General features: G+C 45.6%; 1 protein-coding gene across 1 annotated transcript; it reads right to left on the bottom strand.

Annotated features, from left to right (window-relative positions):
- Positions 1-36,950: 36,950 nt before the first annotated feature.
- Positions 36,951-119,115, bottom strand: LOC135899197 (sodium-coupled monocarboxylate transporter 2-like). The gene is made up of 15 exons (XM_070539579.1): positions 118,853-119,115; positions 114,788-114,853; positions 112,738-112,789; positions 109,346-109,413; positions 107,556-107,713; positions 95,680-95,820; positions 92,338-92,467; positions 89,908-89,996; positions 89,075-89,184; positions 88,102-88,169; positions 75,349-75,435; positions 71,438-71,610; positions 44,136-44,239; positions 37,150-37,250; positions 36,951-37,084 (listed from the first exon to the last, which is right to left on the bottom strand). The coding sequence occupies exons 1-15, from the start codon at positions 119,051-119,053 to the stop codon at positions 36,992-36,994; spliced, it is 1,641 nt and encodes a 546-aa protein (XP_070395680.1). The 5' UTR covers positions 119,054-119,115; the 3' UTR covers positions 36,951-36,991.
- Positions 119,116-144,179: the final 25,064 nt, after the last annotated feature.

The raw sequence follows: 144,179 nt of genomic DNA, 5'->3' as shown, positions 1-144,179 counted from the left end.
TTACCTTGGACCTCCGTTGGTGCGGCGCGTCGGCTCAAAGCTCCGCCATCTCGTCAGCCAGGGCTGCGATCTGGCGTTGCAATGGGTTCCAGCGCACATCGGCCTTCTAGGGAACGAAGCCGCGGACGCTCTCGCAAAGCAGGCTCACTCCCTGCGCTTCCCCCTCGCTACCTCGGTCAGCGGCTTCGACGTGGCCAAAGCAACCATTCTGCGAACGCTCCGTGCGCAGCACCCGGACCAGCGCGTCGCCGCGGGTGCGTCACTTCGACTCCTTCCCCGCGTGGGCTTCTCCCGGGCGGACCGCTCTTTCCTGCTTCGCCTGCGCGTCGGCTGCTACAGGACGGCTGCTAGAACGCACAGGCTGCAGGGACTTGGCGACCCCGCCTGCAGCAACTGCGCCGATTTGGAGACGCTTGAGCACTTGCTACTTCGCTGCCCTGCCTTCGATGTGGAGCGCACGGACTTGTGTACAGTCTATCGGCGACTGGGACTGACCTACGATACGGTGACCGCGCTGCTATTCCCTGCAGCCCACTCGTCCAACGTTAAGCACGCTCTTTCGGCACTGCTAGACTACTGCAATGCGACGCACTTGAGAGCGCGGCTCTGAGCCCCGCACTCGCATTTTTCCCCCTTGCCACATTCGTCCCGTCTTTCTCTCCTTCATCCTTTTCTTCCCATTCCCCCTTCCCCGTGCAGTGCTGTTGAGGTGTCCTCCTGTGAGAGACAGTTACGGCGCTGCACTCATCTCTTCCTTTTCCTTTCCTAAAATCACTTCACACACAACAGAATCGACCACGTGAACCACAACGCATAAGCAGCAAATGCGCGCGCTGCTTCACAGCCCTCATAAAACTTCGCAGCTCCTACACCTGCCACAAAAAAAAAAGGGGGAGGGGCAGAGAATATTTAGGCCATCGTGCCTATTCGACAGAGGTGCAATGCGGGCAGACGCTGGGTCAGTGTGTGACTTGCACAAGAACATGTGGTTCCGTTCAGCCTCAGGGCTGGGCAGGCAGGACACGCTCACACAAGCGAAATAAAAGTCGAGGCATCTTTGCGTAATGCTGTCTGGAACAATAGCTCACTCCTTGCACCACTGCACGTTTTCACTTGACATTGCTAGGAAGATGGAGACAGACACCGAAGAATCCGCACCGACACACAGCACTCCCAGGCCACCGTACTAGTCGCCTCGCCGTAGTTAGTACTAGCGATGGCGACACCACATCCACTTTCGCATTGCTCAAAAATATGGCCGCGAACAGGGTAGCCAGATTGAAATTTCTTAAGGACGCTGCGCTCTTGTAGCCAATGTTTGGCTGCAAACTCAACGCTGCTTTCCGTCGTTAACTTTCTTACTGTACAGAGGAAAAGCATGCGCATCTTCCCGTATAGGACTCAAGTCGTTTACAGTATTTCACACTCGTGTGGCAAATATAATTTTAGTCTGACAGGAAGTTGCCAAAATGATAGGATGAGCGCATTCTGAAGCAAAAGCACGGCTAGAACACCTTTCTCATCACTTTCGACCACGTCAGTGAAACCCAGACGTCCCTGAGATAGGTTTAAATCACAACCTAGCACATTGATCTTTGAGGCACTTAACGTAAAAAAAATGGTGATAATTACATCAGCGCCACCTCTATTGGCATCGAAAACATTGCAAAGTGGGTTTTTAGTCAGAGGATGAGTAGCATGCGTGAGCACTAATATCGATTTACATTTATTAGATCTTGCGTGTGTTGCCTTCAGTTAGGCAAAAATTTGATTTAGTCTAACGCTTCTACTACCTGCGTATCCTAGGTTTGTATTGCGCTGATAACAAGAAATAAGTGTCTCCTACGCATTCTTTGATACTGCATTAGAACAGCTAGAATCAAGGAAGTAATTTTAACGGAAATCACTGTTTGTTTACGTGGCGCTAGATGAACATATTCTAAACCAGGTTGTTTTCGTTGGACGAACAGCGTTTATTTTTTACTGCTTTCCTTGCGAAAAAGGAACGTTAAAATCTCACAAGAGCACACGCAATACCAAGTGTTTGCATAGCGCGATAAAACTGATGCATGCATGGCTAAATTGCAATTGAATTCGCTCACAATGTTCACGATTTCTTTAAATGCTGAAAAATCTATCGACAATTGTTCTCACAGGTGGCTGCGTTTAACGACGAAAAGCATGCTCTCGCTTGTATGAGGACACTATAAGAAACAAGTTATGGTAAGCCAATTGAGAACACGGTGAAAGCAGGAGCATATGCTTGGACAAGACCAGTCGTCGAAACATATCCTCCTGTTTTCACCTTGTTCTAATTTTGCTCGTCGTCATGAATTTCATCTCCCGCATTCCCTGTGTTTTCCTAAGTTATAGAAAAGTGCTTTTAAGCAAGGCAATCACAAAAACTAAGCTTACCGGAGCAGAATAGAGTAGATACCCTGGCCAGCAGTCAATCTTTTTCTCAACTGTTGACGCAGGACGTTCCGAACTACCATTGCTCGGTCTGGACTTCTCACTCTTCATCCATCAGTAAGCAATGGCAGTGGGCAGACTCCAAGAGAACATTGTTGACCGAACGACGAGCTTGGCGAGAGGAAAGGTCTCTTGGTGAGCCTGCAGGGTGGGGATGCGACGAATTCGCTTGTGCACAAAACAGCACTGGACCGGCTGACGTTGATCTGAGTGAGGAACCACAGCGCACTGCAGGTTAGCTCAACGACGCCAGTAGCTTGTATGCTTGCTGCTTGAGTGGTGGCCAGTGCGTATGCAAAAAATGTTCGAGCACACTATCCGCGAAGCTGCTAGTAAAAGGCGAGCTCCCAATTTTAACTAATCCACTTTGCCCTCATTTTGAGAGATATATAAAAAGGAATCTAAAACCTTTTTAAGAGTTTAATGGAAGCAGCTGGTGCCTTGAGAAAGCGGCGCAGGATAGGGAAAGCGACAACCGGCCCACCACAAAGCAGCAGGAAACTGAGGTTTTGTAAGGCAGATTGAAGAAGATAAGAAATGCGACTCTCGATAGGACCGATTTGGGCTGTCCTAAGAGAGATAGGAGCGTTCGTAGTTTCGTTCCCTGAGGTGAGTCACTGATATTTTGCTGAGCCACACTTCTGTGAGCCAAACTTGTAGTCATACCTGTGTGTGTCATACTTAAGTGGCTCATGCTTCAGGAAACGTTGCCCGCACTTCTTCTGTGCCATTGATTTTCTGAAATCTGCTTCGGTTTTTATATTTTGTTGCATACTGGTACTTATAATTTGCACGAACACCACAAGGCCATCATAAAGGTGCGACAAGTTACGCATTAAAAAAAAAGAAATATCACTCATTGCTTCGGAAACTAGTGCGAAAACGTAAAAGCACTACAGTGATCTGAATTATTCCCGTGTATTTCAATGCTCATTTATGTCTTTCTGACGCCTGTGGAAAAACATAGAAGTTTCTTGCATTCTCGCCGAAACGAAGTGCAAAAAACATTAGTTGCTGTGGCGTTAGGTAGTTCATTACTTCTACTGTTCCACACAATACTGCTAAATAAAGAAAATACTCGTAGCACCGGACTCTTTGTAGTGAACCAAAAGTAAAAGGGGGCTTTAACTTTTTAGCACCACTTCGCATTGTGCCTCGGTACAGAACGGTTTAGATATGAAATCCCACAGCGTCTAAATAACAGGACTTCATTTACAATTAAGGCACTGCACAATGGCGAGCAGACCGCTTCCATAATGCCGCAACGCTGTCCACACATTGGGTTTCCACCGCCATTGTGAAGCGTGGATTTTAGCGCGAACGCAGGGCACGCGTCTCAAGTTTGTAGGCCTCGCGAGCTCTGCTACAGGCCGCGTCCACCCATCGTCAGTATTTCACCCTATTTTTAACTGCTAAGTGCCGCCAAAAAGAATACGTGCAGTGCGCATATGGCAAGTTATTCGTTTTTCACAGGATTGAGATAAAGCGCAGTTTTGAGCTGCGTGTCAGCCACCTTAAACCATGCTGGCCACGACTGTCGCGTTTCTGGCCACATGCTCTGAGACCTCCTTCTGTATACTTGTGTAAGCCTGTATATCTACTTGCTAAAGAAATAAACTGAAACTGAGACGGCCGCGGCGGCTGTGACAAGCTGACCCGCTAGTGTGGCCGAATACACTAGCGCTTGAGAGGCCAGTTGAACCATGCTGTATAGATGATGGCGCTAGATTGCTACATAAGGAATCTTCAACGTGCGATGCTTCTTATTTTTTTTTATTTCCTGTGATAGAAACAGGAACGGCATTAAGCACCACTCACGTTTTAGCTCCTCCAGTCAAGGCCACTTCGCGTTGCCACTACAATGCATTGCAGTATTGTCAACGTCGCCATCGTAGTGCAAGATCAGGAACATGCCCAAATAGACTCTACATATTCTGTTGGCGGAACAACGTTTTCATTAGCGGGGACATTTTATGCAGCGAACACGCTATGTGTATCTTAGAACATCGCATCAAACACAAGGGGTCCTGCAGCAGAGCAAGCACGGGCTACAAACTTCATACGCACGTTGGAGCACTCATCATTAGCATTTTGTAAGTTTTATACCTCTCTCAGTTGCGCCAGGTGTGTATCACGCTGCATTTTTAATGGAATCACATTACAATAGGACTTTACAACAATCGCTTCCAAAAGTTTATGTTGTTTAATCCAGCAATTCTTCTACTTTGTGATAAGAAAGGAGGCGGTGCTTGCCCCTTATTGCCCCGAGAAGTAAATGAATTATTTTATATTTGTTAACATCTGGAAAAAGGACTCGCAATTTAGGAAGTGCTTACAAAAATTCTCAGTTCCGCCAGAAAGGCTAAGCATCGATTGCGATAGCAAATTCGTAGATAGCTGTACGAAGTAAGGGTGGTAGCTTTATCTGCCGTATAAGCTTCTAAACATTTGCTCACTAATATGAATTAACAATGACAGAATGCGTGAGCGTGCCTCAAAGAGGACGTAGAAAGATACATACACATGGAGACAGCGCTGTCTATGTGTGTCTGCTTCTTTCTACATCCTTGTTCAGCCGCGCTTACACATTCTATCATGAATTCAAACCAGCCCGCCCGTCAACGCGTTTTGACTAAGTTACCCAGCACGGTGTCAAGCACGCACAGGTAAACATGAACACACATCGCTCGATGACAGCAGAAACTGTCTGTGAAAACGCTGTTGTTAGGAATCGTGGCAGCAGCCACGAGCCAATTCACCTCCGTCCATACGTCACTTCAACGCGTAGGAAACGTCGAAAGCACAGCGCAAACGAAGCTACCGGCACTACGCGCACTCTGCAAACATCGCGGATCGCTTTGAAGATGAGGCCCGCGTGGGCACGCGCTTTAGCGACGTCCTAGACCGCTTTCGATACACACGAGGGCCTGCAATGCAGGCGTCCGCCAAAGGAGTCTACAAAGGCGTCCGCGACTCGCTTGGCCAACGCCGTAGTAGATGCCGCGGTTGTGTTCAATGTGTACGGAGCGGCGGGTGAGGAGGACATCGAGGCATGGAAGCAGCCGCCGGAGAAGAACGCCTATCCTCCCTCGCATCACCCCCCTGCCTCACGCGCCGCAGGAGAGGGCACGCTTCCGGGCCGCGTTCCTCGCTCGCGCACCCGAGGGGGAACCGCGTTCGCCGGCTCACCCTAACACGCTTTCACTCATACGGGACCTCACGGCGACGGCGACGCCGACGGCAGAAATGCGCATGGAGTGTCCATATAATTGGCAATAAAAGGGTCAACTTAGTTTCATTTTCCTAAGACCTGTTAGTTCGAGTCACCTGTATAACGCGTGCAGATTCTACGGTCTTTCAGCCCGACGCAAGTGCACTAAACGACGTTAAACCAACTTTTTTTAACTATGCGTACCAGATATATGCGCCGAAGAATTAAGGCGCGATAATACGAGTCCGATTAACACATCATTCCAATGGTTAGTATTTGGTGCCTTTCATGCCGATGTGTGCTGCTTGTCCTCGTTTATTAGTCCCGTATTGCAGTGCGACTGTTTCCATGAAATACTTTTCAACGAGTAGGATTTGCAAATGATCATGGAAACTTACTACGCCCTTGAAAGGAGTCATAATGGATTGGTTGTTTTTCTTGAGTAGACTCAGAAGACAAAAGTACCATAGATGTCTGCCACCATGCTTCAATTCCTCTTAAGCGGCATAATATAAAACTCATAGAGATCATTTTCATTGTCTCTAGCCAAAATACGCAGAAAATTAATGTTGTAGTAGAATTGAGGCAATGTTATGGATCATATGCACGAATGGTTTAAAGTGTGTGTGTTATTTTTTTTATTGCTTTTGGACATAGCGGCTAAATATTCGGTTTCTTCCTCCTGGGGCACGGCATACGAAGAGGACGCATGTTTTCTTCTGTGTGTGGTACTGTAGAGACTATAGAACATGTGCTCGTGGTGTGCCCTGAGTATGCGCGCGAAAGACTGACAATGGCAGATACATTGAGACATTTACAAAATGGACCAGTGTCGGAGGACCTCTTACTAGGCGCATGGCCACAGAGTTGGCAGACGACAGAGACAATGCGTGCATTTTCACGTTTCCTAGGTGACACGGGCCTGGACTCACGCCTGTGATACCAGTTGTGTAATGTGTCCTTCACTTCGTTCCTGCCATTATCATCCCCCATTGTGACCCTTTTTCTTCCCCTCTTCCCCTTTCCTTACGTAGAGTAGCAGACCAGATGCTCCAATATCCGGCCGACCTCTCTCCATTTTCCAGTCATTAAAACACTTCTTCTTCGCTGCCGTTGTGAATGTAGACGTGACATCAAGTATGCGTATCAAAAGTTGAGTGACGATTTAGTGGTAAACGCGACCGAATCATTAGGATTGCGTAGCACCTCTTGACGTCCCGGATCCACCATTTGAACCGCGTTCACGACCTTGCAATGTGTTGGGCAGGATTCACTTGAAACGTGATCTGCCCACATGACCCAAGTGTAACTGATGGTAGTCCGGATCAGACCACCGTCAGCGTCAGTTGCACATAGTATGTATGTATGTATGTATGTATGTATGTATGTATGTATGTATGTATGTATGTATGTATGTATGTATGTATGTATGTATGTATGTATGTATGTATGTATGTATGTATGAACAAGGAGATGGGAAACAGAGGAACTCGATCTCTATTTTTGTTAATCACAATCACATAAAGCCATCTGGCAACGAAGTCAAGGAGGCATAGTGGTAAACAAATGTGGCGGAAATTGAAATGTAGGAAATATAGAAGAAAAAGGAAATTAAAGTGGACGAAAAGGTATGTTGGCCCCGTTGGCGAGCGAACCCTCAACATTCGCATTATGCGCGCGATTCAGTTCTGGTTGTGCTACAGCGACGACCATCAGTCCGTCCACCAAACTTCATTATTTACGTGTACAACGTCAAGCACTGGGAGTGTTTGCCAGGGCCACTAAGAGCCATGGCGGGCGGAGACGGGGAACACCATTTACACCCGGTGACATTGCATAACACGTCAGCTCAGAACAACAGGCACATGACTAATAATCCCTAGCGTGCTACCTAATGCTTTAAGTTCACTTGCTGCATGACGCCATCGGGCCAAAAAGTGTGTCCCACATCCTGCTGCCATGGGAATGAGTGGCGCTTGCTACCATTCCCAGGGCTAGATTTAGTGCACATAAATACCGAAGCAAGTGGACGGATTGGTGGCCGCCACTGTATTATGATCGGCAGTGCATCCCACGCGTAATACAAAGGTTGTTGGTTCGGTCCCCACGGGTGGCAAGTCTTTTCGTCCACTTTCGTTCGTTCTTACGATTATTGTCGACATTTCAATTTCAAGCTCAGTTAGTTACGCCTATGTTTTCGATGGCTTTATTGTCTGCTGATTTTATATGATTGTAATAGATAAAACGGCAATAGTTGTCGTATATTGCCGTTCCACCTTTCCCCCCCCATCTTTGAGTGACAAACCGTCAGGTAGGGCATGGAATGGGACGATTGCGCCCTTATCCTTAAAATCCTCCAGTAGCACTCTCATGGACACCAGTAGCAAAAGCTATACGCCTACATTAAGTGACAATGAGACATCCACCCAATCGTAGCAATTGCTACTAAGGAAAGCTATACGGGCTCCTCGAAAGGAAAGCCTCGCAGTTAAAGAAAAATTCGTCCTGGCCCGGGACTCGAACTCGGGGCCACCGCCTTTCTCGGGCAGTCGCTCTATACCCTTAATTTTCTCTTCTCTCATTCCCCCTTAATCTCAGTCTTAATCTCAGTCTTACTTTCCCTTAATTAATTGCTTCCTTACACCTTGCGGCTTTCCGCATAACTATTACGTCAAACTCTTACCTTTGCTTCGAGTTGTTGCCCAATTCGACTTTGCCCGTCCATCTGCTATCCGCCTGGTTATCTCAGATGGTAGAGCGGCTGAACCGGGAAGCGGTGGTCCCGGGTTCGACTCCCGCACCAGGACCAGCACCAGACACCATTCGGGTGCTTGGCATGTTCATCAGATCCAATGGCAGTAACAATACGACGCTCAACAAGCTCACAGCCAAGACTGAGAACATGATCAGACTTATCAACAGTGTCTCGAATAGGCGTGGAGGCTTAAAGGAGAAGAAACGATTAAACACGCTCATCAGAAAAAGTATAAAAAAAGTACTAGGCATTCCGTTACGGGCGAGTACGGATCTCCTTATGCAACTAGGAGTGCACAACACATTGGACGAGATAATTGAGGCCCAGGAGTCAGCCCAACTGGCCCGTCTATCCTGTACCCCGGCTGGAAAGAAGATCCTGGCGGTTCTTGGGATCAACCCTATCCTCATGGAAGAGCGGAAATATGAAATTTCAGAAGATCAAAGGAACAACATACGAGTTGCACCATTTCCTCGTAACGTTAATCCTCAACACAACGTAGGCAGACGCAGGGCAAGAGCCCTCGCCCTCCTCAAGCGTACCAAGGACGATCCCTACTCGGCATGTTTTGTCGACGCCGCCCAATATGGACAGTCGTCTAACTTCGCTATTGCCCTCGTTGACCACAACGGACAGACAGTGAATGCGGCTTCCCTGAAGTGCTCAACACCAACCACAGCGGAGCAGGTCGCAGTTGCTATAGCACTCCTAGACAACAGCAGATCACAAATCTTCACTGATTCGAGATCGGCGGTCACGGCTTTCGCTTCAGGATCCATCGCTGAGGAGGCTCACAAGATTCTCAAGAACAAGATCATCTCTCCGCACACCATCACGTGGTTTCCGGCTCACTTGGAACCCCAGCTTGACTCGTTACCCAATCTCAATGACATCGCCCACTCCCAAGCGCGCGCACTAACCCACCGCGCGGGAGCAGGATCGAGCTCGGACTCCGGGGTCCTCGAGTTTCGGGCCACTCTCACTACTTTCAGCGAAATTACTACGCACTATCACCTGGGTAGGAGGACTTATCCTCCCCCTCACAGCAAACTGGCTAGACCTCTGGCGTCCACTTTACGCATGCTTCAGACTAAGTGATATCCAAACCTGACCCTTTTCCACACGATCAATCCAGAGGCTTTTAGCTCTACTTGCCCGGCTGTGGGGCTGTTAGCAATCTCGCACACATGCTCTGGCGATGCCCCTCGTTACAGGGACCCAATCGCATCACAGAAGAAGAATGGAGCTCTGCCATCCAGAGCTCAGACCTTTCATGTCAAACCTGGGCTGTCCAGAGAGCCCACGATGCGGCGGTTAGGCTCGGCCTACCCGTCCCCACGTGGGAGCGGCCCGCAGCTCTGCTCTAGGGCAAAGCTTCTCAGGACCTTGTAATTAAAGTTCTTTGTCTGTCTGTCTGCGAGGCTTTTCTTTCGAGGAACCCCTATGGGCTTCCTTTGTAGCAATTACTACTGGGTGTCTCATGTTCCCTTAATTAATTGCTTCTCTCCACCTTGCGGGTTTCCGCAGAACCATTGCGTCAAGATGTAGGCCTCGTTCTCTGAACCTTTGTTGATGACTATGATAATGGCGATTATGTTGATATTGGCGCCACCTTCGGAACAAGGCGCGGGCAAAAAGCCTTCTAGCCTGCTTGGTTTACTCAGGTTTTACTGCATCTATCGCCATCTAGATATTTTCTACCTGATGTTTTTCTAAACTTTCGTATTTAAAACCTCCATGACTATACTGTACCATTACATAAACTTGCAATGACTGCGGTTCTTCGATGATGATGATTTTGAAACAGAATGGCGATGAATATTCAGCTAACCGGCTTGAGTTCATGGCTATATACACAATTTTCATTCTAGAATTTTTCCATTCATGTCAATAACCTTTGTATTTCCTCAAAACTTCTCTGTTTACCTCGTACAGGTACCTGTGTCTGTAACGGATATGGTCGTATCAATCTATTTTTTGCCTTTTTTTTTCACCAGGGCCGGTATTTTGTAGCGATGCCTTTTCCGATTCTATGCTTTTTCCGGCTTTTCGTGCTTGGCCAGTGGTCAGAGCGACGGTCTGCCCACATTATCAACGGGATCAGGCGGCCGTGTGTGGTGGATAAGGATAGCATAGAATAAGGCATAAGGCATCGCTACAAAATAGCGGCCCAGTACTCTAAACGTCTCTTGCTTATCTCGACTGCTTATCGGTTGATACTTCCGTGCACTTTAAATCCAAGCGTTTCTACACAGAGAGATAAAAGGAACGCAAGGATGTTAGCCAGTCAAGAGACTGGTTGGCTACCCTGTACTGGGTGAAGGGAGAAGGAGAATGGAAAGAAGGGAGAGAAAGAGAGAGATGGGGGTAGAGAGACGAACATCACTACAGAGTCAAAGGCACTTGCGCAAGCCAGACGTTCTCAGAAAGCACAGAAGTGTCTTTAGTGCCTTTTGAGTCGATGGTCGATGCAGAAGTTGTTCTAGAAGGTGTACGCTACATACTGGTCTCACTGCGTGAATCCCTTCGCATTCCTTTAAAATACGCTGAGTGGTCGCCAGTTTTTTTTCTTTTGCTGCAGCATACAGATACCTCCTTTTGTTGCAAGTATTGCCTCCGGTATGCTTTTCTCTTTAGACAACCAGCTATATAGCGTCAGACAGAAAGGCACTGCCCTTTTTGCTATCGCACATATTTTCGCTCCTAATTTCTTCCTACCCTTTCTTGTAAATTTTCATATCTTTTTTTGTTTCGATTCTTCGCATCCAATACACTGTCTGTTGCTTTGAGTTTTTTTTACTTGTACTTGGTTCCCAACTTTATGGACCTCTTCCTCCATTCTCTGTACATGCTTTTCAGGTACAGATACTAGTGCGCTTTAGGCGCCCATTTATTTTCATCTATGTTCCAAAATATTTCTTCAAACCTAATTTTCCTCTGCGCTTCTCAGACTTCAAAAGAGGCTCAACCTACCGTTGACACCCAGTACCACCTGCCTACAGTAGAAGAGAAAATCGGTGGGGCCAACACGTCCTCGCAAAGTGGTTTAGTATGGAGCGCCCTGGTTCAAAACTGAATTTCTCGCAGTTTAACAGAAATTCCAGCCTCGTACTCTCGCCTATGTAACGCCGAAGGAGCTCAGGAAGACCAGTGTGGAACGTTTCAAATTCTAGAACATTTTATTTTCAATAATTTTTTTGCTTTCACTGCTCCGAATAAGCTAGGCAAAATATGCGCTGCCGTGCAGAGGAAAAAGGAGCAGGTAAAAGGCAAGAAAAGAACAGATATTTGTCCAGTGAAGCACAATAAGAACAACAGTTTTACTGACCGTAGTATGGGTGTGGTTTATAAAATTCCCCTTAGCTGTGGCCAGTTCTACGTAAGGCAAACGGGGTGATGTATGAATCAGAGGCTAGTGGAGCATAAAAGGTCGTTAACCAGTGGATCGCCTTCTAATCTTTCCCTGCATTTCCAAGATTGTAACTGCACTCCAAAATTAGATGAATGCACGATATTGTACAGGCATAAGAATGAAGGTATGCATCTTATGGTAGAGGCATGGCATATCTATAATGGTAAAGTGCGTGCGTGAGTCAGCCTTCGATTACTTTACATAAGGAAGAGATTAAGTGCGTTAACACTTATCTTTCACGTAGACCGGCACATGTACCCGACTGACACGTGGTAATGCCATTCCAGAGCTTGCGTAGATGAGTTTTGTGTCTTCTTCCTTTTTTCGCCTCAGTGCTCCCTTCAGTTGATAGTCGGCGTTTTTGTTGTCCACTTCTCTACTCTTGTGTCCTGTCTGCACGCCTCACCTCTTTTTTGCATAATGAACATTTTATTGCAGACGCCGTGCAACAATGACAGGTGGCACCGCTTGGTCGATGCTGATGACGCACATTTTTTTTCATTTACACTCGCGTCTTACATTTGCAGGAATTTTCAAGCTGCCGTGAGCAACTTTCCTCCCAAACTTGTCTTCGTAGCCTGTGTCATTTTATGAACTGAACCTGAACTACAGAACTACACAAACAAGATGTGCATAGATAAGAATGCCAAAGGGACATGTGCAAGGCGTTTCCTCTTACTAGTCCAACTATCATTTTTACATCTTTGAGTTTAGCATCAACACAGCTTGATAGGCCTTGCTACTACTTGCTGTTAAATTTGGCAGCTTTCAATTAGATAGTGAAAGGGCTCGCTTTAGATCTTTACGCTGCAAATAATCCTACAGTGGCCCTGTAATTTTTCTATGCAGCACCATGTGCGAGGCAAACCAACGCATCGTGTCCTTCGTTCAATTGACTTTCACGCTTCAAGACGTGTCTCAATTAGCTGCGAGCAGTGAAAAACTGGCTAAACAATAGTCGACTCTCATGCTTACTTAAATAACAATTGCCTGGCTGGGGCGAAAAACTTTGTTACGTATGCGTAGCGTAATGGCAAACCGATGGGTTCTTTAAAATTTTTGACAGCTCCTATGCGAAGCATTATTTGTAGCTTATTGTACGTTCCTGCACTATATGTTTTTTGTGCAGTTGACAAACACACGGTAACCTGGGTCACGTATTTGGTGGCGTTTTACACAAATTTGTCGCTGTGGCACATTTGTGCGATGTGTGGCATTTTTTGTATTCTTTGCGGTCCTTGCACTGTGCCTAGCTGTATTTCTCGCTTGCTATGATTAAAAATACTGAAGAATTAGTGTTCGTTTGAACTAATCAAAATAGTACAAAACGGCGCTTGTTTATAAGGAAGTCCCCGCTATTCATATGCGTATATTCACACGTCCACGACGCACGAGCAACAATGTGTTGTTCGTTTTGTAAATCCACAGGGAACTGCAGCGCATGTACGATGAAAGGTGCCTCGCTTTGCGAAGTGTGAGGTGGTAGTGTTATGAGTTCGCAAAAGTCCGTGAAGCCTTGCATTAAAATGAGAATTCGGGGAGGTCGCGTGAGTCGCTGCTACCACAGCGGCATCTCAAATTTTTTGCTCTGGTGGGGCAAGTGTCTGAAGCGGCGTTGGGACAATGTGGAAAAATAGTGTAAGGTACGTAGAATAGTACGCATATTTGTAATGAGCTCTATTTGCCTTATTTTGGCTAATAAAGAATAAGGGCAAGGACTTTCTTATTCGTACGCATACGGTATACATGTGACATGGTGCATTGACTTCATTTTTTGCGCGTCCTAATCCGTTACAGTGCGCAGGAAGCACTCATAACCAACATCTAGACGGTTTCTTTACAACACGCAATGACGCTAAAGCAGTAGGGGTTGCTCCCTTTCCGCTGCCGCTCGCCTGCAAGACCCGGACCTGAATGCAGCGAAATCCGGTGGTACGGTCGCCATCGCAAAGCCTCTGCTTTAGCGCCACTGTGTGTTGGGAAATAATCGTTTGTACATTGATTGCAAGTGCTGCCTGCGCAGCTATAGTGGTATCCACAACGAGCAAAAAAAAGCGTCGCCTTGTCACAGCACCTCGTACATAACGGAGAAACACGTGGCGGCACATATAAATAGACCAGCCGTGCTTACCAGCAAGTGCCGCTTTTGCTGTTTTGATGTGCCAAACGCACATTGTCTAATTCCTGATCGGATTGAAAGAAGATAGAAAGATTAACAAGTGAGCAGTCGAGCTAAGTATGAGGCGAAAATAGTAGTGGACGTACGAACAAAATTTGGGAAGAGATTGATCGAACCGCAGTTATTGCAACTGCAGGTAACCGTACGGTATATTGATAGACGTCTGAAATAACGATCTCGATCTTAATGAACACTCAGATAGAGATTAGGTAGGCAAAAGGCTAGATAGAGATAGGTGCAATAAAACCCCAGTTAATCAGGCAGGCTAGGGGACTACTTTTCCCCGCTCCTTTTCGAAGGGGTTGTCAATAAACATTACCATTATCACCGGTATAGTGCCACCATAAGCTATGGCAAATTACCTAACTGGTATTTAAATGATTGTAACACGTAATAAAAGTGTCAGTGCGATTAGCCTTAATGTTTCCTAATAATGAAATCATAGCAAAAATATCCCATCATCAAAAAAGAAACAAGAAGCCGCAGGCCTGCGGGGCACGCGAAACGCAGTCACAGCGCAAGCTGGATGAGCGGCTCCATACGAGCTCCACTTTCGGCACCATGTACTGCCGGGTCTTCGGGGCCAAATCTCCTCGTGTTCTTTTGATGAGAAGGATCTGAACTGTCTGCCCATCGTCGACAGCAAGCTGCGGCTTGCGCTGAGGCTTGTCCTGCTCTCTGGGCAGGAGTCTGCTGAGTCCGATGTTGCCTGGTTGCAGCCGCACGCGCAGCTCTGTGATTTGATTCTTCAAGCTGCGGTTCGCACCTTGCGAGGAGGCCCCACAACGTCTACCGAAGAGTAAGTACAGGTGCCTAAACTACGTGGCGCACATACCACATCCCTTGACCGGCGACATGGTACGTTGCTGTTGATGACGATGACAATGCAGGTTTATTGACATCCCCTTCGAAAAGGGGCCGTGGCAAATAGCCACCTAGCCTGCTGGAGTTAACCAGGTCCAGCTACGCGCAACATGCAGCTGCTGTATGCAACTGCTGCATGTCACGACACCTGGTGGAATATAACAAAACTGCAATGCAAAGTTTGCGCCTATCAATGCTACGCGGCGCGCATAGTGTGTCAAATGACACGATACGAGGCTAACGTTGATGAAGATTTAATGGCATTCACTTTGAAACAGGAGGGTGAAAGGCGGTAATTTAGGCGACTTTAATTATTCAGGTATGCCATACATGTCTTTCATTACGTCGGCGGCGGCAGCAACGGCGGCGGCAGCAGCAGCATGAAAGCTTCCACGGTGTTCGGATCGCAACAATGAGCTCTCGGGATTTTGGCTGTGTCGGGCGGATTTATTCCAGTTTTGTAGGGGCCAAGCAGTGTTTTGAGACAAACATATGCTGCCTGATATGGCGATAGTGTCACAAATATCGAAAAATTCTCCAGAGGACGACCCGGGCCGATCTCCGCTTTGGTTGGCCTCCCTACCACCTGATCAAATGCCTTTTGAAGGTTTCTTTCGTAGTGGGGCGTGCAGCATTCCTGTGGCTCTGGTGCCTTTTCATGGAGGAGCCATCCAGCTCAGCAACCCGAAGACAGTGCTGGCGGAACTTCAGGCGGCCACGCATCACTACTTGCACATCACTGCTAGATCTGCCGCTCTGAAATTAAGAGAAGACCTTAATCAACACAAAACTGTTAATTCAGAAGAGCGAGAAAAAAAATTTAATGGGGTAATTTTTCAACATTGGCATACCATTCTGTGAGTGCTGAAGCGACTTCGCACACGGCCGGCGTTCACGGCCAAAAAGTAGTGCGTTAGTTACACTAAGCAAGAAAAATGTAGGTGCATGTGCTTCATGGCAAAATTATTATTTTTTTGCGAAATAGTGGTAGCCGAGCACGAATTTATTACGTGTGAGCATGACCCGCAGCAGCCGACGTAACACCAAAAAGTGCGCAGTCATTCATTTTCTAGACCGCACTACTTCCGCAGCTTCCAAGCAATCTCTCTCGGTTGTGAAAAGGAGCTAAATCGCTGGTCTGTCGAGGGAATCCTCACACTCAGAGGCAACAGGCACGCTTCTAAATCAGTGCCTGGGATATAGCATAATGTTAATGCAATTTTGGAACCAACGACGTGACCAAAGCCGAAATGCGCGATAACAATTCGATTCACATCGATCAGTAAGAAGAATTATTTAGAGTACGCATACTTATGTTCTATCGTCTTTCTTGAGCGAGGGTATCCGTGCACAGAAACATAAAAACAGTTGCTTGCACTCCGGTCTTTCTCACTAGCAACACAGCACCGAAACGAACTTGGAGTATGCCATTCATGCGCGACTAGCACAGACGTGGTCGCTTGAGCAGTGGCCACAGTTGCCATTGTTACGTGGTCCTTTCAAGCCTTACACCGAACATTGTCAGCACGTACCCACAAGGACATAAAAGTCGCATTGCACGTACTAAAGAACACAAGGCTTGGTCACGCAGAGCGAAAACACAGTGAGAAACCTGTGCTGACATCACTATTCAATGAGAAGCTTCGATGTATACCTAGGCCTTTTTCCGCACTTGAAAATGTTACTCCTGCATTCATCGTTGTCAGCAAAGTGGTCACAGCTAACGTACCTGAAGCTGAGATGCAGTGAGCTTCAAGCACGCCTATAACACTTTCTGGAAGGAAATACGGGAAAAAACTGCCACGGAACCACACTCCACAGATGTAAACAAACCGTCAGCCATGAGCACTGCCTGCTCCGCCGAACGCACCCGGTCGCTGGCGAGGGGCACAGCCTCATGGGAAGCGCCACGTGACCAACCTGTTTCGGTGGCGAGGAGTTTTTTAAAACTCTCTGTCGGAGTTTTCACTGGAGAACAAGATTTACAAGCAGAGTAAAATCATGTGATTTCGCCTTTATCCTCCCGCAGCTGACAACGGTGTGTAACGAGGGAGTGCCGCTGTATTGCTCCCATACATACAAGGTAGGAGCCTTGATTACCTATCCTCTTTTTGCGTTCGCATTTTTTCACATGTATGTCAAACGAGATTCGACAAACCGCTTCGCCATTTATCTGGAATATTATGCGTGAGAGGGTCCCTTTATTCCTAGAACGAAGTGCTCACTTATTCAAGGTGCTTTTCGTGTTGCATGCTCGGACATATAACGAGCGCGTACGTTTCTCGATGAAATTGCATCAAACTCAGTATTTATAAATTAGTATAGCATACTACAGCTATTACGCTGAAGTACTAAAAACACAACCAATAAGGGGTATGCACTGAGCTCGATCCGCGAGGCGGCGACAGCATCGCCGGGGAAGCCGCGCCATGTTTACAGTAATGGCGGTCGCAGAGCGTCGGGAAAACGGCAGTGGTTTTTCTCGTGTGAACAGCTAATTCTTATCTGTGGGTCCACCGTTTGCATTGTAGACTTAGCCAGTCGCTCATACATAAGCATGGACGTTTCAGTGTTTCGTGCGCAGTGCTGCTGGTGTTTGTTTCTTGAACAGAGGTCTACGTACAGAGTTCAGGGCCTATCCGGACAAACTACGCACCGTGGCTGTACGTCAACTGAGCTACCGTGTCATGCAGAACTGTGCTTTGTTTGGCTGCAGCAGTCACACAAGAAAGGAGCCCGGCATTAGGAATGTTGCACAGATTGGGCCCTTCTCGATACCTGGTTGTCTCTTTACTTCACTACAGCCTCAATCTAAAAGAGCACAGCAGCTAAGCGCGAGCGTGACTCTGCAAGGCCTGCCTTGCAGGTGCAGTCAGCACTCGCCCTCTTCTTTTACAAGAAGCCAGGGAGTGCGGCTTTTCATTTAATGTTCGTGATTGACGAATTTGGGAGGGCAGCGAACAAAGAACTGTTTTGGCGAGACGAGCAGAATTGACACAAGATAAAATTATGATGGCTGTGGAATCAATGTGTTGATTATCGGAGTTTTTCTTTCCTTTTTCGTTTTTTAGTGAAGCAACGCTTACGCTACCTTTAACGACGCAAGTGGACAATACGCACTAATTTTCGTAATCAACGCGATCGTACTGCGCGAGCACTTTGACGCACGGCTGCCGCGCCCAGCCGCTCGTCAGATAACTGTGGCCTTCCGTAGACATCTAGACGTTTAGTTTCTCACGCGTGACGAAGCTCGCTGCGCTCACAAGGTAATTATTTATGCCTGCGAGATCCATGCGAAGCAGCAGTCCGACATCGCACCAAAGCTCACCATCTTTGAGTTCGAGCGGGTCGACACAAACCATCAAGTACGATTTGTTTTCATAGCGCGATTTTTCCGGTCCAAACAACCCACGCACGTACGCGCTTGAGTGCGTCGATGACGTACAAGGACACTCGATAGCCAAGTGAAGAAAACACTTTTGACAATGATATGGCGTGGTTTTTGTGCATTGGTAGCTGTTTGGCGACGCCGGCCTGCTCGCGTATGCAGCGGCCGCCGCGGATGCCACTAGCGCTCTTAAGGGATGACTTCATGAGCATACGCCCCCTACCACACGATAACATGTGAAAGCAGTCGTCCAATATACTAATTAATTTATTGTCTCAATATTTCAGAAACTTTCTCTTAGATTTGAACCAATCTTTTTTTTTGTAATTTCAATATATTTCCCTCCTCACCTACTGTTACAGAGCGGTTTGAGACACAATACTCTTTGCAATTAAAAAAAAACAAGTAACATGAGCCATTCTACTCGGTGATGGTGGATCACGAGCAAAGCTGTCTAGTAGACAACACAATGGTGACACAGAGTTTCGAACCAAGTTACGAACGTACTTATTGTGCACGAATCGCCTAGCGCATGCGGGACGGAATGCAAGACGACCAACGTGGACGACGGGGCGGTGCCGCCACCTCTGGAGAGCGGCAGAAAACTACGCACGCGAGCTGTTGAAACGACGAGAGGACTGTGTTTGTGTATATATATAACCACTGAATTACGAGAGGGATGATTCATTGCATTTTTTGCTTGCTGAGGGAGCTATGAGCCGTTGCTGATGACGATATTTTTTGCTCGTACACACGAAAATTTCATAAACAGCTTCGCTGTATAATAAAATATTTTCATTGGATCCCCCCCCCCCCCCCATTTTGGTACTCTACCCGTCTACCTATCCTTCTTAGAGTTTCATGCATTGCGCCACCATACGTCGGATTAGCTTTGCACCAATTCGTCCAACATAGCAGTCTACCAAGGACATCGCACCTCACCGCGTGGTTGGAAAGAAATTCAGTAAATGAAAGTACTTACCATGCTGCAGTCACGCGATTTCTCCTTTCGTTGGTTGAAAAAGGCTCCGTCGCCATCACGTTTGACCTTGTGTAGTGCGGCATACTGAGCAAAATATATTTCCTAAATTGTTGACAATGTTGGCAAAGAACCCCGCCTGGTTCTTTGTCAACAAATGACTTGCGTCTAATGACCACGTTTCTTCGTCATGCAGGCAAAACGAGACATGAAGGGCAGTGCAATGGCTTTGTAATAATTACTCTGAAACATTCCTGTGGTCATAGTGCGCCTCCCTTCAACACCTGGGCACCAAAAAATAATACATTGTTGCTATTCAACAGGCTTTATATAACACCCAGTCTTTGCAGGGCAGAGGGGTGCGCAGCGTCTGGCTATAGTAAAGCTGAGCCTATTGATAGGGAACAATGGTTCATTCTATCAGTCTGTGGTCAAAAACATTTTTCTCTCAGTTTACCTTTCCCAAGCATGTGCAACTATGAAAGAATTAGCAAAATGTCTTAGCAATAAGTTTGCCCTGCACTCTTACAGAAGTGTTCAACGATTCGAAAGGCGACACTTTGGTCTTTTCAACTGCAGAACATTTCTTTAGGTCATGGCAGAAAAGAATACAGTCGGGGTTCTATTCTGGATATTCTGTCATTTTCTTCGAGGCGTGACGTAGGCACGACGCGTGCAATATGGTGCTAGTGGCACCAATTTGCTCTCGTAACGCGACGCACGTTTACGTTTTGCTTAAGAAACTGTAATGTAGGCATCGAACCTAACGTTCTTGGTAAAGCAATACAGTTTTCCTCCTCAGTAAAAATAAAGCAGCTAGCCCAAAGCGTACGACTATTCCGCCATAAACGCTTGTGTCGTCCGCTGCGTACAAACCATCGTCTGCATCATCAGCTAGGATGCGTGTCGCCGGGAAACGGATGAGTCATCGTATATCGGGGCCATCGCGCTTTTTTTGTACCTTCAGACAACATAGACCTACCATTGGTGATAAGCGCTCGTTCTAGGCCGCGTTATCGATCTCAAGAAACGCAAGTGACTCAGCCCCACTCGGCTTGCTGAGCAACGGCCGAATATAGCCGATAGCACTGCACGCGCCAGAAGTACCCGCCTGCGCGGCGCAAGCGTCTTCGCTGCTGACTCTCGTTTGGTGCTTACCCGTACCGCATGAGGAAACTTGAAGGCGCCGCCTTGCGTACAGTTATTTTTATAAACTGAAGAGCCACCGTTGTCATAGCGTCTGATGATGTGAAAAGGGATTAATTTTAATTACAATACAAACACATCAGTGAAAAGTGCGAAAATCTCAGAAGGTTTAATTCTAATCTTCAATAAATAATATTACAAATAAACGCGTTTCCTAAAGAAAGAATGATGAACCACAAGACAAATGTTAACACGTACCACCCGAGAGCAATGCAAATACTGTGAGCACGCGTTATGAACAAAATCTTCTCATGACTTCAAACGACGGGAAAAATGTGGCGATACGCGGGCTCCTCGGCCATCGTTGCATATTGATGCGCATTGGCGCAATTCGTGCGGCTCGTCGCACCACAAATTATGGCGGAAAATCTCTGCAATGGTGGCCCAGCGCAACGTCAAGAACAGTGAAATTGGCTTTACGAAACGCCCCTTCCTGTGGCGTCCACACGGCATATTCCTTCGACCAATCAGCAAGCTGAGATGGCGGCTATCTTCGACCGCGACCACATATTCGTGAAATTGCAGACGCATTGCACGGACTTATGCGCGATACCGTTCAGTTTCTTTCTAAAGCGCTAAACTCGCAATATAGCTGCCAAGGACAAGAAAAACGTCTTAGTCGACCAAATTTCCAGCTCCACCGCCGCTTTGTCATCTTAATGATACGACAAAGTTACACTTTTGCGAAACTTCTGTTTCGCGGCACAGATAAGACACGTGACCTCTCGATAGCCAATCAATCAGAGAGTTAACATGGCTTATAATGGTGGCCGTGCAGCCGCCGTGCGTGTCGAGAACAGGGCCTTTGATCCGCACTACTAAATCCACAGCTGAAGCCAGCACGAAAGCGGAAGTTACAACCGAAGCCACAGCCGGAGCCACGGGAAGTGATACAGCGCACCCGGATAAAATAAATATTTCGGAAAAGGGACACTCGGGTAAACCTGGCCTGAGGACGTGCGTCATGGTCATGTCCGCTAGTTCACAGCCGCATCACTAAGCCGCCAGTTGGCGCGAGAGGCAAACAAAATTGTTTAAAATTAATTTGACACACCATTTTATACTTTAAAAATTTTGTTCCTAATAAGGCTACACGGCTTTTTAATGCACTACAAACGCAAGCCTTGCCGAGCGGCAAGCCATTTGCATTTCAATGCGTTTCGGCAGCGAGTAGGCTCGTGCAAGCTTCAGTCCCTCGTGGCCTCGTGCCGACTTCAGTCTCTCGTGCGGCAGAAGCCTCTGCTGCTTTCGTAGTGGCATCGTTCTTGCGTCTTGAACAAAAGGCGACATATCTTTTATATTGTATTTCAGACGTTGCGCGCGCTGTTTAGTTTCAATGAAATTACACATAGCTGGTCTTGCGTTTTAAGCGAAGCTTGTATTGCCTCAATCATGTCGGCGTCGGTGCTCCCGTACGAAAAAAACGCGAGCCGAGCGATAATAAAAATTGCTTGTCGCGCTGCGGATTCGAACCAGCAACCCACGAGTTGCGAGACCACCGCGTTGAGTCAGCCACTGGTGGGTCTTTCTACGTTACATTGAAAACAAAACTGAAGATGTATTACAGAGCGGACACAGCTATGTTGCGTGCCTAGTTAAAGGACACAAGACGGAAAGCATTGCTGTGGAACTGGCGTCCACCTTGTCTGCCTTTTATTCTAATTTCATTCTTCTCTTCTCCTGAACCCAGGTTCCTGTGCGTCTTCATCTTCTATTCAAGGCTCATACCGCTTCATGTTATAGAAACTCAGAAATCGGGCAAACACACGCATGCGTCCAACAAGTGCATCGGTTGATCTTACGCAACCTTTAAAGCGGGATTTTATGTGCATGAAGAGGAAGACGCAGTGCAAGGCGCGAGCCATTCACAGGCGTTTCCTCCCTCCGGAGGAGGGAAAGGGAGTGATCGTGCGTTCGCTCGCCTCACACCCGTCGTTTTGCGCGACGATGTCTCGCCAAATTGGCTACTTCTGGTGACTCTTGGCGACCGAAAATCATGCTTGATGACTCAGCTACCTTTGGCGGCAATAATTCGTATACGTAGTGTCCGAATCACACTTCCCTCGACGGCCCCCTCAAAGCAACAGCCCCAAACGCTACATCCTGAAGGCCAAGTTTTGTGCCTTGCAAGTTTCGGAAACAAATTCATGAGCTGAAAATATATCATAGCCGCCATACTGTCATTGGACCTCTTCGACTTGTCGTACTGGGCTGTGCAGGTCTGCCCGCCATGTTTAACATGGAACGCTGGTTGGCTCAAATGAACGCCTCATGGAGTCCGGGACTGTCATAGAAGGATAATTGAAAAAGTCCCAAAATCTCCCTCTGATTCAATGGAATCATCCATTCTTAAAGGCAATGCTTCTGCGTCCTCCATAGGACGGAAGCAATAGACGGCGTCCTGATATAACCCTGATGGTTAAGCCTGATGGTTAAGCCTATAGGGAATCTCGCAGACCATCGTTCTTAGCAGCAGAAACGACTGCAGCAACCAAAAACGCGTAATGGCAGCCATGACATTCCAAGTGTCAATATTTATGCAACAATATTTATGCGAGGGAGAGTAGGACGTGTGTGGGGTCGAACAGTGCCTACGTGCACATTTAAAGCGAAGTAAAAGCGGTGCAAGGACGGCGTGCAGCGAGCTGAAACCACATTGTGCTGAAACCGGTGACACCGCTTCACATCACATCTGATAGCATTTCTTTTCTCCTGTTATTTTTGTTTGCCTTGAGTGCAGCGGTAAACCACAGGCGCTCTCGCCTTCTTCGCACCTTTTTTTTTGTTAAAAATTAAAGCTTTTTTCATAGTTGGCGACTTTCTTGGCTACTTTTGGGACTTTTCTGGCTACTTTTTCTCGCGAATATATGGCGACCGTGTCCCGACAGTTCAGGCCTGAGAGCCAGATGGGAAGGCCGCGTTTGGTTGATGCTTTTGAAGACCAGGTGGAGTTTCATGAACACCAGCGGGAACTTCCTCGAGAAACGGCTAGACTTTCACGTGCCGACCTCGGCTTGAGGGAGCGAGAAGCTGAAGCGTTACGACGTGTACCTGCAATACAGTTCTACAGGCGCTACACCGGAAGCAGAACGTTTCCATTAGAGACTCTCTCTCTTTCTGCCTCCGAGGACGATTATACGGTGTCACCACTTGCACGGCGAAACAACGAAACGTTCGCGCATGCGACGGCTTCAAAAACACTTGTTCTATGAGACGTTTCTTTACACGCTTTAAATATGCAGCTCCCACAATGGAGTCACTTCCATCTCCACTGCCCCTCGTTTCTTTTCTTGTGTGTTTGTAATCGAACACGCTAAACATTCCCATGACCCACATTTAATTACGATCAGACGCGCACAAGAACGACAATATGGACCAACAGTTCTCTCTTGCTGTCATATTATTGCGGAGCATTTTTTTCAATTATGAAGAAATGATTTGTCTCGTGGAACGACGGAAGTCGAGGTATGCGCACGCACGTGTCAACAAACGCGCTTCGTCCCCGCTTGTCACATCTCGTCCTCCACCGGAAGCACGACCCTTTCGGCTGGATCCGGAGTGAATAAGGGTGCGGGAACGCGGTACCCGGCATAGGGCGTCGGCGGGGCAGTCACCGGAGAAGGAGGCGCGGCCTTCATGGGCGCCTGAGGGGCCGGGCTCGAACGGAACTGACCGGTGTAGTTGGAGCCCTGGGCGATGGCCTGCGCGTAAGAGTCGAACGACAGGAACACGGACAGGGCGAGCGTCACGAGGAAGGCGACCGCGCCGCCCGTCACCACCAGCGCCTGCGTCCGGTCGGGCAGCCGGATCTCGGACAGTACCACCACCCGCCGCCGACGGCGACGTTGCTGCTGAAGCGTGAAGCATGTTTCCGACTTGGGGCCCATCGCTACTGCTTCTTCTTCTCCTACTAGGTTGCTTGGTTGCTGATGATGATGATATTGTGCATGGGTTTGTCGTTCAGAAACAACACTCGTGCTATGAAATACTCAGTTACGTTTCCTGACGCAATTTCTGTGAAGTCATTTACTCTGATGGTACTCAGGTATCATTACCGTCGTTGCTCTTAAAACACGCGCTGTATGGTAAAAATTGTACTGTCGTCGCAAGATTTCTCGCGTTTCATTATTTCACGATATGTATCACCATTTAACCATATGCCTGACGGTTTCTTCCAGAAACCGGGAGCCACGTTTCCGGGCCGAGGTCACCATAATTAAATCAAACGCGTAAGGTACATATGCGGTAACTCACTTTGGCATGTCATTTATTTTTCACATTATCATTCAATCGTATAATCTGTCGCCGCACATTACCAATCAGTCTGAAGTCACACGATTCCGAGAATTGTCATATGTTGAGCGAGAAACCCCTAAATATTTAGCGATTCATTTTCAAATTTCACCTAATTTAATGCAAACGCATCTACAGTTGCATTCATGTGTACAACAATTTCACTGTCATTTAGCACTTCTGCTAGTTATCTTGATTGATATGCCGGCGGAACATGTGCGGCGCGATGTCCTCGCCGTACTCAGCGTCCACACCATGTTTGCGCGACTTTTGCATACCTGAGTCCCTGACTTACTAGACCTGGCGTAATCATCATCAAACCAACCGCCTTCACCCGTGGCTACCTTGTCGGAACATCGGCTTCCCGCAGCTGTCGACACACAAGCCCCACATTGCCAGCCGCAAGCTTCTGCCTACAAGGTCCTGCATATTTTGCTTCGTGTGTTTGAAAAAAATGTTTTGCGCCAACATTGCACTGTTCATGTTCAAATTTTGCAGAAAGATCCCATTTTGAAGTCCGCGTCGTTCAGTATAAGACTTGGCACAGTTAATTGCTTGGCTTTTAAGAAAAAACAAAGTGTAAAATTAGCTGCACTTATGGGCATGCAAGCTGCTGCCACGATGGCGCAAGCATAAACTAGTGTCGCGGCCTGCTGGCAGCTGCAGAAAGCAGCGTTTCACGGAGGAAGTCCCGTGTTCCAGGAGCGGGCAACAATTTATAAATCGGGTGAAAAACGTAAGTAATCAACTGTAGCCGCTCTCTTTGCTTTGACGTTGCAGCAAAGTCTTGGAGCGCTTCATTTTCAAGCACATTTCTTTTTCTTAGAGTCTAACAATTTTTTCTTCCAGCAGCCAGAGTGTGTTTCGGCGCGCCTTATCAACGACGACACGACTCATTCACACTACAAATGAGCTGATCGTAATACTAGACACGGACGGACAAGTTGATATGGTTATCGCTAACGTACGAAGAGCTTTCGACCATGTGTCTCGCGCCAATTTAATGTTGGAGGTCCTATGCCTTGCCTTCCAGCTGCTGTTAAATTGTACAGTGACTCGACACGTACCTTACATAGCGCAAGAAATTTGTTGATATGAGCAACTCCAACACAGAATTTACTTCCATTCTCTCAGGCGTTCCCCAGAGATCGGTGCTCGGGTCGCCATTTTTTAAAGTTTATGCTAATCATTTATAAATTAACTCTCTAGTGCTTTGTCGTGTATTTGCTAATGATTATATTGCACACATGCACAATGAGTCAAATGAGAACCAACAAATACTAAACAGCTTCTTATCAGCAATTAAAAACTGGTGCGTATTGGGGCAAATGCGACTAAACGTTCTCACATGTGTTCAGATGAAATTTACACGCAAAAATATACTGCTAGTCTATTACATCAACAATATTGCATTGACAGCTGTACAAAAATTTAAATAAATGGGGTATATCTAAATACTATGCTAAGCTGTAGCAATCATGTGAAATAGATAGTTTCGTTGGCATTGAAGAGATGTTACGTGCTAAGCAATCATCTACAACATCGCACTTCTAAATTAAGCTTGTGGCCTGCACGACATTAGTGAGACCATTACTGGAATACGCAGACGCCGTTTGCTAGCCGCTCAACACATGTGATATAAATTACATTGAATGTGCTCAAAAAAATGTGCTATGATTCATCTTCAACGTCTATGGCAGGCATATGTGTAGGTGCGTTAATGACCTTAGGCCATTAAGTGGCCTTCCTACTTTAGAATCATGTAGGAAACTGCACCGACTATAAATGCTATTTAACATTGGAAACAGTAGAAGAAAAGTGGGATTCATCAATTACATGCGGTATACAGTGCAAGGCCAACGAGATAGAAGCACAGGAAAGCGTTCCCTAATGACATGATCGAGTGAAAATAAACGCATGCAGTTTTTCATCAAGCCATAACAGAACGGAACGAGCTTCCAGTGACGTAGTTGGGTTATCATCAGCAGAAAGCTTCTCATCTGCCGTGCAACCTTACCTGTGATATTTATCGGCAATATTTTCTTTGTGTGCGTTTATTTATTGTGCATATAGCTTCATGACCTGTGTATCAGTATTATTTATTCCCTAGGCACTTCTCTGTTACTTTTGCAGTATCCTTGTATTAGTGACGCGATGTGTCAGTTTCTGAATAGCTATTGTTTGTTTACCTTTTCCTTAGGTTTCCTCTGTTGGCGGTTTCAGTTAACCTCGGGCATCTTGTTTATTATCTTCATTGTGAATAGCTCTCTCGCGTCTTGACTTGTGGCTACAAACAGATACATGTTTTCGCACTTTTTATTCGGTGCTCTTGTGCTGGTTGTATTGTCTCTGAAAAACTACCATTTCAAGAGATTACGAACTCATTGCAGGACTAATGATTTAGTGCATTTTCTTGTTCCCGCCTCCAGTTGCACTCCAGTCACATCTGCTTTCGCAGTATTTTTGTGCAATACTATTATTGTGATCAATTTTTCCGACTTGGAATGATTGCAATGTATACCTTATTCTTCTTTATAAACCAACCAGTTTACCAACTTCTGCCATGGCTTACAAAAGGTAGCCGGCAGTATCTGATAACTAACTAAATAAATAAATGAAAACACATATACAGCTGCGCTCAAATTTCACAATGGGGAGTGTCGTTAACAGTCCGTGAACTTTTTCTCTTATAAACCAGCACAGATTGCCGAGTGCTACATCGCACACTCTCGACTATATAACGCCATATTTCTAAAAACATTATCGCATAGACATTCGAGCTGTTTACGTGTAGGAATGCTTCCTTTGCGGAAATGTTTTTTCTACGCGTTCCTTGTGCGCCAAAGCTCTCACCTGAGTTTTAGCTGCGCCTCGGTGCGACCAAATAAAAGCGCTCCAGGCGCCTCAAGGCGCTTGCTTTCCCGTGAAGAATGATAACTCGAGGGACCGTTCAGCGGCATTCAATTAGACATTAATGCTTTTTTTTATTTCACAAACTAATTTTATAGACTCATAACACGGCGCCACCTCCTAGCCATTGGCGGCGCCGTCACGTGCACAACGACGCACGCTCTCGGCCATACGTTGAGTCAGCCAGATGGCTGTGACTTGATGTGTGCAATGACGCATATACTAGGCGCATCTTTAGTGAACAGCAACCGTGAGGTCACCCTGGCGTCGGCGAAGTGCGCTGGTCTGGCGCCCCGGAGGCCCAGGTTCAATTCTCATGCAAACCTAAATATACCTAGTATTCCTTTCAGACATAAACTTACTTGGTTTACAGTAACATGCCTGAGAAATTTCACGTCAGTCTGAGTATTTTTTCGTGCGGTTTTACTCTCTGCATTGGCCATTTTTGGTACCATTACTCGGTCACGCCGCCAACTACACCGCCGCATTTTCTAGCAATGCGGTACGTTATGCTTTCGCGTTTTAATAAAAAAGAAAGTGTTCGAAAGGAGAGTGTAGCGCTGGTGGTGAAAATTTTATTTTTGTCCGGAAATATATTAGGGTGGGCTCAGGCGTGTGCCACGAACCCCTGGGTCCTGGCCGCGTTGTCGGCCCGCTGCACAACCCACAGTTGACCTTCTGTGGCCGGTAAGTGCAAAATAATTTCGTTTCTGCCCTTTTAAGAGGAGGAGGAAATAACTTTAACGTGTCCTGAGGAACCCCTCTCCACCCACTCTTGGTTTAGTGGGCGGCAGGGGTCGCGGGCCGCACCCACGTTGGGACGGGAAGCCCGTGAGCCTCCGCCCTTTCGTGAGCCCTCTGGACGGCCCGGAGCTGGGTCTGGTGGTCGTCGCTTTGCAGGGCGTCCAGCCAGTCTTCTTCTTTAGTGAACACGGTGCCGCTTAACGCGGAGCATTGCCAAAGCATGTGCGCTAGCGAGCAGTAAGATTCGCCACAATCCGGACACTGCGGCTCTACTTCTGGTGAATAACGGCTCAGTCTGCCTCTCGAGGGGAACGACCCTGTCTGAAGCATTCTGAATATCGATGACTGTGGTCTCGTGAGTTTAGCGTGGGGGAGTGGGAAGGTCCTCCTCGACAGCTGATAGTGTGTTGTTACTTCGTTGAAGGTGAGCAGCGGGTCTCGGTGCTCCCCTCCCTCCCCGCCACCTCGCTCGCCACGATCGCCGCGGTGCGTGAGTCCTCGCGCGCGTCCGTGCGCCAGCTCGTTGGCGTTGGGAAATTCGGGGTGCACGTCGGCCCCCATGTGGGCTGGAAACCATTTGACGAGGTGCTGACCCGCGGCTCCCTCGCTGCCGAGGACGGCCGCCGCTTCCCGGGATATCGAGCCCGAGGCGAATGCTCTTGCCGCCGATCGCGAATCTGTGTAGACGTGAGGACGTTCGGGGTCTCTCATTGCCATGGCTATTGCCACCTGTTCGGCCACTTCGGACGTTACCCCCTTGACCGATGCTGCGTTAATTATTGTGCCATCCCAGCGTACCGAGACGGCCGCGTACCGGTCGCTGCGCCCATACTGGGCCGCGTCTACAAATGCCGCCAGGCCCGGGCAGTTGGCGGTCGATTTCAGCAGTGCTCGGGCCCTCGCCTTTCGGCGCCCCTCGTTGAATTGCGGGTGGACGTTTCTCGGAAGCGGTTCTACCTTGAAAGTGCCCCTTACCGCCGCGCTGAGCGCAATCTTGTGTGCGTTGCACTCTGCCTCGGCATTTATCCCTGCTTCTTCTAGGATGCGCCTGCCGGCCCTGGTGGTCGACAGCCGCACGACCTGTGCCTTGGTCTGCGCTTCGATGATTTCTGATAGTGAATTGTGGACCCCTAACCGATCGAGCTGCTCCGTGCTTGTAGTGATCGGGAGACCTAGCACCCTTTTGACGCTCTTGCGCATCAGTGTCTCTATTTTGGCCGCGTCTCTCTTGGTCCATTTTAGCGCCGAGGCTACGTAATTGACGTGACTCATGAGGAAGGCGTGGTAAAGTCTGATGAGACTGCTCTCGCTGAGCCCTCCTCTGCGGTTCGTCACCCTGAGGATCAGCCGGAGCATGTTCTCCGTTTTGGACGTTAGTTTCATGACAGTTTGTGTGTTACCACCTTTCGCCTCAATTAGCAGCCCCAGGATTCGTATAGTGTCCACTCTGGGAATCGGCTGGCCGGCATTCGTATGTAATTTGATCGGTATTTGATCGATCGGCGTCAAATTCCTCATGCCTTGTTTTGAGGGCCTGTACAGCAACAGTTCCGATTTGTTGGGTGACAGACGGAGTCCCGTTTCCTTCAGGTACTCTTCCGTTGTGTCCAGCGCCTCTTGAAGAGCCTGCTCGACTTCTGCGTCGGACCCTCCCGGGCACCACACCGTAATGTCGTCTGCGTACAGGGCGTGATTGACGTTGGTCACTCTCGTCAGCCTGTCAGAGAGCCCTTTCATTGCCAGATTGAATAATAGTGGGGAGAGCACCGCCCCTTGTGGGGTGCCCCTCGCGCCCAGCGTGTACCAATCGGACGTGGCCTGTCCAATTTTGATCGTGGCTTTCCTGTCTCTGAGGAAGGAGCCTATGTAAGAGTGGAATTTCCGGCCGAGCCCCATCATCGAGATCGTTTCCATTAGAAATCTGTGTTTGACCGTGTCGAACGCTTTCGTTAGGTCCAGGGCCAGTATGCCCCTGGTGTCTCTGGTCGTGCCGTCAATTATATGCTTTTTGAGTAGCAACATTACGTCCTGTGTGGAGAGGCCCGGTCTGAAGCCCACCATATTATGTGGGAAGAGGCCCTCTCTCTCTATGTACCGGGATACTCGGTTATGTATGGCATGTTCGGCCGTCTTGCCTACGCACGAGGTGAGCGATATTGGCCGCATGTTCTCCGCCGCAAGTGGTTTACCGGGTTTCGGTATAAGTATGACCGAGGCCTCTTTCCACACCTCTGGTACTTCTCCCGTTTCCCACACTCTGTTGATTTCTTCGGTGAGCTTCTCGACCGACCTTCCGTCTAGGTTCCTCAACAGTTTGTTCGAGACCCCGTCCGGGCCTGTAGCGGAGCGACCGTTGAGGCCTTGTAAGGCATCCCAAATTTCTGATTCCGTGAAAGGCGCGTCGAGTTCTTCGACCTCTGCCCCGGCGTATTGTGGATAGTCGCCGTCGCCTGACGGGCCCAGTGGCAGATACGTCTCCGCCAGCTCCTTTAGGAACTCGCTTTCCGTTTTGCCCTGCTCCTTTTGCTTTTGTAAAATCCTATCGATTGCCAATCTCTGACTTCCTTTGGATTGTTTGTCGTCTAACAGTTGCTTTAGGAGGTTCCATTTGCGCCCGGTTCTCATTTGTCCGTCTACCGACGCGCACACCTCGTTCCACTGTTGCTTGGAAAGCTCAATCGAGTGCGCTTCGATTTCCCGGTTTAGTGCCGCTACTTTCTTTCGTAGTCTGCGATTCAGTCTTTGCGTTTTCCACCTGGCCGTGATGGAATTCTTTGCCTCTAATAGGTGTGCCAATCTCGCGTCCATCCTTTCCACGTTCAGTTCAGTTTGGACAACCCTCGTCGCGGTGTTAACGTCCTCTTCGAGCCTTCTAAAAAGACTGTCTAGATCCGCGTATTCGTTTGTGTCTTCCTTCCTTATTTTGCGGAAGGCGTCCCAGTCGGTGACCTCAAAATCTCTCGGTGGTGCCGCCCTGATGGGGATCGTGACCGCCAGTATGTAGTGCTCGCTGCCGAGGTTCTCGTGCAGGTTGCGCCACTCGGCCCCTCGCACGTTCTTGACGAAGGTCAGGTCGGGCGTCGTGTCCCGCGCCACCGACGTGCCTAGTCGAGTCGGATAGCGGGGGTCCGTCACCAGCTCTAGCGAGCACGTAGTGACTGCCACCAATAGCCGCTCTCCCTTAGGCACTGGCCTTGCGTAACCCCATGCTCCGTGGGGCGCGTTAAAATCTCCTGCCACTATGAGAGGGGCCCCCCTGGCCATTGAGGCCGCCTTCGTTATTATCGATGTGAACGACTGCCTGTGGCCAAAGGGCGGGCTGTACACGTTCACTACGAATACGCTGTTTTTCAGCCAACTGTTCGGTATGAGTTCGATCACGGTTACCTCCGCTTTCGCGTTGCCTAATTTCAAATCTCGTTCCTGGAAGGAGCATTTGTTCGCGACGAGGGTCGCCACTCCGCGCTTACCCTGTTCGAATTTCGACGAGGCGACCCGGTAGCCGGGCAGGGACACCTTGTTACCCAAAGTTTCTTGTAAGATTATGACGTGCGGTTTGTCCGCCTGTGAGGCAACGAACTGTAGCAGCGGAGCCTTGCGCTTTTTGAAGCTAGCGCAATTCCACTGCCACACTAACAGCTCTCTAGTTGAGTTGGTCGCCATGATTGATGCCTTGGATTTGTTTAGCACCCACAGGCGCCACGTGTGCTTCGATACGCGTCACTCTCGCCGCGAGCGCTACCATGCTCTCCGCTAGTTGCTGGACCATTAGCTGCAATGAGCTAATCGACTGCTTAATTCCCAATAGGACGCTACTGGACTCGGGTTCCGCCGGGTTTCCCTCCTCCGTCAGGGGGGGGGGGGGGGGGCCTGCGTTTGACCGAGCGAACCGACTGCTCCCCTTGCGGGGTCGGTGTACTTTGCGGCACCTGCTGCTGCTGTTGGTCGACTAGCTGAGGAGTGGAACCGTGTTTCCGAAACGATTCGAAATCCGCCCTCATTTGCTGAATCTCCGCCTTGAGGCGCGCGTTTTCTTCTGGCTTGGCCCGGTCCGCCCAGGTCGGCCCTTCTTGAATGCGCACTTGGGAGCGGGAGCGCCCCTTGGAGCGAGAACGGCCTCTCGATCGGCTGCGCTGTTGTAGTGTCGGCATTGTCGAACGTCCTCCTCTGGGGGCACTTGACACGCTGGAATCACGTGATCTACTCTCTAGCTGTTGCGGATGGCTTTGCAGCTGCGATTTCTTCGCATTTCTGCGTCGGCGCCTCCTGCGCCGCACGACGTAAGGGATTTGGTATCGTTGCTTGCACTTGCTGTCCGCCGTCGGGTGTTGGCCCCTGCAGAGGGCGCACTTGGGCGAGCACTGGTGGTCTGCAGCCGGGTCGTTGGCTCTGCAGCCGCGGCACCTCTTCTTGTCAGGATTAGGACAGACGTCGACTCTGTGACCCAAGTCACCGCACCCGTAGCACACGTCGTTCTGCCGCTTGTAGAGCGTGCAGCGTATTAGGCTTACGCCACACATGACGTAGTTCGGCACTTTCATGCTGTTGAAGAGCACTACCACCGTCGAGGTGTTTTTGATCCGCTTGGCTTCCAAGGCCATGGGATTTCTTTGGTTCACGATCATGGCCTGAAGCTGGGCCTCGTTGATTTCGGGGTCCACTCCTCTGATGACCCCCTTGCACGTGTTGTTCGGCGCCGCAATGTATGCGGCCACATTGTATGCGCCTTCTCTTAGGTGAAGCTTTTGAACTCCGGCGTATGCCTTCGCGTTCTTCTCGGTTGGCGTGGACACGACGAGAATGTTTTGGGTTGCGTTCGGACAAACGATGTCTTCCTCGGTCTCGTTCGGCGGGAGTGAGGCCGCCATTGCTAGCGCTTGCGCCAGGCGAATCTGACTCACTTTTTTTACGTCGAGGCCGTCTCTCGGCCTCACTATGATGCGAATGTGGTCCCTCGGTAGCCGGGGGAGCCTCGATGCGGCGACGAGGCGCTTGACCGCGCTCTGCGGGCCGGCCGTGCGGCGGCCGCCCTTCGTCTCTGCTCGTCCCTCGTTGCCTCGGTCCGGAACGGTCGGTCCCCGTGTGGCCTTCTTTTTTCTGCCCATGGCCGTCGTCCAGCCAGGGCGATTCGCTTCTTCTTGGGAGATGTCCTCTCCCGGCACGACGGTCTCCATAGCGGGCATACTGCCGCGCACACGTACGAGCGAGGCCTGGGCCTGCTCGCTCCTCGCCCCCGACGATAGGCCTAGTCGGGTAAGGCTAGCTGAGCCGCGGCGTGGTCCGAACTAAAAAGCCTCGGAAATGGAAAAGAGTTCACTGACGGGAAGAAAAATCGGACATCGGCGTGTTCCTTAGAAGAAACTGCGTCGAATAGTGCACATTTCGTTGCTAGGAATCACAGAAATCAGTCCGAAAACGAGCACAGAAGCGGGAGCCGAACATTCCACATACGCACTGGTCGGCTTCTTCTTCTTCCTTCCTCTTTTAAGAGAAAAATGCACGAGCACAAAATGGCCGCACAGCCTGCGCCACATGGTACTTAGTTCCAGTCCAAGGACGAGGAAGAGCGTAAGTAGCTTGCTGTGCTTGGTGCGCGGTAGGCAAAATTGTAAGAAATATTCGTGGCGCAACATTGATGCCGTTTTTTCGGTCTCAAATGTTTTAACAAGCCACATCATGTTGATGCCGGCGTCGTGGGATGCTTCAAATTGCGCTTCACTGGCCGCACGTACTTCGAGATTGCACTTAAACATTTTTCAAGCCACACTCCCTATTGGTACTTCGTAGATGCTGTGCATGTCTCCGCAGAAATCAATCTCACAGATTATTACGACTACAACATTTTGTGTCAGCACTTCTTGAATTCCCTGTCAAACCGAAAGTCACTGCTGTACGACAAAAGTAGCATAGCGGTTTCAAGTGGAACTATAAAAAGAAAAAAGCTCGCGCCAGATGCAGTGAGCAATTGATTGCGTTTCTATTACGCGAAATAACCGCAAGCTTTCCGATTGATGCTAAAGAAGTACTAACATAATATTCATGAATTCTTTTTTACAGTTAATGAAGTTCCTGCACATTTATACGCTGAAAATAAATGCTTGCAAGTCTCGCAGCACCCTATGTAATTTATCATGATAGCTTTTCTGCAGTTTGTTTCGTTTCTCAGCTTACTGTGAAATCGAGGGTTCGACGGAAGCCCGTCTGGTCGGGATGAAGCATTGAAGAAGTAAAACCAAGGACACCGACCAGCATAGAAGTGCTAAAAAATGAAAAAATCTAAAAGACGTTTCGGCTTCGCTACGGAAGCCTTGTTCACAATGGGATGACGGAAGGTTCAAGGAAGCTTATGTATGCTTTAAAACGTGACGTAAGCAGCGCGTGTATGACGGTGGGAGAGTTCCCTCATTTCGATTAAGCGTGTGACGTGTTTTTTGTATCTCCAGTGACTCCAGATACAGACGGTACAAACGGTGCTGCACCTGCACTTTATGGCCTGCCTAAGGTTCATAAGCCTAACGTCCCCCTACGTCCAATCGTCGACTACACTCGCTCCCCTCTCTACAAATTGTCCGCATACCTGCACCAGCTTCTGGCTCCACTCGTCGGGAAGAGCTCAACGCACGTGAGCAACTCCTGTGACTTTATTGAAAAAGTTCGTGACGTGTCTCTAGACGACGACGAGGTGATGGTTTCGTTCGACGTGGTATCACTGTTTACCTCAATTCCGACTGACTTGGCTGTGGATGCATGCACCTCTGCTCTGGAATCTGACAAGACCTTGCCAGACAGGTCGCCCATTGACGTTCCCGACCTCAAGAGGCTCCTCTGTTTTTGCCTTGGAAACACGTACTTCTGTTTCGACAAGGTCTTCTACAGGCAAGTCCACGGTACGGCAATGGGTGCATCCGTCTCTGTTACCGCTGCCAATCTTACGATGGAATGTTTGGAAAGGCGTGCTCTCGCGTCCTTCAGCCCTAGGCCAAAAGTTTTTCTGCGCTATGTGGACGACTGTTTCTGTCTGATTCGGCGCAGCGCTTTGGATTCGTTCACTGCGCACCTAAACAGTCAAGAAAAGGCCATCCAATTCACGGTTGAGACAGAGGTCGACAGCAGACTCCCTTTTTTAGATGTACTTGTCACCAGACGCGATGGACGGCTCTCGTTCAGCGTGTACCGTAAGGACACACACACTGGCCGCTACCTGAACTTTCAATCCGTTCATCCTGACGCTCACAAAAGGTCGGTTGCTGCCACACTGTTCAACCGTACGAACCGCATTTGCACCACAGCAGAAAGCCGTTCCACTGACTTGGACCACGTGCGAGGTGATCTCTCGGCAAGCGGCTACCCCACATCCTTTTTGACTGCTGTGGAGCGCCGTCTGTCCAATCCTGCACGTCCGACCAATCCGCGACCAAGAAAGCGTGCTGCCATACCTTACGTTCCAGGGATAAGCGAAACCCTGTCTCGCGTTCTACGCAGTTATGACGTTGAGGTGGCGCACGTGCCCGTTTGTAAGCTGAGGCAAGCGCTCGTCGGCGGAAAGGACAGGCTTCCGAGAGAATCGTTTCCCGGCGTGGTATATAAGATACCCTGCGCAGATTGCGACTACGCATACATCGGTGAATCCGGCAACTTCAAACAGAGACTGAGACAGCATCAGAAAGATGTCGAAAAGAAGCGTACAGTGTCGAATGCCCTTGCCGAGCACGCGGATGCAACGGGCCATGATATCGACTGGGATCGCTCAAGAATTATCGGCCAAGAAAGAAACCAAAAATCGCGTCTGTATCTGGAGTCACTGGAGATACAAAAAACACGTCACACGCTTAATCGAAATGAGGGAACCCTCCCACCGTCATACACGCGCTGCTTACGTCACGTTTTAAAGCATACATAAGCTTCCTTGAACCTTCCGTCATCCCATTGTGAACAAGGCTTCCGTAGCGAAGCCGAAACGTCTTTTAGATTTTTTCATTCTCAGCTTACTGTGTTGTGACATCATGTCACAAGAACTGGTCCCGTTGCAGGACGACATTGCGAGTTTTGACTCCCAATGCGGTTTGCTCAGGCGCCTCCCATGCTGCTACTCGTTGTAAAGGCCGATGTGGTAGTACTGCACACGACAGTGAACCAGAGCTAGGGCCAAAATGTCACACTGTGGTGCTTCCCCGTGACCATCTTCTGGGTCGTGACGTCAGAATACAACAAAACCAAAAACGCAGCTGGATGCAGAATAAGTATTATATTGTATTTTTAGTTCACTCTGAGGCTTACCAGTACTTGACCACACACACACACACACACGCCCACACACACACAAGAAAAATGAAAAGAACAATCAAAAACACCACGTCAATATTTCTGTAAGGTCAGTCGATCAGTCGATGGTTAATCAGAGCCTAATAGCAGCCCGATGAAGTGATCACTGTCATCTAGTAGTTTAAGGAAAAAAAACTTTTCGTGGCAGCATTGGCCCTCGAACTCGATTCTTCTGGGTTAGTTATAATTGCTAATAATGAAACTGCCCCTCGTTCTTGGACTCTTGTTGAAGCCACACTTTAATTTACACACTACCTCATACCACTGTCTCCTTCTTACGCGTAAGCAAAGCTTCATCATCTGTTGCACAGTTTGCTGTAACATTCCTCCTACAGGGTGCCTCGGTTACCTGCACAAGAATGTGTAACAAAATTAATGTTGTAGTTTGATGGAAGGTTTTTACAGAGTTCTCACCTTTTGCAATTGCTGGCGTGGCAGCAGCCCTGCTTTTTCCCAAAATCTCACCGCATAATCCCAGCACAGCAGAGAGTTATCTTCGCTGCTTTTAATTTCTCCTGCCAGAAGAAAAGACGGGCGGGGGGGGGGGGGTGCAAAACAATTATTCAGACATAGTTTAAAGAAATGTCTGCGTCGAATGCCCTGCTGCGAGAGTACCAGTACCGTCCAAGGAAATTTTCATATCGTAAGCAACATACATGGGCTGATCCCGTAGATAGTGAAGTGGCGGGCCGATCCGCGGTGGAGGTGAAGCAGGCTTTAAGAACTCCCCATATGTGTGCCGATCCCGAAGATAGTGCAATGCCGGGCTGAACTGCAGCGGAAGTGCAGTTCGCCATTAAGGGCGCCAAATTCACAGCTTTGCTGGTCATCCTTTTTCAGAGAGTGGATCGACATTGAATTTTTAATGGTAAGTACGGTATATGGATCCCAGACTACAGATGCATACTCAAGTATCGGCCGAATAAATATGTTTAGCAGAGAAGTTTTACACTAGCTGGGGTATTTCTTAATTTGTGTCAGATTAGACCGAATTTGCAAAAGGCTGATGCACATACATTATCAATATGAATGTTCCATGACATATTTCAGTAATGGGGATTCCCAACTATATTTAGTTTGTAACGTTTTGTAAGTCTGACGAACCTAGCTTATAAGTGTGCATTAGTGGGTTTATTTTACGTGTAATTCGTAAAATAACATATTTTCCCTGTTCAGAAGCATTCCCCGTATGTTGCACCAATTCCAAATGTTTAAGTTGTTATGTTCAAGTTGATCCTTATGGGAAGATATATCTCTGTACAAAACACAGTCGTCAGCAAATACTCTGATGGTAATGTTCGAGTCAACTGTATTTAAAAGATCATTAATGTACGAAAGGAATCGTAACGGTCCGAGTACACTGCTTTGCGGTACACCCATTGTTACCGGTAGACAGTCGAACTGTTGCCCGTCAATCACAACATACTGTTTACGATTGCTCACATAATCAGTAATCCATTGTTTAATAATAGGTGGAAGACCGGTATTCTTAAATTTTGTTATGAGTGAATCATGAGGTACACGTTCGAATTTGCTAAAATCGAAAGAATCATGTCGACTTGTCTGTTAGTGACAAGAGAAGAGACTAACGAGTGAATCAGCGTAATTAGCTATTATACGTTGAGCATCCTTTTCTGAAACCATCCTGGTGAGTTGTTACACTTGAGTTTTTATCGAGAAACTCATTAATTCGTTTAAAGATTATATGTTCAATCAATTCACAACAAGACGTCATTATAGAAATAGGACGATAATTTTGTACAACGAGATGGTCTCCTTTCTTAAATACAGGAGCGATTCGGGCTGTCTTCCCACCATCCGTTAATTTGCCATTTGCCAGCGACGTACGGAATTCTTTTAGAAATTGCGCGAAAGCATCTGCATATGGCTTGAGAAGAGTGTTAGGAATATTATCACAACTAGATAACTTTTCGACCTTCAGACTTTGCAAAAGCGACAGTGCACCGGAATAGGATATAAACGGCGAGTCATATGTTGAATCTGAAGCCATGGGTGGGCTCACGATAGCTCGTGAGAGCACAATATAGAAATATGTGTTAAAATGTTGCGCAATTTCTCTCGAGTGGGAAATTATGTGACTATGAAATTTAAGCTTTGTGAAAGGTTTCTCTTGCTCACTTATGAAGATCGAGAACTTTGTTGGGTCATCTTTTATGAAGCCTGGCAAAACCGTTTGAAAATATTTATATTTTGATGTTTGTAGATCGTGGGCTACCTGTTCGCACAGTGCACTCACTGGAGGTGACGGCGCATGCCGCTTTTTTAATTGCTTAAGCTTGCGCCTCAGTTGAATGGAGGTACTTGTCATTCAGGGCGTCTGCTTACGCATTCTTTTCCGTTTATTCGGAACAAAGGAATCTAAAGAACGAAGGCACATATCTGAAAACTGACACTAAAGAACATCGATATCGTTGCTATTTAAAATAATAAGGCCCCTATACGTGTGTTCCAATATGCTTGCGTCATCAGCACGGGAATAATTTCTAACAAGGCAGAATGACTTCGCTTGCTTAGTCTGAGAGCTAAGTGACGAGCAAACACTAGGAAGATGATGATCAGACAGTCTCTCTTCTACAGAAACTGTAGAATTATAAATATTTCTCGCAAAAAACACTAAATATAAACCTGATCTGCATGTTCCCTGTTCTCAGGTTGGCTCACGAACTTGGATTAGGTTGTGCACTAGCATGATGTTAGAAACAATGTTAACGTGACTGTTATAACTTTCAAGGATCTGTAGTCCGTCCCAATCAAATGTTAAAATCACCAATCATTAAGATTTTGGATTTTAAGTATTGCGCTATATGAGCTTCTAATTTTTTCAAGTAATGCGGAGCGACATCAGGCGGTCTATATAACATGTACAAGATAAACAGATGACCCCAGCAGAAGAGCTCGATACATAAGCCCTCAATATCAGTAATATCACCCAGTAAGGTAGATTCCAGGTTGTTTTTAATGAGCACAGCAACAACCCGTCTTCTTGAAGCCCTATTTTGCGGTATACTTTCTACTCAATAATGGAAATGTCTTCAACTTGCTCATCGCGCAGCCACGTCTCGGTAATGATTATGATATGTTAATCATGTTGAACTGAAGCAATTTCTAACAAATAAGTTTTACTGCGCATACTACGAGCGTTTATGTTTATCATGCGCAGTTCCTTATTAGATACCGAGTATCCCAGTCATGCTTCAGATGTGCTACGTTAATTGCCTGTTTGCGGCCCTTTACATTGTGTTCCTGTATTCACACGTTTAGCGCTAGTCTCGTCCCACACAAATATTTCACTGTCCAATTTAAGCTTATCACGGAGCAAAGTTACCTTTTCTTTCCTCAGATTTTTCAGCCCTAGCACTTTCGCAAAGTAGTTTTCGTTCGTTTAGCGTAGCTTGCGAATAACCATTCCGAATAAATATATAAGATCATTTAATTTTCCTTGCGCTATTAAATATTTCCTTTTCTTTCGTTGAAAGCTTGCAAATGAACAATTACAGGTTCTTTACCGTGCTGCCTACAGAGTCCATGAATGCGTCCGATCGACGCACAGCTCTCGTTCAGGGTATATTCAAGATAACCGGAAACAACTTTTCCTTCCTTCATATCGGCTTCTGTTACATCAAGACTTCTAGGCAATCCGTGCAAATTAGGTTTGATATTCTATGATCTAGTCGGTGAGTTTCATTGCTTGAAATTTACATGTGCAAGTGTCTTAAAAGCGATCTGAACGTGCCCATCTTGACTAGCTGGTGATGAAGTTGACGTACTCCTTCTCTCGATCGTATTTTGAAGACCATTAATGAGTTTTCCGTTGTTATTGACCAAAGATTTCATTTCTGCTAATTCTTTAGTGATGGCCCTTTGACCTTCCAGCAATTCCTCGAACATTTCCTTGTGCGTAGAGTCTGGATAATCTTCTACGTCACCACACATTAGCAGCTTACGCACAAGAAAACAGTCGTATATGATACTAAGTAACTGTTGGGGCCACGGCAGAACCACAGTACCACGAGCATCACTACGGAATGAAACTGTAGAAAGAGTAAAAACACCAGCCTCTGCAATACAAAACATATGCCTGGTCAGCCACATGCCACTGTTGGTTCTGTCGCGCCTACAAAATACGAAGTTCTGCGGTTTCTTGTATATATTGTAGCTTGTCGATGACGTCATGCCACTGTGGCCGGTTCGCACCGCAGACGAGAGAATTAAAGCTTAGAGAAATAACCGTCGTGCTGTCGCACGCGCTGACACAGAAAGTGTCATTTTCTACCGTGTTTCGGCGCGGGATCATGCTCTGTAATCCACTTGTGTCTGCCTCAGTATTCATGTAGCACTGACTTATAGCGCTAGTAAGGGGTCCTCGTGCACAGCGCGCAAAATCGTGCGCTGCGCGAAACCACACAATCAAAACTCGCGCGCAATGCCGTCAGCGGAAGTGCGCCGCGCCGCAAGAAAGCGAGGAGACAAAAAAATTAACGTGGAGCCGGTGGCGTAAACGTCACGTGATCCTCGGGTTCCTGTATGGGAGAACACAGGGACGGAATTTCGCTTGCGGAGGCTAGACGAATCAAGTGGAGAGAGTGTCTCGCTTGGCAGTGGGGTTCACCTATTGAATTCACGGGTTAACGCAGTACTGAAATATTTCTATCGGCTATCAATGAGCCGATTTCAAAAAATTTTGTGGTAGAATGCTCCCTAGAGGACACGTAACAACTTCCTGCGTATAACTAAAATTTCGTATTGGGCCTAGTGAGGGGCCCTTTAAGGGAAGCCAGAGGTGTCTAAATCAGCCACTGGTCACATATCTTCACATTCTAATAAAAAAACATGCTCTATTGTTTCCCTGCCTTTACCGCAGCAAGCACTTACTTCTTCTTCCTTGTTGAATCTCGCTTCATAAATGCGTGTTCTAAGGCATCCTGATCTCGCTTCGAAAAATTCAGAGCTTCTCTTAGAGTTGTCATAAATTGAGGCGCCATACCGTTAAGCTATTCGAAGCTTTTCTATTCAAATTCTGCAATCATCCCTCCACGATTGGTCAAAAGAATTTCGAGCCATCCTCCCCTACACCTCCCCCCCCCCCCGCGCCCCACTGCGCCTATCTGTCGCGCGAAGTCACGAAAACCGCGAAAACGCCCCATCTTATGCGATACGTTAACACTGTTTATGCATGATTAGACCGAACGAAAAAAAATAATAATTCCTGATTTGACGCCTTTCTCACCATTAGCAAAAAAGTTGTGATTTCACCAAATGCTATTCGTCAAACGTTTTAGGGGTGTGCCTACTTGATCTGTCTGTCACGCGATGTCACAATACAGCGAAAACTCACCATGCCAAAGAAACGCGTACGAGTTAAAGGCCCATTAATATGCCGAACAAAGCCAAAATACTTTCTGAATGAGGGCAGATTGCCCTGTTCCGAAAGGAATAGAAGTTGGTTATCCATCGATCGCTGTGGCACTGGCTTCTTGAAGCTATCAGGTACGATGGATTTATTTGCTTATAAAGAAGGAATTCTGTTGCAGTATAAGTTTATCGATACCTTCTGGCACGTATACAACACTCTGCCAACTATTTTTGCAGAGGATACGCTTTAGCGGCATTTTTTAACTTCAGTTGCACGCCGCCACTATTTTCGACCAGTAAGCTGAAGCTAAGTAAGAGGAAACGGTCCAGTCGCAAACACCGGCGCCACCCTCCTCATCCGGTTGTCTATTTTCATTCTGCTGCCTCAGCCCCATCGAAACTCTCTCCACTTGAGTGTGCTCCTCGCCTATTCTCAGCTAATTAGACAAGAAAAACTGCTCAATGTAGGCAATGTTGTTTTTTTTTGAAAGCGAACAAAGGTGACCTCCTGTGAACTAGAACAGCATTTGATTGGGCTGTTCAGACAACGCTGCGGATTACCGCCTGATGCTTTCGTCAGTGGTTTCGTAAAGTCGACGTCAGCAGATTGGAATAAAAACAAATAGAAATAGTTTTACGTATAGGGTTCTTATTGTTTCTCTCCTGATTTCGTTTTTTTTTTCCTGTAAAGTAGTAACTAACTCAGCCTCTCTGATGACTTTCAGCTCGACGTTCTTTGTTGCCCTGTTCCTCACCATAACGACTGCATACTTGCTGGTAAGCTTCCTGTTCCTCTTCCTGCACTGTGAATCAATGTTTCTCCTGTTCAAATATCTGAACACTCTCTTAGCCCATTTACTTTCTTCCATATTTCCGAGTCTTTCTTCTTGATCAATTTTACACTGAGTTTCCCTCACTTCAAAACTTGTCCAGCCCACACCACCCTGCACAGCTTCATTTGTAGTCCTCCCGTGAGCGCTTAATGTGAGCCATCCCACAGGAGTCAACAATTGGTGCAGCAGCGCCCCCGCGTGGGACTGTGGTTGTCTGTGACGGCATTAACGAGTTCACTGTGCCACGCCGGGCATCGCGCAAGTAAATTCTGTGGAACCTCTCTGAACGGGAGCTATTGTAGCGTATCATTACATGGCGCTCGGCGTGGTGCGGAATGTATACGTTCGGCAATCAGCATAACCCAGCACACATAATTACTACGGATAACGAAATCCGCACCCCGCCGACGCTTATATAATGCTACGCACATCGTCGAGAGTTCCCGTTCAGGAAGGTCCCGCTTTGTTCTTTCTATTACAGAATGGTAATTTAAAAATACGAGTAAAAAGCTTATTTGTTGTTGTTTAGGGGCGCTTTAAGTATAAAAGTTAATTGGGGAAGCCGGACAACCATATTTGGTTTTGTGCCACGTTCTGTGGCACAAAACTTGCCTAACACGTGATGCAGTGGGTTACTATCATTAATATGATTATTTTGTTGGGAAATGCTATAAACAAATCTAGAGACACGAAGAGAAGCACGTACTAGTCTGAAAACTTCCGCGACAAAAGGAACAACGCATGCCCACTTTTCACAGAAGAAAGTATAGAAGCTTGGACAGGTATATTGCAGTCACACATTGCGCATTGTGCTACCGAATGGGCACAAGGAGCTTATTTAAAACTGCTAAGATGCTGTGCCATTTGTTGTTTCTAAAGGCGTGCACGCATTGTTCAGCAATCGAAACGCGATACTTGGAAACGCATGGCCGCCAGCACCACGAGTGGGCACCGGGGGAAACAGAGCCCACGAATTACTCTGTGCACTCGAAGCGACGGCCTATGTGACGCATTGTGACGATGTTTGGCCCTTCCATCAATCCTCTCGTGCTCACTGTTGGCTCAAAACGCACCAGCCACCACACGCTCCGATGTATCGCGCTTGAATGGCTTAGTGAGAAGGGAACATGTTTCATTTTCAACGGTAAAAAGATGGGCACCTACATGAGAAGTCGCGTTTTATTAAACACTTGCCTGTGGCAGCACTCACGATTACTCCCAGCAAAATGGTCGCGAATATAGCGAAGAAGCTGCCCCAGAGATAGGACATGCGGGACAGGAGGAACGAGTCGTCTGGCCTGCAAAGAAACGGGAGACATTTATTTATCCTACATACAAAATAAGCCCGTGCACAAAGAATGTGGTGGGCAGCGTACGTCCCGTTTTATGAACGAACTTTTATTAAAGGACTTTTTCTTTTCAATTCAGGCACATATTATTTTCAATTTCTCCGAAGATTTTAGAATGGCAAGAAGTTGAAGAAGGTGTACGTGCCCGCTTATTGTGCCTCGGGAATCATGTAAGAGAGTGCTACACAGTGAAATTCACAGCGAAGCTGTTAATGCAACAAGATACACTCAAGAACGTTTGTACAATTCACGAAGTTTATATGGTTGAAATCTTCAACTTTAGACGTAATACGCAAATAAACATTGAAGTGTGCGGCCTATGAGGGGCTAAAAAGAGTTTGCTGAACCCTCGCCTTCTTCCTGTTCATACGGCTTACATGAAACGCTGACAAAGATTTCCTCCTATTCCCGGTGGATCGTAAATGGCAGCAATTTTATATTTTCCAAACACTGGATGGGGCTGCGGATCACATGTAGGGAAATTTTGAAGGGTACATGTTTATTCTTGCCATGAAAGTAAAAATAGAACACTCGTTTTGATCTCATTTTTATGCGTTGTACGAGGCGTGTATTTGATTTTCCCGGTCTCTTCGGTCAACTACGCAGGGCACGTTGTTTATATTTCGATAAATTACAAAGCACATGGTGGCACAGTGATATATATTTATTCTGTGAAGTTGAAATAGATAGAGCCATTGCACAATACTACTGGAGCAATCACCAATGTTTATCAGTGTCCTAACAGAATTGTATGTACATATTACTAACATCACATTTGGTGGTAATGAAAGGCGCGTTAGGTGTAATGGGTGGCGAATCTTAATCTTTCTTCTCCTAATCAGGCGATTTGAAAATAATTGCTAAACGATTTCTTTTTTTAGCATTTTTCACGCGATGTAAATTGTTCGCATTATATTTCACCAGCCCGTTCACCGAATATAATGAGGCACATTTTATATATTGTTAAAGATAGGGCAAGATATAGGTAGTTTATTTTGAAAGTGTGCGGGTTGCATAAAACCTTTTCAATGGAATACTTCTGCGAGATCGGTGGAGCATTAAAAGACAGAAAATGGTGTATTTTAAATCGTGAAGAAATGAGCCAGCTAGCTTAGGGGAACTGGAAATGAAGTTTTGCTCAAGTGAAGATAACTTTATGGCAAATGTTCATTCAGATTTAAACTTGCGTGGTTCAATTACAGCCTTTTACTTTGGCAAGCGTTGGAAAGCAGTGAATGCAGTGAATGCAGTGAATGCAGTGAATGCAGTGAATGCAGTGAAAGCAGCGAAAGCATAAGGGATCAGGGTGTAGACGAGCCGTATGTAAAAATACTGAAAGATATCTATAGCGGCTCCACAGCGACCGTAGTCCTCCACAAAGCAACCAACAAAATCCCAATAAAGAAAGGCGTCAGGCAGGGAGATACAATCTCTCCAATGCTATTTACAGCGTGTTTACAGGAGGTATTCAGAGACCTGGATTGGGAAGAATTAGGGATAAAAGTTAATGGAGAATACCTCAGTAACTTGCGATTCGCTGATGATATTGCCTTGCTTAGTAACTCAGGGGACCAATTGCAATGCATGCTCACTGACCTGGAGAGGCAAAGCAGAAGAGTGGGTCTAAAAATTAATTTGCAGAAAACTAAAGTAATGTTTAACAGTCTCGGAAGAGAACAGCAATTTACAATAGGCAGTGAGGCACTGGAAGTCATAAGAGAATACATCTACTTAGGGCAGGTAGTGACGGCGGATCCGGATCATGAGACGGAAATAATCAGAAGAATAAGAATGGGCTGGGGTGCATTTGGCAGGCTTTCTCAGATCATGAACAGCAGGTTGCCATTATCCCTCAAGACAAAAGTATATAATAGCTGTGTCTTACCAGTACTCACCTACGGGGCAGAAACCTGGAGGCTTACGAAAAGGGTTCTACTCAAATTGAGGACCACGCAACGAGCTATGGAAAGAAGAATGATAGGTGTAACGTTAAGGGATAAGAAAAGAGCAGATTGGGTGAGGGAACAAACGCGAGTTAACGACATCTTAGTTGAAATCAAGAAAAAGAAATGGGCATGGGCAGGACATGTAATGAGGAGGGAAGATAACCGATGGTCATTAAGGGTTACGGACTGGATCCCAAGGGAAGGGAAGCGTAGCAGGGGACGGCAGAAAGTTAGGTGGGCGGATGAGATTAAGAAGTTTGCAGGGACGGCATGGCCACAATTAGTACATGACCGGGGTTGTTGGAAAAGTATGGGAGAGGCCGTTGCCCTGCAGTGGGCGTAACCAGGCTGATGATGATGATGATGGAAAGCAGTGACGCGAGTAAAGTGTCCTAGGACTACTACCCTCGGAAATCTGTCCTTCCGTCTGTCTAACGCATGACCCGATGCGCTCCATAGGTGTACATAGGGTAATGAGGGGGGGGGGGGGGGAGTATATGGGATATAGGATAATGCCGTGTGACTGCTTAGGATTTCTGAGATTAGCCACAATGACTATATATATATATATATATATATATATATATATATATATATATATATATATATATATATATATATATATATATATATATATATATACTGGAAAGAATGCTTGCGTACTATCTAACAAGTCCCACTATGGAGCTTCTGTAGTAATTTTTTTCTGTTTACTGCTTGGTTAATTCCTGATTACTGCTAAAGTTATATCTAGGCACTAGGGGTGCTTGCATGTGTCTAAACACTCTCTAATGCTATTTATGCTTTATTTTGTATATGTTGCCACCGAACTTCTTGTAACCAGACTGCGTGCAATTTCGTATCTTGTAAAGCGAAGTGCACAAAGGCGTGTGCACTTCAGCCTTGGAGTCCGGTAATGAGTCATAGGTTGGTAGCGTGAAGGCCTGGCACGCCTCACTGCGGCGTCTGTCACAGCCCAAGTGCCACCTCATAGAAGTACAGGCTAGTCAATCAACATAACCACGATGCTCAGGACCAATGGTTCCATAAGGTTACCAGCTTCATAAGAACACACGTTCAGGTGCACGTTTGCATACTGCGCAGCACCATACGCGAAGCACAAAATGGCTCAACGTTCTAGTTGGTTCCAGGTCAAATTGGTTCAAGTTGTCCATCTGGCTACACCGACGCACTTTGCGGAACCGACACTGCACATACACATAACAGGATGACAAGGCGAAGGGGGGGGGGGTAGTTATGCAAGTGGTGACAAACAAACACCGTTCTGTAAACATGCCAATGCGGCGGAGCAGTACGGAGCTAATGGCGGCTCAAGAGAAACAGTGCGTCAAAATTACGTACGAATTTTGGATGCTGTAAAACGTCATCAGCGTATCTTAATGTCTCCACTGCATTGCGAAGTCTTCTCCCGGCAATCTCTGATTACCCCCGACTTCCGCTAGCTGATTACAAGTTGTGGCTGCAAATTTCATCAATCCACCTAATTTTCTCCCGTCCTCGACAGCGCTTCTTTTCTGTTCATACTAAGCATTTTGGTGACCACGCAAGCATGGGGCCCGGCGTGGTCACTAAAATTCAGCTGCTGTGGCTGCTGCTGAGTGGCGGCCTGGCGTTTACTACTATTTCAAGGATATAATGTTCACCCCCAAGATTTTCCAAGCTGTTTCTTCAATGGGCATCATGCATCTTTGTGATAAATGCTGGATGCAGCATAGTATCCATGCTGATGCTTTTGCCTATGCTGGTGGGTGTTTGTGAGTCCTTTACTAGGGCAAGGTGGGCCCTTTGCGCCTCAAGCCATCAATCGCCGCCTTTCGCGGTGTCGTTCTTGTACCCCAGCATTGGTGGGGTGCATAAAGCCCCCAGTAACACCATATGTAAGTGACGGCTTACTAACCGAGTCAGCTTCAGCGATCGCCACTGCTTCAATGATAAGTCTAGTGTTTTCACTGGGTTGCCTGGCCAATATACTCTGTTTTTTTTTTTCAAAGAACAGAAAACAGCCGCAATCTGCGCAATGGACACCTAGAAACTCATATCGCTCCTTGCGCGCTTTATTGCTATGTTCTTGCAGTCTAACAGTTAGAGACCTACCTGTCTACTCTATATAAGACCGCATTTCATGCGTATCTTGTAAACTACACCTTTCGAGCAGTCCGTATATGTTTTTTGTTGTGATCGACAAAGCAAGAACTACGTTACTTAGCGAACATAATTAGCTCTAACGCAAGCTGTGCATGTTTTCAAGGCACAGGAAAGACTAAATCGAAACCTACTCGTTTTCCTTTTTTATTAAGTTTGTGAGATATCTTATGGAGATATGGGAGAAGAGCCGCTTCGGTTATTGGATCATCTAGCTGAGGGTCACAACTCTGAGGATGAATGCTTGCCGTTGAGATAAAAAGATTGCTAGGGTACCTGGCCACCTTCAGCCAGTGATCTGCGAATTAAAACTGGATTCTGTAATATGATAGCGGGATTTATTTAGTGCATTATGCAATCAAGTATGAATAGCTATTTTAATCGCTTTTTAATGAGCAGGTACATAGGACAATGAAGGCTCATACATCCAGCCTACACGACGCCGAGTAAAGGATAGTTTCAGACCTAAAAACCTAAGGGATCCATTTTCCGAAAGTTCATGCGTGAGTGAGAGCGGGGCTAGGCATTCTTCAAACAGAACCGACGTCTGCAGAACAGAGGCCGCAACACAACTGTTCTCACAGTTAAGCAGAATCAGAAAATCATACAGAAAACGAAAGGCTTTACCGATTTTTGTACTGCCCAACCATGACTCGACGTTCCTCTATAGGTAAGCCAAAAATAAATCCTTCAAAAACGTAGCGAAACAAGACCGTATTCATATCCAACTTTTTTAAGGACGAAGTTCCTATTACATTCAACGAAGGTCAAGGAAAGGTAAAGATGAAACAATTTTGTAAAATCCGGAACACAAAAAACGCATTCAATTTGCAACGCCACAGCACCGAAAATGGAAATAGCTCATTCACTAACAACCAACTGTGCTGGGTGCGGAATATAATGTATAAGCCTTCAATATGTATATAAGCACAGCATTAAATGAAACGTTAGAGTGTTGAGAAATGTAGTGTATAATGTCGGAAGATCCCTTAATTAGAAACAGATTATTAACTTCTAGCTTCTTAATGGTGACACTGGAGCTAGTAAGAGAGTTCTGCCACGTCCCTTTTCCCAATATAATGCCACGAAAGGGCGTCTTAAGCCTGTTGGTTTTTACTGAGAAAAACAACCCAAAGGCAACCCCTTCCTGCGTGTCAACAGATATTGCAATAGTGCTTCTGTTAACATGCAATTCGCCTCTGGTTTTATCCTCCTCAGATCTATATCAGTTCTCCTAATGAACACCAAATCAATGGAAGCTTGTGCTTTTTTCAAGAAATTACTCCTACGTGTGATGAAAAATCCACCTTTTTTTCTCAGCCGCTGCGCGATAACGCCCTTTGTCAGTGAAGTAGGAAAACACCCTTTCAATGGGGATAGCATTTTGACTATGAGAGTACAACCTGGAGCACACCGATACAGACGAGAAGAAGACGAGAACTGAGACGAGAAGAAGATAAGACGAGAAGAAGAAGACGAGAACTGAGGGGCCTGATTTTTATTAGTCATATCATAAGAAGCCAACAAACACTGACACCAAGGACAACATAGGGTAAATCGCTTGTGCTTAATAAATGAAATAAAGAAACGATAAATTAATGGAAATTAAAGCGGCCGAAAAAACAACTTGCCGCAGGTGGAAATCATTGTCATCGTGGTCGTGCGCACACTCATCATCGAAGCCCACTTGTTTGGCACCACAAGTTCGTCATCAACGTGCGGCTCAGCCGCACGTTGATGACGCATCTTAGACTCCTAGACGAGCTTTCCTGTCGCGCTCCACAGCTTCGGCTTCTCCAGGCCCACATAGCCGCTCCCGACCATTGCTCAGCCGCGGTTGCCGAGTATCTGGACGTCTTCCGAACCCCTCTTTTCAGTCCCCTGTCTCTCACAGCGTGACACATCATATCGTCACGACTGGCCCTCCCGTGTTTTCTCGTGCTCGTCAGCTCACGCCGTGTCGTCTCGCTGTCGCCAAAGTGGAGTTTGAACACATGACTGACCTTGGTTGCATTTGTTCCCCCTCCAGTCCTTGGGCCACGCCACTCCGTATGGTGCCCCAAGAAGACCGGTCACTGGCACGCGTGCGGCGATTACCGTGCTCTCGTCAAGGTCGCTCTCCTGGTCCGGTACCCGTTACCTCCCATTCAAGGTTTTACGACGGCTACACCATTTATCGCAAGGTCTACTTTATCACCCTTCGGCCTGTTCGAATATCTGCGCATGCCTTTCGGTCTTTGTAACGCGGCCCAGACCTTTAAACATTTCGTTGACCAGGTATGACGCGGCTTCATGCACTGCTTAGCCTACCTTGCTAACATTCTAGACTGTAACACCAAACGCCGAAGCTCACAAGCTCGACCTACGTCAACTGCTCGCAATGCTCGGCGGTTGATGGTCCGAAGAGCGACTTTGGCGTTACGGAGATGGATTTCTTCGGCCATCGCGTCAACGCACATGCCATTCGTCCACTCCGGACCCGCGTCACTGCCATCTGTGCTAGAAAACATCGGCACGAATGAGCTCGGTTCCAGCATTTGCGTCTTGATCTTGGAGCAGGAAGAAGCATAGTGCGTACGAAGCTCCAGCGCGGAGCGCTTGCAAAGCTAGATTTGACACGCAAAAACCACTACGCGTTTGTTTTGGAGCAAGACGAGCTAAACAACTCTGTAAACTTATTTACAAAAGTGGGAATCAGTTCACGTGTTTTTATGTAGTTGACGCTTTATTGTGCGTTTTTACGGATGCCGCTGCTGGTTCTTTCTCATTCTTTCTTGTTTTTTCATGTACGTTGTAATTCGTTTAACAGAAATTCGCAAGACCGACACGAACCGTGACGATCCACTTCAGCCGCCTGGTTTCTTCCCCCGGTTTCGAAGGAAAGCGGTACAATTCGGTGCCGACATCACCTTCGCGGTTCTGGCAATCCTTAACACAGCAGTATCTGCGCTTGTTTTTTTGTTCACACTTCTTACGGATGAGCTGCCAAGAGGCCGCAGTTAATTCATTGGAGAATTGGAAAAGCTGGCTTTCAGGTGGGCCTGTACGCACCAATGGTGAAATGACGGTGAGGGCCTACCCGCGGGTACTCACCGCGGCTGCTAGGTGGGGCGACTTGTACAGGTAAACTTCATTGCAGGGTGCCCATAGGTCCGAGGCGGACGGCAACCTGGAAGGCTTCGCTCGATTTTTAAGCCGCGCCTGCGATTTGAACGCGACAGCGTTAAGGAGCTCGTGTCGCAGAAAACCCGGTGTCGTCGGCGTCGGTGTCGGCGTCCGCGGTGTTGGCCGTGAGCGATAAATCCCAGAAGGCACTTTATAAATAAAAAACATATTGCAAGGTGGGCTGGTGGGAATCGAACCAGAGTCTCCGGAGTGTGAGACGGAGACCCCCTCCTCGCAATGTACGGCGCTGCCCCGACACGTGGCGCACCACTCGCCCCATGATCGCTTCCGCCTTCATGGCGCGTCGGGGCCCGGCTATCTGCGCCGATCGCGACGTTTGGCTGGCGTAGCGCGTTTGAGTACGTGGTGCGAACGGGTTGCGATAACGCTATCGCGTTCCACTCTTGAAGGCGAAGCTTAAGCGTCCTCCAATTATTTTTTTCAGTAATGTGTGCACATACCTCCCAAGAGTGAGGTGCCTTCAGGACAGGGTGAACCCCACGGTAGTATACTCGGACGAGGAGTTCCTTTTCAGATATCGGTCCACGAAAACGTCCGTGCTCGCGATAATGTCCGACTTGCAACTACAGGACAACACGGATGGAAGAGGGACGCCGCTTCCCGCATTGTTGAAGCTATTGATCACGCTGCAATGTTTTAGCTCTGGAGCAATGCAGACAGTTGTGGGTGATCTGGTCAATGTGTCGCAGCCATGGTTGTCGCGATGCATATGGGAGACGACGCAGATCGTGTGCTTATGGCTTTTTCCGAAATATGTGGGACTTCCCGACGCTCAAGAAGCAACGTCGGTGATGACCTTCTTCTACAATATCGGCGGATTTCCTGGTGTCACTGGGTGTATCGACTGCAGGCACGTGCCAATCGACAGTCCGGGTGGGGATGATGCGCAGGTGATCCGGAATGGGAAGGGATACTTCTCTAATAATGTGCAGGTAAAAATGCGTGGCTTTTTATTATTACTTTTGTCTGTTGCCCTCTTATGTACTGCTTTCCTTAGCGTGTCAGCGGCGCGATGTCACCATGCTGTATGGTTACCCTCGCATGTATATTATGCAGAAACGAAACGGTTGCGATATTGCCATGAAGTTTGTGGACACTTGTGTTGCAACTGCCACATTGGTAACCTCTTAACGCAAGCTTACTGTGCAATGAAATTTACTATTCCTCTGTGCGTTACGGTCGGTTGCTCTGGGTAAATCCAATTATGTATTTAAAAATAATAGATTGTCTTATCACGATTATAAGTAAATCACATAACAATTGTCTGCTTTATGTAATGCCTACAGATGTTCTCTCTTAGGCAGGATGGGAAATTATCGCGTCTGTATTTAAGTGTTTTCTTTTGGAAGAGAGCATGCATCATACATGAGTGCACCTGAGCTGTAGTATTAAAGGGCACGTCCCAAAATTTTGCATCCTGTACAAGTTATCACACAATTTTTTTCATGAACCAGCAGCACCCATCACAAATATATGCGTTGTTCTCTTTTGCAGGTGGTCACCGAACCAGAACTACAGTTTCTGGATGTAGTTGCAAGTAGGCCTGGATTGATTCACGATAGCCGCATATTCTCGAATAGCAGAGTAATGGTGCTCTACAAGCAAAGAGCTGTACCCGGCGTTCTTCTGGGAGACTAATGTTATGCCTACCTGCCATATCTGATGCCACCACTCAGAAGCCCCCGGACAGCTGTAGAAAAGAGGTATAGAACGCATGAAGTTTTGCAACAGCTAAATGAGTAATATGCAGATTGACCTGTGGTATACAGTAGCCTACTTTGATGCAGATCTACAGCATTCTTTTTTTTACTACTATCGAAAAAATAATTATGGTTACTTGCCGAAGGTATGCCATGGCAGCTGTGAGAAGCGTAAAACATGTACGGAAAAAGATTGACTTCCGTGAAATTTTTTTTATTTATTGATCTTTGCTGCTATCAAGTGCTTCCATTTGTTTAAACTGAACATCTTGTTTCATTTTCTGCACTTTTTGCTTTTCTTTTAAAATCCGCATCTTCATCCTGTGCTGTACGCTGTGCTTGTACTTTTCATCAGTGTGCAGCCTCTCATATTCTGCGTTTTGATGTCATGCTGTCCCTTTAGCAGCCTCATTCGTTGTTTGTGTTCTGTTTCCTTGCGTTTTCTTCTTTGGACATAGGTTCGACCCGAGCGCCTAGCTCAGTGTCCAACGCCTCTTGCATGACGGCCAGTCGGCCGCCGCTGCGAATTCGTGGCACAACTGGCTCAGGCGCTGTGGCTTGGGTTTCCGTTCTTTGAACTACCAGCATCATTGAGGCTTGACTGTGCACAGGCACCATCGTTGCTCCTGGTTGGTGTGGGGCTGCTGTGATCCACTGACCGCATCAATAATCCATAACTTGTGCTCAGGTCCAGTGTTCCTTCTGCAATAAAAAAAGAAGTTGATCAATCAATTCATTCATACAAATGAGTGCAGCTATGCGCTACACAGACAGCCAAGTTATTTTCTTGCAGAGTATTTTATGGTAGACATCCCATTCAGTCTGCTTAAACTAAAACTTGGATTAAACTGCTAATAGAAATTAGGAGTCCACACAGGTTTCTTTCACTGCTCAAAGATGCTATGTAGCTAAAGAAAATTAACATTGTTACTGATGATACTAGCCATGTTGTTTTTCCATTATTGTGACACTTATATTCACATGGCACTCACTGGCTGTTCTCTACTTTTACTTCTTAAAGCTGTTTTGTTACAGACACATTTTTGTGACCATTTCGAAGCTCCGTATCTACGAGTTATTGCTGTCGTGTCATGTTTCATCTTTTTAAAATTTTTGTCTATGTCATTTGAAAGCAAACTTCGTAGTCCAAGAAAATTCGTTCTGGACCAGTACAACTTTTTCCTAAATGAACAGCTCTTATCCTGTTTTTGTCTGCTCTATGTTTGTGTTTTTACCTAGGTTTTCTCAAATGAGGGGCTCTTGCGTTTTGACTACTTCACACTGTAGTCCATAATATGTGTGTCTGCACTTAGATGTGTCCTTACTCTGTTCGCCGTTTAAGTCTAGAATTGCATAATTGTAATTTCATTGCACCCGCAAATAGCCTTCAGCTATGGGAAATATTGAAAATAATGTGTCACTTTTCAAACGTGAAAGAAGAATCTTGTATGTTCCTTCAATAAAAAAGGGACATTGAAGCATTTTCTGTTTTCATACGAGGAACTTTAGGCACACTTCAAATGTGAGCATGCTACTTCAGCATTACACCAAGTGGAGTGCACATACTTTGCAAAGAATTGTTGCACTTATAGTTGACACAATCACTAACAGGTTGAGTAGGGTAACGAAAGCTCTAGCGGCCACCTGAGTTATCCGTTCCTGGTACATCTCAAACATGCCCTGCGACTCGTTCTGCAGCATCACAGACCGCTGCCATGCGTGTGGACTTACCGTCATCACTGTCATCCAGTCCGCTGCGTGCATCATTCCGCTCCCGATGTCATTCGCCGTTTCTGTACGAGGTAGGGTTTGAGGATGATCGCTGTCAATTGGGTTGGGAACCCTTGCGGCCAATTACGGTACGATCGCCTCAATTTTTGCCAAGCGCTCGTCCATGGGCGGAGGTGGTGAGCCACCGCCTGCAAAATAACGTATCTCATTGCCAATTCAGAAGAAACGAGAAAAGCCTTCCTGTGGCCATAACGTCGCGAATATTCTTTGCCTTCTCCTTCTTCCACTTCTGATTCATGTTGTCCCACAATTGTTTCAGTTGCTTTACGTTGAGAGGACGAACGAAAGACAGGCTATTGTACTCGGCGCATAACTTGTCACAGGTCCTGGCCTTCGTCTGTATCTACACCGTGTCTGATCGCTTGCTCTCGATGCACGCCTTATACACGTTAATAAGTTCTGTCAGCAGGTCCTTTTCTTCTTTGGTGAAATAGGCTTTGCCAGCCATGACTATTGCGTTTCACACTGCGCTGCTGGAGAGAACCGCCGCTCGAGGCAAAACACGACCGTACAAGAGCGCCCTTTCGCTACTTTCGCAGCCGGTGCTCAGGGATGACCCGGGTGATGCGGGCTCTGTCGCCAGACGTGATCCGTTTTCGTGGTTCCCCGTTGAATTTTTTATATTAAATAACCAACGTTACAAAGAAAGCGTCAATACGTATCCATATCCATATATACTTTGTGCTAAAATAATAATACGAGCATTCATTTGTTTGGCTTAATGAAGGCGTTTAGTTCAAATTCTTAAGAACGCTCGGACCCAGGCAGGCGACATTAATCCTCAGTCACTCCTCTCTTTAGGACTGGTGAAGGGGGCTTTCAGAATACGCTGCCGGCCATCGCGCACCCTCTGAGGCTAGGATGCATGAAGGGCTCTTCGGTAAGGATAGGAAAAGGTCGAAGGAAAGGAGCGTTTCTGAATCTGGGCGCAAAGATTTGTTCTTTAAATTAGTGTAGCTTCGCTAAAGGGTTTGTGTTGTCTTGTTTAATTGTTTTGCCTGTTTCAAGCATAGAATCATGTCAAGCAGGGGAGCAATGAGCAACGCAATACAAACAAAAGTAACCCTGCTCTCCTACGTCTGCGCATGCGTGTCACCACAATCATCCAACGTTGGATTCCGAAACTTCTTCAAAAGCGCAATATGGGGCAGCGAGAAGAAGCAGTGGCCTCCGAACGTCGGAATCACGGCTTGAGGGTAGTGAGCCCCGCAGTTGCGTGTAGAATAGACGATATGTCTGAAAGCGGCATCAACGCGAGGGATGCAACTTATAGCAAGATAGAAATTCCTGGTCCCGTAGTGTTTAAGCTGCCGGTTGGAGGTTTTCGCATTATTCCAGCCGTTGCATTCGAAGCAGTTTTTCTACATTTCTGCACGTAAAAAAATATGTTTACATACCTACTGCATGGTGCTATTTATTTGTAGCATTCAAATAAAGAATTGAATGCCACTGCCCGATTGCTGCAATGAACTATCAAACAATTTCGGGGTGCAGACAAAAATTTTTTAAAATAATTGTGCATCCGAGAAATGCCTGCGTTTCTACGAGTCCACATTTCCTTCATTCAACTTGGTGATGACGAGTTCACATATTGAGCAAATTTGTTTTCTTCGGGGGAAAAGGACGTTATTAGAAAAGTTGCATAAGCTAAGCGTAATTAATATTCAGAACAGGAGATTTCATTTATTTTCCAGTTAGCACTTTACGTTATAACATTTGCTCATTGGTTGACAGCTTAAGGGCTGAACACAGAAAAGGTTGATCATAGAAAAGAGTCTGCTCTTTTTTTACATAAAACATATTGTATAAACACAATCTCATTCAGAACAAGTGGAAGCAAGGTTAACATATCTAGAGATTGTCACGTGCGTCGGTGCTGGCTTAGCAATTCTAGACGAATTCACCGGCTCTTTGCTCAATGGGAAAACCTCATATTAACCACGGCATAACAAAAAAGAAAACAATGGCGACTACGACGCAAGAAAGCTCAAGGATCTGCATAATCGTGGAGGAAGGAATATACAAACACACTTGACATAGATGCTCTTAGATTTGTGCCGAGATTTATATCGGCTGAAAAGCAAAAGACTGAGAAAACGTTTTGTATTTCTCTCGCTTGCGACACCTCTGCATTCGGTCCTCTCATCCCTTAGTGTGAAAAGGCCATAATTTCAACCAATTTAGCAAAGAAGGATGTAGCCAAACGGCTTTTTTAAATTTGCGGTTTTGGTTTTCTCGGCGCCGCCACCGCTGCCATCGAAAAATGGCCGTGCGTCACCGCCGATATATACCCGACGCCGCCGCCGGTGGCGTCGTGTATATATCGACACGGGTATATATAGACACGGCGCACACCACTAGTCCTGTGCGCGTGACGGAGGAAAGCGGGGAGGAAGCGCGCCGCCTTCCGTCGCGAGCGATGCGTCGAGGGAAGTGGAGGGAGGTAGACGGGAAGGGGGGGGGCGTCTCTGGATTCTGTGATCTGTCAGTCGGCGATTGCGCAACATGTTTATTTGCCATGTTTGGCGCATTATATACAGTGACTTTTTAGGCACGTATGTTTAATGGAGACTTATACGTATACTTATATGTCTTGTTGCGAGGTCTTGTGGATACATGCAGTGAGCTTTGTTTCCAGCGACACTTCTTTGCTCTTTATGAAGCTTTATCTTGGCATTTGTGCATTTGACTGTATCTTCGCATTTCTAATGTATACCTTGCAGAACTGCCTTTTATATGTGATCTCTGTTGCGACATTATTTTCGGTGCAATTAAAATACGAGATCGGTGACAGCTTCTCCTGCGCAATACATTGGAACGAAGGACAGCGTCACTGAGATTTTTCTCTGGTCGCTGCATATGTACAAAAATGTAAACAACGTTCTTTAATTGCAAAGCTTTATTAAAATATTTGTACTCAACTTGTTCATTTCATAGCCTTTACGTTTATCATATCAGCGGCATGCACTGCTTTGCTAGTTTTGAAATGATATAGTTCAAAAGCTCATGCGATATTTTCTATACCTATTACTTATTTCTTTACTTTACTTATTTCTTACTTATTTCTATATTTCTTTACTTATTGCTCGTCTCGTTCGTATGGGTATACTCGTTCGAAGACGGAGTGTCTGCGAGCCAGAACACTATTTCTCTAGCTCAGCTGTTTTTTCCTTATTTCTGCGAACATCTTTGGAGAGCCGGCATGGTTCGCGGCGCGGATGCAAGTTGACGTCCCCGTGCCTCTGCCGGGAATGGCGACCTCAGCGGCGGCTGCGTCTAGGAAGCGGACCGGCCTCCAGAGTTACACCGACGGCGATGACACCAGCGTCTACTCGCTCAGCAGTGAGGGCTTCTCCGATGACCCCTTCGAGCTTGCGCGGAGCCGCAAGGCGAAACGAAGACACACCACCAGGGCATCCATGTCTTCGAGCACGCCAACGGTAGGACCGACTCAGAATACCGCAGTTAGTACGATTCTATTTGTACTAGAACTCGCTACCGACAACCTGAGGAGACTCAACAGGCAGTCCGTATCGGTGCAACTTGAAGCGGTTGCGCCAAATGAGATAGCAGACGTTAGAGTCAACACACGAAAAAATGTTTTGGCTATCGACGTCACACATGAGATTGCGCTTAGAAATCTGGCTACAGTTGCAGAACTAGGTGGCGTTAAGGTCCGCTCGTACATCCCCCAGAACAGTGGTTTTACTACTGGTGTCATCTACGACGTGGACGTCTCCATCTCGAGCACCGACTTGCCGATTCTAGTGAAGCCTGCCGTTCTAGCGTTGATGGCGTCGCCATAACACATGTGTATCGCCTCGGCACATCCCGCTGTGTGAAAATTCTATTCAAGGGCGAGACTCTCCCTTCGCACGTCAAGGTGGGCCACTTTAACACCCTGTGTGACCATTCATCCCAAGGCCACTGCAATCCCGCAATTTTATGAGGCTGGGACACGTGAGTGCCGTGTGCGAGAACACGAGAGTTTGCTCACGCTGCAGTGAGCCCCACGCTGCAGACTCTTGTGCAGCCACGGTTCTCAAGTGCACCAATTGCCTTGGGTCCCATGATGCTTCCTCGAAGGACTGCCCCAAAATGAAGATGGAAAAGGCGATCTTAAAGCAGATGGCGAGAGACCACTCGTCTCGTCCAGAAGCTGTTGCGGCCGTTAGAAAGCGACGCTCCCGACGCCGCCGTACTTCAAAGAACGCTGATAGCTCTATGAAGAGTACGCCCCATCCGACAACACCTCCTCTTCTGCCTCCTACGCCTGGGGCAATTCAATCTAAATCTGACAAGGGCATGGCGGAGAACAATACAACTTGGTCCTCACTACTAAAGCAACAGCCAAAGCCAGAACAACAGAAAGTGAGAGAGGCACAAAGGAGAGATGCCTCGACCTGCACCACTAGTGTATCGCAGGTGTGAAGAGAAAGCCGAATTTAAGATAAAAAATGAGGGAAGATATCCAAAATGTTTTTTTTAGAGAAATAAGAAAAGAAAGAAAGAGGAAAAGAAGAGAGTAGAAGATAGAAAGAAGTAATGTTCATCACCGTCGGCGAAACCACAGCAAGGGAGCGGGTTGGTGCGGGATTCATGGATCAATTATTTACGTATATGTTTCTTCATCTTGAATACAATGAATTCTTGAGGCTTGCTTGCCTCGAGCCTTCCATCTTGAGGCTTGTTGCTTGACTTGCCCTTGACTTCAGGGGTCTTGCGTCAAGTTGAGTCGAACCTTTTCTTCTACTCTTCTTGGTGGTAGTATGAGGTTCTCTATTTTTCCTGATGTAAAACGATTGATGTCCTGCTTCCATTCTACGGGGATTATTCTATAATAGCTTGGGAGTGGAGCAAGTGATCCCTCGACTTTTCCCAGGTGATTAAACTAGGTAAGAGTGAGTTGGTACCCGATGCCGGACGAAAGTACGTCTTACACCTAGCCCTTCCGGGGGTCGGTTCTCCTTCCGTGAGGCATCCGGTCTGTGTATAAAGTAAATTATATTTACGTGAGTTAAAATTTAAGTTTTGTTGCTATTAAATTTGTGGGATAGAGTCTGTAATTATCTTTACCATTTCTTCGATAATGTCCAGAGCTTGATTGTTTTTAATTATTTCTGGTTTTCTTTTTTTAGGGTTATTTCCAACAATTTTAATTAATTGTTTTCGTTGGATTTCTGTTATTCTACTTGATTCCAGATAATGATCAAAATTTATGGCTGCTTGTTGACATTTGCATGTATTCGTGTTGGACAGGTGAAACCTAAAAAAGTAATGAGGAAATCTCCCATGACCTGAGATTGCCTGAGATGTATATCCTCCTGAGACCCCGCTATGGGGATTTGTCCAATATATTGGACATTCAGATATGAGACAGTACTCCTGTGACAAGGCTTCCATCCTCATAAAATCGCGCTGGCCAACTTATTGGACACCTGCTTGCGCCATCTATGCTGCATTGATGAAAATACATCGTTCAAATTCCCGCCGAAACAGTTCCACAATGGCGGCATTCAGTGGCGCGGCGTTTTACGGCAGCTGCCGGAGAAGTAAGCACCGTTTCTGGTATTTCTACCTGCTTTTTGGGCATATCTTTGATTTTCTATTAAAGTTAATACAACAGCGTATGCGCACAATACAAAATTTAAACTGTTCGTGCCCTTACTTTTTTTTACGCTTCCTTTGATTTCGTGTGTCCATTACGTTGGACGCTAGGACTCAACCCGGTTATTTTGACAGCGCTTTTGCCATGGCCTTGTTATGAACAGCAGGCGAGTACTGTTGGCATTTAGCGGCTTGTGGACGAGATCGCGTCTCTTTTTATCTTTATGGGACCGGCGTTGCGTATCGGATGAATTAAGCCGGTAGCTTTTCTTTTTTCAATCCATGGCTTGAACCCGCAAGACACCAGCTGTCGCAGGTGGCCTCGTAAGAGAAAAACATATCGATATCACTCTAACAGATATTGTTCGCATGTACAACGTCAACATGGGTGGTGTTGACAAGGCAGACTGAATGATAGGTTACTACAAGATTAAAGCACGTGTCAACAAGTGGACAACCAGAGCCATCTTTTGCCTCTTCGACATTGCCCTCAACAACTGCTGGGTGAGGTAGACGCGGGACATACGCTCCCTAAAGAAACAGCGGAAATACATAAATATGTGCAGTTCCGCCAATCTGTTGCTGAGACTGTCGTGACTCTAGGGAAGAAGCAGGATGAAACGGAGAGTGAGAACGAAGCCGAGTGGCATCCGCCATCAAAGCAGGCTTGACTAACTCCTGGAGAAACCAAAGAAAAGAGCACTACGCACGGCTCAATGGTGGCAGGCACTGCAAACGCTGCCCGTTGCAGACTACAGGGCTGCGACATTATTATTGCACCAAATGTCGTTATTTTGCACCAAATGCCGGCTCTACTGCTGCATCACCAATGACAAAGAGGTGTTTTGAAATTGCCCACAGGAAATGAGCACAAAAGAAATATTTTTGTTGAGCAGAAGAGGGCTCTTTTATGTACTTTATTCATTACTTTGCCTTTCGACTTATTAAAATATTTTTGCACACGAGTTTGAGCGCAATATCTGCGGTACGCCATTACGTGCGCGCTGGGTGAAAAAAGACCGGGTAGCATCCCAGTGTCCAATATATTGGACATCGCGCTGAGCTGAAACTATCAGGGCTATTGAAAAACTATGTAACACTTTTCCCCTTCATAACCCAACTGATTTATTCTGAAAGTTTGGGAAAAATCTGTGCACCCAAATGCATCCCGGGTCTCAGGAGGATAATAGTTACCTATAAAATTATCTGGGATTGTTCTGACATTTTTTATCCATTCATAGGTAAAGCTATTTTTTCCCTCATTTTGCCATACCTTGTTCCGTCTGTGCTTCACCAATATGTTGAGTTGTTTTTTAATAAATGGTTTGGTAGCCGGTAAATCAACAAACTCTCCTACTATACTAGCCTCTTTGGCCAACAAGTCCGCCGTGTCATTACCTTTGTTGTTGTTATGTCCTTTGACAAGTGATAAGGTTATTCTTTCCCGTGGTAATCCTAAAAGTTTTTTCTTTATTTTAACTATAAGTGGGTTATTGTTTTTGGGATTTCGTAGTGCTTGTAAGCACGAAAGGCTGTCTGTGAGGATTTGGAATGTATAACTAGTTTCCTTTGATTCTCTGTATTCTATTGCTTTTAATAGTGCTATCGCTTCAGCCTCATAATTCGATGAATATTCTGGTAATTTGAACAATTTTGTTGTTAATGTTTCCCCTCTTGAATTATATGCAACATATGCTGCTCCTACTTTCTCTTCCATTTTGGAGCCGTCTGTATATATTTTTATGTCCACGTCTTGTTCTTTGTCTGTGAATGGAAAGGATAAGTTTGTAGACGGGTGAAATTCCCACATATCGTATTTTGATACCACCTCATTTTCCGTAAACACTTTATCTTTCCATAAGAAGTTTTTACCTTTTGCGAATATTTGATATGTTTCTATTTCCTTTTCTATTGTTAATGCTATTGGAGGGATGTTGGCTAATATGTTTAGAGAGTAATTCGATGTAGTTCTGTATGCTCTGGTTAGCAGGATTAAAGGTATTCTTTGAATTGCTTTGAGTTTTTTATTAATCTCGATCTTTTTACTGTACCAAACTGGAGAAGCGTAAACAATCATCCTCTCAATCCCTCTAGTATAAAAAGTCTTTATTTGCTTCTGTTGTATTCCCTTTCGCCCTGCAGTAAATTTACTTAGTTTGTAAGTTAAATGGGCTACTTTATTTTTAATGTATTGCATGTGAGGGATAAATGACATTCTTGCATCGAAAATAACGCCTAGAATTTTTAATTCCTTCATCATTTTCAGTCTTTTTCCTCCAAGTTTTAAATGTGGTGCATGACTATCATATTGTTTACCTATAATTATAAAGTTTGATTTTTCCGTGTTGAATTCAAGTCTCATTTCTTGTGCCCAGTTATTTATTTGAGTTAGTACTTGATTGGCTTTGTCCTCTAGAGCTCTCCTTACTTTTGCATTAAGTACAACTGTAATATCGTCTGCGAAGGCCATTACGTACGTGTCTTGAATACTTTTAGCTTCTAATAATTTTGCCATCATCAGGTTCCACAAGAGAGGACTCAAAGGTGAACCCTGTGGGGATCCTGTTGCTAAATTTCTATCTACTTTTACATTGTCTTGATCATATCTTATTTTTCTGTTGGTTAGTACAGAATTTATCATTGATCTTAAGTTATGTGGGCAATTATACTCTTGAAGGATTTTAGTTACTATGTCCGCTCTAATACCGTTAAACGCATTCTTAATGTCTAGTGAAATGATTAAACTGCTGTTTTTATCTATTTTATTCCTATTTACTCTCTTTGTTATTTCAAGGAGGGCTGTTGTTGTCGAGGTATTGTGGCGAAACCCAAATTGTTTTATGTTTAAGTTATTATTTTTAAACAGGAAAAAATATAATCTGTCTTTAATTAGCTTTTCTAAAACCTTTCCTAAGATAGAATTAATAGCTATGGGCCTGTATTTGCCTACTCCTATTTTTTCCTCGTTATTTGCTTTATTTATTAGAATTACCCTGGATACCCAGTTGAAAAACACAACAGGAAATTTTAACAGTCTGTCGTATTTTGGGACGTTGTTTCTGTAGTTCTGTTGTCTGTAGTTCTGTTGTCTGTAGTTCTGTTGCCTGTAGTTCTGTTGCCTGTAGTTCTGTTGCCTGTAGTTCTGTTGCCTGTAGTTCTGTTGTCTGTAGTGTGACGTCCTGTAGTAGAAAGTTCTGTAGTTCTTGATCAATATTTAATTAAAAATTGACAGAGACGTCCGTAAGGTTATGTAAATTTGTTAGTACAAAAAAGAAACACATAAAAGTAAAAAAAATAAAAAAAAACGTCTTTGCCTAGGATTCGAACATGCGACCTCACGATTCCGAGTCCGGCATCTTACCACTGCACCACCACTTTTTTTTTTCTTTATTGCCGGCTTTGACATACACAAACAATACAGAAAAGGAAAAATATGTCAACAAGGATTTTGCTGGCACGACATATCAACACTGACATGCTTTTCGAGGGTACGTTTTAGCCATGTGAACAGTACGACGTGCTGATGCGCTGCTGTTTACATTTGCATTTTGAGAGCCAAGATCCGCTATCACTCCACCGCGTCAAGTGCCGCATCTCTAGAAGAGCAAGAGTGTTCGTACCATCGACAGGTACATCGTGCAGTGCTAGAACATCGATTTCGATGTACGATATCCATATTAAATAAGAAATTCAGAAATAGGCAACGTTGACTTTTAGGGTTGTTACTGCTAGTTTCGACAGTAGTCTCTCGTTCTTTACACTTTTGAGCGCGCATATAATTCGTGTGTTCAATGCAAAATAGCTACATAAACATTCGTGGATGAGAGTTCTTTCTGACAGCATACTGGCTTCTCACGGCAGCGCTGTACCAGATTAATGAGATCCGAGCGAGACAGCTTTTCACGCAACTTTGTGGAACAACCGAAATCTTCTTTTCCGCTTCGCACAAGCTTGTGAAATATTCCTGGGAAATTAACTAATGTGTCAGTGTAACAGCACATGTAAGTCCACAGGCCTGTGTGCCACATCTTACAAAAAAAAATGGATACGCAGCCATTCCCGCAGATGGTATGATTTTGATCAGCGGCCGATTTTGAGGAGGCCGGTAGGGCGTTGCTCGTGCCGCGTCGTCACGGCACAATTATAACTATTCGCCACGTCGACTTTATTACCGGTGTCGGTGCCATCAGCATTGCCGGCTTCAGAGAAGCGCGATTGAATACCGCGCAAGAGAAAAGTACAGTGTACACCACCGATGCGAAAACATACAATTTTAAAGGACCGCGACGGAAAGCGCTTCTGTTGCAACTTCGGAACTCTTGGCCTTCGCGACCGAATGTTTCTGCTGCGACGTCAGAATTGGTGTCGTAACGTCGGAGTCGCTGTCAGGATATAAAGCTGTTGTTCCGACTTCAGAACTCTTGTTGTCGCGACAGAATGCTTCTGTTGCGAAATCAGAATTTCTGTCCTAATGTCAGAAATGTCTCCCAATTAAGAAATGTCAACGACTTCTGTCGTACAACATAATTTCTGTAGTTGCGACAGGAATTCCTTTTGTCTTTTTCAACCGGGCACTACAGAAGCTTGTCGCATCACACAATTTCAGTGCACTTCTGTTGTCATCATTGGGTACATGTTGCGGCGATAGGTTTCCGTTGTGGAACAGTTCTCTGTAGTACAACAGAAGTTTGTCCATTACTTCAGGAACACTTCTGTTATGACAACTGGGGGCCTGTTGCAATGATAGGCTTCTGTCGTACAACAACATTTTTCTGTAGTACAACAGAAGTTGGTCGCATTACTTCAGGAACACTTCTGTTGTGACAATTGGGGGCCTGTTGCCACAATAGGTTTCTGTAGTATTTCAACAGCTCTCTGTAGCACTACAGAAGTTTTTCGGGTTACTTCAGGAACATTTCTGTTGGGACAACAGGGTGCCTGTAGTGATGACAATTTTTTCTGTAGTACTACAAAAATCTGTTGTAGAGCTTCAGCTTTCTGTTGTAACAACAGACATACGACAGACTGTACTTCTGTAGTAGCAACAACAAATGTCTGTTGTACATCAGAAAAGTCTGTCGCTCCATCAGGAATCTGTAGTTACTACAGAAAAATCCTGTTGTACAACAGAAATTTCTGTAGTACTACAAAAATCTGTTGTAGAGCTTCAGCTTTCTGTTGTAACAACAGACATACTACAGACTGTACTTCTGTAGTAGCAACAACAAATGTCTGTTGTACATCAGAAAAGTCTGTCGCTCCATCAGGAATCTGTAGTTACTACAGAAAAATCCTGTTGTACAACAGAAATTTCTGTAGTACTGAACACAACCTCTGTTGTCATTTTCAACTGGGATATGTTTTCCATTGTGTAGGGAAATGGCCAAGTTTTAAACAGGCGTTAAATAAATTAATAAAATATGTTTTGTGTTTCTCGTATATTCTTTTAACAAATTCAGTTTGTAAGTTGTCAGGTCCTGGTGCCACATCATTACGCAAATTTTTTATCACAGAGTCCACCTCTAAGGTCGTGAAAAGCGGTTCAATGCTTCCACTTCGTGGTATAGTTGTATTTTCTTCTGATTCCATTACAGGGTGGTCATTGCACTGGTGATCACCCTGTAAGTGGTGTTCTAATTTGTTATCAGCTTGGTCTAAATTCCTAGTAAAGGTGCTCTCTTCTACTGGGTACAGTTTTCCTAAAATGTATTCTACGGTTTCTTGTAATGTTTGAGTTTTTTCACCATCTTCCTTTTCAATGCTGGATATAGTAATTTTTTTCTTAATTTTATTATTAGCTATTTTATAAGGGAGGTTAAAAGGGTTTTTTGAGCTAGCTGAACAGAAAGCTTCCCAGTTTGAGTCTTTTGCTTTGTTCAACATGTTGTTATATATGTCATGCTCTATATAGTATTCTTTTTTGTATGCTTCTCTTATCTCGCCTTTATCTCTCTGATATCTTCTTCTCATCGCTCGAACTTTTTTCCTTTCTATTTCAAGCTCTGTTGTCCACCAAGCATTCATTTTGATTTTAGAAGGTTTCAATTTTTTAGTATGTTTTATTTCTAGATTATTTAGCTTTAAGTAAAATATATCGAGACTGTCCTCTACTTCTTCTATACTCTTAAATTCGTTATGGTTTGCAAACCATTGGTCTTCTAATATTGCGTCCAAAATCTTTTTCCTTCCTTTAAGAGTAATTCCATATATTTCCTCTTCCGGGTTGTGTCCTACCTGTATTTCAATTTTTATATATCTGTGATCACTATTGTTAAAGTCTTTTAGAACTTCCCATCTAGTAATATCAGACTCGAATATATTGTTTACAATTGATAAGTCAATCCAACCTTTTGCCCTTGATGTTTTAAATGTTGGGGGGGAGTTACTATCATTTAAGACTATTAAGTTATTCCTAATTACTAATTTTAAAATGTTTTCCCCTCTTGTATCGTTTGTTTTACTTCCCCATGTAGTGTTTTTGGCATTAAAGTCACCGGTTATTAAAAGTTCTGTATATTGAATAGAGTTTAACAGATTTTCTAGCCTTGATAAATATTTGAAATTATCCGTGTTAGGTGGCCAATAACAGTTAATTAATAAAATATCTTTGCTTTTGAACTTTATTCTCGTTACTATTATGTTTTCTTCTACTAAAATAGGGAAAGTAATTATTTCTTTATTGTGGATTATTATTGCTACTTTCGGTTTAACTTTATGTGCTATTATCTTATGTTTTATAGGGAATCCGATTATTTTATTTGCTAATGCATACGGTTCTTGTACTGCGGAAATATCTTGTTTATATTCTTCTTGACGAAATTTTAATGATTGTAATGCTTTATATGACCGTGCTAAATTTACTTGTATGATGTCTAGTGTGTCTGATCTATGATGTGTTGGAAGCTTGTTGTTGTTAGAAGCGTTGGAAGCCATGTTTGCTGCAAAGGTTTTAGATTAAACGTGCCATGATTCTATTTTTCTCTAGTTGAATTTTCGAGAGATAACTTGGACACTCCCAAGACATCATAGAATGGTTAAATTCTTCAATTCTCTCACCTTCGCAGATTCTGCACAGGGGGTCATCCTCACAGTCGCTGTTTTCGTGTCCTCTTTGGCCGCAGTTGGTACATTGAGTAGGGCGGTCGCATTCAAACGCGGTGTGCCCATGAGAGGCACACCTAGTGCACCTTGGAAAAAATATGTGGTCGAAGATTGGGCATCTCGACCAGCTAATGTTGAGAAACTTCTTCTTTCCGACAGCGGAAACACCATTTCGATTCAGGCCGAAGACGACTGTCATTCCTTGTCTCCCCTTCCATGTCTTTTTGATTACCATGTCTTCTGCGGTACATGACAGGTGATTTTGCTTGATTACTTTTTCTGGTAGAGTTTCTAAGTCAGTGTCTTCATCGAGTCCAATGACCTTGATGTGGAGTCGATTTTCTTTTGGGAGCTTTGCAGTCAGGTTTTTCAATTCGATGTCTTTCTCGAAGTGACTAAGAAGCTTGCTAGAAGCTTCTTTTGATGATGTTGTGACAACGACCCCTTCTCTTCCATTTCTCATTGTTGCGTCCTGCAAACCTAGAGTCGCTGGGTCAACCTTCCTCTTGATAAGTGCAGCTACTTCATTCTTGTGAAGTGTCCCAGATGTGACGACTAGGGCGTAGGTCGGTTTTGGGCTTATATTCGTAGGTAAGCTTTCTTCTTCTCTTCTTGTTGTTTGCTCCTCTGTTCTTGAGCTTCTTTCCTCCGATGACCTGCGTTCAAGCTCTTCGATCCGTCCTCGTTGATACGCGATCTCTTGAGCTTGTTCCATGATTAGTGTTTTCATCTTGGACTGTTCCGTCAATATGGTTTCGATCAGTTGTGTGACTTTTTCTTCTCCCCCCGTTGAGGTGGAGATCCTGAGTAGTGCTTTCATTATTGCTTTGTCTGACTTTGAAAGTCTTGAAAGCGTTGTGCTTTGATCCCCTTTGCTGTTTGGCATTGAGCTCTGGGACGCTCTGTCATCTTCAAGATTGGCTTCCAATCTTTGTTCTTCATTCCCCTCACTTTTATCTTGGTGCTCGTTTTCATCATTCAATGTGGTTTCTCGCAGGATACCATCCTGCTGTTCAGTTTCTTCAATATCTTGGTTTTGTTTGTGTCTTATTTCCTGTTGTCGATCTTTTGGTTGGATGTGCTCGGTCACTTCGTTTTCCTTGCTAGGTTGTTCATCCTCCCGTAGGTCCCCTGGAGCCTTGACCTCTTGGGAGGTCGTTTTCTCTTTTGGTTTTTTCTTGTTTGTCTTCATCTTCTTTGAAGTGCCGGTCTGGCTTTTCTCCGACGTGGACTCTCCAAGTGAAGTGGGGCGGAGTGTTTTTGACATGGGCCCTAAAACAGAGCTGCCAACTGGACGCATTCCGCGGGCTTCTTTACTTTTAGTTGTGTCGGATTTCCTCTCTTCCTTGCCTCTGAAAATTTTGATTTTTCCTAGCTTTGACGGCTGTCACCTTCTTGGAAAGTCTTCCCCTCACGTGAAAGAGGTATTTTTCGCTTCTTAAGGTTGTCATACGTCTTATCCGGCCGTTTTAGCGTTCGGGAGCCACTTTTGGCAAAAAGCGGCGATTCCGCCAAATTTAGCCACACATGATGAAAGACGCGAGCAACCCTGTCCTTTCTCGAACGGCTATCTGATTTTTAGGTTTTCCGTTTCCTCTAGAAGCCTCTTCTTTTTTTTCTCTTTATTCTTCGTATTTTTCTGAATCCAACGGTATGTTTGGCTTTCCTCTGGGCCAAAAATTGGCGAAGTTACAGCCGTTTACGTCTCTGGAGGGATCCAAACAACATGGCGGCCCCCACCGGTAGCAGCACAGAAGGATGGACTTTTATTCCTCAAACTGAGCCCTCTGGAGGCTTCTCAAACACTGTGGCTGAGCATAGAAGTTGCCGGCGTTCCTCTGAAGACTCGAGAGCAGTTTTAACCGCTGGGGCAGGCTGTTTGGGTTGTTCCCATATACAGGCTGGCTGTGCTGCCCCTTACAAGATGGCTGCGCCCATATACACGGGAGAACCACATGTAAACAACGGCTTCATCACACACGATTTTCACTCTTTGAAATGCTCGTTTTGCTTAGCGAAGGTTCTTCGTAACTTCGGGCACCTCGGGAGTTCCTGTTTCCGAAGTTTAAGCGGTTGAGAAGGCTTGAATTTGGGGTTTCCCGCTGAAGTGGTGGTGGAAACAGATGGCCGCCGACGGAGCCCAAACTGCGTCGAAAATCACTGATTTCTCGAGTTCTGGGCCGTTTTAAGCGGCGATTCTTGTGTCCGGAGGTGCCTGAGTTGTTTATGGCAGAGGAGTACGAAATTTCAAAGTTGTACTCACTCGTTTTCTTGGTTGAAAGACGAAAAAACCCGCTCCCGAACGAACCAGTGGCCGCAGGTGCTGGAGCCGATGATGATGACGACAGCCAGAACAACAGAGGAAGTCACAACCGAAGCTTCAGCTGATGCCGCAGCCGATGCCACAGCCGGAGGAGATGCCACAGCCGGAGGCGATACCGCAGCCGATGCCACAACCGGAGGCGATGCCGCAGCTGATGCCACAGCCGGAGCCGGAGCCACATCAAGTGATACAGCTGCGCACGACTGTAGAGCGAACAGCGCGGGTTCCTGACAAATTTCCCGAAGAAGACCGGCAAGTCGTTCGGATGCTCCGGTCTCTGATGAATACCCTTCGAATGCTCCTAAATAACCTGCACACTCCGTCAGCGCGAAGTGCAATGCAAGTGCTGGATGCTCTCAATTCAGTACTTGCAACACTTGAGTAAGCATCATGGCTCACCCGCATCATTATATTCGCACTGAAGTCAGAACGGCTGGGGTTTAGCTTAAAAATATACTGCCACGCCCTGCAACGTACTGCTGACGCTCACCGGATCCTTCGTCTGCACTGGTAACTTCAACGTGCATCACCAGCTATGAATCACCAAGATTGGCGGCAGCCTAACATATCGACGGAGCACTTGCTCTGACTTGACTGATTTCCAGGCCGTTTGCTGCGTGCACAGACAGTGTTCCCTCTATCCCGCCTTCCTCTTTCTGTTCTCCCTTCCCCTGGTGTAGGGTAGCAAACCGGACTCTCGTCTGGTTTACCTCCCTGCCTTTCCTCTCTTTGCTATCTCTCTCTCTCTTCTTTACTTATTAAATAGACGAAAGACATGAAAACATTATTATAAGTTATTGTTGGCACAATTTTTGGTACATTCAAACATATTATTTTATGGAAAAAATAGATATTTTGCTTGTCTTGACAGTATGTAGCGTCCAAGAATTCGTTTGCAACATTTTGTCATTTTCAATGCGGCTATTATTCATGTAATTGATTACTCGACAAATTCTGTAAGGAGGGCGCTGAGCTGCAACGTGACCCCTCCACGCCCCCCACGACCGAAATTTCTGGCCATGGCACTAGTGTATAGTGAACTCCTGAACAAGACTTCACAATGTGGTAAACGCGGTTTAAATCATGCATCCGGGATGTAAAAGAGTGGCGACATAGTATTATCGCATTTTTCTCGCATTAGCGCTAAGTCGCCGCTAAATTTTTTTATTCAACTGAAATAAATGTTCACCCTTCAGCACAATGCATTCGGTGGCCGTACATTATATTCTCCCAGTAAAAAAGTATATGCGCGCGCTGTGTAGGCGATGCATTGCGGATAAAGCAGTGACTGCTTTGGTTAAAGAAAACGCAACAACTTAAATAGACTTACTCTGCCGGTGGAATAGGTATGCTCGTGTTCAAGGTCCAAGAAATGGCACTGTGGTTGTGGGGGCAGTAGTCCAGGGACGTGTCCATTCTGGGAAGCTTCCTTCCACTCTTGATTATTGTTGCGATGTGGAACAGTTGAAACGCAACTGCAGTAAACGTCGCCACGCCAGCACCCTGCGTGAACGCAAAATTCGGCTTTGAAAGACTTGTTTTACAATGAAAATGTGTGTGTGAGCTCAACATCCATTAGGGTGCCACTGGGTCCAGTGTTGATTATGAACGCAGTGCAAGGAATGGAGAAAATAACACTGAATTATTATTTCTTATTGGAAAGAGACAATGCCGCTATTAGCAGGAATCTTGAAATGTACTTTTTTTATTCAACCACGATGTAGGGTAGAATTCGAAAAAGTTAGTTTCTCATAATATGTAAACGTTACAAGGAATCACATTCGCTGAAGTATTTAATGAGTGGAAAATCTCTAACAGGCGGAGGTTAGAGTATCATCAGCTGTGATTCCGCTGCATTTACCATGACGACTTAGACACAAGCTGAAGGCTCCAAGGTAAAAATAAAGCAACATTTTGCATTGAAATTTAATGCATGAACGCCCTTTCAGGCAACTAGAATCCGGTTACATGCATAAGTTGGTAAGTATACATCAAAAGACTTGATGTTTAGTGCATGTATATCGTTAACAATGACGTCGCCGCCCTTCCGCTTCAATTTTCAACATGCAATGAGGTGTACCTAACAAAGACATTAATGTATGGCACAAAAAAGAAAAAGAAGGCAAACCCTGACTGTATCACAAGTACCCTAAAGTGGTATTTGTACTATCCGAATTTGCAAACGCTGCAGGTGTGCACCCCCTCCCCCGCCCCATACAGCTTAGCTTACTTACTCTCATTTCTAGTGCTGCAGACCGGCCACGTATTGCACGTTAGTGTATTTCTTGGAAAATCGCACAGATATTGTAAAACAGAAAACATCCTCTATTTTCTCTATTGACTTGATGTGCGCTAAGCAGCAGCATGAACATTTTTATGGTATTTGAGTTAGTGCTTCTCAACTTCAGAACGCTGCGAACGTAAGAATGTGTCAGCCATTTTTCCTTGTTCGCTATTATGTCTGGAGTGACATATGCAGCCGTTGACAAATTTTCATGAATCAGTGATTAAGAGGAAATAAATAGAGTGCATAAAATAAGAATGTCTCCATGCTCTATGAAGCAGGACTTACTATTTGGTGTGATATGCAGGATTCAACGGTAAAGCGATATATGTATCAGACAGCATTGTAGAAGCATTGAAGAATGCACATTTCTTTATTTTTGCAGTCATTGCATCTTTCTTCGCAAGATCTCGCATGAGTGAGTGCATAAAAAATTCTAGACAAGACCAAACCTGTATCGAAGAACAAGTTTCATATTGCCCGAGATTTTCCAACAAAATCCACCAAGCTCTGGAACCCATTTGATTTTGTTAAGATCGAGCATTGACTTATTTACACTGAACAGCGCTAATGCGCCATAAAGCTTGGTACTTCATAAAGTTCGTTGATATCTTGAGAGCTAAGTCCGAGTACTACAGGAACGTATCCGAGAACTCCGGTACCTTATAATGAAGGTGGTCGTAGTGGTGTTCTTGCAGCAGGCGGAGTGAGCCTGGCATACATAGCCGGCACGTGTTCCGCCTGAGCCTGCTGGGAGTTGATATCGGGTGCGTCCCGATGTGTCGAGGAGTCCCGTGTCTCGAATGAAGGCAATCAGCAGTCGTTGCACCCTCTTCCTGACTTCAGCGGGCCCTCCGGGCAAGATGACATCTTCAAAGTCCCTGGCCGAAAGACCATTCTTGTGCAGGCTGTCGACCATCGCTTTTCTTTCTATGTCGAACTGCGGGCATTGCCGAATGAGACGTTCGATGCCGCCGATATCGCCACAGAAGGCACAGAGCGGGAAGCGCGTTGTCCAGTCTTGAATAACCGAGCCCAGGTGTACGCGGAGTCGGTCCTGACGCGGTAGAACAGCGTTGCTTCTTCTCGGGTAACTCCATGGTCACAGAGGCTTGGGGTGGAGTATCGTGAATCGCCATAAACTGATTGCGGATTGAGTCCTTAGAGATCTGAAAGATTCTCGGCGCTCTCAATTCTGGAACAAATGTCCGCGCAAAGCGCGCAAGAGCGTCAGCTTTCATTTACTTCAATTGCTACGTAGGATGGTATCCAGTGAAATTTTGCGTTAAGACCTTGCCCAGCCTTAAAAGCTGCGTCAGCAAGACCCTGCTCCATTACTAGCGTGTTTGTTTTAAGCCGCCTGAGGAACTCCTATCGCCAAGCGAAGCCCCTTTCTGTGCATTGCCTCCAAGCGCTCGAATTGACTCGATGTTGGGGATATCAGCGGCAGCTGGTAGAGAAGACGACTTGTTATCAGCGCATCGTTTAGTTTAAGGATGGACGTAGGATAGTTTCCCCAACGTACACCTACCATGCGACGAAGTGCGTTGACTCTTTGCACTGATGCAGCCACCACACTTTAAACCAGGCGTCGCCATAATAGCTTGCTGTCGATGCTGACGCTCGGGAAGCTTATAAAGAACTTCTTACATCCAGCGCCGACATTCAAAGTAAACTTAAATTTTCTTGAAGCAACTGCGCTACTACGAGCGCCCAACGTCAACGCTGCTTGTCGTTCGTCAAAAGGCGATGCTGTTTCCTTATGATGGTTAAATATGCTTCCCTGCGGACGGTGGTTTCGGTTTCTATAGGAGGCATGAAGTTTCCATAGACAGTAGCAGACACGCTTTATTCCGGTGTTGCCCTACCTATCCGGTCATATATTACCCTATTACCCCCATATATACCTATTCGGTACATATTTCGGTCTAAAAAAATTACTACATGTGATATAGCAGGGAATTTGACATGCTGTAGATTATATTTGGTTGGGAATGTTTCCTGAAACCAATTAGTAATCATTTAATTACTTTATTAAAACTCCAAGACTAAAGTAACACATAATTTGTCTTTGTGCAAACGCACTCTCAATGGGAAAAAATAAAGGTATACAAGATGCAATTTTCTTTGAGGTGAAATTGTGTTTGGCCATTAGGGGGTTAATGCTTCTCGGTCAACAGTAGCAGTCATTGTCAAGGGGCACGCAACAGTACACCCTTTAGCGAGTCTTCCTCAAGGTCACGTGCATGCGTTTTCCAAACACACACACACACACACACACAAACACAAACACACACACACACACACACAAACAAACACACACACACACACACACACACACACACACACACACATATATATATATATATATATATATATATATATATATATATATATATATATTTATCCGGCATGAGCACATTGCAGTGTGAAAAAGTCTTGTATATGATATCATAGATAGTGTCATTAATTTATTATACTCACACTATTACAGGTAATTTTGCTTTCTCTCGCAGAATGTCTTAACGCAAGCATTGTATGTGAGGTTGTGCAAAGAAGCTTTGTTTAAGGCAGTGGTTACGTCGATTGGATAGCCACAAAGCCATGACTGCTTCGATTTAATTGTATACCTCCTCGGATATCGTTCTCTGTACATTGCATCTTGCCATGCGTAAACCAAGGGCCCACGAATGAACGAACCCTAGTCGTTCATTTTTATCTCATAACATTTCTTTGCATTGAACATTCACTTTACAAGCTGCGCCGGTACATTTCATAGTTCTTATCCGTCCCTATTTTGTGCTCTGACTTGAAAACGCAATCAAGATTAGTTAGTCCACAATAATTCTGTTAATTCCTCACTTTCCTCAAGGGAGTCATCGAAATACGCTAAGTTGTAAAAACCGACATGAAGGAAGACCGCTATAATTACGCTAACCTTCGTATCATACACCTACCTTTGCACGGACGAAAGGGAACAAGACACCTATTAAGCACAAACCGACAAAAGGCGCAGTCAGGCTATTGTAGACCAGGAGGAGGGACTGTAAAGAAAGCAGGAAAAAAGAATTTCATCACCCTGATGGCGTTCTTCGAAATTGTTTTCTAAAAAAAATTTCCATGTATAATAATGTTATTAAACAATTGAAACACCGAAGAATATGCAACGTCATTGGTGCCACTATTCCACAAGAACGCTCACTGCGTTAAATACGCCACTCGCGAAGAAAATGAGTCGCAAGCGGGTCAACATCAGCACTTGCCATCATGTGAACGAAGAAATAAAAATTAGTAAAAAGAGATACCTTATTTGCGCTAAGTAAGGGTGCAGATCAGGTCACATTTACTGTTAGAAAAAGTAAAATTATAAAAAAAGCAGAACATATGATTGGTGAATGAAATTTATATACGAAAACTGCGTCTTATGAAAAATCCATATAGTGTGTAGGTCATGTAATGAAGCTAGGTCGAAAATAACGCATGGGCAGACCGCATAAAAAAAATGTGAGCATCTTCGGCCATAGTTTACTTACACAGTGGTTTTTTGCTTTGAGATGCCTTAAGTATGCGCGCGCCTTGATCTAGAATTCCAGCTGCCAATGGCACCTCAGCAGTGAAAATATCATTACTAACCAGAACTTGTCCCCTGTTTACCAAAGAAAAAGAGCACCTTGCATTGCCATGCGAGCTCGTAAAAAACCTTGACACTAAATTTCGAGCTTTAAATATGCAAAACATATTCTACCTTACACGTCCTACAGCAAGTTGTCATAATTTTAGCTCACTCGGTGCAGTAGAAAACTTGTGTTAGTTTTTTATAGCCTGATTGAACTGTACAACAGGTTTGCAACCCTGAGTGGTGACGCAATAAGATGGCCTCTTGTAGTAAAGGAAGCGGGTCTCAAAGTCCACGCATTTCTGATTGCAAAGCACAGAAGCGATCCAGGCTTGTACATAACAAATTATAGGTAATTATTTATTCCTAATAAATTAGTTTTTTTTTTACTTTTGTACTTTACCGATTCCTTTTTTTCAGTAAACAGTCGCATATAATCAGCAAATTTTTTCACACAAGAATACAGCAGGTGACTCAGCCTTGAGCACGTAAATTTGTCTGCAACTGCAGTGTCCAAAGCGATGAAAACATTTACGTGGGTTACCTCCTTCCTAGAGTCAGCGTCCTCCAGCTATACGGCTCGATTACCTGAACAAGGCAGGCTTGCATATTTGCACACCCTGCTTGGACGTTATAACTCCCAGCTTTCCTGTTACAATAAATATCTTTCTCCACTGGAAGCATTTTAGGGTTAAGGCTTAAGGCTTTGGGTCTGTAAGCGGTAAGAGCTGCTTTTCCATTTTCCTAAACAATTTCTGCATTCTGATTTCTTTGATATAGACACAAGTTCTATGCTGCTAAAGCCATAGCTTTCTGTGAGCCTGATATATATCTGATTCGTAGACGCCTATTTTTGCGACTGTAACGCGTGAGCAGTATTTATTGAAGTTAATAATATACAGCTCCATATAAAAACACATTGCTCAATTGGGCACATTTTCAACGAACGTAAACTTTTGCTACCGCCCCTTGCAATTAGTCGTTTAAGTCTAAAAACGGCGCAGTTATGCCTAAAAGACGAAGTATTGATTGCGATAGCAAAATAGTAAAACAGCTGTACAAAGTAAGGATGGTAGTTTTATCGGCCGTATAAACTTAGAAGCACTTGCTTACCAACGGAATTAACAAGCATGGCGTCAGCGCGCACAAGCAGACGTGAACACATCGTACTTGATGCGCGAGGACGCTCGCTGTCGCGCTGGTCCGAGTGTGATGAGCTTGTTTACGCCGTGCTAGCTCGCTGGTGTGAGCAAGCGCGACAGCAGCAGTGAAAGTAGTGACCTTTGTGAGGTCTATCGCTTCAGTGCAATAGTGGCGAGAACTGGAGTGTACCAGACAACGGTTCAGTGGCCCGAACGGTGCTCTCCGGCTGAGGCACCGCGTGTGGAAAAATTCTGTGAGGGCGCTGCGAACGAACTGGATTGAAGTGGTTACGCGCTTCTCGGCATATTCAACGTACTACAGGCGCTGAGACCGATTGCGCGCGTACGCTCTTATATTGGCGTTTTATTTCAAATGCAAATTTATGTTGACACCTTTTTGCCACATATGCATATTTGAGGCATGGGTATGGCATGGGCAACGTGACATCTTCAATTTTGCTGTCGTTGTCAAGTGCGTCGTCTGTTCGCGAGCGCGCGTTCGTTGCGTGGATGACGGCGGACGCCCAGTTATTCACGCAAAAGTCTGCGCAGTAAAATTTTTATATGGTTTTTACTTGATGTGGTGCGCCCGCGACACTTGTCAGCCGGTATCAGCTGTAGTTTTACCCAAGTGAAGGGCTATTTTTAACATTGCTTTTTAAAAGGAACAGGCAATTTTTGCCACAGAAGCCGCCTAACTGCAACATGAAGATACGTAAGAAAATTTTGTTAATACCGCGTCATTTTACGCGCGCTTCTTGTTGGTGGAGTATTGACCAGGGATAATGATCAAAGAAAACAATATTATAGTGAAATTGCCTATGTACTCAGACTGGATCGGGGAGACCGGAAAGCCTTTACCAACGTGATCTCCGTGGCTCGTCTGGAGATCTCCTCCAACGTGCCAGCAGGCGAAATGAAGTAGAAAGATATAGTCTAATCGAATGGTATTTGCGATTGAGATGGCATTCGACTTCATAATTCACTATTAGAAATTATCAAATAGCCATTTCCGTTCGAATGTAACGCATAACAGCCCTTTTGAAGTCTCAAAGGTGAGCGTCCGATTTGGGGACTTTTATTCCGAATGATTGTACTGCTGGAGAGGTGCACCTATTCCTGAGAGAAATAACTCACGGGGGCTAATAGGTCCTGCTTAACAAGTTCCGAGTTGTCATTCAACAGAAACGCCCCGTTTTGGGGCATCCCTTAAATCTGTTAACTTGATTCAGGCAAAGAAAACATTTTTTTTTCACAGCCTATGTCTGCAACCCATTAAAACTCTGTAACCAATGGGGCACCAGACTTTTCTTCGTCAACGAACGCAATAGACCTACAAATATCTCTACGTGTATGTGAGGCATGCCGTTTCTTTAATTGCTTCGTTATTGTCCTTGTGATAGTGCGCCGGATAACTGAAAGCAGCCGTTCATAATACAGAAGCTGCTTAGTTAAGCGGATTTAAAGTTGGGAATGGCATTACATATAGGTATGAAATATACGGTAAGCGTAACTTATTTTTCTCAGAAATCATACTAAAGAATAACTTAATTCTCTTACACCCCTCGAAAAAAGTATAAGGACGCAGCTACCTCTGGTAATTTTTTTATTCAACATATTCTAGCATTTTACATCTTGCGATATGATTATGAGGCACCCTGTTTAGTTCCCAGTGCCTGGGGTTCTTTAACCTGCACCTAAACAAAAATGCATGATTGTTTTTCCATTTCGTTGCCACCAAATTCCGCGAGCTGGTTTGAACCTGTGAGCTCGAATTTAGCAGTGCAACGCATTATCCACTATGTAGCCATTAATAGGACGACGCAACGAGCTATGGAAAGAAGAATGATAGGTGTAACGTTAAGGGATAAGAAAAGAGCAGATTGGGTGAGGGAACAAACGCGAGTTAATGACATCTTAGTTGAAATCAAGAAAAAGAAATGGGCATGGGCAGGACATGTAATGAGGAGGGAAGATAACCGATGGTCATTAAGGGTTACGGGCTGGATTCCAAGGGAAGGGAAGCGTAGCAGGGGACGGCAGAAAGTTAGGTGGGCGGATGAGATTAAGAAATTTGCAGGGACGGCATGGCCATAATTAGTACATGACCGGGGTTGTTTGAGAAATATGGGAGAGGCCTTTGCCCTGCAGTGGGCGTTACCAGGCTGATGATGATGATGATGATGATGATGATGATGAGCCATTAATAAAGCTACCGCACCACTTTTTGTTGTTGTTAAGCATGAACAGGACAAAACTTTCGCACAGCCTACGCGCAAAAGATTAGCATATATATAATGGCTACCTAAAACTGTTTTCGGCACCCGTGGTCCGACCACAATAAAGGAACCCGAACCAATTATTTCGGGTTCTCTTACGCGAGGAAGACGTAAACATGAATGCAATGTTCCGCTGCAGTTTTCCTTTTCTAAAAGAGTACTTCTCGTATGGCCCCGCATGGGGCAGATATGTTTTATTTGTTTGAAGTGGCAAGGGGGCAGGAAATTTAGGTGTTTTTCTGTCTGCGTTTCACAAAACATACTTATGGAAACTTATGTGTGCAGGAATGCACACGAAAGATACCTGCTGCTTGAAGAACATGACATGACAAGCACTTTATTTGAGTCTAGAGAGACTGAGATAAGGGGGAGCCGAAGGCTCCCCAAGATCAAGTCGGTGGCTCCAACCACAATGGGACCGGGACATAAGTCCTGCCACAATGTCGTGGACCCTCTGGACAGCCTGGAGTTCAATGTGGAGATTGCTGCACTTTAGGGATTCCTCCCATTGTTCTTTCGTGATAGGTGGAGAGGCGTTAAGGGCTGGGCACAGGCGGACCATATGTTTAAAAGAGCATTTGTTCATGACAGCATTTGGAGCGCGACTTGAGGGTTCGGGGTCTATTCTGCTAAGTGACCGAGGAGTGGAATACGAACGGGTTTGAAGAACAAGAAAAATATTTGTCCGCCAAAGGAAACCGTACAATAACATCGTCGAATGAAAACCGACGCGGCGGCCGGAATGCGTGCGCAATCACGGAGCGGTATTAAAAAAATGAAATAAAGAAGAGAAGGAAAGGCACCTATTCCTAAGGCATAAATACATGTCATATGCAATTATGAGCACTGTGTTAGCCGTCTGAACGCATATACCAGCGTGCGAAGTAGTACGAATGACCCTTCCGAGAAGTATCGCCAGCCGTTTCCAACAGCGCGACCTTCATGCGGCCCGATCCACTTCGATCGCAGCGCCGCCACATCATTTTTCGTCGTCGCGTGCCTCACTGCGAAGCATGCGCCACCCCAGCCACTTCTCACTCGACCGTATTTAGTACACTCCAGCGAGACAAAGGTCTGCGGTATGCGCCGCAAACAAGGGTGTGCGCCGTCTGCAGATTCCTTTCCAAGATACGGCGCGCGCGCCCGTGGGAGTCGCAGGGAGGGGGCTCCCTTCTGCACGGCCTCCCTGCTTTCCTCCATTTAGGCACGCGTCATTGAGCCGCGATCGTCGGTTCCCCTTCGCGAAATGCGCCGTTGCAGCCGTGGAACAACGACGCCCCCCCCCCCCCCCTCATCCCCCTCCCCAACATCCCCTCGGCCTTTCGCGCGACAGAAGACGGCGCACTTGCTCTCCTCTTTCTTCGTTCCCGCACGCCAGATGGAGCCGCGATCTCTGGCTTCCCTCGTGTGCTTTCACCCGCACGTACAGCATACGACGCGTGGCGACGGTTTTATCGCCCTTGGACGTTATAGGGAACGTCACGGTGACGACAATAGCAACAATGTGCGTGGAGTGTCCATATGTCCATGTTCCATATCGGAATTAAATGGCTAACAAATCAAGAGCTGGGGAGGGAGGTCTGCCAGTTGTCGCCCGACAAATATAAATGGTTCTTCTATGGCTCGATAGCAATGACGAGTCCGGGCGTTGATACCAGAATATCACCCGTGGACAATTTTTCAGGTTTTTCACTGGCCTTATTGGGAGCACCATCCCCTGGACCCAGCAACAGTGAAGAGGACCCAGGCCCGAGCATCGCAGCGTTGAGTAAGCACGATCTTGTGCGCAAGTTGTTGGCACGTTACAACACAGTCCTTCCTTCCAACCCACACATAGAGTGAGTTTTCATTGTCACCACCAAATCTCTTCACCAGAAAAGGAAGGAAATTACCTCATAAAATTTTTTTAAAACCAATCGTTTGTTCAGATAAACAACGTTTGAATGGCGAGGCATTCAATGTGGCTGGCCTGCTCGTTCTATTTACTTTACTTGTGTAACGTTATTAAATGAAGGGAGAAAAGTGGTGTTAAAGTAATCAATTAGTTTTTGCTAATTGTTGAGGTAATTAGAGAAGTAACTGTAATCAATCACATTTATGAAATAAGTAATTGTATTTGTAGTCGGTTACTTTTTCCTGTAACATTACAACTCGGAATCGCTTTCATGAGTCGGGAGTACGTCATGGCCGGCATGCGCCATTTCCATTTTCAGTGTGCTTCTCCGCGGCCTGAGTACAATGCAACAACCATCCACTTGCTGTGCAATTGTCCCGATGTTAACCTCTTACTGTTTCACAGCAGGGAACACAGCGGTGGTGCACATTTCCTGACGTCACACAGTCTACGCCAAAATGGTGATTGCTCTCGATGGGAAGGACTTATATATCAAGTAATTTCCGGTTGAAATTTTGAGTTAGAAAGTATGCCGAAACTGTTTTTGCGTGAGTGACCGTAGCGAGCCCTCTACTGACAATTAGAATCTTTATCGATGGACGACTGTGTCATGGAAAGCGAGAGAAATTGGAGAGAAATAGTTAACCTCATAACTTAGTATAGATGCTGCAGTATTGTCACGTTGTAGTGGCAGTGAATAATACATCTGTAAAACTGCGAATGACGAAACTGAATTTTTATTGGGTGAACTGTTTGTGCCCACAAAAGCAAGTTACACTGAAAGTGCAGCAAGAGCAGCGAATGCGGTCGGCGATCGTCGAAAATCTGATCTGCCGATCTGCCGGTCAAGTGCGTCGGTTTTTACGCACGAGCCATCGAACATTCCAGAGTAATCGCTGATGCCCGCGTCTTTTCCAGAAAGTTCTACACCATTCGCATCGCGCATACATGCAATCAGATTACACAAGGTTCGGTGACAACACACCACGGATAGAACCATCGATAGCATTCCGGAAACTTCCGATACATGCAGGCGCGTCCCGCGCTGAGCGATAACATTTTTACATGGTGAAAATCACTCACCCGAAAAGTCAGTATAGCGTTGTCTTGCAAGCAGAAGGCCTCCCAAGAAAGTGGCTTCATTTTAGTAAACTATTTATGTTTAGGGAACCATAACTAGGCTTTCCTAGATAATTTTAGTTTAAAAATATGCAAATACCACGTAGCTGGACAAAACAAAAGTAATGTTGTTTGCCGTCGCTTGGGGATACTCAAATAATTTTTTTTCATTCTACCTAAATAAAGAATTAGATTTAACTAATTATTCAGCTTCAAAAATATTCTAATTGGATGAGAAGTGTCAATGAGAAAATTGTAGAGCGATATGAAAAACTCGCGATACAGTTTTCTATTGGTAAACGCGTGCTACATAAAAGCGTTTTTCCGCGCATGAAAGGATCCCGCAAATGCAAGCAAAATTGTTGCGTGACTGGCTGCTCGACGCACTTTGCGTGAAATCGCGGGTTTATTTCGCGCTCGGAAAAGCGTTTTTATGTAGCATGTACTGAGCAACATAAAGCTGTATCGGGAGTTTTTCATGTCACTCTACAATTTTCTCATTGACACTTTTTATCTAATTACAATACATGACAAGCCGATGAATTAAGACTAATTATCTAATAGGGCTGAATGAAACAAATAGTTTGAGTATCTCCGAGCGACGGCAAACAACATTTCCTTTGTTCTGTACAGCTACAAGGCATTTGCATATTTTTCAGTCTTGCTAAAGTTAGCTGGGACGGCTTGTATATAAACATATAAACAACCATGTAGCCATCAAGAACATGTATACAGCTGGCTAAAATAGCAATTGAGCACTTCTTGACCTCATGTTTGTACTCCCATTGCACTAATGTTCACTAATCATGTTTCTATTTTCTATAAAGAGAAGTGAATGTATTGAGTGGAGATGACTCCTGCTGGATGTCGCGGCAGCTGCAATTCCAAAAATTAAAGCAAAGAATGAACGATCTGATTTAAGTTTCTGGCCCACTATTTTTTTCGCTGGAGTGAAGCTGAAGAAATCCCTGGTTGTTAAGCATGTTCGTTTCTTAATTATCATAAAATAATTCAAGAGTCGAAAGTAACCTGCTTCCATTTATTCAGAAGTGGCTATACAGGCCTACCGTAATAGTTTTCTAGTTTCCTCTACAAGTTATTTGCCCTCAAGTTAACCTCTACGTATACCCATTATAAGAGGTTGTCGCATATGCCTGCGGGCCTTTTGAACGCTGTATGGCAAACGCTAGCTCTTTTAAGTCAAACTGGCGCACCTTATGCGGGCCGCTTTAGGCCATCTGCACGAGAGAACGCCCACAGAAGAAATCACACGGGGAGTCGGCCGTCATCCTAAAGCACTGCTGAATAAACATAAGATGTTTGGGCTCTGGAATGCCTTATAAATGACCGGTGTACCCTATTGTGTGAGCTTGAGCGTTGCTCCTTGGATCTTTCCCGTTTCCTCCCGCTTTCCCTTATATTTATTGATTTATTTGTGATACCCTCAAGGTACATAATTGTACATTGCAGAGGGGAGGGGCGCGAATACATTCGAAGAGTAAAAAATGCAGGATTAGTTCAAGGAATTTCCAACGAACAAAAGCAATATGAAAAAAGTAGCAACACATTCATAACAAATCTCAGAGGCTTACATAACATGAAAATACACAAAGAATACACTTTAACAAGCAGACAATGTTGACGGATAAGTACATAATCATGCCGTTTGCTACCATACATTATTTTGTGTTGGTTAGTGCATTCTTAAAACGAGTGGGGTCACTGATGCTTACTAATGATGTAGGTAGGTTATTCCAGTCGACTGAAGTCCTAGGAAGGAATGATTGTGAGCACGCAACGGTGTTATGACGGGGTACGTTAACTTTATGTAAGTGGTCACGACGAGCCGAATAATAAGGTGCAGGTTGGATCCAAAGAGGGCGAAGAGATGCGTTCTGGTAGTAGATTTTATGAAAAAGGGAAATGCGTGATTCTTTTCTTCGATGAGATAATAATGGAATTTGAAGGGTTCTCTTCATTAATGTAACACTAGCAGTGCGATGGTAGTTAGCTAAGATGAAACGAACTGAGCGATTTTGCACCGATTCAATTTCGTTAATTAATGTGATCTGATGAGGATCCCAAACGGATGAGGCATATTCTAATTGGGGGCGGACGTATGTCGTGTACAACAGCCGTTTTAATGAAACTAGCGCAAGCGAAAAATTTCTCTTCAAATATCCTAAGGAGCGGTTAGCTTTAGATATTACATACTGTACATGCTGCTTCCAAGAAAGATCGTTAGTTATATGAATGCCAAGATAACGGTAGCATGTAACGGATTGAATGTGGCAGTCATTAAGGGCGTAGGTAGGGCAAGTTGTGTTAGAACGAGAAACCCGCATAGATTTGCATTTATTAATGTTGAGTTCCATGCACCAAGTGAGGCACCAGTTAGATATGTTATTTAAATCGGATTGAAGGGTAGCTATATCAGATGCATTAGTAACTTTTCGATATATAACGCAGTCGTCAGCAAATAAACAAATTTGTGAGGAAATGTTATCAGGTAAATCGTTAATATATATTAAAAATAAAAGAGGACCAAGAACAGACCCTTGTGGAACACCGGATTCAACTGGAGCCGCGTGAGATGTGGAGTCATTAGTTACAACAAATTGGGAACGAGAAGAAAGGAATGATTGGATCCAGCTGAATACTCCAGGGTCAATGTTGAGTGCGCTAAGTTTGTGTAGTAGCAGTACATGTTTCACTTTGTCAAAAGCTTTAGAAAAATTCAAAAATATGCAATCAGTCAAAAAACCGTTATCAAGATATACATGTAAGTCATTAGTGAAAGTTACCAGCTGGGTCTCACAAGAAAAAAATTTGCGAAAGCCATGTTGACCGTTAGAGAAAAAATTATTTTCTTCAAGAAAGTTGACGAGGTTAGAAAATATGATATGCTCCATAATTTTGCATGGTACTGAGGTAATCGATATGGGCCTGTAGTTAAAAGGATCTTGAGTTTCGCCAGATTTGTGGATAGGAATAATCTTTGCTGTTTTCCAGTCATGAGGCAAGGATGAGGACAGGTACGATTGTGAAAAAATGCTCTCTAAGATGATAGAGGAATACTCACTAGTATTTTTTAGAAATTTCGTCGTGATTTCATCTATTCCACAAGAAGACGTAAGCTTAAGAGTGTCTATTATTTTTTTTATGCCAGTAGAGTTAAAAATTACGGGATCCATAGGAAAAAAATTGCAGCATGGTAGCCTAGGAAGGTCGTTATCATGTGCTGAAGGAGTGAAAGCCTTTATAAATACATTATTTAAAATCGTAGCGCAGTGCTGCCGAGGTATAGGCTCACCGGAAGACGTGCTAAGTGATACGATTTTCGACGCACTAGGCCTTACTACATTCCAGAAGCTTCTTGGATTATTGATGAGCATGCTTGGAAGGGTATTATTGAAAAAAGAAAATTTTGTTTTCTTTATCGCAGATGAGTAGGCCGAGGCAGCTTCTTTGTAAGCCGACCATTTAGCCTGGCTTCCCGTCCGCTTAGCGGTGCGAAAAAGACGTTTTTTTCTGTTAGATAGGCGTTTCAAAGATTTAGTATACCATGAAGCACTGTTATTCGAAAAAACACGCCTCTTCGGAATGAACTTGTTAACAAGATCGTGAATTTTTTCTTTGAATATATTCCAGTTAGTATCCAGTGAGCGTTCAGCAACTTTAGGCAGGTAATTATCAAGGAATAGAGCAAGTTCGTTGTTGATAGCGGTGAAATTGCCGTTTTTATAATCACGAATGGTTTTAATACTGTTTTGGGACGGTAGGATTGCCAAGCTAATGAAAAAATGCAAGACGTCGTGATCACTCAAGCCGGGTGAGTGTGTAACCTTAGATATGATATCTGTTGATGATGTTAAAACAAGATCTAAAAGAGATGATGTGGTGTTCGTTACACGTGTAGGGGAAGTAACTACCTGAACCAGGTTGAAATCAGCACATACCTCTGCAAAATGCTTTGATTCCGCGGAAGTTGTATTTAGTAAAGGACACGTGCTTGACCAGGAAATATTCGGAAAGTTAAAATCGCCCATAAGTAATATTGGCGTTCCGGGGAAGCGAACACTTATCTGGCACAAGCAGTCATACATGCTATCGCAAAAAGTAGGGGCTGATGATGGTGGTCGGTAACAAACACCGATCACAACTTTTTTGAAATTTACAGAAATGCAGCACCATACACATTCAATGTTACATGATATGGATACAGGGAAACAGTCAAAGCATTCATTAACAGCAATTAAGACACCACCGCCTAGTGTGTTAGCGCGATCAGTACGGTAAATATTATACTTTTTATTGCAGTAGAATAACTCAGAGTTTGTTACTTTACTCGTCAACCACGTTTCGGTTATTGCAATTATGTCTGCATCACAATCATTTATTAGGCTACAGAGATCATCTTTTTTAGGTAAGAAGCTACGAATATTAGTAAAAAGAACCGGTAGTCTTGATATTATAGGATCGAGGTCGCTACCCCTCGCGTTATCCTATGGGCGCACTGTTAGGACATTGCGGCCTGATCTTAAGGATAGAACAGACGCCGTGGCATCGTCTGGGGTACTGCTTAACGGCTTCAATTCACAGACCTTTTGCTCAGTGGCGTCGTATACATAGCATTTTTTACCAATTAGTAGCTTGTTATATCTTAATTTAAATGGTACATTCTGACTTTTTCCGTATTCGATAAGAGTTCTTCTGGCGTAGCGTGTAGCGGGACTGAAATCTTCACCAACAGAGATACTCATTTCTTTTAGCATGGGGCGGTTCGATAATATTTCTTCCTTCGTTTTATAGGCAGCAAAATTTACTATCAACGGACGAGACTTCCCTGGACTGAATCTACCAATACGATGTGCACGCGATATGCTGTCACTAGTTATTCTGAGGCTTAGAGTGTTTGTTAGAATGTCCAGTATCTTTTCCTCCGATTGAACAGCGGATTCGGTGGCGATGTCCGTTAAACCATAAAAAAGTAGATTATTTCTACGAGAGCGGTCTTCCGCATCATCCAGTCGGGAGCGTAGGAATGCAGCGTCCTTTGCTATATTCCCAACCGCTTCACGCACGTCACCGAGGTCATGCTGCCATTTTTCAAATCTACCGGTCTGATTTTCTACCGTCGCAAGTCTTTCTTTAATTTCTGATATCGCTTCCGCCACCGTTTCCTGATGCGTTTTTAACTCTGTAATAGTGTCCAGCATTGCTTTTTGGTTATCCTCCATTCTTTTAGACCTTTGATTCAAATCGCGTAAGGTTTTCAGAACTTCGGATAATGTATCTGATGGTTGTTCTCTCGGAGGACCAGGATTACTCTCAACGTCACCGCACAAAAGCAATAACAAAGAACAAAAAGGACCAAGCACTGCTTCTGGGCATGGAAGCACGATTATAAATGGATCGTCGGATTTTAGTCTTGATATGGAAAGGCAACTGACCTGTGGAATGAACAAAAAGATGCGTGAGGCCATCATTCCTGTCGTGCGTCCATGCCCACTGAAGATTTCGTTCGGAGCGCTGGCTTTCTCCAGCGTTGGGTAGCAAACAAAGCCCAACCTAGCTAGCCTAGCTGCCGTTTCATTTTACTTTTTCAGTTTGTACCTTACGTCCCATGACACAATAGAAGAGTAACATGCAATTCTCACCCTCGACAAAGAGCCCATCTGTGCACAGAACATGCTGTACACTGTCATTGAGATCCCAAGTGCGAGTGCTGAAAACGCAAAAGAGAATTATGAGAGTTCTCGTAATTACTGAGATTATTGAACCCTGTCTAGTTTAAAGTTTGCTTCTTCACGACACACCTTTTGTGTGCGCAGCTAAATTTTTGGCAGAGTGACTCATTGCTACCATTTCTTTTTCAAATACAGTAAGCTGTTAACACACAGGTGCTAGATGATACATCATTTGTTTCGTTAGAGCTTCCCTGATTGCTGCCTCAACTAGAGCACATACTTTCTGCAATTTACATGTGTAATTTTCCCATCAATTTTGATTATTCGACACTGCCACCACAATTTTACTGAACAGCAACGAGCAATTGCAGCTGAGGCGCCGTAAGCCTGCCGTCGATTGACGTATATCTTAAGGAATATTTTATTGTGAACAGTCAGTATGCGTTTATTTTGAAGCTATGTGCTGATGTCGGAAGGATGATAATTTTCCCTTTCATTAACCTTTCTTCACCATGTTGCCCTCTGCAGAACAAATTTACCGTACTTGGGGTTCATGAATAATTTTGCCTCGCTCGGCGATGTTTGCAAGCCTCCGGTTTAGCTTAGCTGACAAACCGACCACCCCAAATATGTGTTCATCTGTGGTTTAATTCCTGAACCAGGGCAACTTTTCTTACAGTGAAGCTGCCTTATTTTAAATATCCCTATTCTCTTTAAATATACTTTCGTGCTGCAGTTGAGATAGAGAACATCTTTCTTTTTATGACTGTGCCCACACCTTGCAAGCTTCCGCAGATATAATTCGCGATGGATAGCCTGAGAATCTCCAAAATATACAAACCGCGACTAATTGAGCTGCTTTTGCTCTAGCGAAACTTTATGTCACGTGTGCTTTTCCCCGGTTATGAAGAGGCTGGTGACTGCTGAATAAAATTTACTTTACCTGTGCCACGAGTTATCCATCGCACATATTTTTCAGCGTTCTGGCATCGATGAACAATCACATCTACGTAGAGAATAGCCGCTTGAGAATTTATTATAGAAGACACTGTGCTGTAAGAAAAAAGATGTTTTGATCAATTTACCATGTTTTTCATACTGTAACCAATACTAAATGAATTCTCGCATAGTTGTCATGAAAACGAACTCAAAACATTGTTTATCACCTTGACAGGCAATTCCGGGCACTATATAGATAACATTATGTGCACCAAATATTGAAATTTAAAAAAAATACGCAGAAAAATATTGCATGTAGAATTCTCGGAATAATCTATTAAGCGATTCGAACGTTTCGGGGACAAACCAGTGATTGCATTTGTGACACTGTTGCAATAGGTATTTCTTTTATGTGAGTTGTTCAACATGCCATTAGGCCTGAACATCGCGACTTATAAGGCATCTGGATTGAAATCGTGCAGTTTTGTTCGTTACAAAGTTTCCCACAACGTCAACTGAATTATGCCTCTCCTAATTGCATACAGACCAGTGCCCGTGGTTCACAGACAAACCCACACTAAAACATACCACGTGGCAGGAAAGGAACATTATTTTGCACGAGTGCTTACTTTAATCGATTTGAATCGCTTATCTCATCTAAGTGTCTGGAAAGCGGACAATGTTTTGTCATTGAATTAACCTCGAGCTTGGCACCTGTTAAATCATTCATTAGTTACCACTTACGAAGATCAGTTACTGTGTATTCCCTGTAAAAATTACCATATGACAAATTTTTAAATATTGGGCACTTTATGAACACATAAATATTTTCGCTACCTGGTTGCAGCGCTTACGACTCCGCTGAGAAAGAGACCCGAAAACCCAGGCACATGGATGAGGTATGTTTTGACGTAGTATGGCATGATCTGAAAGTAAAAAAAGAGAAAGTTCTCGTGTAAATTGTGGTCTGACGTACCGAGATATTTCAACACATTGATGACATACCAGTTTTCAGATAAGGTGTCGAGAGAACAAAGGTTACGCTACATAAATGTAATCATAGTTGTGATGGCTGTGGCAAATAGCCATCTTTTTAATAGTTCGTGTTTGTTTTACTTCTCTCCAGCAATCCTTATCACCTCGTGCCAGCGTGTTTGCACGTGTGTGTGTACGTGTATGCGAATATTTGTGGGTGTGTGCGTGACTAGTGTTTCGAATCGCAGACGCTGGAAAACGTAACTTGTTTTCTTTTTCACTGTTTACTTCTTTAATTATGTTCACGATCCACGCAACTTTGTGAGATATTCTTTGTTACCGATAGTAAGTGAGTTCGTATAAGATTATCGTATCTTATTCATTTAACAATCATTAGCTCTTGAAGAAAGTTACGATAACATACCTGCCATTTGAGGAATATGTTGTATAGCTGGTTGTTGTATGCTTATTAGGACAGAAAGAGTCCACTAAAGTGGCAAAAAGAAAACCATTTCATTAAAGAGCTTGGCTCAACAATATACTGAACTAAAGACTACGGCTAATTGTTCTTTCAAGGGAATCTTTTTTGGGGAAAATCTGAACGACCGACCGAGGGACGAAGCGACAGACACGATACCGTGGTGGGCCAGTCAGCGACGCCTTCGCTTTAGATAGCAGGTGATGAGCGCTGATCATTCTTGCGAGGAGAAACAGCATGGGACGCAGCAAACGACTACACTGCTAATCACAGTTATATTGCTTGAGTTTTAACTTTTACCGAGTGCGCGCTTTATTGCAACAGCAATTATACGGACGCCCTAGGAGCCTTCCCGCCGTTGGCGGCGATGTCGCTGTTCCAATATCGACGGCGCATGCGTGGCTGGCGTGTGGAGGGCTAGAGGGTCTTGAAAGTCGTGAAGTGCGTTTGGCCGCAAAAAAAGAGAAAAAAGACGTAGCAAAGTAGACGCAAGGTTGGCACTCCACTTACTCGGCTTGGTGCTAGAACCAGAGCAGCGTTCTACATCCCGCTGTTAGTACCCTAAAACTACTCAGCCGCTGCTTGCTTGGGCTAGCCTAAGCGTCAGACAGTAATTGGGCAGCTAACGTTATCAAATATTTCACGGGACGCTGACTAAGGCCGACAATTTACCGGCGGAGCCACTAGGGCCGCTTTTCGTGATACCAGTGTTCCCAGGCGCCTGGTAGCTGTTGCGTAGCGTGAGGGTTGGTGCACACATGTCCGTCATCGGACATGTCTGCGCGAACACACATTCAACGTTATCGCAACCAAACTGTCGCCTCGCACATTTACTCGGAACACTTTCCGGATTCAAGCGCAACGCTAAATCGCACAATCGCTGTCAGTGCATCACTCTTCGGGCGATACCGCCAATATTTACTGCGAAAGCATTATATGTCCCAAGAGGCAGAAATGTTGGCGTTGTAGGCAACGAGGAGTACCAAAGATCGTCATCATCCGTGACGTCAGTAGCAATACAGAATTAAAGTTACAACAAGTTAGAGGGAAGTGATTTAAGGTGAAGTAAAATGAAATCAAGTGAAATAATGTGAACAAAGGTTAATCAAAGTGGAGTAGGGTGGGTACAAGTTAGAGCAAGGACCATTAGGGTGGAATAGAGAGGGTTAATGTTGGTACAAATTATAGCAAGTTGGAATGAGGTGGATTAAAGCTGGTAGAAATTACAGCACGGTGAATTAAGATAGAGGTGTGAAAAGCATGTGATATTATGTGATGTCATTATCATAATCAATGCCACGTAACCAACTTTTAGCGAAGTCAAAATGCTTTCGCTTACAAATCACGTAAAGGTACTCAAGTGACTCAGTATTTCCTCCTCTTTGTCAGCACTTGTACAGTCTCAGGGATCTGCATGCTGTGTCAAAGGGCGGCTGTGTGCAGCAGTCGTGCCCTTTGTATAATGGGCCGCACCCGTGGGAACTGACAACAAATTTCCACATGAACGTATTGAGGGAAATGTCGCTACAGGTGAACTGCGGGATCTTATTTGTGTAGTTCGCCATGCGCGCCTTCAAAGGCTTGACATTAAAAGCTCAAAATCTAAAACCACAAGGGCACAGCTAGTATGTGGCCATTTTCAGTTATTATTTTGTTAGTGCATCATATTGTTACTAACTGCTACGTTGGCGCGATCTATGTATTTACGCTCTCGTCCGGAGCACATTTCTTTTCAAAGATTTCATCGCCACTGCATTGATGAACAGTTTTTCACTATTCTCCTATACCAAACATATGATATGTGCCATCGTTACCTGGTCGGTACTTGAAATCGCTCCGGAAAGGCTGGGGTCACATCCACGAAACCATATTGTCATCGCCACTCCAAGCAATAAAGCGGCAACATAGAACACATTGATGAGCAGAGCGCCAGTACAGATTGTCCTACAGATAACAGTGAGAACCAAGATGTGGTTAGGGCGCGCGCGTACATTAAGATGAAAAAGCACATCACGGACCCTTCTGTATTAGGCTACATATTGAAAAAAATAAAAAGCAATTCGCCGACATTCTCAATTCGTCGGTCTGCAGAAGAGGCCACTGTAGTAGGGAGAGAGAGAGAGAGCAAATGATAAATGAAAGGTAGGGAGGTTAACCGGGACTGAGCCCGGTTGGCTACCCTAGGGATTAAAATACCGCCTACCGGCTACGATCTATCGCATTTTCTGTTGGCACCTTCCACATGTGCAAGCGAAGCTGGCCGCACACATGCGCAATGGTTATCTATCCAGCACGTTTGTTGGGCTTAGTCAAAACATTAGAGAGCTTTAAGGCCAAGATATAGTCCGGCGTTCTCGGCGCGCCAGGCCGCGGCAGGCGAAGTCGGATACGCTGCGCTAGTGACGCCAGGGGTGCAAGAAATTTGCTTCCTCTAGAGTTCGGCGTGCGCGCGCAGCTCGAGGCTGGCGCCATCTGTGCGTCCGGGAGCGCAACTTCGCCGCGGCGAACAGCTGTTTACATGGCGCATGCGCGTCGTTCGGGTAGCGCGCGCGCTTCTCGTTCCGCGCGCTGTTTGTGCGCTAAAATGAAAACTTTTGCGGGATGGCGTTAACTTGCCCTGACAGCCAGAAAAAAAAAACATAAGGTTTTACGTGCGAAAACCACTTTCTTTCTGACCTGGGCTTCTTTAACGTGTACCTAAATCTAAGCACACGGGTGTTTTTCGCATTTCGCCCCCATCGAAATGCGGCCGCCGTGCCTGACAGCCAGAACATCGCACTCATATTGCTAGTACTTCGGCTACGTCAAAAACGGAAGCGGACCATGTATGTACATGCGAAAGCTATTCGACAAGCGCCCTCAACTCGGCGACTACCACCAGCTAGTACAGGAGCTGCGAAATGCAGCTTACCTGTGGCGAGACCACAATGCTTTCGTATAGCTTCCCCCGCGTTGTTCTTGCGCTCTGTGTCGCGGTGGTCCATGCGTTTCACATCGTATACACATGGAAGGTTGCAAATCGCTTCAAGCAGGCGTCGTCACTCGCGCTGTCATCCCACACGGATGTTCAAAAAACCACAGCCGCACTGTCAGTACGCGCACCGCAGGCCGCCATTCTGCCTTCTGCTCGCTGCCGCTGCAGCGCGCAGTGCATTCTGGTCTAGCGGCAGCCGCGTGAAATAGAACACGCTCTATGTCCGCGCCGGCGGCGTTGTGCTCGCCAAGCGCGCCTAAGCACGCCGGCTACGCCGGGACGCCGGACTGTAGAGTGCGCGCTTTTCACCGACGTTGCTTAACCGCGCCGCGCGTGGCCGCGCGCGCGCGTTACGCCGGACTATATCTTGCCCTTTAGAATTGGCCACCCAAAACTATGGGTCCTCAGGGGCCTTGGGTAGGGTGCTCTTGGGTTTAGAAGAGCAGCAGGGTGTGAGAATTGGGTCAAACGCAGAAAGCGTGAGGTCGAGCGCTCGCGACGCCTCAGTGGGGAAAATTGAAAAAAAAAATGTTCGAAAGCACAAAACAAGAAAAGCAGTCATGCTTAAGGCCAGAGAGAAAACGGTTTCAGATAGCTGCGGCTCTCTCGCGCTTTCTCGTCGCTCGCGAGGGCGACCCATGACGGCTTGTAGACCCACTCTAGTGTTCGATTTTTTGGGAGTTGGGCCAACGTGAGCGCAAGAACCCAAGACTGGCTTGGGTTCAGCGCATGCGCATTGGCGGCCCGCTATTTTCTTGGGTTCCCAATTCTAAAACTCTCCGCTTGTTATATTGTGCAAATCAGAACAGGCACGCGCCGTTTCCAGGATTCGCGCTTCTTCGGGAATACCTAAGTGCACAAGGACAATATTTTGTTTGAAAATAAATGCATCCCTGAGGCGTAAGCATCTTACGAATAAAACGCTGAACTTTATATGAAAGTAAACATTGCGGCCAAAACGCGCGTAAACTCGGAGCTATAAAATTCTTCGTTAACCGTAAAATATTGCCCAAAATGAATGTTTTCTGAGGCTGGCGTACACGTTAAACAATATCAAGTGGGCAAAATTATTCCAATGTTCCCCACAACGGTGTTCCTCATTATGAGATAAAATCACAGAACTTAATTTTGCTTTGCTATCAGTGTGCCAGCATAAATTCCAAACCACTGAACTGAGAGTAGGCATTCATCGGTGAATTTATAACAGCACCTGCGTTTTTTTTGTGTGTGTGAGTGTTTCTAGCGTCATCTGTCAGTCTGTGACACCTTACTATATCCAGTATAGTGTAAGACTTCGTTGTATGCGGTCTCGCTACATATATTTTTTTTATCCATCGCTGCGCACTTCTTTGTTTTGCTGAAGACCTTCGTGATGCAGGAACTGACCCCATGACAAATCACAAAAGAAATTTAAAATTGAAACGCAACTTAGCAATGTGTGTTCGCGTTACGGTGGCATGCCGAAAATTTTGTTTTAGCTTCGGCGAATGAGAGGAAGTTTAACGAAAATTGAATAAGTCATCTTTAGTATGAGTATGACTGTTAGTTTAGACAGGTTCATTGAAATTTCCTGCAGGGGACATGAAACATATTATTGAATTATAAACAGCGCAGCCGACGCCACCGCGTCATCTGCAGTTTAGCTGCTTAAGAATTAGCCTAATTAGCTCTTGAACGTATGGCTTACTAAATAATAACTGTTCCTGCGGTTACCATTACCTAGAGGTAATTTAACCCGAAGGAAGATATTGTCAAAATTGCTAACTTATAACCAGACAGTTAAAATGCGCCTTTGAACTGCTCGTTGTTATGTCCTCAGTTTCCACTGAAACTTTTTGATTCGCTACCGGAATTCAGTGACGCAAATTAGCTCAGAAAGAATGCTTTCATTACAATGCAAGCAAAACGGGGCTTGAAAAATGGTGATTTCGTGAAGCACCACCGCATTTTTTCAAGCTCCACAAGAAGACTACCATGTGCGAAGTCTTCAGTTAAACAATCGGGATATAGTGGGCCCACTTCGCAGAACGCGAATATTTCCTCGAGGGTTCGAAAGCCCACACGCTGAATTAGTGCATGCTGCATACAAGAAATTCTCGACGAATGATGGAAGTCACGCCACTGTATATTAGAATAAAAGCAAAATTTACCAACGCTTTCAAGTATAATGGCTAATGTATACCTTTGAGCTTCCTTGAGTGTTCGAGAAGCTAGCAGCCTTTGCGCCACCATTTGGTCCAGGCATATACGGTATATCGACATTGCCGTAGAGCCCAGTAAGCAAGACCAGACTGTTTCACCATGTGTGAACCCAAAACTGTAACTGTAGAAAAACAGCAACTCTGTCAGTTACAGATTGTGCAAGCATTCTTATGGCCATTCGAGTTGTATATAGATTTACTGCTATATTGAGCATATTAGTGACTGCATATAACGACGATTACTTCAAGCGCTTCATACTAGTATAATTGCGAGGACGAAGCAATATGAACCAACCATTTCCAGCTGAGAAGTCATAATTTCACGAGTTTAATTATGAATGCATGCACTCGCCTGTTCATTTATCATGAACTAAGATTCATTGTATCCTCGAAAAACAACTTCATCAACTAAACTTGGACGCACATTTGGTTTTAATATGAAAGAGACGCGCAAATATAAAAAGAGATGACCCGCGAAAATAAGAAAATTGGCTTTGGCTGAGCTGGGCAATGCCAGGATATACGTAGCGATAGCTAAGGCTATGGCTTCATCATAGTTAGCCTTGGTTAATCTTCATTGCAGTCCAGGTTAGCCTGGTTGTCTAGCTATCATGCGGCGTTTAGCTAGTCGTTCGGCGCACTGTTTATCTGTTTCCTGGGCGATTCGTTTCCTCTTCAACTCGTTCCGATGCCAATTACAGGCCACCTCCTCCTTATCAGAACTGTCGCCGTCCATAATGCCGCCTCAACTGTGGTTGCGGCGTGCGTGAGCACTCCTTTTCAATCCTCCGACATGTCAGGCATGCGACGCAGCTGGCGAAGCGAGCGGAGGCGAACGCAACGACGAGGAACGCGTGGTAACGAGGAACGAGGTGTGACGTCATGTGCCTCCTCGGAACACGGCTACGGCGAAATTGCAAGTTCGCGGCCAGTAAAGCTTTCGCTTTAGTAAATACATAAAACATCACTTGGCAGTGAGGGACAGGCAAGAACGCTGAAAGACACAAAGCGTCAATTCGCTGTACATTAGACAGAGAAGGTAAAACTTAGTGTTGGACTCTTTCGAGTAGAACCATGTTCAGTTTCCACAGTTCAGAAAAATGTGCTTCAACACATTATTCAATTTATTTATTTTTTGTTGCTAGCATTCGTACAATAGGCAATACCGATATCAGGTTGCAGCTTCAACCTTCTTGGATCCTAACCGCCAAGTATTCCAAATGAAATACACAATTCGGAGAAATTACGGATATAAACGATCATTTTACTATAGTTGCCAAGGCCATCACAGTAAGTTGAGAAACAACAGGCGGATTCACAAACGGGCAAGTCCTGTAAGATCGCGACCAACCTTGTCGCACAGCAACGTATAATAAAGGGTTGCTTTACTCCAAATATCTCTTTTTTTTTTTCAGGTGTGCCATTCGTTCCTCAATCTTTTGAAATAGCTGGCTGAAGTTTCAAGTTGCACAAGAACTATAAAACACAATAGAATGTAAATCTGTGGCCATATTAAGCATGCAATACCTTTAGCTCCCGTTGTCGGCGGCCTTCACGCGACTTTGAGCCAAAAGCTGGAGCCGTTATCCGGGCACTTAAACGAGAACATCTGGGCAAGATGAGAGATCAAAGCGAACTCATTCGCCAACCAGTCAAGACTGCATTACCCGCCCTAGTTACTTCCCAAACGAGTTACAAAAAATATTGCTTCCGAGTTCTTCCTAAGGTTTGCTGACAGTATCAATCAAGCTGTAACTTTGAGAACGCTGAACATTTATTTGTAATTTCCAACGGCGACGTTCACAACGCATGTGCAGGGCAATATACGGTTGGTTGTCATATTTTGCCACTGAGTGCTCTGTTCAACGGCAGCGGTCAGCGTCCGGCAGCGTCCGAGCCGGCAGCGTCAGGCGCGCTGTGAATGGCCGTTTGACCGAGACGATACTTGCAATGAGGTTCTGTCTCTGACAAAAAAAAAAACAGAAGACACTTTGTCGAGACTAAAGTGTGAAACGGCGGATGCCAGACACCATTGCCAATGGCGATTTGTTGCGTCGGAAACACCACGGAGGCACACAACTTATTCACTGTTATGTGAATGTTTGTTTGCTTATGAAATGCCTGTAACGTAGTTTACGCCTATGTCTATCGTTTCGATATCTTCTGAGTCCATCATTTCAAAGCTGTCATCTGCGAGGATGTCGGCTTGCAACTCATGGCCGGTGAAATCATTGTGCTTTAGTGGATCCACATCCAGGATGGCTGCTTTGCAGCGCCGAACTGTTGCAGCGCCGTTTGTGGATCAGGACGCTACACATCTTCCATGGCGGTGTTAGGGTGTAGTTGACCATCCTCATCATGCACTTCGCTCAATTGACTCGTACTTGCTCGGCTTGCCGCGGCAACATGGCGGTCAAGGCGCTTCCGAGCTTCATTTGCCCTCGTATCAGGAGATGCAGCGAGTCGCTTCAAACGCATTGCCTTTCTTGCGTTGGCCCGTCGCGTCCCTGGGCTCTGTAGTGTCGGACGCGCCTCGCCGCCCTGATGCATGCGACGTATGCGCTGAGCCTCTCTTGAGCGCCGCGTGCGTTCAGCGGCTGCCGCACGTCGCGTGTTGGGAGAGGCTGGTTTATCGACATGAGGCATCCTTCCCATCATCATCATCATCATCAGCCTGGTTACGCCCACTGCAGGGCAAAGGCCTCTCCCATACTTCTCCAACTACCCCGGTCATGTACCAACTGTGGCCATGTCGTCCCTGCAAACTTCTTAATCTCATCCGCCCACCTAACTTTCTGCCGCCCCCTGCTACGCTTCCCTTCCCTTGGAATCCAGTCTGTAACCCTTAATGACCATAGGTTATCTTCCCTCCTCATTACATGTCCTGCCCATGCCCATTTCTTTTTCTTGATTTCAACTAAGATATCATTAACTCGCGTTTGTTCCCTCACCCAATCTGCCCTTTTCTTATCCCTTAACGTTACACCTATCATTCTTCTTTCCGTAGCTCGTTGCGTTGTCCTCAATTTAAATAGAACCATTTTCGCAAGCCACCAGGTTTCTGACCCGTAGGTGAGTACTGGTAAGACACCTATTATACACTTTTCCCTTGAGGCCTCCTGTAAACACGCAGTGAATAGCATTGGAGAGATCGTATCTCCGTGCCTGACACCTTTCTTTATTGGGATTTTGTAGCTTTCTTTATGGAGGACTACGGTGGCTGTGGAGCCGCTATAGATATCTTTCAGTATATTTACATACGGCTCGTCTACACCCTGATTCCGTAATGCCTCCATGACTGCTGAGGTTTCGACAGAATCAAATGCTTTCTCGTAATCGATGAAAGCTATATATAAGGGTTGGTTGTATTCCGCACATTTCTCTATCACCTGATTGATAGTGTGAATATGGTCTATTGTTGAGTAGCCTGTACGGATTCCTGCCTGGTCCTTTGCTTGACAGAAGTCTAAGGTGTTCCTGATTCTATTTGCGATTACCTTAGTAAATAGTTTGTAGGCAACTGACAGTAAGCTGATCGGTCTATAATTTTTCAAGTCTTTGGTGTCCCCTTTCTTGTGGATTATGATTATGTTAGCGTTCTTCCAAGTTTCGGGTACGCTCGAGGTCATGACACATTGCGTATACAGGGTGGCCAGTTTCTCTAGAACAATCTGCCCACCATCTTCAACAAATCTGCTGTTACCTGATCCTCCGAAGCTCCCTTCCCCCTTTGCATAGCTCCCAAGGCTTTCTTTACTTCTTCCGGCGTTACTTGTGGGATTTCGAATTCCTCTAGGCCATTCTACCTTCCATTATCGTCGTGAGTGCCACTGGTACCGTATAAATCTCTATAGAACTCATCGGCCACTTGCACTATCACATCTATATTCGTAATGATATTGCCGCCTTTGTCTCTTAACACATACATCTGATTCTTGCCAATTTCGAGTTTCTTCTTCACTTCTTTTAGGTTTCCTCCGTTCCTGAGAGCATGTTCAATTCTATCCATATTATACTTCCTTATCTCAGCTCTCTTACGCCTGTTGATTAACTTCGAAAGTTCTGCCAGTTCTATCCTAGCTGTAGGGTTAGAGGCTTTCATACACTGACGTTTCTTGATCAGATCTTTCGTCTCCTGCGATAGCTTACTGGTATCCTGTCTAACGGAGTTACCACCCACTTCTATTGCACACTCCTTAATGATGCCCACAAGATTGTCGTTCATTGCTTCAACACTAAGGTACTCTTCCTCAGTTAAAGCCGAATATCTGTTCTGTAGCTTGATCTGGAATTCCTCTATTTTCCCCCTTACCGCTAACTCATTGATCGGCTTCTTGTGTGCCAGTTTCTTCCGTTCCCTCCTCAGGTCTAGGCTAATTCGAGTTCGTACCATTCTATGGTCCCTGCAGCGCACCTTGCTGAGCACGTCCACATCTTGTATGATGCCAGGGTTAGCGCAGAGTATGAAATCGATTTCGTTTCTAGTCTCGCCGTTCGGGCTCCTCCACATCCACTTTCGGCTATCCCACTTGCGGAAGAAGGTATTCATTATCCGCATATTATACGGTTCCGCAAACTCTACTAATAACTCTCCCCTGCTATTCCTAGTGCCTATGCCATATTCCCCCTCTGCCTTTTTTCCAGCTTGCTTCTTGCCTACCTTGGCATTGAAGTCACCCATCAGTATAGTGTATTCTTTTTTCCAATTTTCCCATCGCCGATTCCTCGTCTTCGTAGAAGCTTTCGACTTCCTGGTCATCCTGATTGGATGTAGGGGCGTAGACCTGTACAACCTTCATTTTGTACCTCTTATTAAGTTTGACTACAAGACTTGCCACCCTCTCGTTAATGCTATAGAATTTCTGTATGATACCAGCTATATTCTTATTAATCAGGAATCCGACTCCTAGTTCTAGTCTCTCCGCTAAGCCCCGGTAGCACAGGATGTGCCCGCTTTTTAGCACTGTATATGCTTCTTTTGGCCTCCTAACTTCACATAGCCCTATCATATTCCATTTACTGCCCTCTAATTCCTCCAATAGCACTGCTATTCTCGCCTCACTAGATAACGTTCTAGCGTTAAACGTTGCCAGGTTCATATTCCAATGGCGGCCTGTCCGGAGCCAGGGATTCTTAGCACCCTCTGTTGCGACGGGTGCTTCCCACAATCCTTCCCACACGATACCGCAAAATAAACAGCCGCCACCGCCGCGGCCACACCACACTCAAGCAGACGATCGCCACGCACGCCTCGAGGCCGTGACGTCAGGTCACACAGAGTCCAATCGGGAGGCCACTTCAAGCGCCTGACGACAGCGACGTCAGGGTGCACCGTCGAACACGCGGCCGCCGGCGTGCCGATGTGATGAGTCATCCCACGCGGCGCCGTATCACCCCAACACCCGCACTTGATGACAGTGGCGTCACGCACACGAGCCAATCAGGACGCGCACACCTGCGCCTAGCGACAATGACGTCACGACACAGAGGAGACCAATCAGGAGGCCGGAAAGCTGTGACAGTTTCTGCTAACGGCAGATGACCTTGACAATAAGTCATTAAAGGCTTCTGCCTTAAAATATTGCGTGCATATGAACCATTGCACAGTATGTCGGGGTGTGGTGCGATGTGGTGGAGTGTGCCGTTGCGAACGTGCAATAGACACGTATTAAGATTATGGCTGGTATCATCTAGAACAAATCTGCTTTGCCGGTGGCCATTTCACGCTGACATCTACTCTGGATTACGGGAGCCATCATCTTTGCCAATGCCTCCGCCCGACTGTCACACTAAACGCCGCACGCAACAGCCGCGTCACCTCAGGGAGGAGCTTTGCGCCGACCTTCACACTCTTGCATGCGTAATCATGCGAACGGCAATGTAAATTTGGGGCCGTATAACGTAAAACTATTCCAATATGTTTTTATTCCAATCTCCTGATGTCAAATTTGCGTAACCGCAACGCAAGCATCGGGCGGTCACCCGCAGGGTTGTCTGAACCAACCAATCAAATGCTCCCCTCGTGCATAGGAGGTCACTTTTGTTTGCTTGAAAAACAGATAAAATTGACTGCACTGAGTGGCTTGTCATCTAATTGGCTCACAACAGCCGAGGAGCATACTCACTTGGAGAGGGATTCGATGGGCCGAGCCACTTCACTGAATATCGATAACCGGATGAAGAGGGTGGTGCCGGCGTCTGCGATTGGTCCGCTTTCTCTTAGCCTGCGGTGGCTCGTCGACATTCGCGGCGGCATGCAACGGAAGCTTAAGAATGACGCTAAAACGGATCCTCAGCAAAGAAGAGTTGGCAGAGCGAGGTCGTAAACGTGCCGAAGGTTCTCGAAAACGTTACACGGTCACGCAAAAAGTTTTATTACACCCAAATAAACCCATGCTCTCCGGCAGGGGCGAGTAGCGAGTGCCGGAGCGATCGGCAGCAGCCATCTTTTATTTGTTTCGGAACGGGGCAGCCTGTGGCTATTCAGAATAAAATTCAGTTTTTTTTTTCGGCATATTAATGCATCTTTAACGCGTACGCGTCACTTTGTAGCGGTAAGTTTTTGCGGCTTCGTGACGTCGCGTGGGAGGCAGGTGAAGTGGGTGCAGCCCAAAAAACTTTTGACCAGTAGCCGAGGGCTAATGGCAAAAAGGCGTCGAATCAGAATTAACTATTTTTGTTTTCTTCGGTCAAATTATGCATAATCAGTGTTTACACATCATATCAGATGGGGAGCTATTGCGGTTTTCGTGACGTCGCGTGACAGACAGATGAAGTGAGGGTGGTTCAAAACGTTTTTGACGAATCGCGGTGGGCTGATTGCTGAATTGGAATAGAAAAGTTTGGAATAGTTTCACGTTATAGCGCACATGTACGATGAGGAAAACGAGAACAAGGTGAGAGCAGCACCCAGCGTTTCGACAAGTGGACTTGTCTTCTTCAAGGCGACATATGATTTCCTCGCCACAGTATATATAGGTGGGGTTCTGCTAAAGGGAAGAGGGCGCAAGGAGGGTGGGCGAGGGTGTCGAATTGAAAATAAGGGAGCGCTGTGCACAAGGCCAGGGACACGGCCGTCAGCCAATCACGCGTCAACGCCCGTATGTCAGCCGGCGTGTCAAAGACGTGCACAGCAGCCCCCTATTACCTGTTTCGGTGGTGGCTGTGGGCTATCGTGTCTCTCACAGAGATAATAGAAGTAGCGGTAGAAACAGGTGCTCGTGAAAAAAAAGAAAAGAAAAGGAAATACCGAAATGGAATAAATAAATAAATAAATAAAGGGGGAGAAAACGGAAACCAGAAGGAGAAGAAAAAAGAACGCTAAGAAACCAAAGTATTGTTGCCTATAACGTGCAATTTAGCATAGCGAATAGATTCTAGAGCTCCCTTTGAAACGTCCATGCCTATTGGTTGAAATGTCTTGAACAATGGATAACATATGATTCTCTGTATGTTCTTTATCGTTCAGAACGGAAATTAGACTGTAAGATGTAGAGCTTAAGTTCATCATAGTTATGGCCTGATTGGTTGAAATGCTTCGCGAATGCTTTGGGATGTTTTTTAGCTGTGTCCACGCAATGTGCGTTTACTCTGACGCTCATTGATTGTCCCGTTTCACCGATATATTGTTTCTTACAGAATGAACACTTAAGCATATTAACCACATCTGAACTTGTAGATGTGTAGCAGGATTTGACTTCATGTGCATAACTTTTGCGGTGCTCTTAATTTTGATGTCACTTTGAGGCTGCTTGCAGGTTTTGCACCTGGGGCGACAACATGCTCTTATTACGGGTGAATGATGATGGTTGACTTTTGCGTGCGCTAACATGCCTTTGAAGTTCCTGTTGCGACGATAGTAGCTTTGGTACATCCGGGAACGCTTTTCTCAGACACTCGTTACTTGATAATATTGGGTGGTATTTTCGCAGGATGTTGTTTATGTTTGGGAGTGCATTAGAATATTTTGTTATAAAGGCTGACGGTCTGTCAGATTATAGTGTGGGCTGTTTCTTCGCTAATTCCGACTGTCTCTCCAACCTTAACGCGACATCATAAGCTCCATCGAGCGCAACTTGTGGATAGTTTCTTTCTGCTAGCGTTCTAAGGTCCTTTAGGTGGTGGGTTCGTTTCCCACCTACGGCCAGTTGTTTCCATCGACTTTCATCTCCATTTGCTGAGCATTTCTTCATTTCTCCTCATGACAGCACCCGACTTAGCTTCCACTAAAGCTTACCTGCCAGGTCTAAGTGATCATTGTATAACGAGGTTTGGCTTACGCGCGTCTGTTTCTTCTATTAAATCGTCCAAACAAATTCGTGATTACAAAAATGCTGGCTTTGATTGTATTAACCAAGCGTTACAATTATGTATCCTTGATTATTTTCTTAACTCCCACTCAAGAACCGCGGAAGAAAATTGGTGCCTAATTTAGCAGGAAGTACATTCGCTCATTAATCGATTCATTCCAGTTAGACGTATAACTTCTAACTCTCAGACACCATAGTTCAATACACTTCTTAAACGCTTGCTGGATAAAAAGAAGATACTTTTTTGGTGCACCAAGACAGCCAATAATGCAGAGCGTTGGCACGCCTTTGTCACTGCTGATTGCGAATACAAGCAAGCTATCGCACTTCCTAAGAGCCAATTTTATCGAGTTAATCTGCCTTCAATTCTTCATGATATCCCGCGTAATTTCTGGAATACAGTCAGTGAGAAGAATTCATCTTCGATTGAACTGTGTGATGAAAATGGCATTACTATAGCCCCCGATGACTGCTGCGAAGTATTAAACTATGTATTCGTGTCATTGTTTTTTGCCACATCACCACATGCTTATTCTGACATCCCGTTTGTTGATTACATTTCTGTGAACCCTGTTTCTTTCGGTGCTGTTGGTATTACTAGCTTGTTTACAAAGCTAAAATAATTTTTTTGTGAAAGGATTGTTCATATCAATTCTAATATTCTGAAATATGTGGTGACGTATTCTGCTTTAATGCTGTCGCACATATTTGCTCAGTCACTAGAATCACCGACCCTGCCAATTTGCACCAATTGCAATCAATTGCTCCGATTCTTCAATGACCTTTAATGTTAATAAATGTAAAAGCATGCGTGTCCCACGGACTGCCTCTTTCCCTGTTTCTTTCAACTATGCCTTCAATAACACACCATTAGGCTCTACGGTATCTTACGAATATCTTGGCATACATATCAATTTGCAATCACCGACCCTCCCTTCCCCCAGATCGGAAGGGAGGGAAGGTGGTTCGACTGCATAAATCAGGTCCCCCTGACTCTTCATTTAATCGTAGAACCATATAATTAGCCGACATTACCCTCTAATGTCGTGGAACATGTCACTTGCTCGCATCTTATCACTTTTCTGGAATCAAACTCGTTTTTCACTAACTGTCAGCATGGTTTTAGGAAATTTTTTTCATGTGACACTCAGGTCTTGGTTTTTACTAAAGATTTATTTAGTGCTGCAGACAAAGGACTTACAATAGATTGCATATTCTTGGATTTCGCGAAAGCTTCCGACTCTGTCTCACAAATTGCTTTACCTCAACTTGCGTAAACTTAATATCGATACTAATATCTTGCGCTGGATTTAATGCTTCCATTCTAGCCGCTTCCAATATGTATCTGCTAAAGGACATCACTCTTCCATCGCTTTTGTGCACTATGGTGTACCTCAGGGGTCTGTTTTGCGTCCACTACTCTTTCTCAGATTTATTAATGACCTCCCCAAGTTCGTTACTTCTTCCACGAAACTTGTCGCCGATGACTGCGTAGTTTACCGCGTCATTGCTAATGCCTCTGATCATGCTGTCCTGCAATCCGATCTTGCCGTCATATCTTCTTGGTGCTCCGATTCTTCAATGACCTTTAATGTTAATAAATGTAAAAGCATGCGTGTCCCACGGACTGCCTCTTTCCCTGTTTCTTTCAACTATGCCTTCAATAACACACCATTAGGCTCTACGGTATCTTACGAATATCTTGGCATACATATCACTAATCTCTCGTGGAACGTACATCTCCAATAGATATTTAATAAACACTCACCGCATGCTCTGTTTCACACGTCCCAATTTTTCCAGTGCGACTGTTCACGTTAAGTCACAACTTTATAAAACATTGGTACGTCGCAAGCTCGAATATACCTGCTCCATTTGGGGACCTTGGTAAAGTTAATCTTACAAATCTTCTTGAATCACTTGAACAGGGCCGCCCGTTCCATTATATAAAATTATGCACGTCGCGAAAGCGTATCATCAACGAAACTGACGCTTGGTTTGCGAGACCTTGCAGTACGTTGTAATTTTATCGGCTTATGCATATTTCGTAAGATTTACTGCACTAATCCCGTTCTGAAAGATGGACTGTTCCTTCATCCATCCTACACTTCACCTCGCATCGATCACCAAATGAAGGAGGGGGGACCACCATGCAACTCCAACTCTTACTTTCAATCATTTATACCACGCACTGCCGACGAGTGGAACCACCTTCCTGCCTCCATCACTGCCATCTGGGACACCTCTAATTTCAAGAATATTGTCAACGATTACACATGTACTCGCCACTCATCTCAGCAATGCCCCCGGGCCTTAAGAGTATATTTACTAATTAATTAATTATTATTAATTAATAAAACCATGTCCTATAGATGGCAGCGCCGAGCCTTCCACTGCAGCAGAGCTTGAAAACATTCGGCATGCCGCCATTCTCGCAGGCAGCATGGCAGATGTCGATTATTGAAAACATACAAAAAAGGTAATCTTCTGTGTTTCTAGATTAATATCATGTCACCTTTAAAAGGTTTGCTTCTGAAATCTGATAGGGGGACAAGACACGTCGGCTATTTATACATGACTCATCGAACCTTCCGGCGTAATCGCTGGCGCTGACGTAAGTTCTAGAATTGACACCACCAATCTCGTCTCGCACGCAATCTGATTACACAAAGATCTGTGATTTGTAGAATCTGCAACAACATTCAAGAGAATTTCAATACATGAACGCTCGTCTGGTGCATATTTTGATCCCGTGTATTTGTTCCAATGAGGAAATTTGAGTGTAATACTTTTTTACCACTGAGCGATTCTATAGAAACGGTGGACGGAAGCCCGGACCCCTATAAGGTTTAGAAAGCTAGTAGTGCTTGGATTAAGAGCCTGGTAGTATAAATTCAACTAGCGGCCATGGGCGAAGGCCTTGTGAGTCGCCTTTTTCCAAGGTGATTCCTCACAACCGTCACCGCTTGATCTCACCGCGGTGGCTCCCCTTTCAACATGTGTGTATGCGGGCGCGCGCGTGCGATGCCACTGCAGCCAACGTTGGTCAGACCTCTGACGACGCGCTTTCTCCTCATACACGTTAACCGTCGCGTCTTGTATGCCCCTGGTATCCTCCGGGAGGGTGTTTTCGCTGCTCAACAGCACATGCCTGGCATGCTTGCGATCGCTGCCATTGCTTCGCCCTTCGAGCTGAACTGGTATTTGCGAATAGGCAACGAAGCTGCCACTGCTTCTTAGAATACCCGTTTAACCTTCGTGGCATTCTTTAGTTTATTTAATACAAACGTCTCTTTCTTTAGCTTTTCGCGAGGTCTGTACTGGTATTTCAAAAGCGTAATTTGCCACCGAGACGGTTCTATACCTACAATGTCAGAATCTAGCCTTTTCATGCTGTCGAAAATATCGTTGCAGTTACCAATAAGGAACAATGAGTTGCTTACTGTGCTGGCCTGCTATTCATAGAAAAGAAAGCACATTTTGACAAGTTCGCTTTACAAGAACGCTCTTTCTTTGAAAGCACTCAAGCCTGTACGTAATGGACTTACTTTGCAATGTATTTTTCGATGTCTAGATGGTTCAATGGCTCTATCGACGAGTTTGTCGACCAAGAATCTGTTGCAATTTTCGCGACCACAGTTACAGGGGCAACCAGAATAAGGAAGAACTGCAGACAGTCCGCCCAAACAACACCACGAAGTCCACCCTGAACATGAAACAATAACATTTAGATGACGCTTAATCCACTCTCTGATTGTTCTGGTAAAAACGGAAATTGAATACATTTACTCTTTTTGTGTACTTACTAAACACTGATAAACGCCCAGGAGGTAGCACATATAAGCTGGAGTCCAATTTGATTTCTTATCGCACAGCCGATAAAATAATTGTAGTTGAACGGTCTTTCTACACACGGACAAACTTTGAAGAGCTTTTAATTCCAGCAAAGCAGGTGCTAACTTTCTTTGCAGGTTGGTTTTCATGAGTAAACGAACCTTGTATCCACCCTGTGGATTCGCTCTGGCTTATTTACTGATTTATTTTTCCTCAAGGTTCACAGGTACATTAAAGAGAAAGGGGGCGATAAGTTTAGTACAATTCGGTTAAACAGCCTTGTTATAATTTATGACAGCAGTATGTATATAAACACCAGTAATGATAAGTAATACCTAAGAATGCACAAGCTATAAAAATGATGAAATGAAATTGAAAAAATTACTACTGAAATGATAATTACCTACGCTTTCTTGATGTACACCTACAATTCCACAATAGTGCTCTAATGCTGTCCAAGTAATGTTTTACATGCTGTAAGCTCTACATGTTCGACAAATTTTTATTTATGACCTAGAACCTCGGCTTCGCTTCAGAAAAGGGGGTATGTTCCACCTATTTATTTTACTAGGTATTTTTAGTAGTACCACAGATATATTTATGCTCAAAGGATTGGTTATCATCGTTATTATATAGCTTGCTAGAAAATTTGGAATGACTTTCTATTTCAAATGGTCATGGACATTGAATTATTGAAATTCATTTAAATTTTATATTTTAGACACTACTCATCAACAGGTGTAAGAGCTCTATTAAATCAAGCGTTTTCTGCGACAGTTCTTACGCTACGCAATGGCACATTCATTTCCAAACAATATGAGGCCAACAGCCGAGTGAAAAGGGTTGGCGATATCATTATTACATAGATGACATGCCGAGCTTCAGCAGTCCAACTCTCCAGAACACACGGAAGCATGCGCGGAAATATTTCTTCTTATTTTTGTTAGATCCCATTTAAACAATGTCCAAAGAAGTTTACAAGCTTGAGGAACGTAAAAGTGAGAATTCTTCTTTTACGTGGCAGTAAATCAGGAATTTATAGCGTCACGTACAAGCAGTATAGAATAAACATGAAATTCTTTTGTTGTTTTTTTCACCGGAGGGAAAATTTTGGTTTTAGACGTATAGGGGCGCTGAAACTGCATAAACACATGGTGATTCACACAAGATTCGCAAATGGTACTCAGATGTGGCATTTTTCTCTACATACAAGAAACTTTACAAACGAACATTTTTACTCGCGAGGGCAAGTTTACAGAAAGCACAGTCACTCGTTCATGACGCCTCCTTTACTGCCGTACGCAATTCTTTCAGATGTCTAATCTCTGCGAAACTTATTTCATAGAGCACTTCATACTAAGCGTTAACTATGGGTGCCTCAGTTTTGTATAACATGAGCCTGTACACCATACGTTTAACCAGGGAAAAAAGCAGCGTCAAAAGATGGAAAAGCGTCCACCCAAAAATCTTACGCAACAGATGCGTTTCTCGGAATATGGCTTACCAGTGCTGTGTACAGCGTCCCCGACATCCCTATGAACACGTTGCACCACACAAGCGGTATGTCGAGCACTGAAATGAGAAGCGTTGTAAAGATATTACTTTCTCCGTCACCGAACTACGCTTTGTCGCGGAATCCTTACAAGAATACCGAACAGAAAAATATGCACTTCTGCGTAAGAAGAGTGCAGATTCTTTAAATTTCTGTTGAATTAACCAAATCGCGTTAGCATGCCGAAGTCTATCGGAGTGCATCAAAATGAATAATAATAATAATATTTGGGGTTTTACGTGCCCAAACCACTTTCTGATTATGAGGCACGCCGTAGTGGAGGACTCCGGAAATTTTGACCACCTGGGGTTCTTTAACGTGCACCTAAATCTAAGCACACGGGTGTTTTCGCATTTCGCCTCCATCGAAATGCGGCCGCCGTGGCCGGGATTCGATCCCGCGACCTCGTGCTCAGCAGCCCAACACCATAGCCACTGAGCAACCACGGCGGGTGCATCAAAATGAGAAGAAATAGCTGCACGTCTGGCGTCTCTGTACCCCACCTGCAGATGACTAGATGGCTATTCCTAGATGACTACGAATAATTTCCACTAAAGGTTTACTTCCGTGGAGCCGCTTTTGAGCACATATTTGGCTTTTAATGGCATCACAAGTAAGTTCTTGGGTCCCATGCGAGTCTACGAATCGGACATAAGAATGCATGTGTGACTCGACATGCGGAAAAAAAAAAATGAGTTTAGGCAATGGGACAATGTTTTTACCGCTGTTTCATAGAACTTTCCTTCGGATGTACGGAAATTGCCATTAAGAATGAGTGATCTCAAAGACACCTATATGACCATTTTGAGGAGATTAATTCTCCAAGGGCCTTATGGCGTAAAACTGTTCCCATCTGCTTGTATTGCAATACCTTGACGTCAAGTTTACGTAACCGCCAACGCTTGGATAAGATGGCGACCCACTGCCATTGTTTGAACCACCCAATGAAACCCTCGACTCGTACATACGCGGTCCCTTATGTTGGCTTACCAAGTAAACTCTGTTGTCTACCTGGGCAGGTTCTGCCTATATAATTGGCTGACAATATTGCCAGGACAACTTCGTCTCATTCAAGTTGCGCGCTTCGTATTGGACTGTGCACACCGTACCGTGGTGTTGTTCAGCAACAACAGGCAGCGATCTTCGTAGCACGAGTAGCCGTTTGGACCCGGCTCGCAATCGCCACGTGCACGAGGTGTCACGCGAGAAGAACAAAGAAGACGGTTCGACGCCAGTTTTAGAACGCGACTGCCGGGGATTCTTAACGACCGCAATGACTTTTAGTTGTGGGCACAGGTTCGCCCTTAATAAATATCGTTGTTATGTTAACCAGTGTTCCTCAGCATCGTTAGCATACAGGCGAGGAAAGCGCAGAAGTTGAGAGCGTTTCAGAGGGCCTGTGCTAACGCAGTGGAAGCAGATAACCGTTTGAGGCCGGTAGTGCCAGCGTCTGCGATTTGCATGCTTCGGTTTGCTTAGCTTGCGGTGACTGGTCGAAAGTTGCCGTGGCATGCAGTGGAAGGTTAAAAATGCCGCTAAAACGGATTGTCAGCGAAGAAGACTTGGCAGAGCAATGTATACGTGTCAAAAGGGCCCGACAACGTTATACTGTGACGCAAAAATTTTATTCTAGGCAAAACAATCCATTCTATTTGGTAGCTGCAAGTAGCCAGTGCCAGAGTGATCTTCTAGCAGCAACCTTCTATTGCTTACGGAAAGGAGCCGTCTTCGACTATTCTGAGAGAACGTTCAGTTCGGCATATTAATGCATCCTTAACGCGTACGCTTGAATTTGACGTGGTGAGTTTCCGCGGCTTTGGGACGTCGCGTGACATACAGGCAAAAGGGGGTGCAACCCGAAAACTTTTGAATAGCGATGGGCCTATGGCGAAACAGGCATAGAGACGTAAATAAATATTTTACGTTATTTCGGTTGAATCATGCATAATCAGCGTGTACACGTTATGGCAGGTTTTCGCGATTTTCGTGAGGTGGCATGATAGGCAGGCGAAATGGGGTGAACCGCCAATTTTTTTTACAGATTGTGGAGAGCTGATTGCAGAAATGGAATAGAAACAAACACTTTGGAATACATTTACGTTATAGTTGCGCTATCACGCATCTACATACAAGCGAGAAATATATGTCAATATTGTGACACGACAATAAGGGTATTACCTTCGAAGCACAAAAATTAACCTTTTGAAATTTCTATAAAAAGGACCTGCTCTTAGCTTTATGCCACGCGTGACAATCACAAATATTGGCTTAACCAAACCTTTAAAAGGCAAGCGTTGATCTATACTAGAGTTCGTCGAACGTCACTTCAAGCCCATGCGCGTTCTCCACCGTTTCCTTCACATGTCCCTCATTCGGTACGAAATTCTGCAAACTCATACAAAAAATACTCGCATATATGTACACACGCTTTCAATTTCAATTCAATTTTTGTCTTTCGTTTCTTTAACATTAACAATGTGAAACTGAACGAAAAAAAAGCTTTGCTTCTCTCGCTCTCTACATGTGCGTGTGTGTATCTGTGCGTGTGTGCCTGCGTGCGAGCGTGCGCGCGCGCGTGTGTGTGTGTGTGCATGCTCGTGCGTACGTGTGTGTGTGTGCGTGTGTGTGTGTGTGTGCATGCGTGCGTGTGTGTGTATGTGCATGCGCGTGCGTGCGTGCGTGTGTGTGTGTGCGTGCGTGTGCGTGCGCGTGTGTGTGTGTGTGCGTGTGTGTGTGCGCGTGCATGCGTGTGTCTGTGTGTGCGTGCACGTGCGTGCGTGTGTGTGTGCGTGCGTGTGTGTGTGTGCGTGTGTGTATGTGCGTGCGCGAGTGTGTGTGTGTGTGCGCGCGTGTATGTGTATGTGCGTGCGTGCGCGTGCGTGCGTGTGTGTTTGTGTGTGTGTGTGTGTGTGCGTGTGTGTGTGTGTGATCCTTTTGTTTGGGATCGCAAGTTAGCCTAATTGCACACTAAGTTACGGATTAGCGCAAACCAACCTTTTACCTGTCGTAATTCGCTTTGATATTTCAGTCGTGTTCAAATAAAAGTTAGCTATTTGGTGACTTCACACATACAAAAACATATACTTATAGAAAATGTCTGACAAATCAAACACGCACATTTAAATAATGGCTTATTGACAAATGAAATGCTATTGCTTTATAGACGTGGATCACAGTAGAATGTAAAGATGCGCCTTCATTGCGCAGCGAGAACTTAATTTGCCCTGCTACAGGCCTCGTTGCTTAAGTCAATGAAGTTCTCTGTTCAGTAATTAACTGCTATATTTCACGCCACTTCTCGTCCCTTCGCGGGACTTCTAGAAAGCATAAGGTCTAAAATTTACCTGTGAGAAGTGCGAGTGATGCAGCGAAAACAGACAAGGCTCCGACGCTTAACTGTAAGCAGAAATGGGCTACTTAATATCAAAGACCACAAGCTGCCGCATTCAGGAGACAAGCATATTAGTAACATAGGCATGAAATTCATGACTATGAGTGTGTTTTTTTTTTAACGCCACGCCATGTCGCAAATTTTGCTAGCAAAACATAATACCAATGTTTACGTGTCCCATAGGCTTGCAATATTAACCGTCACGATGGTGCTGTTCAATGAAGTAAAGTAAATTCATCCTCCCCTACAGTTTTACATTTCACTTGTGGCCATGAGGGGGAGGGGCTATTTTTAGGGGAAAGCGCTTTGGGCTAGCGTAAACAAGCTTCCACTCCACAGATGTGTCCAGCTGTACGCTGGTACTAACATCACGTGGTTCCTCTCTTTTGACCGGTAATAGTTACGTGGGTTTTTATTTTTCCAAGTGTCTGTTGTGGGCGTAAATAAATTATGCACATCCCACGCACTGTGGCAATCGATGAAAGTGAAGCATTCCGTCCTGGATGCTTTGGTTGACGATAATTAGCAGTGAAGTTGACGGATAAAGCTTAATTTCGTGAACGTTTAGCTAACACGAGAGTGGCGAGTTGATGTTAAACGTTGCTTTGCGGGCACTACTGCTGTTTATCTGCGTATTACACAGAACACACAGGGAGATGTGTTTGTTTGAGGAGTTGTTGTGTGCCATATTGCGTAACCTCTGAGAGGGTTGAGCATAGTCATTGCCTCACATGGCACATCGTATTGTGGACGAAGTATTAAACTTGAATGGGATTACGGGGCTGTACGTGCCAATACTACAATCGGATTATGAGGCACGCCGTAGTGGCGGACTCCGGATTATTTCTGACACCGTGATGTTCATTAACATGTCCCAAAATATAAGCGCCCGTGCGTTTTCTCTTTCGCCCCCGTCGAAATGCGGCTGCCCCGATTGGGATAAAATCTACTACCTCTAGCAATGCCATAGCCGCAAAGCTAACGCGGCCTGCACAGAAGTGTTGATTTGATGGTCGACTGCGGCGCTGCTTTTGCACACCCTGCGTAGTTTGTCCGCTTGACATATTTCCAGGATGTTTATTTTTCAGAAATAGCAGCAACGTACTGTACTGTACCTTGAACTTAAGCTTAGTTAGTTTCCCCGCAACCACAGTCGTGCAGTAGTAGGCTTTGCTTGCTTTCTCACGTCACCTCCCCCCCCCACCCACACCCACTTTCTTGTAGGGGAACTGCTTCTTTTACTCCCTACAGTGCTATCTACGTCCCCTCTGGATTTGCACTTTGCACTTTAGTAGAAAGGCAAGTGCTGCAGTTTCTGCAATGCTTGTGAGGGGACTCACGGATCATTACAGCTGTCAAGAGGCTAATGTGGTGATGGTGACGGCCAGGGAGCTCCAGAGGGCATTGTGCATATTCGACACGGTTGGGTGAAAACGAGTTTCTAGCACCGCCTTTCTTCTCTGACTCGCTCCTGTCATATATAAGGCACAATCAGTTGTCCCCGCAAGAAGAGTTACCAGCACACGCAAGCACACAAACGATGCTCTTAGAGTGTCGTCGTACAAGTGTTACGCTTTATTGTGTATGCTTGGGTTGAACGGAAATGCCTACTGGCTACTGCAGTTCATACAACTGGCGCAAATGTGTTAAATGGATTTATATATGCTTGATATACACGACATCAAAATAAGAAGAAGAAAGTCCATACACCGACTTGAGATGAGGTTGTCTTTATGATAACACATATTCGGTCACTTTCAGCTTCTGCAAACCAATCATTCAACTGCCACATGGAATCACACTGTATTTTGTTGTTAAAGCTGCACCCGGATACAGACGACGAACATGTCTAAGAGGAATTATATTTATACATATTATATTTACTTCCATGTGTCACATATTTTCAATGTCATGCACACTGCTGTCCGAAATTTTTTACCTCTTGCATCTTTCATTCATGAAAATGAAAGATCAATGATTAATCGTTAGGGAGATTGACTTACCGTGAGGAATATGTATATCACACATGCCGTCAAGGAAATGGTGCCGTTGAATCGCAAGCGAATATACTGGACAGAAAAGAAACAGTGCAATATGTTTTATGCGCCACACGCATATTTCTTCGTTATCCTGAAGCCAAAATGAAAACATTGTAATGCTAACCGTTTGTCATCAGAAGGTGTTTTACAATGTACTATTAGTGCTAAAGTCAGAGGTTCTTCGCATAATATGTGCTTACTACTTTGGTGTAGTCTAGAGCCAGTAAGCCCCTCACATTGCAGGTTTGGGTATTGCAGTCAGACAGGTCGCGGTGCGTACATCACGCGGTGACATTCGCATTTGCATAATTTTTCACCGATGTGCGCCGCGAAATCAGCTGAAACTTCAGGCTAAATTCCGCGCGCCATTCTCTTCGGAGGAGCCACTCTGGCAGCGCGCGAGGTCACGTCACCGGCAAAGCGATTCTGTGGAAGATTTGCGTGAAACGCTGTCCGTGCAGAGGCTTCGCATATCTTCGAATTTGCTGTAGTGTCGTCAGAACTACGCGGAGATTGAGACGCCTAGGAAAACACACAGTGTGGTGTCTCCTTCTATTTCTGTGTCGTTTTTCTTGCGCTACAACATATGGATGACCTACTAGCGTACCCATTCTAGACAGTCTCGTCTGCCTATGGAAATGCGCTGTGCTGCAAGAAATCGCGAGAAAAAGAAACATGCTCCTTCTCACCAACTCCATACGGTGCAGCTAAAGATATGAGTTGTGTCAGTCAAAGAAAAAAGCGGTTACAACAACTCCTTCACTACATATGATCATTCATTCCGAAGGGACTCTGCTCGGTTGGCCAGGTGAATCACGTAAACAAAAAAAGAACATTAGGTTGGGATTTAAAAGAGCTTAAGCTGCAAATATTGTCGCGTTCTAGTTACGGTGAATCACCAGGCAGTCGCACAATACTAACCAGGAAAACTAACTTTTTATTGAACGAACTTTTCCCCAGAAAAAACAAGTCACGTCGATCAACAAGGACAGCGGCTCGCACAGTCGTCGGTAGTCGAAATTAATGTGTGTCGAACGCGTCGGCTATTTAGGCACGACTCATCGGGCGTTTAGTGCAGTCAGGGGTGCTGTCGTACGTTCTGTAATGCACCCAACTATTTGCTTTGCGAACGCCATCTGATTAGACAAATTATTTTGCTATAGAATTCGCGACAACGTTCCAGAAATGTCCGTAAGAAGAAGGCACGTCTAGAGCACAGTGATACCACTGAGACATTGGTGAGCCGATGAAAAATGGTCACGAAAGAAATGCATACGTGTCTTCATTATGGCTAGAATTTTGGTGACCATATTTATAAAAAAAAAGCTAGGGGACAATCATACACACGCATGCAAAGACAAGCTGCATCACAGCCCAAGAAGGATGTGGTGATGTACATGGCACTCGTTAACTGTAAATGACCTTTTCTGCAAAAAGCCTCTAATGCACTTACAGGTCGTTCCTCAGCGACATGAACAAGACATACTGCAGCATAGTAGTTGAATACAGTGCATAAACTGCTAAAGTAGTTAATATAGGTACAGCTGCTTAGCAGGCGACAAATCTGAGAGCCCTTGCTTAGGTGGTTTGACATCTGCAGGTACCGCCATGCTGACTTCAGTGCGCAAATTTCATATGACTTTCCCTTCAGATATGCCCTGAATGATGCAGAGTTGCATTCTTTTATATAGGTTTGTCTATCAATGTGTTTTAACAGAGCCCCACGACTAATTCGAGAAAAGGCTTTAGTTTATTTTATAACCTCTCTCGTGCTACATAAAGTGGTGTTAAAACAAAAACGAGGCAGTACAGACAAAAAACTTCTGTGCGCGTATGCGGCTATATTTATTCTGTTTCTTTCGATTTGTTTCATATCAGCAAATGGGACAATCATACGATGTTCCCACCAGCCCATACAGTGACCCTGTTCCATTTTACTATACTCCTCAGGAGGCACATAATTCTCTCTGATGAATGTTTAGGTCCGACTTATTGCTTTCACGTTAAGCATTATTAGTACAACTGCAGAAGCAGAAGGGAGTTGCAATTCTGAATTTTTCAATGAGTTTCCTTGTGTCCACAAATATGAATTCTACGTGAATTATAGAAAAATATTTCAGGTTTCAAACGCCTGTCCACTACTTTATTTTGATTGTGCTTGCAAAGCAGCAATCAACTTAATAAGTTTGCTAGAGGAAGCTACTGCGATCAAAGCTACGAAAGAAAAACTTCTAAGATGGCCAAATACTGGCGTTGCGCCAAACAAGCAGACGCTTATCTTGTAACTCCTTTCAAGAACACATTAGTTGCATATTATTATTGCGACAGCAATTATATGGACACTCCAGGTGCATTTCTGTTGTCAACGTAGGCGTCACCGTGAGGTTCCGTATAAAGTCCAAGGGCGATAAAATCGGCGTTGCGTGCCGTATGCTGTATATGCAAGTTGAAGCCTGCGAGTTTGAACCGGCGATCGCGGCTCAAACTCGCGCACGCAACCTAGGAAAGCGGGGAGGAAGCGCGCCATCTCCCGTCGCGCACAAGGCTCCGGGGGCATGGTAGGGAAGGGGCGGGGTAGCGTAATACTCCGAACGGCCTCAGCGGCCGCGCGGGCCCGCCCGGCCCTCCGTATCTTGAAAGCAATCTGCGACTAAGACAAAGTCCGTCTGTGCGCTGGGTTTTCGCCGCTCGGTTCGCGTTGATGCGAGATGCAGCGCGAAGGTCAATACGCTCTCTGCTGCTGCCGCTCTTCCTCACTCCAGCGTTCTGACAGCCAGTTTCCACAGTCATCCAAGGAGAAGCATTCGTGTTTGCTTGCGCGCGCGGCACCATGCTTGTGAATTTAGTTAGATTGCCTGTGTTTACGAGTTTATACGGCCGCTAAAGCTACCATCCTTGCTTCGTCTCACTGTCCCCTAATTTGCTATCGTAATCGATGCTTCGGCTTTTGGGCCAAACTGCCACTTCTTATAGTTATTAGCACATATAAAAGAGGTACATCAAAATATCCATTCAACGCGTTCAAAATCGTTTTTTTATGCGAAGCATATTACTGGAGCTCAACCCAGCTCCTCAGGTGCGGCGGTGTCGCCTTCAATACCACGTGGCACCGTGACGTCACGACAGAGGAGAAACGGGGCTCCAACTCGCGCCGTCGCTCGCGGCGTCGCCTTCAAGGCTGACCACGTGACACCGTGACGTCACGACAGAGGAGAAACGGGGCTCCAACTCGCGCCGTCGCTCGCGGCGTCGCGGCGGTATATAAGCAGCTGCGCTTGCCTCTGCTAGACACTCACGAGGTGAGATGCCTCCTGGAGACAGAGCTGCTCGTTGGAATGAGAAGCGAAGGTTGCGGCGTGCTACAGAGACTGTTTCTAGGTGGCTTTGCTACGGCGCAGCGACTACGCGCCCCGCATCGGACGCGGTGAGCGTCGAGGAACGCAGCGTCCGGCGCGACAACGAAATGTGCGCCTGAGCAAGCGCCGCACGCCTGAGCCTACGGCGACGACACCGGCTTTTCTGCGACACGAGCTCCTTAACGCTGTCGCGTTAAAATAAAGGCTAGTATGCTTCGCATCCTGGGCTTAACCTTAGCTAAGCTACAGCCAGTTTCTTTCTTTAGTCTTGAACTTGAGGTGTTTTCTTAACATATACAATTGCATACACAGTGCTTCAACGTGCTCTTCTTTAACGTTGCTACTTACTTGAACTTTACTGGCACACAATTTCACATTTAGGACAAGCTATCTTTTTTTCATCCTACAATTCAGCTAAAACTCTGGAACACAGCTAAAATATTATAGTTCGAACGCCAAACTAGCGAATCGATTAACATGCAGCGTCAATGAATAAGGTCACATCTTTTTTTGCGCATCTAGTGCGCACTTGGCACGCTCAAAGACGACGCAAAGCAAGCAGAAATAAAAGAGAGCATTACACGTACCTGCTTAAACCAGATGAAAAGGAAGGTTATATATTGCGAGACATTTCTCTCTGCGAGCACGGATAGAATACGAAATAGATACTTGCCTCGAATACGGATGTGATGCGAAGCCTGTAGAGCACGGGCGCGAAAACGTGAGTGGCCAAGGGAATGCATAACAGAGGCGTCACGTAAGTCCAAGCCAGGTGCCACCCATAGGCATAGAAATGAGCTGGCAGGCCAATGAGACCGGTCGATGAGAAGATTGACACCACAGAAGAGGCTGCCAGGGGAAGGGACTTGAGCATCCTGCTTCCGAGAAAAACTTCTGCCGCCGTCACCCGGCTGCCGGGGTCAACGTTAGCCGTGCGGAAAGAGAAGTAGAGGCCGACGGAGAGGTTTGTCGCTACCAGGACGACGAACAATATGTACTCCAAGACTCGCACCATCTTGGACAGCTTCTGGAATGAAGTCGAGCAGTGGTGGGTTCCTTGTAATTTTGGAGCTATTGAAACTTTAAACAATGGACAAACAAAATATCGCTCGGAATAACTGCCGAATTCTACCGCTCGGCATAGGTGCCAAGGATGCATGGAATAGTGATGCGCGCAATAGTTTCCTGATTCTTTTCCTCGCGATAATACTAATAATGATTCTCAACCGGGATTAGTAGGTTAGAGAGCTGGCGCTCATGAGGCCATCCACTCAGCTATTCCAACGCTAAAATGACCACTTTCGTGGTGCGTGTTTGCCGTTTACGCTCTTTGAAGTATTCTGCTAAGTATTTGTTCTCTAATATATGCCCCCCACGTTCAACTATCACTTCGACCTGTATACCTCGCAAAGCAGCGGATCCCAAATGTATTCGAAAACCTCAGAAATAGTGCTGGTTAGAACGTTTTAGTACTAAAAATTTTGATAACTAACAGTATTCTGTCTATACCACACGTCACAGAGAGGGAGAACATGTCTTCCGTGCGAAATATTAAGACTCCATTTCTTCTGTCATGCTCAGGAACATAATCCTGTTTTATTCCGTTTTCGAAACACATGAGTGTTGATACGCATTTGGCGCACCTCACAGCGCTAAACTGACAGTGAAGACAATGTGCCACTAGTAGTACATTGTAGTAAAAGGCTCCAATAAAGACATATTTTATAGCTTATACTAAAGATGCGTCCGACGATCTCATCAACAATCTTCAGGTATGCAATAGGGATCCGGCAGTGCTTTTTTTAATGCCGAAACTTGTGACGCAAATCGTTGGTTTTGGCACATTTCATGTTAAGATACGTCGGGCATAAGCAGGCTGAAACGCTAAGGACACGTTTTCCTCCCGAAGCATCATTTGGGATTACGCAAAACGTTGCCATATAGATCAACGTGTTTGTGCAAGACGAACAGCTACGTGTGTGACATGAGCATGTGTCTGTCGACACCAGCAAGATGGTCGTGGCGAAGATCGCATTTAGCCGAGGGCGTGATTTCTATTCCGGTCATTTGAGGTGAGCTTACAACATAAGGATTGTGGAGTTCTACATAGTGTTGCGACGGCAGTTTCTCGAACCTCGACCGGCGTTACTATTGGGTAGCGTGGCATTGTCGGCAGGCTACAGGCGTCCGGTAGGTCATGGCGACCAGGCTGGGACGAGACGATTTCTAGTGCGATACTTGCACTGTTTATTCAATGGTTGCTGAAGGATAGAGAAGAAGAGAAAGAAATCAATTGAAAAAATACATTGCGTGGCCCCTTAAATAGGCCCACTAAAATAATACGCGGGATCTTCCCCATGTCAACGTCACGGGACATGCACTGAATCTGGTCGGGGATGGGCGGCTGATCCCTTTTCCCAGGTGACGTTGCACGTGCTTGCCTCCTCATACGGCAACGCACGGAGTCTGGTCGGGGATGAGCGGCTGAGACGTGGGCTGAGTCTGAATAAAAATCTGCTTTGTTCTTAATAACGCATCTAACGTTGGTTTGCACGGGAAGAACGAACGCATATCCTTCGCCCACAGATTTGGCCGTTTTGTTCCCGACAAAAGTCGACCTATTATTGTTAAATTTGTGTCTTCTAAACTCGGGGAAACTATCCTTGCCTCAAAAAAAAACTGCGAATCCTTCAAAGTAATCATTAGTGAAGATTTCTGTAAAGCGACAAGAAATGTGAGGAAAAAGTTGTTTGAGCTTGGTAGGCAAAGCGGCAAAAAGGTTTCAGTATGGTATAACAAGCTTTATATTGGCAATAAGTGTTATGCTTCCTCGGCGGGCCCAGACAGCGTGTGTTAACTAAGACCAAGCAGTGACGGTGGTATAGCCGGGTCTTCGTCTAGGATTAGCGACACCGCCACAGATGCGTCTTTATCCTAGCCAAAAACGTGCTCTTAATTTTGACCATCAGAATTTATTGTTTCTGCTTACTAAGGTCCAGAGTATTGTAAACAAACGTGATGATTTAGCGTCCATTATTGACTCATACGCTGCCGATGTGGTGGTGCTTACGGAGAGTTGGCTTTCAAACGCTGTAAGTAATACAGAATTACTTAACTGCGAAAAATTACACCATCTATCGCCAAGACCGGACTGAAAACTAAGGAGGTGGTGAACTGATTGCCGTTGTTATTACCTCGTATCAGGCAATGTCATCATCCCTAGTGCCCTAGAAATTCTCTGTCCGCATAGACCTTGACCACGAAAGTGCATTGTTCTGTGTGTGCTGTAGGTCACCGAGCTCGACACTATCTTTCTGCAACGAATTATGTGATGTATTGAATGATTCGGTTATGAGATACCCTTCACTGCCTTTAGTTTTGTTAGGTGACTTCGATTTTCTCAAAATAGATTGATCTGGTCACTCTACAATATCAGATACACTGCCGCAGTCAGCCAATCCTTGTTGAACCTGTGCATGCGGCTCACATTTACACAGCTTGTTTCAATACATAGAAGGTTTGCCTCCGGTACATCTAACCTGTTAGATTTAATTATTACCACTGCTCCTCACCTTTTGCATGGTATTACTTACATACCCGGTTCGAACTGCCATTGCCTTTTTCACTTCGAAATAATTGTGCATACTACAAAGCAAGTTAAAATCGTCAGGAAAATTAGATACTATTCGAATGGTGACTACGTATCAGTTAACACCGAACTTCTACTCTTCATTGAAAACTACATGCCTACCGTTGATGAAAATGGGGCTTTATTTAAGAATACAGTCTCGTTCCTAGTTGATAAGTACGTCCCATTACGCCTAATTTGCAGCCGCCTGCAGTGTTCGCAGCTCATGCATTTTATTTCATGTATCGTAGGCTCTGACACATTCGAGAGGCAAGCGACGACACAAGGATTGTGGTGCTCCAAGCTGATAACTGGTCATCGGGCAACCCGCCGAGCTGCCTCGTGGCTACAGCCTGATCGCCTTCCATCGCGCAGGCGATCTGCGCCCCAACACACTTGGAAGCGGCTGCCATTGCACGCAGCGCCCTCCAGTCGGCCGCCTACAAGAGGGATCGTCCACAAGCACCGAACAGGATTTCCAGCCCACTGTTCGCAGCTCACGCATTTTGTTTCAGGTATCGTAGGTGAGTGGGTTGTGACGAGAGCTCCTTCAACTTTGGTACTGTTTAAGCTGCAAATCCCGAGTGTCGTTTGATTTACCATGGGTATTGATCCTTATACCTACCGTGAACCCATAGGCTGCTTTGTGACGCATGGCCATTTGGCCAGCCGTTGTTCACCAATATGGCTTGGGCCTGCGTTCGTTATTAGTTGCTGCGGCGTGGGTGCATGGTTTTCCTTGGTTTTGCTTTGTATTGCCTATTTGATACTCTGCGAAGGTGACGTAGAGACCAACCCAGGCCCGGAAAAGGTGGACTAAGTTCTCGCGCTTCTTAAATAATTAACGTTGTCAAATGAAAAATATCAGAAAGTCGCTTCAAACAAACTAAAAGATATTCAAACGAGTGACCCTTACATCCAATGGCGACTCAGCCGTGTCGAAGAACGACTAAAAGCCATTGATAACCTGTGCCATGGCGTCATCACCATTGACGCAGTCGTTCAGGAGTCACAAGAGCAGCTGAAAACCTAGAAACTAAGCAGTTGGGACAGGCCAATCTGGTTGCTGATTACCTAAATAACCGTATGCGCAGAAATGACCTCATGTATAAGGGAATTCCGGAAGAACCAAAAGAAAAATGGTTCGATACTGAGCGCATCATCAACCAGTTTGTTAACTAAGCTAGGCTTCAATGCAGGTGAAATAGAGCGAGCCTACAGAATATGTCTACCTAAAGCAGGTCACATCCGACCAACTGTCGTGAAATTTCTTAATTTTAAGGACAAGAGCATCATTTTAAGAAATCCTTCTAAATTAAGGGACCTGAAGAACCCACGGGTGTCGATTGAAGATTGAAGCCCGAATGCAGCTCATCCCCAGTTGAAAAACACAACAGGAAATTTTAACAGTCTGTCGTATTTTGGGACGTTGTTTCTGTAGTTCTGTTGCCTGTAGTTCTGTTGCCTGTAGTTCTGTTGCCCGTAGTTCTGTTGCCTGTAGTTCTGTTGTCTGTAGTGTGACGTCCTGTAGTAGAAAGTTCTGTAGTTCTTGATCAATATTTAATTAAAAATTGACAGAGACGTCCGTAAGGTTATGTAAATTTGTTAGTACAAAAAAGAAAAACATAAAAGTAAAAAAAAACGTCTTCGCCTAGAATTCGAACATGCGACCTCACGATTCCCAGCCCGGCATCTTACCACAGCACCACCGCTGACATGCTTTTCGGGTGTACGTTTTGGCCATGTGAATAGTACGACGTGCTGATGCGCTGATGTTTACATTTGCATTTTGAGAGCCAAGATCCGCTATCACTCCACGGCGTCAAGTGCCGCATTTCTAGAAGAGCAAGAGTGTTCGTACCATCGACAGGTACATCGTGCAGTGCTAAAACATCGATTTTGATGTACGATATCCATATTAAATAAGGAATTCAGAAATAGGCAACGTTGACTTTTAGGGTTGTTACTGCTAGTTTCGACAGTAGTCTCTCGTTCTTTACACTTTTGAGCGCGCATATAATTCGTGTGTTCAATGCAAAATAGCTACATAAACATTCGTGGATGAGAGTTCTTTCTGACAGCATACTGGCTTCTCACGGCAGCACTGTACCAGATTAATGAGACCCGAGCGAGACAGCTTTTCACGCAACTTTGTGGAACAACCCAAATCTTCTTTTCTGCTTCGCATAAAGCTTGTAAAATATTCCTGGGAAATTAACTAATGTGTCAGTGTAACAGCACATGTAAGTCCACAGGCCTGTTTGCCACATCTTACCAAAAAAAAAACGGATACGCAGCCATTCCCGCAGATGGTATGATTTTGATCAGCGGCCGATTTTGAGGAGGCCGGTAGGGCGTTGCTGGTGCCGCGTCGTCACGGCACAATTATAACTATTCGCCACGTCGACTTTATTACCGGTGTCGGTGCATTCAGCATTGCCGGCTTCATAGAAGCGCGATTGAATACCGCGCAAGAGAAAAGTACAGTGTACACCACCGATGCGAAAACATACAATTTTAAAGGACCGCGACGGAAAGCGCTTCTGTTGCGACTTCGGAACTCTTGGCCGTCGCGACCGAATGTTTCTGCTGCGACGTCAGAATTGGTGTCGTAACGTCGGAGTCGCTGTCAGGATATAAAGCTGTTGTTCCGACTTCGGAACTCTTGTTGTCGCGACAGAATGCTTCTGTTGCGAAATCAGAATTTCTGTCGTAATGTCAGAAATGTCTCCCAATTAAGAAATGTCAACAATTTCTGTCGTACAACAGAATTTCTATAGTTGCGACAGGAATTCCTTTTGTCTTTTTCAACAAGGCACTACAGAAGCTTGTCGCATCACACAATTTCAGTGCACTTGTGTTGTCATCATTGGGTACATGTTGCGGCGATAGGTTTCCGTTGTGGAACAGTTCTCTGTAGTACAACAGAAGTTTGTCCATTACTTCAGGAACACTTCTGTTATGACAACTGGGGGCCTGTTGCAATGATAGGCTTCTGTCGTACAACAACATTTTTCTGTAGTACAACAGAAGTTGGTCGCATTACTTCAGGAACACTTCTGTTGTGACAATTGGGGGCCTGTTGCCACAATAGGTTTCTGTAGTATTTCAACAGCTCTCTGTAGCACTACAGAAGTTTTTCGGGTTACTTCAGGAACATTTCTGTTGGGACAACAGGGTGCCTGTAGTGATGACAATTTTTTCTGTACTACTACAAAAATCTGTTGTAGAGCTTCAGCTTTCTGTTGTAACAACAGACATACGACAGACTGTACTTCTGTAGTAGCAACAACAAATGTCTGTTGTACATCAGAAAAGTCTGTCGCTCCATCAGGAATCTGTAGTTACTACAGAAAAATCCTGTTGTACAACAGAAATTTCTGTAGTACTACAAATATCTGTTGTAGAGCTTCAGCTTTCTGTTGTAACAACAGACATACGACAGACTGTACTTCTGTAGTAGCAACAACAAATGTCTGTTGTACATCAGAAAAGTCTGTCGCTCCATCAGGAATCTGTAGTTACTACAGAAAAATCCTGTTGTACAACAGAAATTTCTGTAGTACTGAACACAACCTCTGTTGTCATTTTCAACTGGGTCAGGAAATAACTCAGAGATTTTGCACACAAAGAACGTAATCCTGACGAAAAATATACTGTGATCTACGATAAACTTCTTCTCCGTAGTTAACGTTACATCTTTGATTTATAAAAAAACAAAGTAACCTGTCTTTGAAGGTGCAAAGAAGTCAAAGTATGTTGGCTAAGTGAGCAAGCTACTGTTGGTGCACGAGGGGACGAAACTAACTAGAATTATTGACACCTACGTGCTAATCAAGGTAATTCATTGTCACTCATGGTGTGCAACATTGGAAGTACGTTTCATAAACAAGACCAGCCATGTACATTTATTGAAGCTTGTTCTGCAGATCTTTTTCCTGGGACAGAAACATGGCTTACACACGATGTTGGGGACCAACAAGCTGTCGCTCTCTAGAAACTTTACTATATTTATAAATGATAGGGGTTCGCGCACGGGAAGGCGGTGTTGTACCTGCAGTGAAATCTAATCTATGTGCTCGCATTGTTCAAACGCAGTCAAATATTGAAATTTTGTGGATTTCACTTCAGCTCTGTCCTTCTGTGACTTCTGCAGTGGGGGTCTGTTGCCATCCGCCTGATTCCACCGCTGAACTTATCGAGTCTTAATCATTCGCTAATTTTAATACAAGGCAAGTATTCAACTTCACCTATAATCTTTACTGGCGATTTCAACTACCTCGCAATAAATTGGCAGACGTGTACGCTCCTAGGTTGTGGAAGGAATTTCTTGACGTTCTTCGTTCATTTGTTCTGCATCAAATAGTTTGCGAGCCAACAGGCGGAAACTCAATTCTACATCTGGTCCTCACAACCGAACCGGAAAATATGCTTGTTCACGCCCTTCAATGTATTAGCGACCACAATGTAGTACACTGTGAATATCTTTTACAAAGTAGTAAACTAGATAAAGCAACGTAATCGATTTACGATTACTCCCGTGCACATATCGACGCAATTCTCGCAGAGCTGTCATCCTTTTCTGTGTGGTTCTTGGAAGCCATGGCTTATCGCAATACAAATGATAACTGACTCAATATACGAAGGAAGCTTACTGAACTGAAATAAAAACACGTTCCCAAAATTGAAATCACCTCATCAACACAGCGCATGGTTGACGTCCCAAGTGAAGAGAGCAATCAATAAAAAGAAACGTCTTTACTGTAAAGCTAAGTTGTCCGACTCACATGGTGATTGTCAGCGATACCGAGAGCAATCAATTAAATATAAAGCGGAAATTGAAGCATCTAAAGATAAGTTTTTAACGGTGACATCATCAGAGTGTTAATTAACAATACAAGAATGTTTTGGAAAGTAATTAACCGGAAATACTCTTCTCAATCTACTATACCAATCGTTAATAACGGCGTAGTACCCTCACCATCTGAAGCTGCGACTGAAATAAACTCTGTATTCACAAACGAAAACCCAAAGCCACGTAATGTTACATTTATTTCAATTAAGTCATCTATGAATGACCCTATAGTTACACTGGAGGGAATAAAATTGGCCATCGATCGACGTTCGAATAACTCAGCGCCAGGTCCAGACGGCATCGGCACAAAGATGCTTAAAATGATTAAACATATAATAACGTTACGGGTATGTTGGGAGCATATAAAAACTGTATTTACAATATATATATATATATATATATATATATATATATATATATATATATATATATAGAGAGAGAGAGAGAGAGAGAGAGAGAGAGAGAGGATAGCTAAGGTAGCTGACCACCAACAATACGCAACAGCCAGCGCCTCGCGATCTTCTTCCTCTGTCTTCTTTCATCCTTCCGTACCCCCGGGTGGTGAAGCGGCTGTCTCGGGGCATGGCAGGCTAAGAATTGCGAGCGAAGTATGGCTTCAGCCGCGAAACGTTCACGACGTCAACAGGCGTCGAGCTTGAGGATGCCTCAAACTGGGTCGGTAAAATCTCGTCATTTACGTCGTTAACTTCACGTTGGACTTCATAAGGCCCTGTGTAGCGAGAGAAAACATTCTGGGAGAGACCCACCCGACGACATGGCGACCAAAGGAGCAACTGGCCCAAACTAAACATCGCGATGGCACCGGCCATAACGCTGTTTTTGTATATGCTGCGAGGCTAATAAACGAGATCGGGCGACTTGACGTGTCATGTGAAAGCGATGGATGACTTCACGAGCGTACTCAGTTGCAGCATCTGGCACAGAACGAAGGATGGTGTCAAACGGCAATGTGGGGTCGCGACCATAAAAAGTTAAAAAAGTGAATATCCTGCGGTGTCATGTCGGAACGAGTTATACGTGAACGTAACGTAGGCCAGCGTGGCGTCCCAGTCCCGGTGAGTCACATCGACAGCATCTCTGTGATTGTTCGGTTGAGACGCTCCGTAAGACCGTTCGTTTGTGAGTTGTAGGCGGTGGACTGCTTGTGCTGAGTGGCACAAAAGCGGAGGAGGTCGTCGAGAACTCGAGACAAGAACGAGCGGCCGCGGTCTCTAAGTAACTGTCGAGGCGCATCTAGGTGGATAATAACGCCATGAAGAAGAAAATCGGTGACGGTGGTTGCGCAACTAGTCGGCAACGCCTTTGTTATCGCGTAGTGCGTCCCGTAATTAGTAGCGACGGTTATCTACTCATTCCCTCTAGTCGTCGTCGGAAAAGGGCCAAGCAGGTCAAGGCCTACGCGAAAGAACGGTTCTGAGGGAACTTAACTTGAATGGAGTCGTCCGACAGGAAGCAGAGGAGGTTTCTTCCGGCGCTGACACAATTCGCAGGTTGCGACATAACGACGCAAAAAGCGGTAGAGACCCGGCCAGAAGAACCGGCGTCGTACGCGGTCGTATGCACGCCAACCTCCAAGGTCTCCCGCCGTCAGTGCAACGTGAAGTTCTCTAGATCGACGGATCGCAAATGGCGAGGAAGGACAAGGAGCAACTCAGGGCCGTCAGGGTTGATTTTGCGGCGGTACAGGATGCCGTCAAGCAGCACTAACATGCGGTGCGTGCCATCGGTGCTGCTGGATTGCACTCCGGCGATGATGGACTGTAAGAATGCGTCGCGTTGTGGTTCAGCGCGCATGTCGGTCATGTCAGTCAAAGCCATCGCGCAGGTCCCCGCATCATGCGCAACTGAATAGGGAAGATCCATGGGCTGACGCGAGAGGCAGTCAGCGTCCTTGTGGAGGCGTCGATCCAGTCTTGTAATAGACACTAAATGAAAATTCCTGGAGCCGCAAAGCCCAGCGACTAAGTCGTCCAGTCGGGTCCCGAAGGGAAGACCGCCAGCAGAGTGCGTGGTGGTCCGTGACGACCGAAAACGTGCGGCCGTACAAGTATGGCCGGAACATGGCGACAGCTCAAACTAAAGCCAAGCACTCCCGCTCAGTAATAGAGTATTTTTTCTCGGCAGGTGACATCAGGCGGCTGGTGTAAGCTATCATGCACTCGGTACCATTTCGTTGTTGGGCGAGAACACCATCGATGCCATGGCCACGTGCATCAGTGTGGACTTCGGTCGGTGCACGTGGATCAAAGTGGGCAAGTATAGGAGGGGTGATCAGAAACCCGATGAGAGCGCTGAACGCGTGAGCCCGCTTTTGGCCAACCTCCAAGGTCTCCCGCCGTCAGTGCAACGTGAAGTTCTCTAGATCGACGGATCGCAAATGGCGAGGAAGGACAAGGAGCAACTCAGGGCCGTCAGGGTTGATTTTGCGGCGGTACAGGATGCCGTCAAGCAGCACTAACATGCGGTGCGTGCCATCGGTGCTGCTGGATTGCACTCCGGCGATGATGGACTGTAAGAATGCGTCGCGTTGTGGTTCAGCGCGCATGTCGGTCATGTCAGTCAAAGCCATCGCGCAGGTCCCCGCATCATGCGCAACTGAATAGGGAAGATCCATGGGCTGACGCGAGAGGCAGTCAGCGTCCTTGTGAAGGCGTCGATCCAGTCTTGTAATAGACACTAAATAAAAATTCCTGGAGCCGCAAAGCCCAGCGACTAAGTCGTCCAGTCGGGTCCCGAAGGGAAGACCGCCAGCAGAGTGCGTGGTGGTCTGTGACGACCGAAAACGTGCGGCCGTACAAGTATGGCCGGAACATGGCGACAGCTCAAACTAAAGCCAAGCACTCCCGCTCAGTAATAGACTAATTTTTCTCGGCAGGTGACATCAGGCGGCTGGTGTAAGCTATCATGCACTCGGTACCATTTCGTTGTTGGGCGAGAACACCATCGATGCCATGGCCACGTGCATCAGTGTGGACTTCGGTCGGTGCACGTGGATCAAAGTGGGCAAGTATAGGAGGGGTGATCAGAAACCCGATGAGAGCGCTGAACGCGTGAGCCCGCTTTGGGCCCCTGAGAATGGCGTGTTCTTCTTTAGAAGATCTGTCAAAGGCTGAGCAACGTCGGTGAAGTTTTTCATAAAAATACAGGCCGGCGAAGCAGCGCAGGTCAGAAGCAGAACGTGGCACAAGGAAATTGGATGCGTCAACGAGGTGTCCCAAACGGACGGCACCCGAATTCGCACTTCGTGGAGTCCAGTTGGGTGCGGCTTTTCAGAAGACCGCAAGAATGGCAGCGAGTCGGGTTGTGTCGGTGCCAAAGGTGGGAGAAAAAACAATAACGTTGTCAAGGTAACAAAGACAGGTGGACCATTGTAGCCTCGCAGAAGAGAGTTCATCGTACGTTCAAATGTTGCAGGAGCCTTGCATAGGTGAAAGGTCATGACTTTGAACTGATATAAGCCATCCGGCTTGATGAAGGTCCTCTTCTCACGGTCAATTTCATGAACTGAAATCTTCCAGTAGCCCGATCGAAGATCGGTGAACGAGAAGTATTTAGCTCCGTGCAATCAGTCTAAAGCACCATCGATGCGTAGTAGTGAGTAGACGTCTTTTCGCGTGTTCTTGTTCAAATGGCGATAGTCGACGCAAAAGCGCCAGGTACCATATTTCTTTTTCACAAGGACGACAGGCGAAGCCCAAGGGCTGGCTGATGGCTCGATGACACCTTTGCGGAGCATTTTGTCCACTTCTGATTGGATAACTCGACGTTCAGCATGCGATGCACGATAGGGACGCCGACGAATAGGATTCGTGTCTCCAGCGTTTATGCGGTGGTGACAACAGGTGTTTGGCCTAAAGGCATGTCGCCAAAATCAAAGATGTCACTGTACGATTCAAGTAGGAGACGTATCGCCGTGGCCTGTGCTGAGCTGAGGTCAGGTGCAATAATTCTCGTGAGGTCATCCGTTAAGGAACCAGAGCTGTGAGCTACAATTGGCGCTTATAAACCCCTCTCGGCATTCAGACTCTCAATATGAAATTCGGAACCACTAGAAACGCTGGCCAAGAACTTGCCGGCCGGAACCACTTGAAGGCACAGGCTGAAATTCAGAAGCGGTAGAACGATGTTGTTATTAGTAACCGTGACCACCGTATGCGGAGCAGCAACGTTCCGGTTCAAAAGCACGTCGCATGGGGCGAAGCACATGTTCACCGTCAGGAACCTGTTACGGAAGTATGAAAGAAGGCAGGGGAAAAAGAAGATTGCGAGACGCTGGCTGCTGTGTATCGTTGGTGGTCAGCCATCTCATCTACTCTGACTCATCCTGTATATATATGTTGTAAATACAGTCGAGAAGCACGTCGAGGTCGGTGGTTTTTTGTCTAGCGTTGCAGTTATGTCTTGGCGTCGGATCACGGCTGCGTCGTGTTGAACTAAAGTTGGAACGGTGCGTCGTCAAGTCGTCTTTCTTCGGTGTAGTCTTGGCTTCCTGACTTCGTCGGGACGGCGGCGTGTCGTTATTATGTCGTCGAGATGGTCTCTTCGTCGTCTTCGTCGGCGGCGGAGGATCTTCGTCAGTTCGAGGAACAGCAACCGCACCTCCATCGGTTGCTGCTTTTAGTTTTCCGGATATGGGCTCGCAGAGCGGCCCCGGGCTGGGCCGGTGTATGGTCGGTGCTGCGGTGACAGGTAGCGGCCTGGTGATGGCGAACAGGATGGTCGTCGAGGGTTCCACTAAGTGGCGGCGAGGTAGTCGGCGATATCGCGAGGCCGTTCGCCAATTTGTGATCGCGGCGCGTTAACGGCGAACCCTCGGAGTCCCATATCCCGGTATGGGCATCGGCGGTAGATGTGCCCGGCTTCTCCGCAGTGATAGCAAAGCGGACGGTGGTCGGGGGCGCGCCAAATGTCCGTCTTCCTCGAGTAGGTGCGCTGGGCGACGGGTGGGCGTGCTGGCGCCGGCGGCGGTGGACGGCGGCATTGCGGCGTTACAGGGCCCTGGCGTTGTCGCAGAGGGGGAGCTTGACGGCGTGCGATGGCGGCGTAAGTCATCGCTTCTGGCTGGGGCTGCGGTGATTGTGGTTGCACCTCAGGAACTCCTAGCGATCGGTGCACCTCTTCTTTCACGATGTCGGCGATCGAGGCCACTTGAGGCTGCGACGATGGCAAGACCTTGCGCAGTTCTTCGCGCACAATGGCCCTGATGTTCTCGCATAGATCGTCCGTGGCCAGTGATTGAATTCCTGAGTAGCTTGTTGGCTTGGTGCGTCGGTCGAATTGCCGGTTCCGCAATTCCAGTGTCTTCTCGATGCTCGTCGCCTCACGAAGAAACTCGTCGACGGTCTTCGGTGGGCTTCTTACCATACCGGCGAAAAGTTCCTCTTTTACACCACGCATCAGTAGACGTACTTTCTTCTCCTCGGACATTTCGGGGTCGGCGTGGCGGAACAGACGGCTCATTTCCTCAGTGAAGATCGCGATCGTCTCATTCGGCAGCTGCGCTCTTGTCTCCAGTAGAGCTTGGGCTCGCTCTTTTCGCACGATGCTTTGAAATGTTTGCAGGAAGCCGCTTCCGAAGAGGTCCCACGTCGTCAAGGTGGCTTCTCGATTCTCGAACCACGTCTTGGCAGCGTCCTGCAATGCGAAGTAGACATGTCGTAGCTTGTCGTCGCTTGCCCAGTTGTTAAACGTAGCGACCCTCTCATACGTTTCCAGCCAGGTTTCCGGGTCCTCAAATGTGGAACCGCGGAACGTTGGTGGTTCCCTGGGCTGCTGCAGCACGATGGGGGACGCTGGGGCTGCCATTGGGGTTGCCTTGGCCACAATCTTCTTGGTCTTCTCAGGTAGAAGTCCGTGCTCCGGGGGCAGCTGTTGAAGACGGCGGCTTGCTCGGTGGTCCGGGACTACGTTGGTGTTCTGTTTGCGGTCTGGGTTGGGATCATGGCTTGTCGGGGGCGTCCCGTACATGAACGAAAAGCACCTCCACCAGATGTCACGTGGCAGTGACGGTGAAGAAAGAAGCAGTACGGTGGAATACAAAACTTTTATTGGGCGAACCTGTGCCCACAAAACAGGCTACACTTATAGCACAACGACAGCGGCGAACACGCTCGGCGATCGTCGAAAATCTGATCAGCGGGTCAAGCGCGTCGGCTTTTATAGATCAGTCATCGAATGTTCCAGATTAACCGATGGGACCCGCGTGCCTTCCACAAAGTTCTGCGCTATTCGCGTCGCGCATACATGCAACCAGATTACACAAGTTGCGGTGAAAGACAGTGGAGGGAACCATCGATAACATTCAAGAAACTTCTTTTACATGCAGGCGCGTCCTGCGCTGCACGATAACATTTGTTGGGCGGCCAATACGTGGTTGCCTGATAACGATAAGTACACGTGTCAATATACTCCCAAAATCCCCCGACCATATCTCCCGTGTTAGGCACCCTTTTCCAGCAATTAATAAATACAGGAATCGTATCGGATGACTGGAAGATCGGTCGTATCACTCCGATTTACAAATAAAGTGACCGATCAGTACCCTGAAAATATAGACCTATATCCTTGACTAGTATTCCAGGTAAATTACTTGAGCATATCATATCTTCAGCAGTTATGAAATATTTATCTGAACATAACTTTTTTTTAATAATCAGCATCCATTTCAGCACGGACGCTTTTGTGAAACACAACTATTTGAACATATAACTGATCTTCATCAAGCAGTTCACGATTGCATAAAAATTGATGCCATATTTATTGACTTTAAGAAAGCATTCGATAATGTTCCTCATCCTCGAATAATGATGAAAATTAGCCGGCTCAACATACATGGTAAAATTGTTAATTGGATCTCAAGTTTTGTAACCAATCGCTACCAATTTGTTTCCATAAGTGATCAGTTTTATGCTTTAGCACAAGCTAAATCTGGCGTTCCTTGGGGCTGCGTACTTGGGCCAATCTTATTCCTAATTTGCATTATTGACATCATCAGTAACAACCTGACCTCAACAGTTCGGCTCTTTGCAAATGACTGCGTTCTTTACAGACAAATTATCTCCTCTGAAAATACTAATATTTTACAGGCCGGCCTGAACCAAATTTCCACTTTGGTGCGAGCAATGGCAATGGAAATAAATCTTTCTAAAACAAAAACAATGACATTTATCAGAGCCAGTAACGTTCACTTAAGTTCATATTTTATGGACATGGGCATAGAGAATGTGTCTACGTTAAAATACTTGGGCGTCCATTTAACCTCAAACCTTACATGGAATGTTGGCATTGATGAAATAATTTCGAAAGCAAATAAAACACGGATTCATTAGCGAAATTTGTATTTAGAAAATCAGTCAACTAAACAATTAGCTTACACAGCTCTAGTTCGTTCAAAGATTGATTACACTTCCATAAGATGGAACCCAAATCAGACATACCTAATAAAGAAGCCCGAATCTTTACAAAATAAAGCAGCACGTTTCACAACTAAAGCCTACTCTGAAAAATCCAGCACCACAGCTTCAAAACGTCCCTCCAATTACTCTCTCCAGAAAAACGACGAATGTTAGCATTGCTTTCCCACTTCCACAGATTGTATACTACCCCATCATCCTTTACAGCATCCCATATCAAACCCCCGCGAAAAATTTTCTCCCACCTCGACCATCCCTTCAAAGTGCGTCCCATTATTGTGTGTACGAATCTCCTTCGACAATCACCGCTCTTTCATGCTATTTACCACTGGAACAAGCTGCCTAAAGGAATTGCTCCTATGCATTATCATGACTCATTTGTAAGTCATTTGAGGCGCTGTTTTACGCATGTCGAGTAAAAACTGAATTATGTGCCTTTGATGCATTGTAAGTGCATTTACGTGCTTTGGACCGAGGGGTATCTTTTTGCCGTCATATACGCATTTCTTTCTTTTTATTTATTTTTAATTGTCTTGTTGCATTCGATGTTTTATACTACGGTGTTCTGTATTGTCTTTCCCCCAAATTCTGTTTTAAATATCTTGTTGTGACCCCCCCCCTCTCCTTTTGTAATGCCCGTAAGGGTTTTTAGGGTATCTGAATAAAAAAAATTCGAAAAACTTGCGATCACCGTGGTTTACCGTCACCCTCAAAACGACTTTTGAATAAGACGCAACGCTTCTCTTACCTTGCAAAACGAGCTAACACTTCGGAACATTGGTACGCACACAGCGATGTTCCCCGAACTTATCGATTAGCTATCAAAGCCAAGCATGTCTTTATGAATAGCACACTGCCTTCACTTCTTTCCACAAATCCACCTAAATTCTGCAGCATTATCATACTCAAATGACGAAATGTCATTCAGCTTTATGATAGCACTGGGAATATATGACACGTGAATTTTGTGCTGTTTTGAAGGTTGCCTTTGCGAAATTATTATCTTATTGTTCTTTTGATGTGGCCCAAGAAGTGTTTAAGCATGATTTTTTCCTCATGAAGCCCATTGTCAACGATTTCTCAGGTATTGTGACGTTAATACAGAGCCTGAAGTTATCGTCTAGTTGTGGTGTGGACAACATTATTTCAGTTTTTGAAAAATGCTGCTGCTTATTCCTGCGTATACTTAGCGCACCTTTTCACCTAGTCTGTTGAACACTCCACAATGCCGGCTGATTGGATGGTAGCGAGGGTGTCAAACAACGTAATCCTTATTCTCCTTTTTGCTACAGGCCTATTTCATTAACAAGCATTCCCTGTAAACTTCTAGAGCACATTATATATTGTTATCTCGTTTCTTTTCTTGAAAGCAACTCGTTCTTTAGTTCTTGTCAGCACGGTTTTCGAAAGAATTTTGCTTGCGCGTTTCAACTTTTGTCTTTCGCTAATATCTTCGCATCGTCTTAGAAAGTGGGTTGCTAACCAACCGTATCTTTTTAGACTTAGCTAAGGCTTCGAGAAGGTGTCACATGAATTACTCCTTCTTAAAATTAGTTCCCTGAATATTGACCCTAATCTTTTGAAATGGATTGAATGTTGGACTAACCGCTCTAACTTTGTACCAGCTAACGGCTCGCTATCATCACCATTTGCCGTAACATCTGGTGTTCCCCAAGGTTCAGTCTTGTGTCCTTTACTCTTTCTAATTTATATTAATGACCTTCAGATAGGAATTAAGTCTTCCCTTAAGCTTTTTTGCTGATGGCTGCGTTCTTTTTCGTGCAATAAATGACACTGACGATAGTTGCGCCCTTCAGTGTGATCTTGACAACGTATTGAAGTGAGTGATGGTGTATGGTTCTTAACCCGCCTATGTGTAAAGCATGTCCATCTCCCGCCAATCTAATCCGCCCAAAACATTCGATTACAAGATTAACGGAGATTCTGTAGAGAGTTTCCTATCTTAAAAATATCTTCGTGTTCACATTACTAACAACCTATCCTGATGCATGCACATCGAATATGTCACCAACAATGCGAACTGCTTCTTGGCTACATGCGCAGAAACTTTTCTCAGGATTCAACCCATTTGAAGTTACTTTTGTATTAAACACTAATAACGGCCTAAGCTAGAATATGCATCATGCATATGCCGACCCCGTACAACTAACTTCAATCGAAGCTGTAGAAACTGTTCAGAATCGCTCAGCTCATGTTATCCTTTCGAATTATACTGGCACAGATAGGTTTTTTTTTATGAAACCAAAACTTGGTTTAACTAATCTTGCGCTTTGTAGAAAAAATGAACGCCTTAGTCTTTTCCACAGCATTCTCTTTCATAACCAGAAACTAAAACAGGAATTTTTTTCGTCAATCCTATCATATATATCATCACGTGTTGATAATCTGCATAAAGTTGCCATTCCTAGCTGCACAACGAATGTTCTTTTTAATTATTTCTTACCTAAGACAAGCGCAGACTGGAACCGCCTTCCACCTCTTATTACCTGCATTGAAGACACGCCATCCTTCAAGACAGCCGTCACCTCGCATATCATTGAACAGGCATCTGCCTAATGGTTTTTAATTTTTGCTTGTACTTTTTGGTTTGTTTGTCTCGTTTTTCCACCCACCTCCTCTGTAACGTCCCTGTTGACCCTGAGGTAATTGTAATAAATAAATAATAAAATAAACTCGCAATGGCCGTTGGCTGCGTCCCCACGTCACGTTCCCATTCTCTGTGATGGTACACCGCGAGCTGCTCCTCGATGGAGCAGAGCGCGCGAGGGGGCACATCTGTTGCCTAGATAGCAGGTCAGGTATTGTGTGAGGGCAGGGAGTAGTGCCGCGACGTATGTCACCATAACTCTCGCTCTTGGCATGAGCGCTCCTCGATGGAGCAGAGCCAACGCCTCCTAGAGAGCATGCCTGTGCACTCTGCTTTATTACGTCATGCTACTTGAACTGAAATTTCAACCCTCAAGCCCGGCGTGACGAATCCTGCTGCGTCAAAATAGGTGCGGCTAATTGAGAGCATCCCCATGATACTGTGCTTGGGCAAGGTAGCATGACGTTATGGATTGAAGCTCACAGGCCTCGTGCAATCAGGAGGCGTTGGCAAAGCGGGCGAATAGCAACACCTGCCGCCTCGATAGAGCGCCAGGCGTAGCCTGAAGGGAGTGGGCCTCACCGCGTTGGTGGCGTGCGGCGTTGGCCCGTAAGCTGCTGCTGGTTGGTGGCTTGGGCAGCGCGTACGGCTATAGTACATTCAGTGGCGTAGCTAGGTCATCTGGCGCTCGGGGCCCAAAAGTCTCCTGTCACCCCCCCCCTCCCCCATGTGTAGTCATCAAGGCGAGGATATCGAAAATTTCCGGGGAGTGGGGGGAGTGATGTTTTAGCACCAGCACAGTTGTCTTGGACCCCACGCCCCCTCTTCACTTTCGTTCGTAAAGATCGCTAATGTAGATGATATACTCGCTGTTTTATTTTCTGCACCAAATAACACAGATTGCTGCATTGACAACTTGTCATAAGCGCACTAGCACATATGCTGTCAGACTGTAAGGTTTGGCAGCCAATACAGATAAAGTTTTAATTAGCCATTTTAGAAGCAATATTGCGTTGCGAAATTGAAGCCAGACAGTCAGATTTTGCCCAACAGCAACTTCACAAAAATCGTGTACTATGGCGTGCAGTATTTTGGCCGTCGCTAGCTCAGAACGCAACCGAAAATGAAACAGCGTGTCAGTGAAGGTGATCTCCCCACCCTATCAGTATATGCCACCTGCTTCCTTGCTGCGCGGGCGCCAATGCTATGACAATTATGAGTTCTCTTCATCCTGATCCATAAAGCTTTTCTTTATTTGCTGCTATTGGCAAACGTGATCATCCGACCTGTGGTACCACCAGAAAGTTGGTAACGGAAAAGAGCACTCTCCGCATGAATTCCTGGCGTCACCATGCAAGAACAAGAAGGCCGCGATGAAGCCCGTGCCAGCGAAAGCTTGCATTACTGTTGGTCTGCAAACTCAATGGAGAGGATAGAGAGATCGACGACACTGGTGCTCTATTTGATATTTCTTTCGGTACTGCCCTACTGGACCGCCCGGAGTGCCAAAGTAGTGCAAGCTCTAGCACCCAATAAGACTTTGTTTGGAGAAGTTTTCGAAGAATTAATAATTCTACCTTGTGTCCTCGATTCCCGAATTGCAATGTTTCCTTTATAATTGGCAATTAAGCGTTTATTTAGGATATCCTTAATAGTTATTTGTCATATTTTGCATAATATCGATTTCCTAGTGGTCACAAAGACACACAACCTGTTAGAATATCGGGAGATATTGGCACAGTATTCACCCTTTTGTAAGTTCCGTGTAGCTGAAACAGGACACTGTACTTGACATACTCTTATCAAGGACAAGCGATGAGCACTTGTTTAATATTTATTTAAGAAAAAGTCACAGAAAACAGCAACAGGAGAAGGTGGAGGGGGAGAAATAGAAGGAAAGGTAGGAAGGTCAACCAGACGCAGGTCCGGTCTGCTACCCTGCGCACGGGAAGGGGTTTAAGGGAATAAAAGAAAGAGGGAGGGAAGAAGGTACTATCGGTGTGAATACGTACGGTTGCCTATAACTTCGCGCCCGTAATCGGTCACTGAGGCCAGTGGATTTCATGAAACGTAGCAGTGCCCGCATCGCTTTGTAAGCCTGCGACGTGTGGAACGATGCCATCTCATCGGTTTAACAACCTCCGAAGGGTGCCGCGTTCGATCTCATGGAGGTCACGAAAACGCAACACGTGCTCGACCGTCTCTTCATATTTGCAGGACTCACAAATCGGTGTGTCGGTCATTCCAATAAGGAATGAGTAGGCTTTCGTAAAAGCCACCCCTAACCAGAGGCGGCACAGGAAAGTTGCATCACGGCTGGAGAAGTTCGATGGAATATGCAGCTTCAATGTAGGATCCAGCCTGCGGAGACGGCAGTTGGAGAAAATAGGGATGGTCCCCGAAGTTTCAGTCTTGGTTTGAGCAAATAAACGACCTCTCTCAGCGTCTGTCCTTGTTAAGGGTATGAGAAGTGTTATGGACTGACCGCGCGGCATCATCAGCAAAGTCATTTCCCACGACGCCACAGTGCCCCGGAAGCCATTAAAGGATATGTCCGTTTATGATGGCTCTATGGAGAACCTCTTTGGTTTTAAACACCAGTTGTTCCAGGCTCGTGCTTCGTAAGGCTGACTGCAGACTCTGACGGGCTGCCTTGGAGTCACAAAAAACGACCTACTTTATAGGTTTGGCTTGTGCGATGTAATAAACAGCGGCACCTAGAGCTTCAAGTTCTGTCGCTGTAGAGGTCGTTATATGGGACACTTTGAACGTAATTGTGACTCGAAAGGCCGAGATGATAACGACGCCTGTGGAGATCCTGTGGAGATGTGGAGACAGATCCATCGGTGTAAATGTGCGTTATTTGTTCATACGCTTCATTAAGTACTGACAGTGTGAGCTCACGTAGAGCCACTGTTGATTGACAGGTCGACAAGTCTTCTTCGTAATTTCCGGTAATCGTGAGGCGTACTTGTGGCTGTCAAAGGCACCAGAGGAGTAACAGTGGTCTTGCTCATGGTGTAAATCCCGACCGAAGGTAGCCTTGATGTATAGCAACAAGTTTAGGAAATGTGGCTTGAGGTCTCGAATGTATACTCTAAGATCTCGAATGTATACTCTAAGGTTGTCAATCGTTATATATGTTGCAACCACGTAGTCTCTAGAAATCATGATTGTTGCGTGAGTCGAGGCACAGTTCCAAGACATGTCCATAGAGCCTGGCCTTGCAAACTTTCGAGAGTATGAATGTTTGTTTTAGACGTGTTCGTCAAAATCGGCAGGCTGTACCGTAAAAAGCACAGAAACAGTGCTCTGTACAGCTGCGGCATGGACCATACCGACGAGTCCCAGGCTTTTCCGCACAGGAACTTCATTATATGTACAATCCAAATTAGTCTCCGCTTCAGGTAGATGCAGTGGGGTCTCCATGAAATGTTCCTGTCAGTAATCACACCTAAGAAGTGGTGACGCTTCTGGTATTTGATACCCTAACCATTGAGCGAAATAGGGTACGGTGCCATGGATTTGCGCATGAACGTGATTAACACGCATTTTTTGATGGACACACTCAGGCGCTGTTTGCAGAGATACGAACTAGTTCGGATGGCTGCCCGCTGAATTCTTGCCCTCACTTGAAGGCGAATCACCATAGAAGACCAAAGACAAATATCATCAGCGCACATTGATATTTCAGCAAGGCCAACGAAAGTTAGGTTAAAGGGAATATGGCTCAATACCCCGCTTTGTGGGACGCCACCGTGACAACAATAACGTAGACAAAGAAGCGGTTAGCTATGACTAGCAGATGAGTTTTCATTCAACACCGCGAAACTGATACAAACTGATACAAACGATACAAAATTGATAAATGTAACACTATATACATACGACATACAAACCGTGGTGGGACATCAGCACACCGCACGAGCACACTGCACATGAGACGTTCCGTAATGCGAGTAGTTTAGTGACCACTTGGTGAGTTGAACTTTTTAGGCCGCACGTTTGTGTAATTATTACATAGGATGTTGCTAAAGCTGCAACCGACCATTCTGCGGCACTACACATGTCGTACACAAGCTCGTGCTGCTGCTTACCGGGTCATTCTTTACCATTTAAGCCCGGTCAAGCCGGTTCAGACATATTTGACACCCCCCCCCCCCCACTGGGCACCTGGCACATGCGCCCGTGGCCGCCAGCCCTACCCCCCCCCCCCTCCCACTATTACGCCACTGGGTACATTAATCGCAGCGCAAAAGTAGAAGGACCGCTCAACGCCGTTCAATTGGACAATAATGTCTTCTTGTTCACAACTCACAAGAAGTACTTATCGTTCGTAAGCTTTGTTTGAAAATTTGCTTACAGCACATGTAGTAACAGTACAATAATACTGCGTAAAAGCAGTGCAATCAGTTTTTGTGATCGCATTAACCGGCGCTCCAACAGATGTGCCATTCGAGTGGTTATGAAGAGGCACTGCTTACTGTCATTTACCATTTACAGTTCTAAGCGGCAAAAAGAGTTTTCCGATGTCCGGCAAACTGCCGACAAAAAAAAAAGCTTCTGAGGGTGTATCGTACCTACTACCTCAGCATGGCAATCTGAGATTTTTATCGCAATACCATGCTGGACCTTGCCAAGATACTTCCCCAGTGAAATATTACTAACAACTTCCAATGTATTCGTGCTTGGCCGTTTCATATATCGTCGCCTTTTAAACGCCGATTTCTGTGCACTTTCCGTACATTCTGCTCCAATACTTTATCAAAAACATATTGAACGCATAGAACCGCTTCTTAACGCCTTTTCAACATACGTTCGCTTCTGAACCGCTTCAGAACGCACGTTTTACCTCTTTTTTGCGGAGAATCCCCCCTTCCATATGTCATGACTGGAAGTTATGCGTGTATTAAAAGCAGCCTTGTACGTATTCTAACCATTGTACTTTAATAGTAGTCCGATTGTTTGCGGAATGCGATTACGGAAGAGCTTTCTCTTGATATATCCATTGTATAATTAAAAAGACCCACTGGGTTGTCCGCGTGTGCGTACGACGCACGAATTCAAACAATTTGAACGATTATGCGGCGTAAAGCTTTCGGGTTTCGGTACTCCAAGCTCAGCACAGAAGGTCTGAAGTGAAGCCTTGACATAGTACCGAACTATACGCAGTGCCGGGCTGAGAGCTTGGAAATGCTTACAACTTGCGCATTTGTCTACTTGGCGATGCTCCAATTCATCACGTACAAAGCAAGTGTTCCCACCATGCAAGAAAGACCGTTAAAGCACACCACGATTCATCGGTCATCCCTTTTAATTTATTTGTAAATGTTACCCGCTTGGAATTTCGTTCAGCATAATTCATCACGTTGCCGTGGAACAAAACAACGTTCTCCGACCATGTCGGCACCATCATTGGCTCATCAAACGTTTTAAATTGAGCAACTGCTTACCTTTGTGCTCGGTGTTTCGTCTGCTAACTGCGTGTTGTCCAAGCAGCGCCTCTTATATGCAATACTGCCGTGAAGCACCCTTACAATTGTTCAATTAAAATGAATGAAATTACCACATGGCATTACATACTCGCTTGTACTGAACAATTTCACACGTTTCCGTTTGTCGTTCACATTGCGCCACTGGAATAAAAAATAACAGATAGCTCCTGGTACAGTTAATCATCTCAGATGGATTCTCTTCCTCGTATATGACACACACATGGGGCCTCTTAATAGCGGCATGGAACCATCTGTATGATCTCATTTAGCTCGCCCGTTCTTGGACGTCACAATGAGCCTGATGCAATTGCATGGGGATCTGCGCTGTATTTCATGCCGCAGGTGCGTTTGTGCGATTGTTTCTGCGACAGCGATGGCGTAAACGAGGGATATTATAGAACTGATAAAAACAGCTGCATGCTTGGGCAAGTTCGCAACAGCCAGTACTTCCACGGACATGCAGGTTGAGTCGGAGGGATCACAACGGCACCCCTCTTGACATCTGTAGTTTACTGGAACTCGATGTAGAGGCAAGTGCACCCAAGCTCTTGCATTATTACGTAGCAAGTGAAAAAAAAAACTTAAAAAAGAAACATTTCTAATGTGACGTACAGGAACTGAAGAGCGTGTGCAAAAAGCGCCAGTAAGCGTGCAGGTACTTGACCTGCACTTACTTGAAATTATCTTTCCTTTCTGGGCCTTCAACATGAGGAATGCAAGGGTAGTATCTTGGCATTGTTTACGGAACCAGATTGAGTTTCCAAGCCAGGTGTCATGGCGAGGCACCGCCGCAAGCAGCGTTGCCGTGTGGCGCTGCAGTCGTATGCGGGATCAGGTGTGCGGGACAAAGGCGAAAATACGTCATGTCCTTCCCATCACTCCGATCATTTTAAAGTCACGTGCGTTTGCGCGTTCGCAGTGTCGACATGTTGTGCACCCTGCTGCAAAACTGACAAGTAGGACCAACAAATCCACGACAGACATCATCTGCGCCCCCCAGGATCACGCACTCTGTGCTGCGCAGTTTTATTGCACCACTACCCATCTGTGCAAGAGCCTGTCCGACAAATCGCGAACACCCTTCGCAGGCATCAGTAAGGCTGCTGGAAGATGGCTCCGGCAGGGCTAGCCTCGCCACCCCCCCCCCCTTTACTCCAGCAGAGACAGTGGATAAAGTTTGCGGCTCGCTGCCGCAGGCATCGATCCTGTCGTAGAAAAACGTGCAAATGGTTATTGGCAGTACTTTTGTTTCGTTTGTGGACCTCTTGGCTGGTAGATCACTCATGAGATTATTAATTGATGTGCATTAGGACTGCACGATGAATTCCTTTCAGTTTTACATTGTATTCCACATGCATTTTTACTCAGTAAATCTTGAGGAAGCGAGCTACATTAGTTGGAGAGCAAAGAACGCTAAAAAGTTCATTAACAATACCTGAACAAATATTTTAACAAATGAGTGAGTAATAACAATCAAAATTATTGCCTAAATAAGGAGGTCTTGCTTTCTGTCAATACCACTTGAAATTTCAGCATCTGGTTCTTGTATATGTTGTACATCACAGTACACAACTGTTTAACATTATGTGCAATTGTTCTGTGCTTTTCACATAAACGGAGTTATGAAATTGATAATAAAGTCACAGCTTGTCACGCTTTCATTTATTCGTTTTTGATCGTTTTATGCCTTGCAGGCCAATTCAATGACATTTAGCAAGAAGCGTTAATGCGCAAGTGATAAGAAGAGAGTCTTTTACAACTGACAAAATTTAACAAAATGCAGCTATTGATATTTAGCCGAAATTAAAGTATATAATTGTATTTTGCAAGTTCAGGCTTTCACGATTAACGATATTATTCTGCCAGCTGAGGGCCGAATTCTACATGTTCAAAACGAACTTTCTCCTTGTTGAACTTGCGAGCTCAAATTCCTTGAATGAAGTCCGCTTCATTTGTGGCCTGACTACTTCGAAGGAGCACT

The sequence above is a fragment of the Dermacentor albipictus genome, chromosome 5 (assembly GCF_038994185.2).
Source record: "Dermacentor albipictus isolate Rhodes 1998 colony chromosome 5, USDA_Dalb.pri_finalv2, whole genome shotgun sequence".
NCBI classification, from domain to species: domain Eukaryota; kingdom Metazoa; phylum Arthropoda; class Arachnida; order Ixodida; family Ixodidae; genus Dermacentor; species Dermacentor albipictus.
The sequence above is the reverse complement of the archived record's forward strand: the minus strand, read 5'-3'. Positions and strand labels throughout refer to the sequence as shown.

Coding starts and splice junctions, on each gene's coding strand:
- LOC135899197 (XM_070539579.1), bottom strand. CDS start 119,053: ATGCTCAAGTCCCTTCCCCTGGCAGCCTCTTCTGTGGTGTCAATCTTC. Junction 89,185..89,907: donor GTCGTAAGCGCTGCAACCAG/GTAGCGAAAATA, acceptor TTTTTCTTACAG/CACAGTGTCTTCTATAATAA. Junction 71,611..75,348: donor TCCCTTTCGTCCGTGCAAAG/GTAGGTGTATGA, acceptor GCGTTCACGCAG/GGTGCTGGCGTGGCGACGTT.